This window comes from Perissodus microlepis, chromosome 14 (assembly GCF_051167445.1).
Source record: "Perissodus microlepis isolate ML-2025 ecotype Zambia chromosome 14, ASM5116744v1, whole genome shotgun sequence".
Lineage (NCBI taxonomy): Eukaryota > Metazoa > Chordata > Actinopteri > Cichliformes > Cichlidae > Perissodus > Perissodus microlepis.
In genome coordinates, this window is record NC_140474.1 from 2,012,470 (window position 1) to 2,142,990 (window position 130,521).

General features: G+C 41.8%; 5 protein-coding genes and 2 long non-coding RNA genes across 7 annotated transcripts; 1 reads left to right on the forward strand and 6 right to left on the reverse strand.

The window, feature by feature from the left end:
• Positions 1 to 5,272: 5,272 nt before the first annotated feature.
• On the reverse strand, positions 5,273 to 7,327 carry LOC146372839 (SUN domain-containing protein 3-like). The gene is made up of 7 exons (XM_084951595.1): positions 7,233 to 7,327; positions 7,072 to 7,130; positions 6,786 to 6,921; positions 6,584 to 6,708; positions 6,297 to 6,470; positions 6,108 to 6,197; positions 5,273 to 5,919 (listed from the first exon to the last, which is right to left on the reverse strand). The coding sequence occupies exons 1-7, from the start codon at positions 7,249 to 7,251 to the stop codon at positions 5,809 to 5,811; spliced, it is 714 nt and encodes a 237-aa protein (XP_084807721.1). The 5' UTR covers positions 7,252 to 7,327; the 3' UTR covers positions 5,273 to 5,808.
• Positions 7,328 to 7,406: 79 nt separating this feature from the next.
• Positions 7,407 to 9,615, reverse strand: LOC146372840 (uncharacterized). The gene is made up of 3 exons (XR_014802267.1): positions 8,332 to 9,615; positions 7,552 to 7,642; positions 7,407 to 7,429 (listed from the first exon to the last, which is right to left on the reverse strand). It is a non-coding gene; the product is annotated as an uncharacterized LOC146372840 (long non-coding RNA).
• Positions 9,616 to 18,489: 8,874 nt separating this feature from the next.
• Positions 18,490 to 20,855, reverse strand: LOC146372841 (SUN domain-containing protein 3-like). The gene is made up of 7 exons (XM_084951594.1): positions 20,761 to 20,855; positions 20,600 to 20,658; positions 20,311 to 20,446; positions 20,109 to 20,233; positions 19,822 to 19,995; positions 19,633 to 19,722; positions 18,490 to 19,444 (listed from the first exon to the last, which is right to left on the reverse strand). The coding sequence occupies exons 1-7, from the start codon at positions 20,777 to 20,779 to the stop codon at positions 19,334 to 19,336; spliced, it is 714 nt and encodes a 237-aa protein (XP_084807720.1). The 5' UTR covers positions 20,780 to 20,855; the 3' UTR covers positions 18,490 to 19,333.
• Position 20,856: 1 nt separating this feature from the next.
• LOC146372842 (uncharacterized) lies at positions 20,857 to 23,471 on the reverse strand. The gene is made up of 3 exons (XR_014802266.1): positions 21,860 to 23,471; positions 21,080 to 21,170; positions 20,857 to 20,957 (listed from the first exon to the last, which is right to left on the reverse strand). It is a non-coding gene; the product is annotated as an uncharacterized LOC146372842 (long non-coding RNA).
• A 14,719-nt stretch (positions 23,472 to 38,190) lies between these two features.
• LOC146372843 (sperm-associated antigen 4 protein-like) lies at positions 38,191 to 41,464 on the reverse strand. Its single transcript, XM_084951280.1, has 9 exons — positions 41,237 to 41,464; positions 40,457 to 40,547; positions 40,138 to 40,334; positions 39,977 to 40,035; positions 39,703 to 39,838; positions 39,501 to 39,625; positions 39,214 to 39,387; positions 39,025 to 39,114; positions 38,191 to 38,836 (listed from the first exon to the last, which is right to left on the reverse strand). Exons 1-9 carry the CDS (start codon positions 41,424 to 41,426, stop codon positions 38,726 to 38,728), a joined length of 1,173 nt encoding a protein of 390 aa, XP_084807406.1. The 5' UTR covers positions 41,427 to 41,464; the 3' UTR covers positions 38,191 to 38,725.
• A 4,746-nt stretch (positions 41,465 to 46,210) lies between these two features.
• Positions 46,211 to 50,217, forward strand: LOC146372844 (claudin-1-like). Its single transcript, XM_084951866.1, has 6 exons — positions 46,211 to 46,316; positions 47,383 to 47,641; positions 48,073 to 48,237; positions 48,643 to 48,724; positions 48,805 to 48,918; positions 49,385 to 50,217. Exons 2-6 carry the CDS (start codon positions 47,425 to 47,427, stop codon positions 49,476 to 49,478), a joined length of 672 nt encoding a protein of 223 aa, XP_084807992.1. The 5' UTR covers positions 46,211 to 46,316; positions 47,383 to 47,424; the 3' UTR covers positions 49,479 to 50,217.
• A 1,699-nt stretch (positions 50,218 to 51,916) lies between these two features.
• Positions 51,917 to 57,608, reverse strand: chp2 (calcineurin-like EF-hand protein 2). The gene is made up of 7 exons (XM_084951775.1): positions 57,389 to 57,608; positions 55,472 to 55,544; positions 53,712 to 53,792; positions 53,409 to 53,533; positions 53,270 to 53,331; positions 52,422 to 52,544; positions 51,917 to 52,168 (listed from the first exon to the last, which is right to left on the reverse strand). The coding sequence occupies exons 1-7, from the start codon at positions 57,453 to 57,455 to the stop codon at positions 52,115 to 52,117; spliced, it is 585 nt and encodes a 194-aa protein (XP_084807901.1). The 5' UTR covers positions 57,456 to 57,608; the 3' UTR covers positions 51,917 to 52,114.
• Between the last annotated feature and the right edge of the window lie 72,913 nt (positions 57,609 to 130,521).

The window sequence follows — 130,521 nt, forward strand, 5'->3', positions numbered from 1 at the left end:
AGACCGGACTTGCCGAGAACGCGAGCGCGGCCTTGCAAATTGTACAATCCGGTCGTTAAGTCTGACGTCACTAGCCGTGTCTGGGCCTAAACTCCGCTGCAGGTCCATATATCAAACGATCACTATGGCATTACTGAGAGTTGAAAAACTGTCTAAAGTCTTTCATCTTTAATAAAATGATCAGCGTTCTGCTCTACCAGGTGTAACAATTGAGTTTAACATCCAGGCATCCATGAAAACGGAATTTATGACATTTAACGGAGTTAGAAGTTAGCAGGAAGTTAGCTCGCTAGCTTCTATCTAAATACAATATAGCATGTCCTGACTGCGGGGTTTTGGAAACAAATTCAAACGTACAGCTCTGTTATCACTTCCAACATAAATGAAGACAGAAAACTAAACAGCAGTGACGTTTGTAGGGTTACTGAAGTTTGGCTAGCTGGTATATAATGATGTGCTACGTGACCGCTAGCGACACAGCTATGTTAGCATAATATAAACAAGTTAACCTTTTTTCCACTCGATAAAAGTTAACGTGAGTGTTCTCGGTGGTCAGGAACAAATGCAATCGCATGGCAGGATGCTGTAAAAGGACCAAACTTCAGCCAGGAGAACAACTGAGATAATCCATCCACAATACGAGGTTAGTCATTCATATACTGCTGCATGGGCTGGGCTGTAGTTACATCCTAAGGTTTTAAAAACTGAGCTTAAATAAATGATTAGCGGTAATAAAAGCCGAGGGAGGTCAGCAGTGATCACTGACTGTTTTAGGAGCTTTTTGAGATTAAATAGAAGAAAATACAAAACATTAAACATGTTAACAACACAAAAGCCATATTAAACACAGACTACTTTAGGCCCGGAAGTAGGATTCGTCACGTCATCACTTAACGACCGGATTGGATTACCAGCGTACTTGATGATGTCACACGTCTGGAGTTTTTACTGCCGTCCCCTCTTAATTTAACTGTGAGTAACATGTTATGAAGCTTAACTTTAATCACAGCCAAACCGATTTACTCAGGAACAAATAAAACACTGAAATAAACCAAACTTAACATTCAGAAGTTATCTAATTTACTTATATATCATGTTTAACCTCAGTAGCGAAATATCTATTAATAAAAATAGTGTACATGTATGCCTTAATAAAAACAAGCAAGTGAGATGTTAGAACGCTTTTATTTTAATTTTAGTGGACACTCAATACAATAGACAGCTGCTGGGGTTTGTTTAACCTGAGTAGCGAAAAGACCGCGGGGGGGTTGAAAACGATGAGCCAGGAGTCCGCTGTTCTCGCCGGCTTTAGTGATCCTTGACCTCGCTGTCTGCTATGGAGCTGGCGGGTCACAGACGTCTCCGAAAACATCTGAACACGTTTGGAAATATATGATATCTTAATAAATCGAGCAGATATTTGAAGTTTGCACAGCTACTTTCTCGCTTGAAAATAACTTAAAAGTGTATTTTGTGACCCAGAAATAGTAATATTTAAAAGTTTTTAGCCCCGCTCGTCCGCCATTGTCGCGTTTGAGTTTTGGACGAAATGCATTCTGGGATATTTAGCTGTACCAGGTCCACACAAGTCACCACCGATGCATGCTCGATAAAACGGGCGGAGCGAGAACACATCCGGGACTTTTTCGCGTTCTCGGCTTGATGCGTACTTTGAATTGGAACAGTACTTGGTCTCAGACTGATGACGTATCACGAGTACACGAGAACGCAAGTACGCACAACGTGGATTTTTTTTTGAAAAACTTCAAAAACAATTCATGTTTAATTTCATTTAAGTTTTTTTCTTTAAAAAAATGTTACAAAAACACACCTGCTGTCCTTTTTTCAGGTAGAGTGCTCTGATGTGGCAGATTGAATGAAGCAATTACTACTGTGAGTCACACTGTTAGTAATAGTTGTGACCATTTTTGTTCTTCCTTCCTGTTGTATTAGATTTAAACGTTGGTGTAAACAACTTTAACAACAGCTTCAAAAACATCTGTGTCACTGACACGTTGTTACAGGGACTTTATTTTCTTTTGAAACAGTGAACAATTAACGCTGATCATGTCTTGTTTACAGTTTAATTGGTGGGTCTGTGGGTGACATTTATTGTCACCTAGTTAATATTTGAAGAAACCCATAACTGCACTCTGTTTAAAAGCTGATTTCTATGTCATGTGAACTAGTCACATGAACTCCTGTTAACTTCATTTGTTGATGCTGAACTGCAGACGCGTACTTATATTGATACACTTTATTGGTATTCTTTCCACTATTGTCGAGCGGCTTTACATAATATTCTTTGTACTACTGTACATGTATGTGTGTCTTTACTTGTATAAAGTTGTGTGTGACCCTAGTTTGTCCTTGTGCTCATGTTGGTTGTGTCTTTTCTCCTTCTCGCCTTCTCTCAAGCTTACTTCTGCACCCTGATGCTCCTCAATCAGCTCTAATGGATCTTCTGGGTGAATGAGGCAAGTTGTGTAAAGCACTTTAAGTGTTTTTAGTAGAAGAGCACATGAAAGTTTACACAGCTGTGAGGTTGAGCTCTCCAACCACTTCCTAGAGAACATGACGGATACCATTAAAAAAGAATTTTCAGTGCCATGATTCGACTGTTACTGAGCCCCAAAAACAGAGCCAGATGGTGGGATTCGTGTTTTCAGTATTTGTTTTCAAAGTGCTGCTGGGAAGAGGGGGAGCTGGGTGGGCAGAAGCTATGAGCTATATCAGGTATCATATAAGATAGTACTCGTAGGTGAGAAGATGGAGAATGGCTGCTTGGATAACTGCTCTGCTTTGCCTTACTTGGCATGCACTGGGTGATGATGGCGAGGGTGGTTATCAGTGGGCTGGCCGGGTTTCAAACCAAGCGTGTGTGATTTTGGGGCTTTTTGGAGAGGCATGGCGCAGCTCATGAGTGTCCAACTCCAGGCCTCGAGGGCCGGTGTCCTGCAGGTTTGAGATGTGTCCCTGATCCAGCACAGCTGATTTAAATGGCTAAATGACCTCCTCAACATGTCTTGAAGTTCTCCAGAGGCCTGGTAATGAACTAATCATTTCATTCAGGTGTGTTGACCCAGGGTGAGATCTAAAACCTGCAGGATACCGGCCCTCGAGGCCTGGAGTTGGACACCCCTGGCGTAGCTGCAAGCAGAATGGCAAAAACCTGCTGATAACTGGAAATTCCTCGAGACGGGAGAGGTAAGATTTCCAGATGAGTTATATAGTAGCAGGTGTGTAGTTCTACAGAGAAGATGATATACAAAAGTTACTAAAGAGTAAACGCAGAGAAATGAAGACAAGAGACAGAGCCCATTTACTACCATGGCAGAAATACAAACTGCTGGAGATCTAGCACCACAGCTCCTAAATGCACAGCCTCTTGATTTCAAACTACCTGCAGATGTGAGTGGATGAGCTCAAGGAAGCAACTCCACACAGAGGTGGAGACCAGAACAAAGCTGCCTCAGACCGTCCGATCTGGCCCAGTCCCTGACTTTCACTCATTTGGAATTTATACATATCATGACTCAAAAGTCATGACAACTTACAGGAGGTGACACCATTAGTCAAGAAAAAGGAAAAGAAGCTTTGTTTTGAAATTAACAGAACTAAATAAAATGAGTGTAGAAGCTTGTTTCTGTTATCAATAAGTCCAAATTTGGGGTTATTAAATAAAAATTTCCAGTGAAATCTGCGAAATTGATGAAGTTAAAAAACAAGATGCAATATGCTTAATGGTCTATCTCAGGGGTCAGCAACCTTTAACACCCAAAGCGCCATTTGGACACGATTTCCACGCAAAAGAAAACACTGGGAGCCGCAAATACTTTCTGACATCTAAAATGAAGATAACAGTCTATATATTGTTTTTATACCTTTATGCTTTGTGTGAACAACTGAGGTGTGTTGCTTATGAAATCCATGAACTGCTATAGAGAAAATTACATTTTCTCTATATTTCTCTATCATGGCATAAATAAAATTTTTCTTTTATTTATGTAATTAACACATTTTGAACTCTTAAAGAAATATAACAAAAGGAAAGCTGAACTAAAATGATCCAGCAAACAAAACCTGTGGTGAGCCGCCACCCTTATATCGTCTTTGTGCTTTTGGAGCCTTGACCTGACTTTTAAAAAATAATTGGAAAAAAAGCTCTATGCTGCTAAAAATTGAAAAACAGATATTTGCAAAATTCTGCCTAAATATGTATTTTACCTGGTTAATGTGTGCGGCGGGGCGTGGTCTGCAGCGCCGCTGCAGGGGAGGCGGGCGCACCTGAGCGGCACCCGCAATCACGCCTCGCCGCCTTAACGTCTGTGCTCTCTATGCTGTTGTGTTGTTGTTGGTGTGTGTCGGGCTGTGAGCTGAAAAGCTACAGCCGGCTGTACAGCAACTGTGTGTGAAAAGTGGTCAATAAAGAGATGCTGAAAAGCGTGTTCATGGAAACATCGTCGAGTCTGCCGTGGTATGTTTACAATGGGACTTCTGCTCCTGAAGCTCTGCGCACAGCATCTGGAAATCGGGGCTGTACGAAGTCACTTTCATCTTTACGCAGGACTGTAAGCTGTCATCTGTCAGGCGCGAGCGGTGTTTGTTTTAACATAGTTCACGGTGGAGAACAGCTGCTGACATAATGTGGATCCGAAGATCCACAATTGGCCTACCTGGGGTTGAAAGTCTCGATAAATGCACGGCGTTTCAGCGGGTACGCCGGCTTCCGTGAGTGTGACGCTTATTTTGAGCGATCAAAAAATAATAGAATATAATTTTATGTTTGTATTTCAATATCACAATAATCTTCCAATTTAGAACTACAAGTTAACAAAGAACTAACATAAATAAAATACACTTCAGCCAATTACTTAAAAAAACCAAATTTATTTTCCCAAACCACGCGGAGCCGCACTAAAAGGACTAAAGAGCCGCATGCGGCTCCGGAGCCGCAGGTTGCCGACCCCTGGTCTATCTGGTGTCCCAACTACAATCACATGGTTAAACCTGAAGTTACCTCACTAAACCTCAAAGCCTGCATCACAGTGAAGGCTTCTCATATCACAGCACATGCAACATGGACTTTACTTTCTTTACTTTTGGGAGTTTAAATGTTCATTTTTCAAAATTTAAATCCTCTGGCCCTAGTGTTATCACGCTTGTTTAATATACTCTGACAATTAAGAATACCAAAAGACATGAAAAATATTTTCTTACAATTTTATTCTTGTTGTTTTAAATATCTCTAAATTTCCAGTGGAGACAATTTAGAGAATTTTTATGTTTTACAAGAAATTTAATTCAGTCCAAATGAGTTCCAATTCACAATAACAGTGCTTAACAAAGTTAGTGGAACATCACCTAATGTAAGAATTTAAGAAATTTGGGGTGTTCTTATTTCTATGACAGGTGATGTAATAAATTTGTTAAGCACTGTATATGTAGAGTAAAAACCCTACAATATAAGAGAAGAAAAACCCCAACAATCAGATGATCCCCTCTGAGCAAGCACTTGGCAACAGTGGAGAGGAAAAACTCCCTTTTAACAGGAAGAAACCTCTGGCAGAGCCAGGCTCAGGGAGGGGCAAGCCCTCTGCCACGGCTGGTTGGGGGTGAGGTGAATCAGACTGCAAACATCTTAATCAGACATGTCTTACCTGGTAGGATGGACGTTCGCTGGAGAAAAAAATGGGTTAAATTGACAATTTTTTTTCAAATACAATTATTTAAATATGTGTTGCAGTCTGATTCACTTTCACATTTTTCCTCTCTTTTCTTTTATAGATGGAGTTCATGGGAAGCTAGTTATGCCAGCTTTCCATGAACTCGGAACTTGTACAGACAGGAATACTCACGATTGCCCCAGTTGTCCAACACATGCAGCGTAATGGAGCGGATGACGTCTACTTTGTCGTCCTGAGAGACAAAACAAAAGCAAGATGGGTTAGTTGCATAATAGTTTTCTTGACTCTTGAAAGGATGGTAAATTTAGGAATACTGTGATTATTATGAGGGAGGATATACAGATAGCAAGGGGAGCTAACCTCTAAGTACTCTGGATAGAAAAGTCTATGTGCATGTGTCTAATGGCACAGTGTACTCACGGGTATCCTGAATGTTTGGAGTGGATCTCCATTTTCATCATAGACGAATGTTCCCAGGTGGACACCACTGTCGTCTAATGCTCTCTTTCCCTGAAAAGACAGAAATAAATACAGATAAAGTTGTTCTCTATATACACATATGTAAAATGCAACAGCTGAACAGTGGTGCAGTGGAAATCTGTGACTTACAAACACTGAAAACATCCTGGGAGCACTGGAGACCTTTCCAGATGGTGACACAGTCTTAGAAATGTGACCCAGTGTCACATGGCTGATGGCGATGCTGTGTGGCAGCTTAATTGTTAAATGTCCCTGGGAGCCCGCAAAACTCCAACACACTCCTGGGACCATGGGTGCTCCACCCTACAGAGAAAAAGAAACAAAAACAGAGTTCAGTTTGGACCGCTAGTGTTTGACTATTAAATCATGCAGATGTGTGAGATAGTATCTTGTTTTTTTGTGAAAGTAGATTATACCTGAATAACGACTCTTGGGCTTACACAGGGTGGTTTTGCGGGTATCAATGTAAGCCCCCACAGCTTCAATCCAGCCTGTTCTGAAAGGTAGGATGCTGAAGACTGTTCTTTAACAATCTTTGCTCCTGTAGATAAAAACACAGAGTGAGAAAGGAATCGCAAAACAACAACAAAGAAATTCTGATCCGATTTCATGTCTTACCCAGTTCCTCCAGAGCAAAGTTGGGCATCCTGTCCCCAACTGGAAGAAGGAAGTCAATTCTTTTTCGTAAGTCTATTAACTCCCTTTGCAGCTCTTGTAGCTGCCTTTCCACCTGTTCTTGTCCATTCAGTGAGTACTGCAATTGAGAAGAACCATTCATGTTAAGATAGATAGATAGATAGATAGATAGATAGATAGATAGATAGATATAAAATAATAATAATAAACTGTCATTGTCTGATTAATTTTCAGGGAATATATTATGAGCTTCATATGTTTTTCATACCTCACTCATGAACGGGGTGGAAAAGTCCATTTTCAGCCCTCCAATACTGAAAATCAATCCTGGTGGATGAAGAGAAACAGAATAAGAAGAGAAGCTTAATCCAGAAGAAAAGCACATAGTACTAGAAAGACTGTAATTGTTTGTGGAAGGAGATCATTTACCAAAACACAAGGCCAGCATGAGGACCAAAAGTCCCAATGCCTTGATGGCTCTAAAGAGACCTCTGCTGCTGCCACTACTGTAGTCAACAAAATCATCGTTATTGTAGTCCACAGTGTCACAGTCAACAGTGTTGTGTTCAACTGTGTCTCGGTCAGTATTGTCAGGGACTGGACGGGGACGTCGCCTTTTGAAAACTCTGCACAGAAAAAACAAAATCATGGAAGAAAAAATGTACATGGAAGAACAAATGGATTATGATTACAACACATGCATCTATGTCAGTGGATGACAACAAAGAACATGTAGACCAGCACTAACCTGTGTAAAGTCTCCTTGTAGGAGATTAAGGGCTCTCCTTGGCTGCCGTAATAGCCGTTAGACTGAAGTCTTTGGCTTCTTCTCAACATGGCTGTAAAATGAAAGGGAAACATGGGGTTAAGTGAGTCTCTGACACAAAGCTTATCAGACTTAACTATGATTTGAGCATGTTTCCATCAGAAGCAACTCTGTACAAATCAGTGCAAATTCTCTTATATATAAACTTCACGGTGCCAGCTTGTTCTTTTTAATGAACAGAATAATATTTGAATCACACCCATTTATGAAATCCGCTCTTAATAAAGAACTTTATTTTCCCAGTGTCTTCAAAAACATAGCCTCATATTGTTATGATTCATATCATAGCAACAGATCACAACATTTTCTTGCAAAAAAATCTCTTTCACATGTCAGTTTGTTTGTTCACAATGTAGTTTTTAAAATTCAGAAAAAGAGGAAATCACCACAGCGGTAAAGAAAAGCTCAAAGCAACTAAATGAATTTGGCCCAAAATCCTGTCAAAAGGTTTTAAGAATTAAAAACTCTTTGTTTTTATAGTTAATATACAAAAGGAAACAATTTTGATCAGACAAGCTGCGTCTAACAGGTAAGCAGTAAAATCACCTTTACAGTAGAATGCACTAAAAAGTGCTTTTCTGACATAATCAACTGGATATCATTTTTAAAATGTTCAGATTTGAAACATATTAAATGTAAGATGTGAAGCTAAAACATACTCTGTTTTTGTACTTGTTGATTTTTAGTCTAAAGAGCACTTACCTTCACTTAAAACGAAAGTTGAAGAAACTGTAAGTGCGCTTTTCCGTAAATTTGGACGTTTAGCACTTCTCACTGAACTCATCTGAACCAGAAAACTTAGGTGCAGGAGAAAAATTTCAAACCGCAGCTTTTTCAGGGACGTTACAAACGGATACACGCACAAATCGAATATGACGCACGCGCGTTCCATAAGAGCAGCGCTTCGTGTGCGCACGCGCAAAGGTGTGAGTGTAGTTCTGTTTTTTTTAAATGAAATTTGCTCTTAATTAAATACCTTTCCTTCTCAGTGCCTTTATAAACACCGCATCATATTGTCAACATTCATATAGCACAACACAGGCGCTCACGAGCCCATGTGCAAAGGTGTGTTGCAGTGAATGAAGAAAACTTTTCCATATTCACTGTCACTAATTTGTTTGATTTTGCTGTGAGAAAATTGTGACGTATATGAGAATGAGGCAAGACCACGGTCATTTAAATACGGTATTAAAGTGTAATGAAACCGTTTCTCAGAGGGAAAGTGTGATTTTAGGACACTCGAGCCAAACATTAGCGGGCATCATTCTAGCTTATAATCAACAGCGGATCCAATGCGGATCCGGGTCGGATGAGCTGGGAAGTGACGGATCCGAATCGATCCAAAGGTTGCCGGTTCGAGCCCCGGCTCCGACAGTCTCGGTCGTTGTGTCTTTGGGCAAGACACTTCACCTACCACGTACTGGTGATGGCCAGAGGGGCCGATGGCGCGATATGGCAGCCTCGCCTCTGTCAGTCTGCCCCAGGGCAGCTGTGGCTACAACTGTAGCTGCCTCCACCAGTGTGTGAATGTGAGAGTGAATGAATAGTGGAATTGTAAAGTGCTTTGAGGGTCTTGAATAGCGCTATATAAATGCAATCCATTATTATTATTTAAACCAACTGTCAACTGGTATTTTGTAAATATAACAATAAACGCGAATTCACTGTGTGATTGTGTAACTTTATTAGCAGGGTCCTCCTGAAATGCACCAACAACATTGAGAGTAACATCCTCCTCTCTGCTTCTTGATGCTCTCCGGTCGCTATGGTAACGCGTAAATAGTTCTTTCAAAATAAGACACACGGCTACAACACGGGAAAAGACCCAGGGAACCCGACTTAACGATTAAAAACCCTGAAAACCATACACTTCACACCCGAGCCTCAACTCTCGCGGCCCGGTACCAAACGGGCCCGGGTGTTGGGGACCGCTGCCGTGCAGAAGACACGGCACTAGATTGATTGACAATGGTCTACAGCAATCAGAACGCACAAAACAATTTGCTGTTAAAAAAAAAAAATCAGCGAAACAGCGAGTCCGTGAAAGGTGAACCGCGTTATAGCGAGGGACCACTGTACAATAATTTCCAGTAGCACTGCTGATATATGAAATGGTGAGTTTTGAGGTTGTCTTCAAACAAGTGCATTGTACTAGAAAAGGGTGTTTGGAGGATTAAAAATGTAAAAAGTAATGACTATTTTATATTTGTGAAAAAACTTTATGCAGAAAAAGTAGCAAAGAAACAAAAACATAACACACGGACAGTTTTGGCCACGAAAAAGCTGGAGGGATGGTGATTTTTTTTTTAATAAACCCAGATTGTTTAAAAAAACAATTAGAATCAAATTTATTCATCAGCAGCATCAATAGTAACAAAAATACAATTTAGTTTTCGCTGTCAAAGTCGATTTAACTGAAGTTGTGTTTCCGGTTACTGTGGATGTCACGTGTTTCCGGTTAGTGTGGAGGTCGCAATATGGCGCTCCCCAGTGGCTGCAGCCAGACCCTTCTCATGAATTTGGACACGACGATAGTAGCTTGTTGTCAATGTTGTGCTAACAGTAGCGATTAGCTAGATACGTTAGCCGTTGACGTCAGCGCAATTTAGTATCCGGTATACAGAAACTGTTTTCCTAACAAAACCACTGTTATAATTAAGTGAAGGTGCTCCCAGCTAATTTGAACCTTTGGCTTCTAAAATATGTGGTTCAATTGCGTGCTGCGTACATAACCTAATGTCAGCTAGACCGAAATTAAAATTTAACATATTGTTAAAGTCAGTAAAATGGCGCCTGAAGCCTGTTGTGACGTGAGCTCTGTGTCTGCTCTAGAAATTCTGTAGATCTGAGCCGTACATTAAATACTCACATGAACCTGTACTTTGAATTCTGTATGAGCTGTATAAAATACAGCTATGCATAAGTGTTTTGAATGAATAATTAGATTAGATAACTCTAATGATATAGAAATGAATAGAAATGTGACATGAGAAGGTGTGTCTTTGACTGTTCCTGTATAACTTATTTTCGGACTAGTTGACAAGTTATGCTCCGGTCATTTGATGTTTCCAAGATAGATGTTCTTTTGTAATATAGTTAATTTTTCTTTGTATATTTCATTTATCCACCATCATACATACAAGCTAAGAAGAGGTCGTTATACTAACAAGAGGTATCAACGCTGGGCCAAAGTTCAGCACATGGTTAAAGTTTGTAATCCAGCCAGGGTGTAAATATCACTCAGCAGCCAGAGCTGAAGCAGGCAGCATCAACACATAAATCTACTCTACCCGGCTTAAATCACAAGAGCACCTCTGACCAAAGAGCTGTAGATTTTTCTTGTTTGCACAAATTAATCCAGATTCACATTAATTGTGTTCACAGCTCCAACAAAATGAGGAAGAGGAGGGGGGAAACACAATTAGGTTATATTACAATTGGATGGAAGGCGAGGACAAGGAGAAGGAAGCTTTGGATGAGGAGGAAGAGAAGCAGCAGGAGCATCTTCAGGGATCTCTGTGATGTCATTGAGGTTTGTTTCATTAATATGGTCCTCTCACAAAGAAAGATGACTTGTTTTAGTTCACCTACTTCCTGTATTAAATAGTGATGTGCAAAACGTTGTGGAAAACCACAGAGCAGGCACGTATAGGGCATCTGCAGGTAACTGAACATCAAATCTCTAAGACAGACTGAAATCTGTATATTTATCACCCTTATGATAAAACCCATGTCAGCCATTGGTTTATGGACTTTGTATTTTGAAGCCTCAACATTTGCTTTATTGCTGTTGCTATGTTGGGACCATATTAGGATGAGGGATCAGAATCTGGAGTCATGCACACTATTGTTTCATTTAGTGTGTATCCATAAGATTCGTACAGCAGAACTGTAGAACTGTAATAGCAGGCTTGTACAAAGTGAGGCTTTGTGCACTCGTTTTACTTCTGTCACCCTGTTTTGATGCAGAATTCACTTGAAATCAGGCAAGAACTGGACTTATTTTTATAATGTGTTCTTGTGAATTGATTGTGTATCGCATATGTTTGATTTGACTTTCTGCAAGACAACAGTCGTCCGCTGGCCAAAAAAGTTTTCCAAATACCTCCACGTTTTCAAGCCTGGATTTAGAAAAGAATAGCAGAAAAAATCTGCACCTCCTGCTTCAGATGCAATTTGTGTTTCTGTGTTCAGAGGCAGCGGCGAGAGGGGAGACCTCGGCTCATCCAGCTGGAGAGCCTGACCAGGAGGAGTCGAACATTAACTCAGCTCTTCCAGGGCACCCTGCAGACTCGGCTGCTGGCATCGGCGAGGGATGACGTGAACGCCAAACTGCAGTCCATCACAGGTCAGCTGCAGGTATGCGAGTCAGACCTTCTGAGGAGGGTTTCACTTTTCTCTCTTCTTTATAATTGACTCTTTTCTCTCTCTTTCAGCTCCTTGTCTCAGAGTGGGAGGGATTTGAAGCACAAAGGGAGGAGCTTGTCGTTTGGTTGGCTGATATGGATGTCGCCTGAGTGAGGTTGACCAGCTGACAGGAAACACCAGTGAAAAACTGAAACAACTGCAGGTGTGGGCTTGTTTTGATATGACATCCTTGTTCACTTTTTCCCACCGAGGCTTCTAGACTTCTGATTGGCCAACATTTCCACACGGTTAGGAATATGTCGCCACCTGTTGCTTTGGCATGTTCCTAGCAGCGTTTTCCTTCATTTCTGCGTTTACGTGTGGACGGGATTATTTTTTAAAACGAAAACGGAAAATCTCAGTTTTCAAAAATACCCGTGTACGTGTGGACGTAGCCTAAGTGATCTAGGTCAGCGGTCTCCAACCTTTTTTGCGCCACGGACCGGTTTATGCCCGACAATATTTTTCACAGACCAACCTTTAATGTGTCGCGGATAAATACAACAAAATAAAACTAGTACCGGTACCGAAAAAAAGAAGATTTATTCATAACGCACGTGAAAAGACCCAGGAAAACAGAGTTAACGATAAAAACGATAACAAAATAACGCTGAAAACCGATAAAAACCCTGAAAACTATACATTTCACACCTGAGCCTCAACTCTCGCGGCCCGGTACCAAACGACTCACGGACCGGTACCGGTCCGAGGCCCGGGGGTTGGGGACCGCTGATCTAGGTAGCTCTGTTTTCCAAGTTCAGTTAACGCTAGAAATGTGTTTTGGAGTTTGTACGTGCTTTGTCTCTAGGGGCCACGTATATATTTATATATAAACATATATAAATAAAACCATGTTTTGTTTTGTTTTTACATTAGTAATTCCTTTTGTACATAATTTAATATTGTTGTTAATAATAAATTAATTAAAGCAACAAAACAACCTGAAGAGCTGGTTGGGAGTAGTGATGTGCGATACCACTGATTTCCTTTCCGATCCGATACCAAGTAATATTCAGGGTGGTATCGACGATACCGATCCGATACCGATACTTTGTACAAAAACTTATTTTATTTATTGTATCTCAAATTATAGCATCATAATGATTACAGGACATCAGATTACTTATTATTATTATTTAATAATGCAGAGTTCATCATATAGAAATACAAAAAACTGAAGTTGTGCTATTTGAACACCTTGCCTGCCTGCAGCACTAAAGGACTCCGTGAGAGACGTCTGTCTCGCCCCAGCAGCACCTGTCCCTGTCCTCCTCTTCAGTTCGCCTCAACATACGCTCGTCATATTCTGTGATATGATTTACTCTGAGGTGTTTGACCATGTTAGTGATGTTGACACAACCATACATGCCAACCCTCCCGATTTTTCCGGGAGAACACCGAATTCTCCCAAATTTTTCCCAATTTTCCACCCGGACAACAAAATTGAAAAACCATATCACAGAATTTATAGCGCGGCCCAGCCAATTCCAGTTTCCAACAATGGCTACTACTACTGCAGCTGCTTAGTTTTAATATTACTCTTATTTCTCTTTCTGGGTCGCAAAAAAACTTTTAACATATTTTCAGGTGAGTATGTAGCTGTGTAATCTTCAAATATCTGAGCCGACCGACACATCGTTTTCAAACCCCCGCGGTCTTTCGCTGCTCGGGTTAAACATGATATATAAGTCACTTTGATAACTTAAAAATGTTATTGTTTGGCTTTTTCAGTGTTTTATTTGTTTGTGAGTAAATCGGTTTGGCTGAGATTAAAGTTATTAGATTAGATTGAATTAAATTTAACTTTATTAATCCCTCGGGTGGGTTCCTCCGGGGTTTTCACACAGCTGAATAAACGTCAAACAGAAAACCGATTAAACAGAAGTGTGAGACGGTCGAGAGTTTAGGTCAGTGCCCGCTTATATTTTAGATAGCAAGGAGCAGACGGCAGAGTTTCAGTCCACCGAGGGAGCTCGTGACGTACTACCCAGCTTTCTTTAGACCGCAAAGGCCGGGTCCTCAGGTGGAAGCAGCCTCTGAATTTGGACAACCCCCGCTGTTTCCGGGCCGGCCAATAATAACGGTGACATTTAACGTATTTTATCCGATAAATAAACCCTGTAAAATGTATTTATCACCCCCCCCCCCCCCCCCCCCCCCCCCCCAAACAGCCCTTTTGAATGTCTCCCTAGTACGGCCACAACACCTCAGTCTTGGAGCACTTTTTTGCCACATATATCGCAAACCACGTCTAAGCTCTTTGTGGAGTTAAAATACGTCCGCACATGACTCCAATTACACTCAGCCATTGTTGTGAGTGCGCACGCCAAGGGGCTGCGAGACATTTATACACCCGTATTTCGCACATGACTATGAAAGGCGGAAGAGGAAGTAGTTCCTTTGAATGTAGACAATCCGAATGTTATAGTTTCTTTCCACTGTGTTCCTGTTAATGATAAACTACAAATTTACTCTAAATTACTAAAATATCGATATTTTAATGTGAGAATTGATTCTAGAACATAAATGATTGGTATCGGAGGAATCGATATTTCAGGATCGATCCACACATCACTAGTTGGGAGCCGAAAAATCCGGCTCCTTTTAGTGAGCCGAGCTTTAAAAAGAGCCGTAAATCCCATCACTAGCAGCATGGCCCTTTCTCAATTCTAAGTACGCAAGTACATACTCGCGTTCTCGGCGAGACCGGACTTGCCGAGAACGCGAGCGCGGCCTTGCAAATTGTACAATCCGGTCGTTAAGTCTGACGTCACTAGCCGTGTCTGGGCCTAAACTCCGCTGCAGGTCCATATATCAAACGATCACTATGGCATTACTGGGAGTTGAAAAACTGTCTAAAGTCTTTCATCTTTAATAAAATGATCAGCGTTCTGCTCTACCAGGTGTAACAATTGAGTTTAACATCCAGGCATCCATGAAAACGGAATTTATGACATTTAACGGAGTTAGAAGTTAGCAGGGAGTTAGCTCGCTAGCTTCTATCTAAATACAATATAGCATGTCCTGACTGCGGGGTTTTGGAAACAAATTCAAACGTACAGCTCTGTTATCACTTCCAACATAAATGAAGACAGAAAACTAAACAGCAGTGACGTTTGTAGGGTTACTGAAGTTTGGCTAGCTGGTATATAATGATGTGCTACGTGACCGCTAGCGACACAGCTATGTTAGCATAATATAAACAAGTTAACCTTTTTTCCACTCGATAAAAGTTAACGTGAGTGTTCTCGGTGGTCAGGAACAAATGTAATCGCAAGGCAGGATGCTGTAAAAGGACCAAACTTCAGCCAGGAGAACAACTGAGATAATCCATCCACAATACGAGGTTAGTCATTCATATACTGCTGCATGGGCTGGGCTGCAGTTACATCCTCAGGTTTTAAAAACTGAGCTTAAATAAATGATTAGCGGTAATAAAAGCCGAGGGAGGTCAGCAGTGATCACTGACTGTTTTAGGAGCTTTTTGAGATTAAATAGAAAAAAATACAAAACATTAAACATGTTAACAACACAAAAGCCATATTAAACACAGACTACTTTAGGCCCGGAAGTAGGATTCGTCACGTCATCACTTAACGACCGGATTGGATTACCAGCGTACTTGATGATGTCACACGTCTGGAGTTTTTACTGCCGTCCCCTCTTAATTTAACTGTGAGTAACATGTTATGAAGCTTAACTTTAATCACAGCCAAACCGATTTACTCAGGAACAAATAAAACACTGAAATAAACCAAACTTAACATTCAGAAGTTATCTAATTTACTTATATATCATGTTTAACCTCAGTAGCGAAATATCTATTAATAAAAATAGTGTACATGTATGCCTTAATAAAAACAAGCAAGTGAGATGTTAGAACGCTTTTATTTTAATTTTAGTGGACACTCAATACAATAGACAGCTGCTGGGGTTTGTTTAACCTGAGTAGCGAAAAGACCGCGGGGGGGTTGAAAACGATGAGCCAGGAGTCCGCTGTTCTCGCCGGCTTTAGTGATCCTTGACCTCGCTGTCTGCTATGGAGCTGGCGGGTCACAGACGTCTCCGAAACCATCTGAACACGTTTGGAAATATATGATATCTTAATAAATCGAGCAGATATTTGAAGTTTGCACAGCTACTTTCTCGCTTGAAAATAACTTAAAAGTGTATTTTGTGACCCAGAAATAGTAATATTTAAAAGTTTTTAGCCGAAGCTATGAGCTATATCAGGTATCATATAAGATAGTACTCGTAGGTGAGAAGATGGAGAATGGCTGCTTGGATAACTGCTCTGCTTTGCCTTACTTGGCATGCACTGGGTGATGATGGCGAGGGTGGTTATCAGTGGGCTGGCCGGGTTTCAAACCAAGCGTGTGTGATTTTGGGGCTTTTTGGAGAGGCATGGCGCAGCTCATGAGTGTCCAACTCCAGGCCTCGAGGGCCGGTGTCCTGCAGGTTTGAGATGTGTCCCTGATCCAGCACAGCTGATTTAAATGGCTAAATGACCTCCTCAACATGTCTTGAAGTTCTCCAGAGGCCTGGTAATGAACTAATCATTTCATTCAGGTGTGTTGACCCAGGTTGAGATCTAAAACCTGCAGGACACCGGCCCTCGAGGCCTGGAGTTGGACACCCCTGGCGTAGCTGCAAGCAGAATGGCAAAAACCTGCTGATAACTGGAAATTCCTCGAGACGGGAGAGGTAAGATTTCCAGATGAGTTATATAGTAGCAGGTGTGTAGTTCTACAGAGAAGATGATATACAAAAGTTACTAAAGAGTAAACGCAGAGAAATGAAGACAAGAGACAGAGCCCATTTACTACCATGGCAGAAATACAAACTGCTGGAGATCTAGCACCACAGCTCCTAAATGCACAGCCTCTTGATTTCAAACTACCTGCAGATGTGAGTGGATGAGCTCAAGGAAGCAACTCCACACAGAGGTGGAGACCAGAACAAAGCTGCCTCAGACCGTCCGATCTGGCCCAGTCCCTGACTTTCACTCATTTAGAATTTATACATATCATGACTCAAAAGTCATGACAACTTACAGGAGGTGACACCATTAGTCAAGAAAAAGGAAAAGAAGCTTTGTTTTGAAATTAACAGAACTAAATAAAATGAGTGTAGAAGCTTGTTTCTGTTATCAATAAGTCCAAATTTGGGGTTATTAAATAAAAATTTCCAGTGAAATCTGCGAAATTGATGAAGTTAAAAAACAAGATGCAATATGCTTAATGGTCCATCTCAGGGGTCAGCAACCTTTAACACCCAAAGCGCCATTTGGACACGATTTCCACGCAAAAGAAAACACTGGGAGCCGCAAATACTTTCTGACATCTAAAATGAAGATAACAGTCTATATATTGTTTTTATACCTTTATGCTTTGTGTGAACAACTGAGGTGTGTTGCTTATGAAATCCATGAACTGCTATAGAGAAAATTACATTTTCTCTATATTTCTCTATCATGGCATAAATAAAATTTTTCTTTTATTTATGTAATTAACACATTTTGAACTCTTAAAGAAATATAACAAAAGGAAAGCTGAACTAAAATGATCCAGCAAACAAAACCTGTGGTGAGCCGCCACCCTTATATCGTCTTTGTGCTTTTGGAGCCTTGACCTGACTTTTAAAAAATAATTGGAAAAAAAGCTCTATGCTGCTAAAAATTGAAAAACAGATATTTGCAAAATTCTGCCTAAATATGTATTTTACCTGGTTAATGTGTGCGGCGGGGCGTGGTCTGCAGCGCCGCTGCAGGGGAGGCGGGCGCACCTGAGCGGCACCCGCAATCACGCCTCGCCGCCTTAACGTCTGTGCTCTCTATGCTGTTGTGTTGTTGTTGGTGTGTGTCGGGCTGTGAGCTGAAAAGCTACAGCCGGCTGTACAGCAACTGTGTGTGAAAAGTGGTCAATAAAGAGATGCTGAAAAGCGTGTTCATGGAAACATCGTCGAGTCTGCCGTGGTATGTTTACAATGGGACTTCTGCTCCTGAAGCTCTGCGCACAGCATCTGGAAATCGGGGCTGTACGAAGTCACTTTCATCTTTACGCAGGACTGTAAGCTGTCATCTGTCAGGCGCGAGCGGTGTTTGTTTTAACATAGTTCACGGTGGAGAACAGCTGCTGACATAATGTGGATCCGAAGATCCACAATTGGCCTACCTGGGGTTGAAAGTCTCGATAAATGCACGGCGTTTCAGCGGGTACGCCGGCTTCCGTGAGTGTGACGCTTATTTTGAGCGATCAAAAAATAATAGAATATAATTTTATGTTTGTATTTCAATATCACAATAATCTTCCAATTTAGAACTACAAGTTAACAAAGAACTAACATAAATAAAATACACTTCAGCCAATTACTTAAAAAAACCAAATTTATTTTCCCAAACCACGCGGAGCCGCACTAAAAGGACTAAAGAGCCGCATGCAGCCGCAGGTTGCCGACCCCTGGTCTATCTGGTGTCCCAACTACAATCACATGGTTAAACCTGAAGTTACCTCACTAAACCTCAAAGCCTGCATCACAGTGAAGGCTTCTCATATCACAGCACATGCAACATGGACTTTACTTTCTTTACTTTTGGGAGTTTAAATGTTCATTTTTCAAAATTTAAATCCTCTGGCCGTAGTGTTATCACGCTTGTTTAATATACTCTGACAATTAAGAATACCAAAAGACATGAAAAATATTTTCTTACAATTTTATTCTTGTTGTTTTAAAAATCTCTAAATTTCCAGTGGAGACAATTTAGAGAATTTTTATGTTTTACAAGAAATTTAATTCAGTCCAAATGAGTTCCAATTCACAATAACAGTGCTTAACAAAGTTAGTGGAACATCACCTAATGTAAGAATTTAAGAAATTTGGGGTGTTCTTATTTCTATGACAGGTGATGTAATAAATTTGTTAAGCACTGTATATGTAGAGTAAAAACCCTACAATATAAGAGAAGAAAAACCCCAACAATCAGATGATCCCCTCTGAGCAAGCACTTGGCAACAGTGGAGAGGAAAAACTCCCTTTTAACAGGAAGAAACCTCTGGCAGAGCCAGGCTCAGGGAGGGGCAAGCCCTCTGCCACGGCTGGTTGGGGGTGAGGTGAATCAGACTGCAAACATCTTAATCAGACATGTCTTACCTGGTAGGATGGACGTTCGCTGGAGAAAAAAATGGGTTAAATTGACAATTTTTTTTCAAATACAATTATTTAAATATGTGTTGCAGTCTGATTCACTTTCACATTTTTCCTCTCTTTTCTTTTATAGATGGAGTTCATGGGAAGCTAGTTATGCCAGCTTTCCATGAACTCGGAACTTGTACAGACAGGAATACTCACGATTGCCCCAGTTGTCCAACACATGCAGCGTAATGGAGCGGATGACGTCTACTTTGTCGTCCTGAGAGACAAAACAAAAGCAAGATGGGTTAGTTGCATAATAGTTTTCTTGACTCTTGAAAGGATGGTAAATTTAGGAATACTGTGATTATTATGAGGGAGGATATACAGATAGCAAGGGGAGCTAACCTCTAAGTACTCTGGATAGAAAAGTCTATGTGCATGTGTCTAATGGCACAGTGGACTCACGGGTATCCTGAATGTTTGGAGTGGATCTCCATTTTCATCATAGACGAATGTTCCCAGGTGGACACCACTGTCGTCTAATGCTCTCTTTCCCTGAAAAGACAGAAATAAATACAGATAAAGTTGTTCTCTATATACACATATGTAAAATGCAACAGCTGAACAGTGGTGCAGTGGAAATCTGTGACTTACAAACACTGAAAACATCCTGGGAGCACTGGAGACCTTTCCAGATGGTGACACAGTCTTAGAAATGTGACCCAGTGTCACATGGCTGATGGCGATGCTGTGTGGCAGCTTAATTGTTAAATGTCCCTGGGAGCCCGCAAAACTCCAACACACTCCTGGGACCATGGGTGCTCCACCCTACAGAGAAAAAGAAACAAAAACAGAGTTCAGTTTGGACCGCTAGTGTTTGACTATTAAATCATGCAGATGTGTGAGATAGTATCTTGTTTTTTTGTGAAAGTAGATTATACCTGAATAACGACTCTTGGGCTTACACAGGGTGGTTTTGCGGGTATCAATGTAAGCCCCCACAGCTTCAATCCAGCCTGTTCTGAAAGGTAGGATGCTGAAGACTGTTCTTTAACAATCTTTGCTCCTGTAGATAAAAACACAGGGTGAGAAAGGAATCGCAAAACAACAACAAAGAAATTCTGATCCGATTTCATGTCTTACCCAGTTCCTCCAGAGCAAAGTTGGGCATCCTGTCCCCAACTGGAAGAAGGAAGTCAATTCTTTTTCGTAAGTCTATTAACTCCCTTTGCAGCTCTTGTAGCTGCCTTTCCACCTGTTCTTGTCCATTCAGTGAGTACTGCAATTGAGAAGAACCATTCATGTTATGATAGATAGATAGATAGATAGATAGATAGATAGATAGATAGATATAAAATAATAATAATAATAAACTGTCATTGTCTGATTAATTTTCAGGGAATATATTATGAGCTTCATATGTTTTTCATACCTCACTCATGAACGGGGTGGAAAAGTCCATTTTCAGCCCTCCAATACTGAAAATCAATCCTGGTGGATGAAGAGAAACAGAATAAGAAGAGAAGCTTAATCCAGAAGAAAAGCACATAGTACTAGAAAGACTGTAATTGTTTGTGGAAGGAGATCATTTACCAAAACACAAGGCCAGCATGAGGACCAAAAGTCCCAATGCCTTGATGGCTCTAAAGAGACCTCTGCTGCTGCCACTACTGTAGTCAACAAAATCATCGTTATTGTAGTCCACAGTGTCACAGTCAACAGTGTTGTGTTCAACTGTGTCTCGGTCAGTATTGTCAGGGACTGGACGGGGACGTCGCCTTTTGAAAACTCTGCACAGAAAAAACAAAATCATGGAAGAAAAAATGTACATGGAAGAACAAATGGATTATGATTACAACACATGCATCTATGTCAGTGGATGACAACAAAGAACATGTAGACCAGCACTAACCTGTGTAAAGTCTCCTTGTAGGAGATTAAGGGCTCTCCTTGGCTGCCGTAATAGCCGTTAGACTGAAGTCTTTGGCTTCTTCTCAACATGGCTGTAAAATGAAAGGGAAACATGGGGTTAAGTGAGTCTCTGACACAAAGCTTATCAGACTTAACTATGATTTGAGCATGTTTCCATCAGAAGCAACTCTGTACAAATCAGTGCAAATTCTCTTATATATAAACTTCACGGTGCCAGCTTGTTCTTTTTAATGAACAGAATAATATTTGAATCACACCCATTTATGAAATCCGCTCTTAATAAAGAACTTTATTTTCCCAGTGTCTTCAAAAACATAGCCTCATATTGTTATGATTCATATCATAGCAACAGATCACAACATTTTCTTGCAAAAAAATCTCTTTCACATGTCAGTTTGTTTGTTCACAATGTAGTTTTTAAAATTCAGAAAAAGAGGAAATCACCACAGCGGTAAAGAAAAGCTCAAAGCAACTAAATGAATTTGGCCCAAAATCCTGTCAAAAGGTTTTAAGAATTAAAAACTCTTTGTTTTTATAGTTAATATACAAAAGGAAACAATTTTGATCAGACAAGCTGCGTCTAACAGGTAAGCAGTAAAATCACCTTTACAGTAGAATGCACTAAAAAGTGCTTTTCTGACATAATCAACTGGATATCATTTTTAAAATGTTCAGATTTGAAACATATTAAATGTAAGATGTGAAGCTAAAACATACTCTGTTTTTGTACTTGTTGATTTTTAGTCTAAAGAGCACTTACCTTCACTTAAAACGAAAGTTGAAGAAACTGAATCAGTAAGTGCGCTTTTCCGTAAATTTGGACGTTTAGCACTTCTCACTGAACTCATCTGAACCAGAAAACTTAGGTGCAGGAGAAAAATTTCAAACCGCAGCTTTTTCAGGGACGTTACAAACGGATACACGCACAAATCGAATATGACGCACGCGCGTTCCATAAGAGCAGCGCTTCGTGTGCGCACGCGCAAAGGTGTGAGTGTAGTTCTGTTTTTTTTTTAAATGAAATTTGCTCTTAATTAAATACCTTTCCTTCTCAGTGCCTTTATAAACACCGCATCATATTGTCAACATTCATATAGCACAACACAGGCGCTCACGAGCCCATGTGCAAAGGTGTGTTGCAGTGAATGAAGAAAACTTTTCCATATTCACTGTCACTAATTTGTTTGATTTTGCTGTGAGAAAATTGTGACGTATATGAGAATGAGGCAAGACCACGGTCATTTAAATACGGTATTAAAGTGTAATGAAACCGTTTCTCAGAGGGAAAGTGTGATTTTAGGACACTCGAGCCAAACATTAGCGGGCATCATTCTAGCTTATAATCAACAGCGGATCCAATGCGGATCCGGGTCGGATGAGCTGGGAAGCGACCGATCCGAATCGATCCAAAGGTTGCCGGTTCGAGCCCCGGCTCCGACAGTCTCGGTCGTTGTGTCTTTGGGCAAGACACTTCACCTACCACGTACTGGTGATGGCCAGAGGGGCCGATGGCGCGATATGGCAGCCTCGCCTCTGTCAGTCTGCCCCAGGGCAGCTGTGGCTACAACTGTAGCTGCCTCCACCAGTGTGTGAATGTGAGAGTGAATGAATAGTGGAATTGTAAAGTGCTTTGAGGGTCTTGAATAGCGCTATATAAATGCAATCCATTATTATTATTTAAACCAACTGTCAACTGGTATTTTGTAAATATAACAATAAACGCGAATTCACTGTGTGATTGTGTAACTTTATTAGCAGGGTCCTCCTGAAATGCACCAACAACATTGAGAGTAACATCCTCCTCTCTGCTTCTTGATGCTCTCCGGTCGCTATGGTAACGCGTAAATAGTTCTTTCAAAATAAGACGCACGGCTACAACACGGGAAAAGACCCAGGGAACCCGACTTAACGATTAAAAACCCTGAAAACCATACACTTCACACCCGAGCCTCAACTCTCGCGGCCCGGTACCAAACGGACCCGGGTGTTGGGGACCGCTGCCGTGCAGAAGACACGGCACTAGATTGATTGACAATGGTCTACAGCAATCAGAACGCACAAAACAATTTGCTGTTAAAAAAAAAATAAATCAGCGAAACAGCGAGTCCGTGAAAGGTGAACCGCGTTATAGCGAGGGACCACTGTACAATAATTTCCAGTAGCACTGCTGATATATGAAATGGTGAGTTTTGAGGTTGTCTTCAAACAAGTGCATTGTACTAGAAAAGGGTGTTTGGAGGATTAAAAATGTAAAAAGTAATGACTATTTTATATTTGTGAAAAAACTTTATGCAGAAAAAGTAGCAAAGAAACAAAAACATAACACACGGACAGTTTTGGCCACGAAAAAGCTGGAGGGATGGTGATTTTTTTTTTTAATAAACCCAGATTGTTTAAAAAAACAATTAGAATCAAATTTATTCATCAGCAGCATCAATAGTAACAAAAATACAATTTAGTTTTCGCTGTTTTTTTTTTTGTTTTTTTTGTTTTTTTTATTAGTAATATAAACATACAAACAAAATGCACCATATATTACAGATTCAGAGAATAGACATTTCTTACATATTAGCAACTTTCATACATAGTGAAAATAAAAAATAAAAAATAATATAAAGATGGGGTCACATAATTTGACAGATTATTAACTCACTAAATCAAAATCTTCCATAAAGGAAACAAAAAAAGCAGCCTTTTTCTTTTTAACTAAAGTCAAAGATTTAACCAACAGGTTTAAGTCGTTTTTCCAGTAAGCTAGTGTTGGTTTAGTTTTAAAAAAGCGACATTTATGTATAAAATGCTTGCACAAGATTAATAACACATTAACACCATAATTAGCTTTCTTTTCTTTCAAAAACACTCCAAACATTATCATATTTAAGGTAAATGGGGTCATTTGAATCCCACTGGAATAAAGCCAGGTATGAAAATCCAACCAAAATATTTGTATAAAATTGCACAAAAAGAATAGATGGTCCAAATCCTCCTCTTCTGTTTCACAAAATACACAATTACCCGTTTCTATTTTGAATCTATCACTAAGGAGTCTATTTGTCGGGTAAATTTTATTCAAGATTTTAAATTGGACTTCTTTCCCTTTAGGAGGGATAGGGAAGGTGATATAATCAGTTCTTATTTTTTCAATTTCTTCCCTTTGGAAATCTTTTAATATGTAATTACGTCTAAGTAAATTTGGAGAATAAAGACTCCTTAATGAAGATCTAAGAAACTTATTATTGCATTTAACATCACAAAATCGAATACCATCTATATATAATTGCCTTAACTTGGGGGAGATGTCAGAATATATTATATCATTTACAACTATGTTTTTAAGTGACAATGGAATGGATTTTATAACCCGATTAAATTTACTTTTAGAACATTGGATATTAAACTTTTGGCAAAAATCTTGATGTCCTAGAACATGTCCTTCCTCATCTACAAAATGGGCAATTGCCCAAACACCTTTTGAGAACCAATCTTGAATAAAAATAGATTTCCTGTTCATCAGTATATATCTATTGTTCCAAATTGGGCTATTATGTGGAGTGAAATTATGTTTAAATAACATTTTCCAATAAAGAAGGACCTGTTTATGGAATTCAGAGAGTTTAACAGGTAGCTTAGTAATTTCAAAGTCACACTTTAGGAGAAAGTCGATACCCCCCAGTGTGTTAAAGACCTTACTTGGTATAAAAAACCAAATGGAGTGTGGATTATTTAGGAAGGATTTTAACCATTTAAGTTTCAAAACACCATTCATTATATCAAAATCAATTGCGTTTCCACCGCCTTCAATGTATGGTTTAACCAAATCATCTTTAGATATATAATGGCACTTATTCCTCCAAATAAAATTAAAATTCAAGCTATTAATTGTTTTAATAACTTTATTCGATATTGATAAAGAGTAAGCTGGATATATAAATCTAGATAAACTATCCATTTTGGTTAATAATATTCTTCCAAAAATTGTGATGTCTCTTTGTAACCACTTATTTAAGATTGTCTTACATTTGTCAACATTATCTAAAATATTCGCTTTTTCTAAGACTTTGTGATCTTTTGAAATTGTGATGCCCAAATATTTTACCTCCTTCTTCACCTTTATATCGTACAGTAATTGTGAATTACACTCCTTTAATGCCAATAATTCACATTTATTTAAATTTAACTTTAAGCCTGAAGCTTTTGAGAATGTAGTGAGTATTTGTTTTACCAGGGGAATCTGATGTTCATTTTTTAAGAAAAGAGTAGTGTCATCCGCAAGTTGACTAATTATTAAAAAATTATCCATAATCTCAATTCCGGCAACGCTGCTGTTTTTAATTAGAATTGCGAGCATCTCCACAACCATTATGAACAACAACGGAGAGCTTCCACACCCTTGCCTAATTCCTCTTTTGACGCTAAATCTTTTACCAGTACCATAGCCTAATGACACAGAGCTATTTATATCATTATACAGTATATCTATTATCTTCCTAAATTTATCCCCAAATCCAAATCGAGTTAGTGTTTCTAAAATAAAAGGATGTTCTACTGAATCGAAAGCTTTATAAAAGTCCAAGAAAAGAATAAAACTGTCATCACCAATTAGATCATTGTAGTCCAGTAAGTCTAAAACCAATCTGATATTATTATGAATGTTCCTGTCTTTCAAAAACCCTGATTGTGTCTCACTAATTATACTTGAAACCCCTTGTTTGAGCCTTGTTGCAACTGAGCTAGAGAAAATTTTATAATCTGTATTTAATAAAGTTATGGGCCTTAAGTTATCCAATTGTCGTTTATCTTTGTTTGGTTTAGGAATTAATGTAATTAATCCTTGTTTCATGCTAGACATCAATTCTCCCTTTTCAATACTGGCCAGTATAGCTTTGAATAAAATTTCCCTTAAGTCTTCCCAAAAAAATTGGAAGAAATTAACTGTAAGCCCATCTGGACCAGGGGATTTATTAAGCGCCATTTTCTTAACAGATGCATCTACCTCTTCAATTCTAAAGTCAGATTCACAAAATTCCTTAAATGATTCATCAATTTTAGGGATCAGATTATCTATTTGATCAAAAAAGACATCACAATCTGCTTGGGAGAACTGTGAGGAGTATAAATTGGAATAGAATGTAGAAGTTTCATTCTCCAAAATTTTAGGGTCGTCACATTCAATGCCATCAATTAACAGAGAAGATATAAAATTTCTTTTTTGTCTGCTCTTTTCTAAATTAAAAAAATATGAGGAATTTCTTTCCCCCTCCTCAATCCACTTGGCCCGTGAACGCACAAAAGCTCCTTCTGCTTTATTTAGGTAGAGCTGATCTAATTTAGTTTGCAACTCCATAAGTTTACTCCTTTCTTGGGTATTTAGATCATCTTTACTACAGCAATAAGTAATTTCTTGGAATAATTTACATTCATATTCTCTTTGCTTTTGACTTATGTTTTTACTGAATTGAATACTAAATTCTCTCATTTTGAATTTAATGAATTCCCATTTACTGATATATCCTACAATTAGATGATCAGCCATAATATCTTTTATAATTTTTTTGACTATGTTGCAGTAGTCTTCATTTTGTAAAAGTTTGGCATTGAACTTCCAATAAGTTCTTTTATTTGATTGTCTAATTCCCGATTCTAAGCACAGTTCAATAAAGCAATGATCAGAAAGAGGTGCATTTGACATCACAACTTTTACAGTGTGGTTAAGAATGATGTCACTTCCTAGCCAATAGTCTATTCTAGATTTACAAGCTCCATTTGGTTTAAACCAGGAAAACCTCTTAATTCCTGGATTTCTTACTCTCCAAATATCTGCTAAATTGTTATTTATCAAAAAATCTATAATTAGGTTATTTTTTTGTGGTCTACCTGTCCTTGAGGGCCATCTATCAGTCCATTCATCAGGAGTCATATTCCAATCACCACCCATTAAAATGTATTCTGTAGGGTATCGACCTTTAAGTTCAAAAATATTTAGAGTTATATCTTCTAACATAATTTTATTCTGACTTTCATTATTATATCCATAAACGTTGACTAAAATGAAAAACAAACTTTCAACTCTCATTACAGCAATCAACCAATGACCATTCAAGTCAGTCCGTTGTATTACAAGATCCCCAGGAAAGTTATTGAATAAAATCGCTACACCCCCCGACCTCGTTGAGCCATGGCTAAACAGGATTTTGCTGCCCCATTGGTTTGACCAAAAAGATACATCACCATCAGATGAATGAGTCTCTTGTAGAAAAATACAGTTTGATTTTTTACCTTTGCAGTACAAAAATAAGGCTTTTCTTTTAACAGATTCTCTTAAACCCCTAACATTTAAAGAACCAAAACAAATGTTAACATTCAACATGAACTATAGACAGAATATCACTCACCACGTGAGAAAAAAGAAAAAAAAAGTACTAAATGCTGAGCTCCTCAGACCGCGAACAAGTTTCCACTATTTCAGTTTTTTGTCATTTTTAGTTCTCCTGTCTTTCCTCAACTTTGCGTCCATCAATGAAGGCATGTGGACCACGAAAGTAGGCTCGTTTACCCGCACGTCTTGCCTCCTCCACCAGAGGCCATAGGCGCTGTTGCCTCTTGTATGTCCTCCTGCGGCAACATCTCAGCGAAGCTGAAGCCTTCTTGCTTGCAGGTTGAAGAGTCTTTGGTGCGCCTCCACAATTCTTCTTTAATTCGCCTCTGTGTGAATAGAATAATGATGTTTCTGTTTCTGCCATCAACTCGTTTCCCTAAGCGGTGGACAATATCAACGGCCTCTTCTAAGTTCAAGTCAGGGGCAATCTTCTGAAGCGTTTGCAAAACCTTCACTCTAATGTTTTCGTCTTTGTCTTCCTTCACCCCTTTCAGCTTTAGGCACCACCTCATTCGGTAGCGCTCTTGTTCTCTCACTCTTCTTTTCAAGTCTTTGTTTTCTTTAAGCAGCTGTTCATTCGCATTTGCCAGTTTAACAACTTTCAGTTTGCAATCAACTATCTCTGCAGCATTAAACTCTACAGCCTTAGCCAAGCTGGCAACCATAGCTGCACTTTGTCTGTTTTGTTCTTTGATATCCTCCAGTTGTGCTTCAAATTTCTTGTCAAGTCCCATAATGGCTTCAAAAATAGTTTTATTGGAGATATCATCTTCCTTCTCTGAAGATTTTGTTCTTTTCTCCTCTGGAGGTTGTTTTGATGGAGTTGGCGGCGCCGAGTCTGCTCCCCGTTCTCGCTTGTTTAAGCCCACGTTGGCAGCTTCAGTGCTAGCATAGCCATGGTCACTGACTTTAGCATGCGACGACGTCTTAACATTGGGGTTTGACGGCACAAATTGCAGCTTTGCATTCTTAATAACCTTTTGGGCATCCATAGTTATAGTTCGAGTGGAAAGAGAATAAAGTTACTTAGTAAATTTTGCGGTCTTTCGGAGCTCCTGAAAAAACACGACTGTTCAAGCCGCCATCTTGGTGCCTCCCCAGCTAGACCGAAATTAAAATTTAACATATTGTTAAAGTCAGTAAAATGGCGCCTGAAGCCTGTTGTGACGTGAGCTCTGTGTCTGCTCTAGAAACTCTGAAATTCTGTAGATCTGAGCCGTACATTAAATACTCACATGAACCTGTACTTTGAATTCTGTATGAGCTGTATAAAATACAGCTATGCATAAGTGTTTTGAATGAATAATTAGATTAGATAACTCTAACTCTAATGATATAGAAATGAATAGAAATGTGACATGAGAAGGTGTGTCTTTGACTGTTCCTGTATAACTTATTTTCGGACTAGTTGACAAGTTATGCTCCGGTCATTTGATGTTTCCAAGATAGATGTTCTTTTGTAATATAGTTAATTTTTCTTTGTATATTTCATTTATCCACCATCATACATACAAGCTAAGAAGAGGTCGTTATACTAACAAGAGGTATCAACGCTGGGCCAAAGTTCAGCACATGGTTAAAGTTTGTAATCCAGCCAGGGTGTAAATATCACTCAGCAGCCAGAGCTGAAGCAGGCAGCATCAACACATAAATCTACTCTACCCGGCTTAAATCACAAGAGCACCTCTGACCAAAAAGCTGTAGATTTTTCTTGTTTGCACAAATTAATCCAGATTCACATTAATTGTGTTCACAGCTCCAACAAAATGAGGAAGAGGAGGGGGAGAAACACAATTAGGTTGAATTACAATTGGATGGAAGGCGAGGACAAGGAGAAGGAAGCTTTGGATGAGGAGGAAGAGAAGCAGCAGGAGCATCTTTAGGGATCTCTGTGATGTCATTGAGGTTTGTTTCATTAATATGGTCCTCTCACAAGGAAAGATGACTTGTTTTAGTTCACTTACTTCCTGTATTAAATAGTGATGTGCAAAACGTTGTGGAAAACCACAGAGCAGGCACGTATAGGGCATCTGCAGGTAAATGAACATCAAATCTCTAAGACAGACTGAAATCTGTATATTTATCACCCTTATGATAAAACCCATGTCAGCCATTGGTTTATGGACTTTGTATTTTGAAGCCTCAACATTTGCTTTATTGCTGTTGCTATGTTGGGACCATATTAGGATGAGGGATCAGAATCTGGAGTCATGCACACTATTGTTTCATTTAGTGTGTATCCATAAGATTCGTACAGCAGAACTGTAGAACTGTAATAGCAGGCTTGTACAAAGTGAGGCTTTGTGCACTCGTTTTACTTCTGTCACCCTGTTTTGATGCAGAATTCATTTGAAATCAGGCAAGAACTGGACTTATTTTTATAATGTGTTCTTGTGAATTGATTGTGTATCGCATATGTTTGATTTGACTTTCTGCAAGACAACAGTCGTCCGCTGGCCAAAAAAGTTTTCCAAATACCTCCACGTTTTCAAGCCTGGATTTAGAAAAGAATAGCAGAAAAAATCTGCACCTCCTGCTTCAGATGCAATTTGTGTTTCTGTGTTCAGAGGCAGCGGCGAGAGGGGAGACCTCGGCTCATCCAGCTGGAGAGCCTGACCAGGAGGAGTCGAACATTAACTCAGCTCTTCCAGGGCACCCTGCAGACTCGGCTGCTGGCATCGGCGAGGGATGACGTGAACGCCAAACTGCAGTCCATCACAGGTCAGCTGCAGGTATGCGAGTCAGACCTTCTGAGGAGGGTTTCACTTTTCTCTCTTCTTTATAATTGACTCTTTTCTCTCTCTTTCAGCTCCTTGTCTCAGAGTGGGAGGGATTTGAAGCACAAAGGGAGGAGCTTGTCGTTTGGTTGGCTGATATGGATGTCGCCTGAGTGAGGTTGACCAGCTGACAGGAAACACCAGTGAAAAACTGAAACAACTGCAGGTGTGGGCTTGTTTTGATATGACATCCTTGTTCACTTTTTCCCACCGAGGCTTCTAGACTTCTGATTGGCCAACATTTCCACACGGTTAGGAATATATCGCCACCTGTTGCTTTGGCATGTTCCTAGCAGCGTTTTCCTTCATTTCTGCGTTTACGTGTGGACGGGATTATTTTTTAAAACGAAAACGGAAAATCTCAGTGTTCAAAAATACCCGTGTACGTGTGGACGTAGCCTAAGTGATCTAGGTCAGCGGTCTCCAACCTTTTTTGCGCCACGGACCGGTTTATGCCCGACAATATTTTTCACGGACCAACCTTTAATGTGTCGCGGATAAATACAACAAAATAAAACTAGTACCGGTACCGAAAAAAAGAAGATTTATTCATAACGCACGTGAAAAGACCCAGGAAAACAGAGTTAACGATAAAAACGATAACAAAATAACGCTGAAAACCGATAAAAACCCTGAAAACTATACATTTCACACCTGAGCCTCAACTCTCGCGGCCCGGTACCAAACGACTCACGGACCGGTACCGGTCCGAGGCCCGGGGGTTGGGGACCGCTGATCTAGGTAGCTCTGTTTTCCAAGTTCAGTTAACGCTAGAAATGTGTTTTGGAGTTTGTACGTGCTTTGTCTCTAGGGGCCACGTATATATTTATATATAAACATATATAAATAAAACCATGTTTTGTTTTGTTTTTACATTAGTAATTCCTTTTGTACATAATTTTATATTGTTGTTAATAATAAATTAATTAAAGCAACAAAACAACCTGAAGAGCTGGTTGGGAGTAGTGATGTGCGATACCACTGATTTCCTTTCCGATCCGATACCAAGTAATATTCAGGGTGGTATCGACGATACCGATCCGATACCGATACTTTGTACAAAAACTTATTTTATTTATTGTATCTCAAATTATAGCATCATAATGATTACAGGACATCAGATTACTTATTATTATTATTTAATAATGCAGAGTTCATCATATAGAAATACAAAAAACTGAAGTTGTGCTATTTGAACACCTTGCCTGCCTGCAGCACTAAAGGACTCCGTGAGAGACGTCTGTCTCGCCCCAGCAGCACCTGTCCCTGTCCTCCTCTTCAGTTCGCCTCAACATACGCTCGTCATATTCTGTGATATGATTTACTCTGAGGTGTTTGACCATGTTAGTGATGTTGACACAACCATACATGCCAACCCTCCCGATTTTTCCGGGAGAACACCGAATTCTCCCGAATTTTTCCCAATTTTCCACCCGGACAACAAAATTGAAAAACCATATCACAGAATTTATAGCGCGGCCCAGCCAATTCCAGTTTCCAACAATGGCTACTACTACTGCAGCTGCTTAGTTTTAATATTACTCTTATTTCTCTTTCTGGGTCGCAAAAAAACTTTTAACATATTTTCAGGTGAGAATGTAGCTGTGTAAACTTCAAATATCTGAGCCGACCGACACATCGTTTTCAAACCCCCGCGGTCTTTCGCTGCTCGGGTTAAACATGATATATAAGTCACTTTGATAACTTAAAAATGTTATTGTTTGGCTTTTTCAGTGTTTTATTTGTTTGTGAGTAAATCGGTTTGGCTGAGATTAAAGTTATTAGATTAGATTGAATTAAATTTAACTTTATTAATCCCTCGGGTGGGTTCCTCCGGGGTTTTCACACAGCTGAATAAACGTCAAACAGAAAACCGATTAAACAGAAGTGTGAGACGGTCGAGAGTTTAGGTCAGTGCCCGCTTATATTTTAGATAGCAAGGAGCAGACGGCAGAGTTTCAGTCCACCGAGGGAGCTCGTGACGTACTACCCGGCTTTCTTTAGACCGCAAAGGCCGGGTCCTCAGGTGGAAGCAGCCTCTGAATTTGGACAACCCCCGCTGTTTCCGGGCCGGCCAATAATAACGGTGACATTTAACGTATTTTATCCGATAAATAAACCCTGTAAAATGTATTTATCACCCCCCCCAAACAGCCCTTTTGAATGTCTCCCTAGTACGGCCACAACACCTCAGTCTTGGAGCACTTTTTTGCCACATATATCGCAAACCACGTCTAAGCTCTTTGTGGAGTTAAAATACGTCCGCACATGACTCCAATTACACTCAGCCATTGTTGTGAGTGCGCACGCCAAGGGGCTGCGAGACATTTATACAGCCGTATTTCGCACATGACTATGAAAGGCGGAAGAGGAAGTAGTTCCTTTGAATGTAGACAATCCGAATGTTATAGTTTCTTTCCACTGTGTTCCTGTTAATGATAAACTACAAATTTACTCTAAATTACTAAAATATCGATATTTTAATGTGAGAATTGATTCTAGAACATAAATGATTGGTATCGGAGGAATCGATATTTCAGGATCGATCCACACATCACTAGTTGGGAGCCGAAAAATCCGGCTCCTTTTAGTGAGCCGAGCTTTAAAAAGAGCCGTAAATCCCATCACTAGCAGCATGGCCCTTTCTCAATTCTAAGTACGCAAGTACATACTCGCGTTCTCGGCGAGACCGGACTTGCCGAGAACGCGAGCGCGGCCTTGCAAATTGTACAATCCGGTCGTTAAGTCTGACGTCACTAGCCGTGTCTGGGCCTAAACTCCGCTGCAGGTCCATATATCAAACGATCACTATGGCATTACTGAGAGTTGAAAAACTGTCTAAAGTCTTTCATCTTTAATAAAATGATCAGCGTTCTGCTCTACCAGGTGTAACAATTGAGTTTAACATCCAGGCATCCATGAAAACGGAATTTATGACATTTAACGGAGTTAGAAGTTAGCAGGAAGTTAGCTCGCTAGCTTCTATCTAAATACAATATAGCATGTCCTGACTGCGGGGTTTTGGAAACAAATTCAAACGTACAGCTCTGTTATCACTTCCAACATAAATGAAGACAGAAAACTAAACAGCAGTGACGTTTGTAGGGTTACTGAAGTTTGGCTAGCTGGTATATAATGATGTGCTACGTGACCGCTAGCGACACAGCTATGTTAGCATAATATAAACAAGTTAACCTTTTTTCCACTCGATAAAAGTTAACGTGAGTGTTCTCGGTGGTCAGGAACAAATGTAATCGCAAGGCAGGATGCTGTAAAAGGACCAAACTTCAGCCAGGAGAACAACTGAGATAATCCATCCACAATACGAGGTTAGTCATTCATATACTGCTGCATGGGCTGGGCTGTAGTTACATCCTAAGGTTTTAAAAACTGAGCTTAAATAAATGATTAGCGGTAATAAAAGCCGAGGGAGGTCAGCAGTGATCACTGACTGTTTTAGGAGCTTTTTGAGATTAAATAGAAGAAAATACAAAACATTAAACATGTTAACAACACAAAAGCCATATTAAACACAGACTACTTTAGGCCCGGAAGTAGGATTCGTCACGTCATCACTTAACGACCGGATTGGATTACCAGCGTACTTGATGATGTCACACGTCTGGAGTTTTTACTGCCGTCCCCTCTTAATTTAACTGTGAGTAACATGTTATGAAGCTTAACTTTAATCACAGCCAAACCGATTTACTCAGGAACAAATAAAACACTGAAATAAACCAAACTTAACATTCAGAAGTTATCTAATTTACTTATATATCATGTTTAACCTCAGTAGCGAAATATCTATTAATAAAAATAGTGTACATGTATGCCTTAATAAAAACAAGCAAGTGAGATGTTAGAACGCTTTTATTTTAATTTTAGTGGACACTCAATACAATAGACAGCTGCTGGGGTTTGTTTAACCTGAGTAGCGAAAAGACCGCGGGGGGGTTGAAAACGATGAGCCAGGAGTCCGCTGTTCTCGCCGGCTTTAGTGATCCTTGACCTCGCTGTCTGCTATGGAGCTGGCGGGTCACAGACGTCTCCGAAAACATCTGAACACGTTTGGAAATATATGATATCTTAATAAATCGAGCAGATATTTGAAGTTTGCACAGCTACTTTCTCGCTTGAAAATAACTTAAAAGTGTATTTTGTGACCCAGAAATAGTAATATTTAAAAGTTTTTAGCCCCGCTCGTCCGCCATTGCCGCGTTTGAGTTTTGGACGAAATGCATTCTGGGATATTTAGCTGTACCAAGTCCACACAAGTCACCACCGATGCATGCTCGATAAAACGGGCGGAGCGAGAACACATCCGGGACTTTTTCGCGTTCTCGGCTTGATGCGTACTTTGAATTGGAACAGTACTTGGTCTCAGACTGATGACGTATCACGAGAACGCAAGTACGCACAACGTGGATTTTTTTTTGAAAAACTTCAAAAACAATTCATGTTTAATTTCATTTAAGTTTTTTTCTTTAAAAAAATGTTACAAAAACACACCTGCTGTCCTTTTTTCAGGTAGAGTGCTCTGATGTGGCAGATTGAATGAAGCAATTACTACTGTGAGTCACACTGTTAGTAATAGTTGTGACCATTTTTGTTCTTCCTTCCTGTTGTATTAGATTTAAACGTTGGTGTAAACAACTTTAACAACAGCTTCAAAAACATCTGTGTCACTGACACGTTGTTACAGGGACTTTATTTTCTTTTGAAACAGTGAACAATTAACGCTGATCATGTCTTGTTTACAGTTTAATTGGTGGGTCTGTGGGTGACATTTATTGTCACCTAGTTAATATTTGAAGAAACCCATAACTGCACTCTGTTTAAAAGCTGATTTCTATGTCATGTGAACTAGTCACATGAACTCCTGTTAACTTCATTTGTTGATGCTGAACTGCAGACGCGTACTTATATTGATACACTTTATTGGTATTCTTTCCACTATTGTCGAGCGGCTTTACATAATATTCTTTGTACTACTGTACATGTATGTGTGTCTTTACTTGTATAAAGTTGTGTGTGACCCTAGTTTGTCCTTGTGCTCATGTTGGTTGTGTCTTTTCTCCTTCTCGCCTTCTCTCAAGCTTACTTCTGCACCCTGATGCTCCTCAATCAGCTCTAATGGATCTTCTGGGTGAATGAGGCAAGTTGTGTAAAGCACTTTAAGTGTTTTTAGTAGAAGAGCACATGAAAGTTTACACAGCTGTGAGGTTGAGCTCTCCAACCACTTCCTAGAGAACATGACGGATACCATTAAAAAAGAATTTTCAGTGCCATGATTCGACTGTTACTGAGCCCCAAAAACAGAGCCAGATGGTGGGATTCGTGTTTTCAGTATTTGTTTTCAAAGTGCTGCTGGGAAGAGGGGGAGCTGGGTGGGCAGAAGCTATGAGCTATATCAGGTATCATATAAGATAGTACTCGTAGGTGAGAAGATGGAGAATGGCTGCTTGGATAACTGCTCTGCTTTGCCTTACTTGGCATGCACTGGGTGATGATGGCGAGGGTGGTTATCAGTGGGCTGGCCGGGTTTCAAACCAAGCGTGTGTGATTTTGGGGCTTTTTGGAGAGGCATGGCGCAGCTCATGAGTGTCCAACTCCAGGCCTCGAGGGCCGGTGTCCTGCAGGTTTGAGATGTGTCCCTGATCCAGCACAGCTGATTTAAATGGCTAAATGACCTCCTCAACATGTCTTGAAGTTCTCCAGAGGCCTGGTAATGAACTAATCATTTCATTCAGGTGTGTTGACCCAGGTTGAGATCTAAAACCTGCAGGACACCGGCCCTCGAGGCCTGGAGTTGGACACCCCTGGCGTAGCTGCAAGCAGAATGGCAAAAACCTGCTGATAACTGGAAATTCCTCGAGACGGGAGAGGTAAGATTTCCAGATGAGTTATATAGTAGCAGGTGTGTAGTTCTACAGAGAAGATGATATACAAAAGTTACTAAAGAGTAAACGCAGAGAAATGAAGACAAGAGACAGAGCCCATTTACTACCATGGCAGAAATACAAACTGCTGGAGATCTAGCACCACAGCTCCTAAATGCACAGCCTCTTGATTTCAAACTACCTGCAGATGTGAGTGGATGAGCTCAAGGAAGCAACTCCACACAGAGGTGGAGACCAGAACAAAGCTGCCTCAGACCGTCCGATCTGGCCCAGTCCCTGACTTTCACTCATTTAGAATTTATACATATCATGACTCAAAAGTCATGACAACTTACAGGAGGTGACACCATTAGTCAAGAAAAAGGAAAAGAAGCTTTGTTTTGAAATTAACAGAACTAAATAAAATGAGTGTAGAAGCTTGTTTCTGTTATCAATAAGTCCAAATTTGGGGTTATTAAATAAAAATTTCCAGTGAAATCTGCGAAATTGATGAAGTTAAAAAACAAGATGCAATATGCTTAATGGTCTATCTCAGGGGTCAGCAACCTTTAACACCCAAAGCGCCATTTGGACACGATTTCCACGCAAAAGAAAACACTGGGAGCCGCAAATACTTTCTGACATCTAAAATGAAGATAACAGTCTATATATTGTTTTTATACCTTTATGCTTTGTGTGAACAACTGAGGTGTGTTGCTTATGAAATCCATGAACTGCTATAGAGAAAATTACATTTTCTCTATATTTCTCTATCATGGCATAAATAAAATTTTTCTTTTATTTATGTAATTAACACATTTTGAACTCTTAAAGAAATATAACAAAAGGAAAGCTGAACTAAAATGATCCAGCAAACAAAACCTGTGGTGAGCCGCCACCCTTATATCGTCTTTGTGCTTTTGGAGCCTTGACCTGACTTTTAAAAAATAATTGGAAAAAAAGCTCTATGCTGCTAAAAATTGAAAAACAGATATTTGCAAAATTCTGCCTAAATATGTATTTTACCTGGTTAATGTGTGCGGCGGGGCGTGGTCTGCAGCGCCGCTGCAGGGGAGGCGGGCGCACCTGAGCGGCACCCGCAATCACGCCTCGCCGCCTTAACGTCTGTGCTCTCTATGCTGTTGTGGTGTTGTTGGTGTGTGTCGGGCTGTGAGCTGAAAAGCTACAGCCGGCTGTACAGCAACTGTGTGTGAAAAGTGGTCAATAAAGAGATGCTGAAAAGCGTGTTCATGGAAACATCGTCGAGTCTGCCGTGGTATGTTTACAATGGGACTTCTGCTCCTGAAGCTCTGCGCACAGCATCTGGAAATCGGGGCTGTACGAAGTCACTTTCATCTTTACGCAGGACTGTAAGCTGTCATCTGTGTGTTTGTTTTAACATAGTTCACGGTGGAGAACAGCTGCTGACATAATGTGGATCCGAAGATCCACAATTGGCCTACCTGGGGTTGAAAGTCTCGATAAATGCACGGCGTTTCAGCGGGTACGCCGGCTTCCGTGAGTGTGACGCTTATTTTGAGCGATCAAAAAATAATAGAATATAATTTTATGTTTGTATTTCAATATCACAATAATCTTCCAATTTAGAACTACAAGTTAACAAAGAACTAACATAAATAAAATACACTTCAGCCAATTACTTAAAAAAACCAAATTTATTTTCCCAAACCACGCGGAGCCGCACTAAAAGGACTAAAGAGCCGCATGCGGCTCCGGAGCCGCAGGTTGCCGACCCCTGGTCTATCTGGTGTCCCAACTACAATCACATGGTTAAACCTGAAGTTACCTCACTAAACCTCAAAGCCTGCATCACAGTGAAGGCTTCTCATATCACAGCACATGCAACATGGACTTTACTTTCTTTACTTTTGGGAGTTTAAATGTTCATTTTTCAAAATTTAAATCCTCTGGCCGTAGTGTTATCACGCTTGTTTAATATACTCTGACAATTAAGAATACCAAAAGACATGAAAAATATTTTCTTACAATTTTATTCTTGTTGTTTTAAATATCTCTAAATTTCCAGTGGAGACAATTTAGAGAATTTTTATGTTTTACAAGAAATTTAATTCAGTCCAAATGAGTTCCAATTCACAATAACAGTGCTTAACAAAGTTAGTGGAACATCACCTAATGTAAGAATTTAAGAAATTTGGGGTGTTCTTATTTCTATGACAGGTGATGTAATAAATTTGTTAAGCACTGTATATGTAGAGTAAAAACCCTACAATATAAGAGAAGAAAAACCCCAACAATCAGATGATCCCCTCTGAGCAAGCACTTGGCAACAGTGGAGAGGAAAAACTCCCTTTTAACAGGAAGAAACCTCTGGCAGAGCCAGGCTCAGGGAGGGGCAAGCCCTCTGCCACGGCTGGTTGGGGGTGAGGTGAATCAGACTGCAAACATCTTAATCAGACATGTCTTACCTGGTAGGATGGACGTTCGCTGGAGAAAAAAATGGGTTAAATTGACAATTTTTTTCAAATACAATTATTTAAATATGTGTTGCAGTCTGATTCACTTTCACATTTTTCCTCTCTTTTCTTTTATAGATGGAGTTCATGGGAAGCTAGTTATGCCAGCTTTCCATGAACTCGGAACTTGTACAGACAGGAATACTCACGATTGCCCCAGTTGTCCAACACATGCAGCGTAATGGAGCGGATGACGTCTACTTTGTCGTCCTGAGAGACAAAACAAAAGCAAGATGGGTTAGTTGCATAATAGTTTTCTTGACTCTTGAAAGGATGGTAAATTTAGGAATACTGTGATTATTATGAGGGAGGATATACAGATAGCAAGGGGAGCTAACCTCTAAGTACTCTGGATAGAAAAGTCTATGTGCATGTGTCTAATGGCACAGTGTACTCACGGGTATCCTGAATGTTTGGAGTGGATCTCCATTTTCATCATAGACGAATGTTCCCAGGTGGACACCACTGTCGTCTAATGCTCTCTTTCCCTGAAAAGACAGAAATAAATACAGATAAAGTTGTTCTCTATATACACATATGTAAAATGCAACAGCTGAACAGTGGTGCAGTGGAAATCTGTGACTTACAAACACTGAAAACATCCTGGGAGCACTGGAGACCTTTCCAGATGGTGACACAGTCTTAGAAATGTGACCCAGTGTCACATGGCTGATGGCGATGCTGTGTGGCAGCTTAATTGTTAAATGTCCCTGGGAGCCCGCAAAACTCCAACACACTCCTGGGACCATGGGTGCTCCACCCTACAGAGAAAAAGAAACAAAAACAGAGTTCAGTTTGGACCGCTAGTGTTTGACTATTAAATCATGCAGATGTGTGAGATAGTATCTTGTTTTTTTGTGAAAGTAGATTATACCTGAATAACGACTCTTGGGCTTACACAGGGTGGTTTTGCGGGTATCAATGTAAGCCCCCACAGCTTCAATCCAGCCTGTTCTGAAAGGTAGGATGCTGAAGACTGTTCTTTAACAATCTTTGCTCCTGTAGATAAAAACACAGGGTGAGAAAGGAATCGCAAAACAACAACAAAGAAATTCTGATCCGATTTCATGTCTTACCCAGTTCCTCCAGAGCAAAGTTGGGCATCCTGTCCCCAACTGGAAGAAGGAAGTCAATTCTTTTTCGTAAGTCTATTAACTCCCTTTGCAGCTCTTGTAGCTGCCTTTCCACCTGTTCTTGTCCATTCAGTGAGTACTGCAATTGAGAAGAACCATTCATGTTATGATAGATAGATAGATAGATAGATAGATAGATATAAAATATTAATAATAAACTGTCATTGTCTGATTAATTTTCAGGGAATATATTATGAGCTTCATATGTTTTTCATACCTCACTCATGAACGGGGTGGAAAAGTCCATTTTCAGCCCTCCAATACTGAAAATCAATCCTGGTGGATGAAGAGAAACAGAATAAGAAGAGAAGCTTAATCCAGAAGAAAAGCACATAGTACTAGAAAGACTGTAATTGTTTGTGGAAGGAGATCATTTACCAAAACACAAGGCCAGCATGAGGACCAAAAGTCCCAATGCCTTGATGGCTCTAAAGAGACCTCTGCTGCTGCCACTACTGTAGTCAACAAAATCATCGTTATTGTAGTCCACAGTGTCACAGTCAACAGTGTTGTATTCAACTGTGTCTCGGTCAGTATTGTCAGGGACTGGACGGGGACGTCGCCTTTTGAAAACTCTGCACAGAAAAAACAAAATCATGTAAGAAAAAATGTACATGGAAGAACAAATGGATTATGATTACAACACATGCATCTATGTCAGTGGATGACAACAAAGAACATGTAGACCAGCACTAACCTGTGTAAAGTCTCCTTGTAGGAGATTAAGGGCTCTCCTTGGCTGCCGTAATAGCCGTTAGACTGAAGTCTTTGGCTTCTTCTCAACATGGCTGTAAAATGAAAGGGAAACATGGGGTTAAGTGAGTCTCTGACACAAAGCTTATCAGACTTAACTATGATTTGAGCATGTTTCCATCAGAAGCAACTCTGTACAAATCAGTGCAAATTCTCTTATATATAAACTTCACGGTGCCAGCTTGTTCTTTTTAATGAACAGAATAATATTTGAATCACACCCATTTATGAAATCCGCTCTTAATAAAGAACTTTATTTTCCCAGTGTCTTCAAAAACATAGCCTCATATTGTTATGATTCATATCATAGCAACAGATCACAACATTTTCTTGCAAAAAAATCTCTTTCACATGTCAGTTTGTTTGTTCACAATGTAGTTTTTAAAATTCAGAAAAAGAGGAAATCACCACAGCGGTAAAGAAAAGCTCAAAGCAACTAAATGAATTTGGCCCAAAATCCTGTCAAAAGGTTTTAAGAATTAAAAACTCTTTGTTTTTATAGTTAATATACAAAAGGAAACAATTTTGATCAGACAAGCTGCGTCTAACAGGTAAGCAGTAAAATCACCTTTACAGTAGAATGCACTAAAAAGTGCTTTTCTGACATAATCAACTGGATATCATTTTTAAAATGTTCAGATTTGAAACATATTAAATGTAAGATGTGAAGCTAAAACATACTCTGTTTTTGTACTTGTTGATTTTTAGTCTAAAGAGCACTTACCTTCACTTAAAACGAAAGTTGAAGAAACTGTAAGTGCGCTTTTCCGTAAATTTGGACGTTTAGCACTTCTCACTGAACTCATCTGAACCAGAAAACTTAGGTGCAGGAGAAAAATTTCAAACCGCAGCTTTTTCAGGGACGTTACAAACGGATACACGCACAAATCGAATATGACGCACGCGCGTTCCATAAGAGCAGCGCTTCGTGTGCGCACGCGCAAAGGTGTGAGTGTAGTTCTGTTTTTTTTTTAAATGAAATTTGCTCTTAATTAAATACCTTTCCTTCTCAGTGCCTTTATAAACACCGCATCATATTGTCAACATTCATATAGCACAACACAGGCGCTCACGAGCCCAGTGCAAAGGTGTGTTGCAGTGAATGAAGAAAACTTTTCCATATTCACTGTCACTAATTTGTTTGATTTTGCTGTGAGAAAATTGTGACGTATATGAGAATGAGGCAAGACCACGGTCATTTAAATACGGTATTAAAGTGTAATGAAACCGTTTCTCAGAGGGAAAGTGTGATTTTAGGACACTCGAGCCAAACATTAGCGGGCATCATTCTAGCTTATAATCAACAGCGGATCCAATGCGGATCCGGGTCGGATGAGCTGGGAAGTGACGGATCCGAATCGATCCAAAGGTTGCCGGTTCGAGCCCCGGCTCCGACAGTCTCGGTCGTTGTGTCTTTGGGCAAGACACTTCACCTACCACGTACTGGTGATGGCCAGAGGGGCCGATGGCGCGATATGGCAGCCTCGCCTCTGTCAGTCTGCCCCAGGGCAGCTGTGGCTACAACTGTAGCTGCCTCCACCAGTGTGTGAATGTGAGAGTGAATGAATAGTGGAATTGTAAAGTGCTTTGAGGGTCTTGAATAGCGCTATATAAATGCAATCCATTATTATTATTTAAACCAACTGTCAACTGGTATTTTGTAAATATAACAATAAACGCGAATTCACTGTGTGATTGTGTAACTTTATTAGCAGGGTCCTCCTGAAATGCACCAACAACATTGAGAGTAACATCCTCCTCTCTGCTTCTTGATGCTCTCCGGTCGCTATGGTAACGCGTAAATAGTTCTTTCAAAATAAGACACACGGCTACAACACGGGAAAAGACCCAGGGAACCCGACTTAACGATTAAAAACCCTGAAAACCATACACTTCACACCCGAGCCTCAACTCTCGCGGCCCGGTACCAAACGGGCCCGGGTGTTGGGGACCGCTGCCGTGCAGAAGACAAGGCACTAGATTGATTGACAATGGTCTACAGCAATCAGAACGCACAAAACAATTTGCTGTTAAAAAAAAAATAAATCAGCGAAACAGCGAGTCCGTGAAAGGTGAACCGCGTTATAGCGAGGGACCACTGTACAATAATTTCCAGTAGCACTGCTGATATATGAAATGGTGAGTTTTGAGGTTGTCTTCAAACAAGTGCATTGTACTAGAAAAGGGTGTTTGGAGGATTAAAAATGTAAAAAGTAATGACTATTTTATATTTGTGAAAAAACTTTATGCAGAAAAAGTAGCAAAGAAACAAAAACATAACACACGGACAGTTTTGGCCACGAAAAAGCTGGAGGGATGGTGATTTTTTTTTTAATAAACCCAGATTGTTTAAAAAAACAATTAGAATCAAATTTATTCATCAGCAGCATCAATAGTAACAAAAATACAATTTAGTTTTCGCTGTCAAAGTCGATTTAACTGAAGTTGTGTTTCCGGTTACTGTGGATGTCACGTGTTTCCTGTTATTGTGGAGGTCACGTGTTTCCGGTTAGTGTGGAGGTCGCAATATGGCGCTCCCCAGTGGCTGCAGCCAGACCCTTCTCATGAATTTGGACACGACGATAGTAGCTTGTTGTCAATGTTGTGCTAACAGTAGCGATTAGCTAGATACGTTAGCCGTTGACGTCAGCGCAATTTAGTATCCGGTATACAGAAACTGTTTTCCTAACAAAACCACTGTTATAATTAAGTGAAGGTGCTCCCAGCTAATTTGAACCTTTGGCTTCTAAAATATGTGGTTCAATTGCGTGCTGCGTACATAACCTAATGTCAGCTAGACCGAAATTAAAATTTAACATATTGTTAAAGTCACTAAAATGGCGCCTGAAGCCTGTTGTGACGTGAGCTCTGTGTCTGCTCTAGAAACTCTGAAATTCTGTAGATCTGAGCCGTACATTAAATACTCACATGAACCTGTACTTTGAATTCTGTATGAGCTGTATAAAATACAGCTATGCATAAGTGTTTTGAATGAATAATTAGATTAGATAACTCTAATGATATAGAAATGAATAGAAATGTGACATGAGAAGGTGTGTCTTTGACTGTTCCTGTATAACTTATTTTCGGACTAGTTGACAAGTTATGCTCCGATCATTTGATGTTTCCAAGATAGATGTTCTTTTGTAATATAGTTAATTTTTCTTTGTATATTTCATTTATCCACCATCATACATACAAGCTAAGAAGAGGTCGTTATACTAACAAGAGGTATCAACGCTGGGCCAAAGTTCAGCACATGGTTAAAGTTTGTAATCCAGCCAGGGTGTAAATATCACTCAGCAGCCAGAGCTGAAGCAGGCAGCATCAACACATAAATCTACTCTACCCGGCTTAAATCACAAGAGCACCTCTGACCAAAAAGCTGTAGATTTTTCTTGTTTGCACAAATTAATCCAGATTCACATTAATTGTGTTCACAGCTCCAACAAAATGAGGAAGAGGAGGGGGGAAACACAATTAGGTTGAATTACAATTGGATGGAAGGCGAGGACAAGGAGAAGGAAGCTTTGGATGAGGAGGAAGAGAAGCAGCAGGAGCATCTTCAGGGATCTCTGTGATGTCATTGAGGTTTGTTTCATTAATATGGTCCTCTCACAAAGAAAGATGACTTGTTTTAGTTCACCTACTTCCTGTATTAAATAGTGATGTGCAAAACGTTGTGGAAAACCACAGAGCAGGCACGTATAGGGCATCTGCAGGTAAATGAACATCAAATCTCTAAGACAGACTGAAATCTGTATATTTATCACCCTTATGATAAAACCCATGTCAGCCATTGGTTTATGGACTTTGTATTTTGAAGCCTCAACATTTGCTTTATTGCTGTTGCTATGTTGGGACCATATTAGGATGAGGGATCAGAATCTGGAGTCATGCACACTATTGTTTCATTTAGTGTGTATCCATAAGATTCGTACAGCAGAACTGTAGAACTGTAATAGCAGGCTTGTACAAAGTGAGGCTTTGTGCACTCGTTTTACTTCTGTCACCCTGTTTTGATGCAGAATTCACTTGAAATCAGGCAAGAACTGGACTTATTTTTATAATGTGTTCTTGTGAATTGATTGTGTATCGCATATGTTTGATTTGACTTTCTGCAAGACAACAGTCGTCCGCTGGCCAAAAAAGTTTTCCAAATACCTCCACGTTTTCAAGCCTGGATTTAGAAAAGAATAGCAGAAAAAATCTGCACCTCCTGCTTCAGATGCAATTTGTGTTTCTGTGTTCAGAGGCAGCGGCGAGAGGGGAGACCTCGGCTCATCCAGCTGGAGAGCCTGACCAGGAGGAGTCGAACATTAACTCAGCTCTTCCAGGGCACCCTGCAGACTCGGCTGCTGGCATCGGCGAGGGATGACGTGAACGCCAAACTGCAGTCCATCACAGGTCAGCTGCAGGTATGCGAGTCAGACCTTCTGAGGAGGGTTTCACTTTTCTCTCTTCTTTATAATTGACTCTTTTCTCTCTCTTTCAGCTCCTTGTCTCAGAGTGGGAGGGATTTGAAGCACAAAGGGAGGAGCTTGTCGTTTGGTTGGCTGATATGGATGTCGCCTGAGTGAGGTTGACCAGCTGACAGGAAACACCAGTGAAAAACTGAAACAACTGCAGGTGTGGGCTTGTTTTGATATGAAATATATTTGATATGATACATACGTCAGAGACATTATCCTAAACTGGACTAACAAAGGACCATGAGTACAACATGAAACGTACATTACATAGTGTAAGGCTGAAGTTCATTGATCATTTTAATCATAAACTTGTTGAAATATTTTTATTGAACATGCAAACATCTGCTGATGAAAATGTGTTGATTTATTGGTCTGTTATGAAGCTATTGCTATTTCTAATGTGTTTTATCACTTTCTGATGTTTTATTAATTAAACAATACATGTATTCATTTTTGTGTTATCTGTAGATATAGTATTTATATATATTTATTTATAGTATAGCAAATATATTTAATTATTACTGTTTAAAACACTAATATGTGACATGTATTAGTAGTGATGTTGTGCTGAGGGTTAAAATGCCTTTTTGTCTTTTGGTAACTACAAAATGACAATAAACCATTAATATATGTCTATGCTGTGCTCGTATTTATTTTACCCTGCTCAAATTCAATTTATGAAACATTTTATTTTGAAAGATTTAAAATGGTTTTTTAAAGAACCACTCAAAAAAGGTTCTTCAAAATGTTTTTTTTAAAATAACCATTTGAAGGATCTTTTTAAAAATGGTTCTTTAAAGAACCATTTTTAAAAAGGTTCTTCAATGAACCACTGAAAGAAATGGTTCTTCAAAGAACCATTGTTTGAAAGGTTCTTTGTGGCACCAAAAAAGGTTCTTCTATGGCATCAGTCTAAAGAACCACTTTTGGTTCCAGTTGGCACCTTTATTTTTCTGAGTGCAGGATAGGAAACCTGCTGTTTTCAGTTTATTAAAAAGGCTCTGAAGGACTTTTAAACCACAGATTTCCTTCTTTTGGTATATTTTGTCCCACCTCTGCATGGAAGCAGGGCTTTATCTTTGACGGCTGAAACCAGCTCATCACAAACGGTGGGAGGTGAAACTCTGGGATTCCTGAATGTCGATACTGATGTGTGTTTAGAGACAGTTTGGCCTTTCCCAGAGTTCATCGACCCTGAACAGCAGCAGACCTCAGAAGATCAGACCCGCTTCAAACCGCCGCGCTTCACATCGCAGACACAACCTGAGCGACGCCTGCAGAGACACAAACCCTGGAGAAGGCCTTTCCGCAACCTCCAAACCTGTGCCGACGGTAAGAACCTATCCATCAGACTCCAGCCGTCAAACCTTTAGCTGCACTTTAGCCTTTAACAACTGGCTCAGGTGACGTGTGCGTTTCGACAGGTCTGTACGGGTGAAACTGAGCTCCACGTCTCCTCTGCGGCAGATAGTTTCTATTTTTAAATGAAAACACGATAGTGTGGATGCACACTCTGCTGGGACGGATACGTCCTCTTTGTTCATCTCCCTGAAATTAGTTTCTTTAACTCAAATGGCCTCTACAATCACCACATCCCAATCCAGCAGAGCACCTTTGGGGTGTGGGGCAATGGGAGATTCACATCGTGGATGTAAAATCCCCGAGGAATGTTTCCAGCACCTCGTTGAATCTGAGACACGAAGAGCGAGAACAGTTCTGAAGGAAAAATGTGTCCAACCCGTACTAGCAGGGTGTACATAATAAAGTGGCCAGCGAGTGTAAATCACAGTGTCCCAACAGTGATACTTTTATTATAATCACTGATGAAATCCTGTTACACGAGTTTGGAGTCACACCGAGATGGGAAATCGTAGTTAACTTTGAGTCGACCGCCTGCATTTGAGTTTGGGATCTTCCCACAGTGAGCTCGTGCACCACGTCCATCAGCGGTGATTTACTCTCTGTGCTGCAGACAGCTCAGAGTAAACTTTGTAAACACAGAAATCAAAGCTGCTCTTTGGACTTTGGTCCACGTCACTGATCTGTGCTGTTTTCCTGTGCTATGTTCTGTTAACGGAAATAGAAAAAATACACATATATCTTTAGTATCAGCTCAGAATATTATCTGAGTTCTTGAAGAAGTAAAAAATAATATTAAACACAACATTTAATACTACGTTGATTGGTAAGCTTAATTTCAGCTTCATTTCAGTCACTGATACTTCATGGAGGTGTCAGATGTCACACGAAGGCGTCGTCCTTTTTGTTCATGTTAGAGATTGTGTGTGAGAGTACCAAGTAAACCAAAAACATAGCTGCCCGAGAGCAGAGCCCCGAGGAGCTCCACAAACTCCACAGCTCGTGCCTCCTGCTTCTTCAAAATCATCTGTGTTTCCAGGTGTTCCAGGTGTTCCAGGTGTGTGCGGGGACGCTGAGCAGAATGGCGGTGGGCCTGCAGATTGTGGGTCTGTTTCTGGGCGCGGTGTCCTGGTGTCTGCAGTCCAGCTGTACCTCCAACCAGGTGTGGAAGATGAGGAGTCAGTCGGAGTCGGTTACCACCAGCCAGTGGCAGTTCGAGGGCCTGTGGATGAGCTGTGCTGCCACCTCGATGGGGTCCATCCAGTGCAGCAAGTTCAAGACGGTGCTGGGACTGTCGGGTGAGAACAGCTGCTTCGTAATCATCATCAGCTATTATGGAGTTATGATGACGGCTCAATCGGAGCACAGGAAAAGGTCCACAGCAAGGACAATTATTTTTCATTCATTTATGAGAGCATTAGTTTTGGAAAAAAACTCATTTCTGTTTCTGCCTGAGAGCTGAGACAGAAATAAGAGAGGTCAGATATCTTATTTATAGCGAGTTTTTATCTTTTGCTGCCCAAACAAAGTAACAGCTTGTTCATGAACTTATGCAAACAGGCCCTTTAATGAGTCCCATGAGGACAATGTTGCTTAATGTTGTGGGAACTAGATGATGGCTTGTTCCCACAAGATAAACTGGGTTTATAAAAAGGGAAAAGACATCTGCAAAAACTGTAAAGCTGTGCGATGAGGAAGATGTTCATTTACCTGTAATGATGCTTTGCAGCTCACCTGCAGACCTGCAGGGCTCTGATGATCCTGTCCCTGCTCTTCGGTCTGACCTCCATCATCGTCTCCGTGCTGGGACTCAAATGCACCAAACTCGGCAGAACGCCCGAGCAGGTCAAAGCCAAGATCGTCCTGAGCGGAGGGATCCTCTTCATCCTGTCGGGTACGAGGCTTCGGGACTGGAGCAGAAACAAACCCCAAACCTGTAAAAAAGCAGCATTAGTTTCTCCTTCCTGCAGTTCAAACTGCACAAACTGGAAGCTGCAATTAGACAGAACATGTAAATGATGATGACATACAGTCTGTGTTTGTGTTATGATCAGAACTGCGGCTTCACTGGGAGTGTTTCTTTGTGGAAGAAGAAATGGTGATATTTAGAGAACAGATATCGCTGCATGTGCACATCAGTATTCAGGATGGAATCATCTTTATTCCTCATTTAACTGAAAACAAACATCTAAAAAATATTCCGATTAAAACGAGGCTTTTGCAAAGTTCTGGGATCTGTGGAGACACCGGAGCTCGAGCAGCTGGAAACTGAATCCTCAGCTTCTGTGTTTTTCTTCAGGTCTCTTCACTCTGATCGCCGTGTCCTGGTACGCTGCCAGAGTCATCAACGACTTCTACGACCCGCTCTACGGAGGAGTCCGGTGAGCAGCAGTGTGTGTGTGTGTGTGTGTGTGTGTGTGTGTGTGTTACTGCTGCTGAATCTTTAGAGTTTGTGCTACAGGTTCGAGCTGGGTACTGGTCTGTATCTGGGCTGGGCAGCCGCTGGTCTGGCCATACTGGGAGGATCTATGCTTTGCTGCTCCAGTAAGAGTACTCCCTCCAGCCCACCTGCTTGGTAAACATACACACCCATCATGGTCTCCTTATTTAATGCTCAGTAACGACTTCTAAGTTTGTATCAGGCTGTAAAGATGCTTATTTCTAAAGTAAAGTTGGTCATTTTAACACGGGAGTCTATGGGACTCCCTGCTGAAGCCTCCGGTGGACGTTAGAGGAACTGCAGGATTCATTGTACAGACGTTGCCACTTGGTTCTGAATCTATATTATCATAAAGAAGAATGAAAAAAAGAAAGAAAATGAAACGCTGCAAAGAGTGTTGAGTAACTGACGTTTTTATGCCGGGGTTTTGCATATTAGTGAAGCTTTTGTGCAGGTGAGAGCACTTCAGGTAACAGACCAGCTGACGACCACAAATCTGATTATATAAAGTATGTATATAGTTTAAAAAAGTTGGTGAGCGAATCTGTTTCATGTACATCGCTGTTGCTCCGCCCTCTAACGTCCATCTGCTCCCCTGCAGGCAGTTTTCTTACTACTCCACCACCGGCCAAGGTCGGAGCATCTACAGAGCAGCTCCGGCCTCAGACGCCAGCGGCTCCAAGGCTTACGTCTGAACCGACCGACCTCCACCGTCCTTTGTTAGGCTCGTGCTGTTTTCTGAAACATGGAATCGCCTCAGAATCACACTGCAAATAAAAGGTCTCCTGAAGCTGTGTGGCCAAGCAGTACCAAGTGTGTCCAAGAGAGGGCGCCACAGGGAATCGCTCTCAGAACTTTACAACAGATCAATTTATTTATTAGGTTTTGCCAGGGCTGGACTGGGACAAAAAATCGTCCCGGGCATTTTGACTAGAGACCGGCCCACCAGGTATTATAGGAAAAACCATAAAGCCTTTGAATGAAAACAAACGCTGTTGTCACAGTGATGTACACTGTCTTGTTGGTATATATGTATCAGTCTAATAAACTTAAACCTACACCATCCTCCCTATTCTGGTATTCTAAACAGTACCCGAAAGTAGACGAGTTAACCTCCTGAACTATCTACAACACGGTGAAAACCTGAAATTAAGACAGAGAAGACTAGAGGTGAGACATGATCATTACTGATTACTGATGACAGATTTAGATATATTTTCATAAACCATTCATTTGCCACATCAATAAACAGCATGGCAGGACAAAATATTCTTTCTAACATGGCGACATTTAAAAAGTGAAAGGAGACAGAAAGACAGGTGAGAAAGAATAAAACTTAACTGACTTTTTGATGGCATTTTACACAAAGTACTGGTGCAGTATCTAGAAAATGTGGGAAAATACTGGCATCATATACAGTACTGAGCTACTTCTGAAGAAATTATGATGGGACCCTGAAAAAATTACTATGTACAATAATGGATTTCTATACATTTTACATCAGATGAAAACGTTTGTTGTAAGATTCAGATGATTATTTGTTAAAAGTTTTTAAATGACATAAGAAAGAAAAGTATTTCTTTGTGCCCCCCTCTCCCTGTTAATGCCCTACCTGGCCCCCTGGCAGAACTTTGCTAGACCCGCCCCTGCACAGTTACCAGCTGTCAGCTACTTAGAAAAAGGATCCTGGTGTTATTTGTCTCTCAGAAACAGTTCATAACTTCCCTTCAACTCATCCATGTCACCTAAAAGGTAAACCTGTTTCTCCATCACCTGTTCAGCTCTGATGATTCAGTAAGGACGTCTCCTGGTTTCATCTTCATGTTTCCCTCTCACCACATATCCAAACCGACATCATGACCAGCAGCTTTACAGCTGTGGCTCCAGCCAACATCAGCTGATACTAGAAATTAATATTAAATAAATTCTAACAACAGCTGATCAAGCTTAAACGTGCTGCTGTTGTTTAGCGCAACATCCGCCGGTTTCCTCTTTCTGGTGCAAAGTGATAAACAAACAAGAGAGAAAAGCCGATCAGCTGATCATTGATCAGTTTCATGATTGAAGTAGCAACAGGAGAGGGAGGGGAGAGAATGAGAGGAGAAGAGGCAGCTGCAGCATAAAGACAGAATAAATCCAGCTTTGTGTCTTTTTCATTGTAGCTGAAGTCCGGGACAAACTGTTCCTTTTCGCCTCAATACGAAACGCGTAATATTTTCTCTGAATACCAGACGATTCCGTTTTTTACGGGATGGTTGGCAACTCTACTAACTAACCTTATAAATAAAATAAGATAAAACAAGTTCACTATCAGTAACGTCATAGCACCCGCCCAGCTGTATAGAAACTCCGTCATGCTTGCTAGTACCAGTACGAGTTATTGTAACTGACGGTAACGAAAATAAACTCCAGCTAAACTTGGTTTATATCTGACCCAGATAGACTGCAGGTCATAACTACTTACCTGAAGTTCAGTTCACCGCCTCGGGTCTCTGCTCCTCCTGCCTTTGCGTCATCCACCTGCCAGCGTGTTGCACCCGCTGACCTCCACCTGCTAATGTTACTGAATCTGTGGAAGCTCCGCAATAACCACCACCAAACAGTTGAGTTATTTTTACACATCTCCCAGCATCTGGCCAATCCACCACCTTTCAGTGTTTATACTGTTATGGAAAAAAACGGAAAAAACCCCCCCATCGGCCCATAAAAACGAAAAATCACCATCGAAACAGCAAAACCCACAGCTGGACTGGCCATCGGCCCACCCGATGGCCAGTCCAGCTGTGGGTTTTGCTGTTTCAATTGAAAACACTTTGTCGTTCATTTACATTTTACTTTTATTAATCACATTTACCTGTATGTTTGAATTAATTTCACATTATTAATTTTCTATAGTTTACTTCAGTTTACCTTTTTTTAGGATATTAAAGAGGGGAAAGGTTATCATCTAACTAATCATGCTGACAGATCTGTGTGCATTTTCCAAATGTGACGTTGCAGAGAAAGAAACACGTGTGGTGAAATGAAACTGAGAGAATAAAGATGTCTATCAATGCACACAAAGCTAGAAACCTACAGATTCATGACATCACTGATGAACAAACATTAATTAAACGTTAAATAAAACGATCCATTAAAAGGTTTGAATAAAACTTTATTATTTCCCTTTTTAAGACTGTTAACATGTCGCAGGTGTGTTCAGGCCAGCGTGCACAGGAGTAACATCAGTCTATCCACCAGATCTCCAGTTTGGTTTGAGAGCTGATCTCAATCTGCACATGTTTCCTGCTGGGATCTTTGTGCTGATGTAAATTCTTAGCAGGTTGTGTCTTTATTTCAGGAAGCCGACGCTCATCTTGGTATCAATGTCCATTTTCTCCAGTGACTGAAAAACAAATGAACACAACAATAATTTTTTTAATAAATTTGATTTGAAGAAAGTCCCTCCTCCTCCTCCTCCTCCTCCTTCTTCTTCTGTTTCTCAGACAGAAATAAATTCTGGTCCTAAATCATGTGTGAGCTTTGAGAGGTGTTTGAACCACCACACATGGTATATTTTATAAATTTATTATTGTATTTGTGTGAATTAGAGCCCAGATTTTTGATCAAATGCAGCATGAAGCAGGTAAGAGTCTCACCTTTTTGAACTCGTCAAAGGAGATGGCATCATCTTTGTCGAGGTCAGCCTCCTGAATGGCTCGCTCAGCTATGCTCCGCAGCTGCTCCTCCGTCACCTGCAGCCCCAGCATCGCCCGCAGAACCTGAAGGACGCAGGACACAAGTATTAATAATGTACCAACGATGCCGATCGAAATCCTCTCCGAGACCCGTTTTTCTGCAGAACTAAAGAACATGCGAGCGAGGTGGACTTTTCTATGCAGATGACACACGATTATTTTTCTGATTCTAGAAAACTAAAACTAGCTTAACGCCACAGAGGATTTCTTTGAGGGCAAAAATGTTCACTGAGCACAAAAACACCTCAAATTTTTCCATTTGTCTTTAAACCATGGTGTAGTGGTTAACACATTCACCTCACATACAAAAGAAAACCAGCTCAAGTACAGGAGCAGGGCCAAGCAACTGTTTTCCTCTAGTGCCAGTCCCAAAAAACACGTGGCTCCATCTGCTGTGGGAAACAGCCAAACTACCTGCTACTTCTTCTTTTCTAAAATAATAACCACCCCAGTGGGCTAGCTTTATACTGTACGAGGGGCTCGGTAATGTTTTCTTTCAGCTAAGTAAAAATTCTTCTCTCACTTCCCTCCATTCTGCAGCCATGCAAAACCCCTGATCTTAGCCAAATGTGAGTATGAGCTCCTGCGTCCTGGTTGCAGGTGTGTAATTTGTGCAAACAATGAAGACCTGACTGACACCCCCACACACCAAAGACAGACTGCACAGGAGAGTCTCTGTGCATGGGAAGGAACTATGAACTTGTCAGCGATGAGGAGAAGAAATGAAAACTCTCAAAGTGGATACAGACCTGAAGAAGCTCCTCCCTGGAAATCTTCCCATCTCGGTCCAGATCGTACAGCTGAAAGGCAACTGAGCAGCTTCTACATTATTTTCTTTATTGGACGCAAAGATAAAATAAAAGACAGAACAAAGTGACCTGGACTCACATTTGAGCTTCCTGGTCCTGCTGCTGGGGAGCTCTTGCTGTGTTCCTTCTTTGTTTCGGTTTCTGTCAGTTGGACGGAAATGAGCCAGAATCCGGACAAAGGAGGAAAAGTCCACGGTATCCTGTCTGGAGAGAAAGACGTGCTGAAGAGAAATACTTCCTTCACAGTGTCACCTGACCAGTGCCTGTCAATCAGTACTGCAGTAGAGTCTAGACCTCTGCAACTCAAATGAGTTGATGTGACAGTCCTTGCTCTGTCAGTACAGAAACAAGTGATTCCTCTGGTAACAGCAGGCTGTCGTACCCCGAGGAGAAAAAGGCTTCTATGATTCTGCCTCCGATGGGGTTCATGGCCAAACCTCCGAGCGCTTCAAAGTCGTCAGGGCTGCGACACAGAAGGAGACAGACAGTCAGAGGCTTTGGGACACTGACGTCCCTCAGAGTCTCACAGGCTTTGTTTTAAATCTTTAGATTTTTATAAAGAAACATGACCTGTTTGTTTTTCTGCAAACGTTTTACTTTCAGCCTGCATGATGTTTAAGAGCGGTCATATTAAAGCAGGGTTATTATAGTTAACTCAAAATTAACTAAAGATCAAAACTAGATGTGAAAAAACATTTTAAACTAGACGTAAACAAACTACCTGAAAGGATTTCATGAACTTAGAAACTAAACTACAGATAGAGAAGAAGTTTTAGACTTTGATTAAATGTTATCACTGTTTGTCCGATGAGACTTTGACGGACGCTGAATGTCCTCAGGACTGTGAGTCGCTGCTTTCAAAAGGTTGTATAGTTTTATATTTTCTGGACTGATTTTCCTAAATCATGCGTCTCACGTATGCCCTCATTACATTATTAATTAAAAAGACTAAAACTAACATTAATAACACTAAAAACTAAAAGTAAACATTTTGAAACAATGAAATCTAAACTGAAAGGAAAAAAACTGCTCTGGAAAAACCTGAAGCTAAACAAAAAGCCAAAATGAAATAAAGTATAACTCTCTGTCTTCATGCCAAACGGGTTGGCGTTCGGGCTTTGGAGCCAGCAGACAGTAAAGAGTTACCTGACACAGTCACAACAGTGACTCTGAATTCATCCTGTTGACACTTTGTGTGACCGCTGATGTTTGGACACATCAGCTAAAGAGATCCTGAAGATGAAGGTGTTGAACTGGTTTCGAGTCTAGTCCTCCAACTTCCTGTTTCTCAGAGTGAGCTGATGAAGTTTAAGTCTGGTCTTTGACCAGGTCACACAGCGTTTCGACAGGTTGTCTAGAAACATCTTTGGGAACTTTGCAAAGTTGTTTTGTTTTGTGTTGTTTCGAGTTAAGTGTTTGAAGTGTCTGTGAAGGTTCTCAGTCATCCAGGTCACCGTAGTCAAAGGAGCTTGCAAAGAAAAGCGTCTGGACTTCTTTAAGTTGCTTGAAGACGTTTCGCCTCTCATCCGAGAAGCTTGCAGTTGGTGTCGTAAACCAACTCTCTGCCATCTATAATCCAGTTTTGAGATCCTCCCCAGACGCCTTAACGCCCACTCACATCCTGGGCCATCTGACCTCAGGAATTCGCATGATAAGGTGGGGCCAGGTTTCACAAAGAGCTCACCCGAAACCCTGGCTGATTGGGACCCACACCCAGTTTCACACCTTGGCTCAGGCGATTAGAGGATCATCAGGGGGTCCTTTGTCCCTCTGTGGGGGGAAACTCCCACTAGGTTTATATCTGGGACTCTCCACCATTTGACCTTAGAACTGAAGAAGCTTCTCGGATGAGAGGTGAAACATCTTCAAGCAACTCAAAGAAGTCCAGACGCTTTTCTTTGCAAGCTCCTTTGATTAAGTGTTTGAAGTATCTTGAATGACTGTTTCTTCATGTTTTCCCGTGACTGTGAGATTGGGGGGAGCGCTGCTGCAGCAGTGTTACATATTTCTGACGCAGACGGATAAACTCATCTTCAGGCTTATTTCATTCTGGGATGTTTTTTGGGGAAACAAACAAACCCTATAAAAACATAATTATTGTTATTAAGATGGATGATGATTGTGAGCAGTGCGTCCACAGACCTGAGGTATCCTCTGTTGTCTCTGTCCAGACTCTCAAACCTGTCGTACAGACGGAGGAGATGAGCAGACGAGACTGAAACAGACAAGATTTGTTCTTTACTCAGAATAAACATTAACAGCTCAGTCAGTCTTTGTAAATACTTGCTGAGGGAAGAAGTATGACTGTCTTCAACAGTAACTTGTATGTCGATACCTCAAATACACCAGAGGTTTGTTTGCAGTATCCAGGGTGTGCATATATTAAATATATTACGTAATCGCTCAAATGGGTCGAACAGGTTTGAGCAGAAATCCTGTGACATCAAAATTAATGGAGAAGAAATTCAAATAAAGGAAACCAAAAACAAAGGATTAAAAACGAATAGCTTATGGCCCCAAAGTAAAAGAAATAATAATTATATATAATTATATTTCTTATTACGAAAAACTAATGTTTCATCTGGGCTTAATCAGCCATCGAGCACAGTCGTGTTTATCTGCCCACAGTGTCCTTATCAGCGAGGACAGTTCAGGGTGTTGCCACAGAAACGCAGACAAACAGCCGACGATGAGTTCACACACGGGAAACAGCAACAACTCACACACACACACACACACACACACACACACACACACACACACACACACACACACACACACACACACACACACACACACACACACAATTCCTATTGACAATAACTGTTTTGGGGTTTTCCCAATAAAGAAATCAAGACCCCACGATGGGAGAAATACGAGTACACGCACACACCCAGCATTGACATTAAGCCAAACTCTGACATTTAATGACTGATTTTGTGGTTCAAACAAACAGACTGTGTGGAGACATTTAAGTGTGTAATATATGTATGAGGTGTATGGTACACATGCTCACACATTTAACATTACAGTAAATATTGGTCTGAATTCAGGAGAGAGCTTAAACTGGGCAGGTGATAAACTGAGCGTCGTAACCCCGCTGAGCTTTTAATGAAGCTGCAGATTTTACCATCAGCACCTTTAGAGCCTCTGAAACGACTGTCTTCTTAAATTTACGGTTAAAAGAAGAAAAACGTTCACATCCTGAAGTTTACATTCAGCTCGTTGTTAGGGGTACACCTCGCTGGTACTTCAGCGTGGTGTTCAAGTTTGAGATGATTTGAATTTATGACATGGTGCATTATCCTGCTCGGAAGATGGTACACAAAGGGATGGACGAGGACAGCGACAGGACTCAGGTATGTGGGCGTCAGCTGGCACATCTGGAAAGGCTCCATAAGCGCTAAAAGGTGTAAAGTGTTGTTAGAGCAACATCTGCTCCATGCAGATGTTTCTCAGGAAGGCCTTTGTGTTTGAGCCGGATGACGCTGAACTGCAGACTGCTTCTATAACAGCCTCACGGCTTCAGAGGAGCAGAGTCCGGCCCTGAACGGCCCGCCTGCAGTCCAGACCTCTGACCAGCTGACAACATCTGGAGCATCATGAAAGCAGCAAGAGGACGAAGCAGAGCCAGGACTGCTGAGCAGCTGGAATCCTCCATCAGACCATCACAGACTGATGTTAGAGAGCAAACATGGACCTGTCCTACTTTTACAGACGTGTCGCTGCCATCATGTTCACAAGGAGCTCATATTTTTATCACCATGGTTCATTTTCACAGTTTCAACATTCGTTTTTATGTTCAGTTATGAATAAAATCTGAATCTATAAGATTCTGTGCTTGTAATTACAGGCTGATCACAGCTGGAAACCTCCCTCGGTCAGCTGTGCTTAATATCTCCCAGCTGCCTGTCGACGTGTGCTTGTACATACATGTTGTAAAAACCTGAGATATTAAAGACTTTTCACTGCTGTAAACTTTATCCCAGGCTCGTCTGTTCTCTCCTCTCTAGTTCTCCTCAAACTTGCTTCAGATGCTTCAAAGGAGGAAACACTCACATCCAGTTTGGTCCATGAGCTCCTGGGCGTTGGGGATTTTGCTCCTGCTGGAGCTGCTGGAGCCCATCCTGCTGCCGGTGTCGCTGCGTAAACCCAGACTTTTAGTTGCTGCGGTTCAAGCTCGATGACTTTATCTCTGTCTGCGCTCGGCTCTGACCGAGGTGTACGCTCGCACCCACTGCTGACATACAGACCAGCCAATCACCGCTCGCCAAGAACCACACTCTGATCAGTGGGAGGTCCATAAACACATCCACCGTACGTCTGTGCTCTGAGAGATAACTGCTGCAGGAGATAAAGAGCAAATTTAGTTTGAACGACTGAGGATTATTTCAAAGATATGTGACGGCTTGACCCACACCTCCCCTCCCACATCCGCACAAACGCCCCCCCTCCCAGAGGAGATGACTGGTTTACAAGTATTTTACTGGTTTACAAGTATTTTACTGGTTTACAAGTATTTCCTGAAGGGGGGTTGCATACAAAGCACTGATATGTACAGCAAGAAGAAACAGTTATCTCGTAGGCTTTTGTTTGGCTGTCACAAAAACATAATCTGGGAAACCACCTCCAGACAAAGACTTCTGTCCTAACCAGGACCCTGAAAACAATGAGTACAAATGGTGACGAGTAACAGCTGCTGCTCAGATGTGCTTAGAGCGGCAGATAATGTTGGTGTCATTTTTGTGTCATGAAATCAAATAGAAGCAAGTCTGTAAAGTGTGACGGAGAGAAAGACTCTGCTCTGTGAGGCTGAGTCTGCAGGAAGGAGTCGGTCCGGCCACCGATCCAAACTAACTGTGACAGCTGCTTCAGAGCTTTGAGGGAAACGGCTGCTCTGATCTTCAAACCGAATAAACACGTCGGTCCATTAATGAACACTAGATGGAGCAGTTTCCACATATATGTGCACAGCAAGAGCGCGCTCACAGTGGCTGGACTTTCTGCAGGTCATGAGTCTGCAGATTCAGGTGTCTTTAGAGTGCATGCTGAGACTGTGTGAGAAGTATTACATACATTTTATGACACCCTGTAATGTAACTGTAATCAGATTTGATTTTCATGTAATATTTGTAAACTGTATTTAGAATTTTAACTTTAGATATTTAATCTTTTTTTCTCTGTTTATTTTCCAAAATGACACAAAACTCAAAGAAAAGTGTCTGAAAGTCGAAACAGAACTTTAAAAAAAACGCTGCCACTGCAGACGCCCCGTCATGACCTCACCTGACCTCACCTGACCTCACCTGGCCCTGTGCATCTGAGTGAAAACTCTAACTTGATGATGAGAGGACGTGAGGAGTGAAGATGGTGCTGATGCGTTACTGAGGAGAAGCCGCGGGGCGGCTGCTGCCACAGGTGATCTTTGAGTTTAAACTCGTCCTCTGAGCGAGTTCTGACTTTCAGACAGATTTTTTTCTCCTGTTTGTTGAGCTTTTAACATCCGAGTTCAAGTCGTGAAGGAGAAGTGAAAGGCTCATCAGAGAGACACGGGCAGCAATATTCTTAGAAGACCTGACGGTGCACTCACAGGAAAAGTGACCGAATCGGTCACGTTCAGAATGAAAGAGAGCCGAGTTTCAACTGTCAGCTGAAGCGATTGCAGGGAAAGTACAGTAATCAGACGTGTGACGGTGTGGGGTTTTCCTCGGAACATATCGGAACAGCAGACAGACCTGAAGGAGTGCATCTGAGCATCTGAGCACGTGGGTAAAAAGCTTATCAAAGATAAATCGATAACACGTGGAGCTTCACAGAGGGTCCTGCTGCCCCCAGTGGCCCCAAAGCAGCTTTAAGTGTGTTTGTTTGTGGCGCATTTAGATGCTATTACCAGCAGTGCAGCGCTCTGATGGTTTATCAGAAGTAATTCAGCTTCTCCCTCCGGACTTGGACACAGTTAAGCCTTTTTTGGCCGGTTATCAGAGAGTTTTCAGTCTTTCCTGCCAACACTTAAATTGACTTATCAGTTCTGTTTATCAGTTGTTGCTTTCTGTCTGTCAAAATGTGTGAACTGCAGGATATGCACGAACCATAAATCCTGTCCCGTCACATGCCCGATGCGTCAGTTTGGGTAAACTTGTCTTGGCAAAGACGTTCTCACTAAAACCGCCCGGTGTCACTCAGAAGCACTGCGGCCAGGTTCGGGAATAAAACCCCGACGTGATCATATTAATGATGAAACACAGTCCGAGGCTTTATCCTTCAGTAAGGTAACCAGTGACGTACTCGCCCAACAGACTCAGTAATCACACTGCTTCAGTGCTTCCTCCATCGTCGGAGCGATGTGTCAAAGCCTTCCTCGGCTCCCAGCAAATTCAGAAAGCACATCGGTCCTGCACTGGTGCCCACTCAGCTCTACGGCTGGGTTTATTGCACCTGCGGCACAACTGCACTGCGTATTTAGCTCAGACCATTTCCTCCACTTGTAGAATAATGATGCAATTAAATGGCCAGCAGGGGGCGACTCGTCTGGGTGCAAAAACACTCATGGTTGCACAGCCTCCTGAGACACAGCCTGTTCATCCATGTCCTCTGTGATGGACATTTGTTTTTGGTATATCTGTTGACTTATTTGAGCTGCCCTGCTAACATCCTGGGCTTTCAGCGATATCTCATGTGTTTGGGCCTCTGTTAGCTCCAAAGAGGAAGGAAACCACAACAACAGTTCACCTCTAATACAGTTTTTTTCCTCGGTTCTCGGGAAGATAGAAGTTTGTGGGAAAGCGTCAGCTCCTTCATCACAGTCCCGTTAAAGTCAGAAAGGATGAATATTCATTAGATGCTTTCTGGCTGATGACTGTGTGTGTGATCGTTTCCACTCTTACATGCTTATGTTGTAGATTTATAGATTTATCATGTACTTATAGCACCGACTCACTCTGTAATATATATTTTACATCCATCCTGAGCCTGTCCAACTCCAGCATTGCCTTACAAGAACAAAAAGCTAGCAAATGTTCATTCTGTTATTTACAGGATGTGCTTTCTGAGACGTGTGCCATTGAAATAAAAATGGTTTCATCGGGGCATCGAGCCAGCCAACGATCTCCATTTCCCATAATCCTCGCCCTTTCTTTGTCTGTTGCTCTCTGAGATTTGGCTTTTTCCAAGCTGGGAAATGAAAGCACAGGTATGTTGAGTATGCGGTGACAAGCGACACGTGGGCGAGTACTTGGATGACAGACTAAACAATAGGCCGCATGCCGCAACAGTCACAGGGAACTCGTAGGTGTCATTTCACCACTTTTTCACCTGCCAACACAGTTACAGGAAAAGCAACAAAACAATGACTAACAAAATCACAAAGAAGCAGAAAACCTCCACAAAATGACTCAAAATCACAAACAGTTACTAAAACCACACAAAACTAGACAAAACTAATAGAGAAACATCACCAGGAAATGACTCAAGATGACATAAAAACCACTAACATGGATTCAAAACCACAAAAAGGGTTTAAAAAGCCACAAATGAATATGTGGGACACAAAATGAACAAAAAGAGACATGAAAACACTAAAAAGTGATGCACAAAGACTAAGAGGCACGAAAAAGCCTAAAAACAACAAGCCAATAAACTCTGTCACGAGTCACACAGTCACACAAAGCTACAAAGACACAAAAGGAGACTAAATTCCCAAAAACAAAGCAAAACCAGCAGAAAATCACTCAAAACCACACAAACCTTTGTGCTTATGAAATCGAGGTGATAGTTTAGGTAAGTGTGAAAACTGCAGTTCCTCTGATGTCCAGCAGAGGCCCCGTAGACTGCCATGTTAAAGTTTTACATGTTTAACGCCTGATACAGAAACTGTTTGGCCCGTGGACGGTTTAATCCTTCGTGTCAGCTCTATCTGGATTTTAGTTAAGGGGCGTGGCTGCTTTGACTGACAGGTGCATGTCGTTACCTGTAAAGTTCATGGATGCAGGAAGTTCGATCGTTCCTGCTGGTCAAATACGGTCACTTCAAAAAACCAACACGGCGGTCCAGCAGCAAGGCTTTGAAACATCCTCATGCCAACAGGTGGCTACATCCATCTTTTACATACAGTCTATGTGGTTGCAACACAACCAACGGTGGAAAATATTTGACCCAACCTAGAAAACCTGCAGAGTGTGATTGATGATCCGTCTGACATAACGGTTGTTTGAGATGAAAGCTGCCTGGAGCTTTCAGAAACAGTAACTAAGGTTTGTCTTTGCAGGTGAAATTTGATTAGGATTTTTTTAACGTTTGCGTCAACCGCCAATGCTGTCAGCATGCATCACCAGCACGACGCTGGCTTTTTCCCCTCCTGCCGTGCAGGATGTGTGCTGTGAAAGGCTGCACGCTCTAGCTGCTCCTGATCAAACACGACGTCTGTGGCTCTTTGAGCAAAATCACAGCGAGGATTTGTGAGTGTACGACGGGCCAATCAGAGACCTCGACTTTTGATTATAACAGGAGCAGTGGTTCAAAGGTAGACAAACTACAGCTCATATGCAGTGGAAGAAAACTCCTGGAAGGACATGAAGTCTGACCCCGCCCACTCTGGCTGACTGACAGGTGCACTGACTGACAGGTGTGGATGGATGTGAGAGGAACAGGCCAACAGAGCCACGGCTCTGCTCTGCTGTGCCTCGCTGGGCTTTTGTCCCGACTGTCACAAACAATGAAACCGAAAGCATGTCAGCGTGTGTGTGTGTGTGTGTGTGTGTGTGTGTGTGTGTGTGTGTGTGTGTTGGCAGAATTCCAGCAGGAAATGAATGAAGTTTTCCTGGTTGAGTGAACTTTGACCCTGTTTAACTCCCTCGACTGCCCACCGGCAGTTAGTGCACAGAAGCTGCCGAGAAGCCAAAAGAGGTAAAAATCCAGTGAATATTAAAATAGAAGCAGATTTAATGACACTCTGCAGACGGCTGCTCCTCATTACCTCACACACCTGAGGTGTGCGTTTAGCCTCAGGTATTAAACAGGTGTAACCTCGCACAGCAGCAGGAGCCACACTGTTGGAGGCTCCAGCGAGTCAGTCCCCACAGACCTCCATGTTCAAGCTCCAAAGACCAGCATGGTAGGGTCAAAACACAACCCCGAGGCCTAAAACCATCCATGTCCTCACCAAACAAATGAAACGGAGCATAAAAACTATTCGTGGAGTCTTACGGGGTCATTAAAGTCTAAATGTTTGCTCCTCTGGGGAGCAGGAATGTGATTTCCTGCTTTACAAATGCATGAATATTTTGCACTGAATGATCTCTTGGTGGCGCTGTCACTTGGTGTTCGCTCGCTCTGCGGTAGAGTATCACTTCCTGTTCCTGCTCAAACACAGTGGTGTTTCTGAGTAGCTTATTTGCTTAGCAATTTAATTAACAACTTTTAAATACATTCTTCTTTCATAGTATAATCTTCACGTGCTTCATCCGAAGCACACTTTCTGTGTACTCACTACCTAATTTATAGCCAAAGTATTCACTCACTGTCTCTGTACTGTTTCGCTAGCTTAGCTTAGCTCGTAGCCGACTCGTTAGCACCATGGCTACTTCACCTGTCCCTCCTGCACTTTCTTGCTCATTGTGTCAGATGTTTAGTTACTCCTCGGCCTCCTTTAGCAGTAATGATATCTGTAACAAATGTAGCATATTTGCAGCTCTGGAGGCCAGGATTACTGAATTGGAGACTCGGCTTCGCACCCTTCATTCACCCGTAGCTAGCCAGGCCCCTGTAGCTGGTGCAGCCGAAGATAGCGTAGGCCCCGCTAGCTGTTCCCCGGCAGACCCCAAGCAGCTGGGGAAAGAGGGCGGCTGGGTCACGGTGAGGAGGAAGCATAGTCCTAAACAGAAGCCCCAGGTACACCACCAACCCGTTCATGTGTCTAACCGTTTTTCCTCACTCGGCGACACACCCGCCGGGGGTCAAACTCTGGTAATTGGTGATTCTGTTCTCAGACATGTGAAGCTAGAGACACCGGCAACCATAGTCAATTGTCTTCCAGGGGCCAGAGCAGGCGACATTGAAGGAAATTTAAAACTGCTGGCTAAGGGTAAACGTAAATTCAGTAAAATCATAATTCACGTCGGCAGTAATGACACCCGGTTACGCCAATCGGAGGTCACTAAAATCAATATTGAATCGATGTGCAACTTTGCTAAAACAATGTCGGACTCTGTAGTTTTCTCTGGTCCCCTCCCCAATCAGACCAGGAGTGACATGTTTAGCCGCATGTTCTCCTTAAATTGCTGGCTGTCTGAGTGGTGTCCCAGAAACGATGTGGGCTTCATAGATAATTGGCAAACCTTCTGGAGGAAACCTGGTCTTGTTAGGAGAGACGGCATCCATCCCACTTTGGATGGAGCAGCTAGAAATATGGACAAATTTATTAAACCCCCCCAAAATATGACTATCCAGAGTTGGGACCAGGAAGCAGAGTTGCAGTCTTACACGCCTCTCTGCAGCTTCTCTCCTCCTGCTACCCCCCCAAAAACCCATCTCCATAGAGACTGTGTCAGCTTCCAAAAAGACAAAAAACAAACTAAAAACCAGCAACAAACAACTTAAACATAAACAATCAAAAAGAAAGAACAGTACAGTATCCACATCTGAACCAAAGAGTAAAACAGTGAAATGTGGATTATTAAATATTAGGTCTCTCTCCTCCAAGTCTCTGTTAGTACATGACTTAATAATTGATCAACAAATTGATTTACTCTGCCTTACAGAAACCTGGTTGCAGCAGGATGATTATGTTAGTTTAAATGAATCAACACCCCCGAGTCATTCTAACTACCAGAAACCTCGAAGCACAGGCCGAGGGGGCGGTGTGGCAGCAATTTTTCACACCAGCCTATTAATTAATGAACGACCAAGACAGACTTTTAATTCATTTGAAAGCCTGATGCTTAACATTGTCCACCCCAGCTGTGAAACTCAGAAACCAGTCTTACTTGTTATCATCTATCGTCCACCTGGGCCTTACACAGAGTTTCTGTCTGATTTCTCAGACTTTATATCTAATTTAGTTCTGAGCTCAAATAAAATAATTATTGTGGGTGATTTTAACATCCATGTAGATGCTAAAAATGACAGCCTCAACATGGCATTTAGTCTGTTATTAGACTCAATTGGCTTCTCTCAAAATGTAAAAGAACCCACCCACCACTTTAATCACACTCTAGATCTTGTTTTAACATATGGCATAGAAACTGAACATTTAACAGTGTTTCCTGAAAACCCTCTCCTGTCTGATCATTTCCTGATAACATTTACATTTACAATAATTGATTACACAGCGGTGGAGAGTAGATTTTATCAAAGTAGATGTCTTTCTGAAAGCGCTGTAACTAAGTTTAAGAATATAATCCACCCACTGTTATCATCTTCAATGCCCTGTACCAACACAGAGCAGAGCAGCTATCTGAACGCTACCCCAACAGAGGTCGATTATCTTGTTAATAATTTCACCTCCTCACTACGTACGACTCTGGATACTGTAGCTCCAGTGAAAACTAAGGTCTCTAATCAGAAGTACCTGACTCCGTGGTATAATTCTCAAACACGTACCCTAAAGCAGATGACTCGTAATCTGGAGAGGAAATGGCGTGTCACAAATTTAGAGGATCATCATTTAGCCTGGAGAAATAGTTTGCTGCTTTATAAGAAAGCCCTCCGCAAAGCCAGAACATCTTACTATTCATCACTGATTGAAGAAAATAAGAACAACCCCAGGTTTCTCTTCAGCACTGTAGCCAGGCTGACAAACAGTCAGAGCTCTGTTGAGCCAACCATCCCTTTAACGTTAACTAGTAATGACTTCATGAACTTCTTCACAAATAAAATTTTTATCATTAGAGAAAAAATTACCAGTAATCATCCCACAGATGTAATATTATCTACAGCTACTCTTAGTACCATTGATGTTAAGTTAGACTCTTTTTCTCCAATTGATCTTTCTGAGTTAACTTCAATAATTACTTCCTCCAAACCATCAACGTGTCTTTTAGACCCCATTCCTACAAAACTGCTCAAAGAAGTCCTGCCATTGATTAATTCTTCGATCTTAAATATGATCAACCTATCTCTAATGGTCGGCTATGTACCACAGGCCTTCAAGCTGGCTGTGGTTAAACCTTTACTCAAAAAGCATCTCTAGACCCAGCAGTCTTAGCTAATTATAGGCCAATCTCCAACCTTCCTTTCATATCAAACATCCTTGAAAGAGTAGTTGTCAAACAGCTAACAGATCATCTGCAGAGGAATGGTTTATTTGAAGAGTTTCAGTCAGGTTTCAGAGCTCATCACAGCACAGAAACAGCTTTAGTGAAGGTTACAAATGATCTTCTTATGGCCTCTGACAGTGGACTCATCTCTGCGCTTGTCCTGCTAGACCTCAGTGCAGCGTTCGATACTGTCGACCATAATATCCTATTAGAGCGATTAGAACATGCTGTAGGTGTTACAGGTACTGTGCTGCAGTGGTTTGTATCATATCTATCTAATAGACTCCAATTTGTGCATGTAAATGGAGAGTCCTCTTCACACACTGAGGTTAATTATGGAGTTCCACAGGGTTCAGTGCTAGGACCAATTCTGTTTACATTATACATGCTTCCCTTAGGCAGCATCATTAGAAGACATAGCATACATTTACACTGCTATGCAGATGACACCCAGCTCTATCTGTCCATGAAGCCAGATAACACACACCAATTAGTTAAACTGCAGGAATGTCTTAAAGACATAAAGACCTGGATGGCCGCTAACTTTCTGCTTCTTAATTCAGATCAAACTGAGGTTATTGTACTCGGCCCTGAAAATCTTAGAAATATGGTATCTAACCAGATTCATACTCTGGATGGCATTACCTTGGCCTCCAGTAACGCTGTGAGGAACCTTGGAGTCATTTTTGACCAGGACATGTCCTTCAACGCACATATTAAACAAATATGTAAGACTGCTTTCTTCCATTTGCGCAACATCTCTAAAGTTAGAAATATCCTGTCTCAGAGTGACGCTGAAAAACTAGTTCATGCATTTATTACTTCCAGGCTGGACGCCTGTAATTCATTATTATTAGGATGTCCAAAAAACTCACTGAAAAGCCTTCAGCTAATCCAAAATGCTGCAGCAAGAGTCCTGACAGGGACTAGAAGGAGAGAGCATATTTCTCCTGTTTTGGCTTCCCTTCATTGGCTTCCTGTTAAATCCAGAATTGAATTCAAAATCCTGCTCCTCACATACAAGGTCTTAAATAATCAGGCCCCATCTTATCTTAATGACCTTGTAGTACCATATCACCCTATTAGAGCACTTCGCTCTCGCTCTGCAGGCCTACTTGTTGTTCCTAGAGTATTTAAAAGTAGAATGGGAGGCAGAGCCTTCAGTTTTCAGGCCCCTCTTCTGTGGAACCAGCTTCCAGTTTGGATTCAGGAGACAGACACTATCTCTACTTTTAAGATTAGGCTTAAAACTTTCCTTTTTGCTAAAGCATATAGTTAGGGCTGGACCAGGTGACCCTGAATCCTCCCTTAGTTATGCTGCAATAGATGTAGGCTGCCAGGGATTCGCATGATGCATTGAGTTTTTCCTTTCCAGTCACCTTTCTCACTCACTGTGTGTTAATAGACCTCTCTGCATTGAATCATATCTGTTATTAATCTCTGTCTCTCTTCCACAGCATGTCTTTTATCCTGTCTTCCTTCTCTCACCCCAACCAATCACAGCAGATGGCCCCGCCCCTCCCTGAGCCTGGTTCTGCCGGAGGTTTCTTCCTGTTAAAAGGGAGTTTTTCCTTCCCACTGTCGCCAAAGTGCTGCTCATAGGGGGTCATATGATTGTTGGGTTTTTCTCTGTATCTATGAAGCGCCTTGAGGCGACTTTTGTTGTGATTTGGCGCTTTATAAATAAAATTGAATTGAATTGAATTGTGCAGATGGTCTTCTTGTTCTCAGCGAGCTGTTTTCAGGACCGCTGATGTGCTCGTGCAGGTTAAAGTTTGTAAAGGAATCAGTGCAACAGGCAGGATGTTGGGTCTCATTACAGGCCGGCGTGGGCTCAGTGGGATCTTCCTCCTCCTCCTCTCCGTCTGTCTGTCTCCTGGTAGAAGCTGGACCGCTGAGCGTATCCTCTCATTTGTCTGCAGAAACAAGGGCACAGTTATATAATTACATTCCTCGCATACTTTTCTCCAAGGAAAAGAAATGAACGTTTTAAGGAGAATATTTTCAGCTCCAGCAGTCACACTGGGAGCTGACCAGTACAACCAGTCCTGCAGTCTGATCCAATAACCTGTGTTTGCTCGTTTGGTGGGACCAAACAGTGGTAAAGCTGGTACTCTCCGTGACGATGAGGTTTGGGATGAGACTCTGATCGTACATCAGCAGCAGGACACATGAGGGTTGGTGTATGGGTCATGTACAGTAGTGTGTGTGTGTGTGTGGTAACGGTGGTATCACAATCAGAGCGAGGCCGGAGTGAGAGTGCGGTATTTCCCCGCCGCCTGTTTCCGTCTCTGCACAGGAAGCCGCTGCACTGAACTGACTTTATGTTTATACAAGAAAACAATCAGATTTGTGACTCACACGGAGCTCCGCCCATTCACTTCCTGTACAGCAGCTGGCATCAGGCATTCCCCGTGTCACCTGTGTACTCATACACACCTGCCAGTTACGTAAGAGCTGTTTCTGGTAAAGCCCTTCGCTGTATTAGACGTATTAGCAGTGATTTAACCTGATATTCAACTGATGAACGTTCAGTTTCACATTTGGAACGTCTGATCTGAACTGACTGAAATCCTGTAAACGGCGTGACCTCAGCCTCGGTTTCTGGTCCGCGAGGCTGAGCTAAAAAAGAGACGCCGATCTGACTTCATTGAACATCTTAATATCAAAATACATTTTGGATTTGACACTCGCGTGTTGTCCAAAATTTCAGATATTTGCGATGCTGTGTAAAATTATAAGTGTAAAAAATAAGGGAAGGCAGTGATTTCCCAGTCTCATAAACTATATTTTATTCCCAATAGCACATAAATGTATCCAATGAGAAAATGCGTCACTGAATTTGATGACAGCAACACATCTCATGAAAGAAGGGATTGAAACAACAAAACGCTGGAAAAATAAAGATCAGGAGGAACATTTGGTAACTGACGAGTTTAGTTAACAGCAGATCAGAGAGATGAGTTTCTCAGGAGGTTCACCAACCTGGAATAATGTTGCTCGACATAAAATTGTGAGGACTCTGAATATGTGATCATCTGCAGCACATAAAAGCATCAAAAGATTCAGAAATCTGGAGAAATCTGTGGGCAACAGACGGTATTGGAGGTGTGTGATCTTTGGCCCCGCAGGGCAAATGGAGATCAGGAACGCCGGCAGTGTCAGGTCGCTGATGGTGTACAGAGCTCTGAAGTCATGCTTTTCTTTGCCCTGGTGTCTGCAGGCCGTGCTGTGGACATCGTTCAGGCTTCGCCAGTGATGCTGGAGGATCTCTGGCGGTTTATTCAAGCTCATGTTCAAGTTGAATAAGGAAGATCTGCAGTCTCACATCTGTCTGCTTTCCAGGTGTTCGGTGGTTAATCTAAGATCTACATCTCTTCCACTTTCCCACGCTCTCATTGCAGCATCACTGCTCTACTTCAGGCCAATCAGCCTCCACTTTATGTGGTTTAAATCAGCGCTCTCCATCATTTTCCCTTTCAGACTCTGATTTGTTTACACCACCTCCTCCCAGTGTCACTGAGGCTCCATCCAAGCGTCCATATTCATCTCCGCCTCCACCACCCGGGGGTCCTGCCCTAATCCCTCTCCCTGCTGGCATTCCGATCGCCAAACATCTTAACTGAATTCTGTATATCAATAAGTCGTGTTCAATTCCTTCTAATAATCTCTCCTTATTGAACTGACATTTCTGCCAGTGAGTAACCGCCACGATCTTTAAGAAGCAGAAGAACCAATGAGGCAGTATCACGGGTTACTAATCCCAGGATTAAGGATTTCCCCGCTGTTTGATGTTTCTGGAGTGAAAGGGCAGATTTTCACGAGGTGGTATGTGGCAGGTACAGCGGTTAGGTTTTGCAGGTATAAGGCTACCTGCAGAGGGAACACAGTCCCGTGAAGTGAGGCATGCAGGAAAGACGAGAGTCCCAAAACACCAGCAGAGCCAAAGCCTGTTTTCTGAGTGTCGTGCTTTCAGCTGTCAGGCTGGAATGTGTCTGACACTTGCTGTTTACCTGCAGCTCTGAAGGCAGGTACCACTGAGGGGGAAAGTAGATCTCTGTGTCACGGCCTTCATCCTCCTACATGAACTATGGCACACTCCTACAGATGTTTTTTGTATCCCTGCAGAGTATCAGGGGTGCTGCAGTTGGCACGAGTGTATGTTTTGCATACAGACTGATTTTTTTCACATTTTGGTGAATTCTTAGAGTCACCTGTTGCATATTCACAGGACTCTAACCCTCACCTATGCTCAGGAGGCCTGGACAGAATCAGACTGCAGACACGCGGTCTGACCTTACTAAGCTACTGACCTCTGCAGGATGTCTGGGCTCCGGTTAGAGGTAGAGTGAGGAGCTCGACATCGGGAGGGAGGTGAAGTGGTTCCTGTATCTGATCATCAGGACGGGGAGCATCCCAGAATAGCCCAAGAGGAACTGAGGACCTGGGGAAACAGGAAGTCTGGAATACCCTGCTAATCCCAGCAGTGGTGCACTTGTGGTTGCTTTGTCGTTGTTAGGATGCCTGGGTCGTTGACCCAGAGGTTTGAGTTTATTATATTATTTATCATTTCTAGTCTTTGGTTTCTTTGTCTGTGTTGTGTCTTATGGTTTACGTCTCGGTTCCCTCTGTTGCAGTGCCTGCGTGTGAGTCTGTGTCTTTAGTTCAGTCTGTGTTGTTTCCTGTTTTATTTTGAAGGTCCATGTCTGATGTTAATGTATCTGGTTTTGCTTCCCCTGTTTCGTTAGGCCTGATTTGCCCCAGCTGTGTTTCCCTCCTGGTACTCATTCCCTGATTGCTCCCTCTGTGTATTTAAGCCCTGTGTTTCAGTTTGTTGGTGTTGTGATCTACCCTCATCTTGCTGTGTGGTCTGTCTGCTTGCCTGAGTTTATTTGGAGTCTCAGTTTTGTTACCGTTTTTGAGTTCAGCATTAAAGCTGTGTTTAAGTCTCCGACTGTCTGCACTTTGGGTCCTATTCCTGCCTGCACACAGCCGTTTCATAACAGTCGTACATTACTCAAACAACAAAGTTTATCTTTACTCAAAGGTTTGCCTCATCTCACCTTAATGTGGAGTACCTGCCCTCAAACATCGCTTGAAAAGAAAAAACGTTCCTAGTTCCTGCAGGGTGGACACGGTACTTCCTCCAGTAGTTCAAAGAATTATGAAAAAGTTCCTGGAGTCTGAAAGCACCTTATGTTTTTGTTCAGCAACCCAACCTACTGACTTTCCTCTGGATGAAGCGCAGGGTCAGGAAAAACATGGTCCTTGAAGACAATGTGGAAAGTGTAAAATGTGTCCATTCTATTAGTTTGCAGGCCTGAGGTATAAACAGGAAAGCTGAACATCAAGTAATTAAAGTGTTTTTCTACTTCTTCTTGATTGTCGTCCATTAATCACAATTCATGTAAAACAACAAAGCGATGAAAGGATCGTGAACAAAGTGGATCATTCACCACTACATGACTGATTGCTGTGCATTGTTTCTGTTTCAGTTCAGACTGATCTGAGTCCAGATTCAGCTGGAGGTTTGTAGGTAAACAGCTCTCAGTGACTCACACCAGAAGGAAACAGTCCAAAGTGAGAGGAAGCACCAGGTCAGAGCATCCGACTGACCTGGTTATACGCTGTTTAAAGAACAGCCTCCTGTAGTCACCCTATTAGTCTTATTGATGTTATATCCCGATAAGAGTTTTGATTGCTGCAGAAGCTGCTCATGATGGAGCATTGAGACAATAAGCTGCAGGTACAAAGTGGCTCACACGCTCTTTGAACTTTTATGTTTTGCATTTTTACTTTTTAGTTTGAATTTTGAACACGTTTTTGACTTAAATTTAAGCACTTAAAACCAGTTTTGCAGCCATTTGTGTCTTTCGCCGCTTCTTCTTCTGGCTGCTTTGGAGGTTTTGTAGAGCAGATCATCTGCTCCCCTTATCACGCTCTCATCACACCAACCCTCTGCATAGATATAGACAGAATAGTTTATTTGGAACATGTAACTAGAACTAAAATCACAAGATGAGAGAAAAAGTGTGGTGCCTGTGTTTTTGACTTTTGCTGCCATGATGCCAGGTTTCTGTTGGAAATTCGATTTTTAATCTTGATAAATAAAGGATTAATAATAAAAACTTAAAAACATCAAGTTTTCATGAATATCTCTATGTCCACACAATGTTTATGCTCCAAAAGGAGCAGGATCCATGAAAAAAGGATGCTGAATATGGATCAGGTCCATATTCAGCAACCTTTGACCTCTGCACGTCTCATCCTGATTCTCTCACTCCAAACTGAGCTGCTCTCTCCCAATGAAAATCCTTGTATCTGTCTTTGTGTCAGCGCCACGTCTCCTAATCACACATCACAGCAGTTTCACTACCATCTTTTAAACCCTTTTAATCCTGCTGCCATCCTTCTGCTGCCTCGTCTCCACCCACTCCACCCTGCCTGTCTGTTACTTTGGACATACACCTTCAATGCCTCCGCTCCTTGGCGCTTCACCGTTACACCAAATCACAAAAACATTTTTCTCAGTGTGTATTGTGAAGTAAACACTGTACCGTAACACACTGAGGAAAATTTGCCCTCTAACATGAGGCTGTGTTGCAATACGCTGTTAATTTAGAAAAAATCTGCATCTCTTGAGAACTGAAGCTCAGAAATAAATGCAGAAAGCTGCTGTTGACTGTAAATGATGTAGCAACAAGGTAAAAACACTCCTGCCAGAAATAAACACGATGGTATCGTCTGCATACGTGAAACCACCTGCTGCACGACGAGAAGAACGGTTATTAAATGGGACTGAAAAGACGTGGAGCCACTACAACACAACGCTGTTACGTCGCACCACTAAACTGACACAAAGTGCTGAAAGACGATAAAGAGATGTGTAACGCTGCAGAGAGAGAAATCTCGAGATACATCAGAGATACCTTTGACATAGCTGTGTTATTTTAGTCATGTTTCCTGCAACATAAGCCTTCTTCCTGCATGACTGTTTCCCAGTCATCCAGTGCACATACTGTCCATCCAAACCAGATAATCATCTCTTAGAATATCGTACTTGTGATCTGGCTTTACTTTCTTACCTGAAAACCCCAAAGACTCCGCCAACATCACGTATACCACTCCCTTAACCGGGAGTTTCCAGTTTCACCGATCCCTAAAACAGGTTTGTTTGATTTACTGTAAGAACATACAGAGTAAAAGCCCCGATAAAGAATTTGGGTTTCTTGCCAGCTAATCAGATTTCCTCCCTTTCTCTTAAAAAAGCTGGCCTGGCAATGACTCACCGGCCTTTGAACCAGAGTGTTCATGAAGCTGGCCCACCGGAGGGACGAGAAACCCCCGACAATCACAAACAACTGAACTCGGCTGTTATATTTCTGTTTCGGCTAGAAAAGACAATCAACACATTTCACTCTGGATTCTAAGTTTGACGTCAATGTTCACATTCAGATTTGTCATTTTATTATAAATAAATTATAAATGTAAAAGCAGATTTTTGGTTCTGTTTTCTAAATGAATGCAGGTGAAATTAGTTTTTAAAACTTGTAAAGAAGAAATACAAAGTGTCTCGAGGCTGAATTCATCCCCCCCCTTATTCCTGTTCTCCAAACCGGATCCTTAGGTGTGCTGACAGAGGCCTTCTCGGGATTCCATCTACCCGTCTGAGAACAAAGGCGGATTGGGAATTTCAAACCTGTGGAAGAGTTTACCACCCTCTTTAAAAAGCAGCTTAAACCCATCAATTCAAACAGATACAAAGGAGTATCAGGGCCACATTAAGAAAAAAACAAAACAATCGTTTTATGAAGTTGAAATTTTGAGATTAAAGTCATAAGTTGAAACAGTATTTTAAGAAATAAATAGGTTACAGTTTCAAGACAAACTGTTGGTTTTCCCAGTTAGTTTCACTCAGAGGGCAAAGCAAACGAGGCAGCTTGTCTTCAAACTCACTGAACTTATTTCTCAAAATACATTTTTGCCTGTAATCTTGAAATTTTCTACTTTATTCTCAAAATGATATATATATTTTTTTAATGTGTCCCTAATACTCTGTCGTAGACTAGGCACTAATCCAATTACTTTTTTCAAGTAATGGGTGAAGTAAGGGATTACTATTGCAAAAAGTAATCCCTTACTTCACTGTTACTTTCCCATAAGCACGCTGTGTTACCGCGTTACTGCATTACTGCGGACTCATGACAACGACGTACGAGCAGTAACAGACGTGTGCAGATCAACAATGGCTAACATGGAGTGATGGAGAGAGTACGACCATGCAGCGTTTAAAGCGTGGAAGTAATCACATTACTTTGAGTTTGATTCTGTAAAAAGTGACACAAACATTAGCGTCCGCTGTTCACTCTGTTTGGGAAGAAAACTTGTTTCTACAGAGAAAAATTAAACTTCAACTCTGAGCGAGCAGCGAGCACGCTGCCACGGGAACGTGACGCTCACAGAGAAACCCCCGGATCCCCCCACTGACATGACTGCTGTGGGCAAACCTCCACCCGCCCCACTGCTGCTAAACAGGTGACAATAGATTTAAGAGCAACAGGACTGAGAGCTGCTGAGTCTTTGATTTTATTTATTTTCTGCTGTGTTTTACTTGCATCTATTTGAAAGAGTGTAAACACAAAACATTATTTTATTTTGCAGAAAATAGGTTTACATGTTAAACAAATTTCTTCGTTGCATATAATTTAATTTTTGCTTGATTCAATGCGCATAAAATTAAAAGATTAAAACCAATAACAGAAGTTTTAAAAAGGGACTTTTTCATTTGATTCAGTTTTATATGATGTGTTATGCAGAAAAAATAGAATTGGGCTGAAAGGTCTGTTGCTTTATTGCGTATCCAGGTTCATGTTTTTAAAAAGTAACTAAGTAACTAATTACTTTTGAAAACAAGTAATCAGTAAAATAACGGGATTAATATCAGTAATTAGTAACTAATTACTATTTTCAAGTAACTTGACCAACACTGGTTTTGTGTTGTTTCACTTGATTCCCGTGTTTTCATTTTGACTGCGTTATTTAATACCGTATTTTCTGCGTATTTTTTTTCTCAAACATCGACAGTGCGCCTTATGGTCCAAAAAATACAGTAACTCTGTAAAGCACAATTTCACCCACGTCGACCTCGTCATCGACAACCCTGCTTTCTGATCCACAACAACAGAATATGTAGATTTGGGGTTTGAAAATTGTGTTTTCAAGGTTTTGGACAAAAATAACTAAAAGAATTTTAGCTTCCTGTTCATCTCAGACAAGCCTTTTCTTCGTAAACGTGGCTGTTGTGTCCCATTGTAACTGAACACTCGTTATCACTATTGTGGACATTTGGAGGAAAGAATGGCTCAAAAAGATGTCGGTGCAGGATTATGTGTGCCAGGAATTAGATCTATCCTGTCCCAGTCGACAAAATGGACTTTCCAGACTGGTAATTTCTGTGTTTAAATTCAGTCAGGCTATAAACCAACATCTGAAACATTTCATGAAATGTTTTTGTTGGAGTGATTTTTACGTACATGCTCTACTGTTTCTGAAAATTTCCTGCTAGCCTTGAACTGACAGCAAAAAAGCCCCTCTGGCATTAAATCAAGTGAATGTGCCGGAAGATCAACATACTGAGTTTTTTCCAGCAGACACAATGATGCTTATTAGGAAACGTTCAGGAAGTCTCAGCTATCTGTATATCTCTGCGTTTACACGAAAACGTGACGCATTTTCAAAGCACTCAGCCCCACTTCAGATAAAACTGTAAACTGCTCCCCGAGGAGCTGGAGATGGCAAAGATCGGCTCGGCATCAAAATGAAAGTTTGTTTGCTTTCATGCTCGATCGATGTTTTGTTTTCAGTGAAGCGATCAGAGTTTCAAGATTTCACCCACAACAAAATGCTAAGAATGCACAAAAGCAGTTACAAAGGAGGGCGAGTGCCAGCTCCTGTCATTCAGAAATGTTTCAGTTAAACACTCGCAACTCGTTTACTTTCTATTTGAAAACAGTTTTCAGTTTTTGTTGCTTACTGATCTTGAATTCAAAATAGCCCTGACTAAATACGGCTTTTGAATCTCCTACAGTCTCGGAGCGTAGATGAAGAGGTGGAAAGGTGTTCTTCAGTAAAATCTTCATGTATCTGTAGTTTTCTGACCACTTTGTACTTGTGCTTCCTACATTTTCATTTGTCACATTTTCAAAACAGGTTCATTACGTTACGTTTACGACATAAGAGTCACATCACTGCACGCCTTCAAACTGTTTTCAAAGCCTCACTTCAGATAAACTGGATTAAACCAGGAACAACATTCCATGAAACAGTTCTGTCGGCACAGCCAACATTTTTTGCACAGTCAGATAAGAGGGGCCCTTTTTTAAACACTGCATCGTTTATGCGGCTACACTCAGGAGCTGAAGGGGACCAGAACCACTGGGAACGATCCGGATCTTTCTGGTGCAGATATAAGTCAGTTGTAATTGTGTACAGAGCTGCAGAAGAGGAGCGAACACAAATGGAGTAACATTTCTGACGTGGCATGCAATTTCAAATGTCATGTTTCTATCAGCTCAACAAATGTCAGCTAGCTAAAGGTTCAGCTGTCGTAATTCCCAGCACAGGAGAGAACTTCAGGTGGAAAAAGATTTAAGAATGAGGAAAAAGAGAAATCCAAAGCTTACATGTTCTCATGTAAACAGAGAAAATTTTCTACAGAGATGTGTTTTTAACATGTTTTAATGCTTTGTATCTTTTTCTATTTAATCTCAAAAAGCCCCTAAAAACAGTCAGTGATCACTGTCGGCCTCTCTCGGGTTTTATTACCACTGTTCATTTTAAAGCTCAGTTTTTAAACCTTACGATGTAACTACAGCCCAGCCCATGCAGCAGTATATTAATGACTAACCTCGTATTGTGGATGGATTATCTCAGTTGTTCTGCCGACTGAAGTTTGGTCCGTTTACAGCATCCTGCCATGCGATTACATTTGTCCCTAACCATCAGGAACCTTCACGTTAACTTTTATCGAGGGGAAAAAAAGTTAGCGTTCATCCTCCAGCTTCAGTGTGTTTATGCTATGCTAACATAGCTGTGTAGCTAGCGATCACGTAGCACATCATTATATACCAGCTAGCCCAACTTCAGTAACCCTACAAACGTCACTGCTGTTTAGTTTTCTGTCTTCATTTATGTTGGAAGTGATAGCAGAGCTGTACGTTTGAATTTGTTTCCGTAATCTCTCAGTCAGAACATGCTATATCATGTTTAGGTGGAAGCCAGTGAGCTAACTTCCTGCTAACTTCTAACTCCGTTAAGTGTAATCATTTCTGTTTTCATAGATGCCTGGATGTTAAACTTAATTGTTACACCTGGTAAAGCAGCAACGCTGATCATTTTATTACAGATGAAAGAATTTAGACAGTTTTTCAACTCTCATTGATGCCACAGTGATCGCTTGACTTATGGACCTGCAGCGGAGTTTGGGCCCAGACTAATGACGTCAGACTTAAAGACAGATAGAAGTGGATGAGAAATGAGACCCTGCTGCTCCGTTGTAAGCGTGAGATGATCTGAACGGCAGGTGTGTGGAGGCCCTGAGAACACCAGAAACAGATGACATCATACAGATCCAAAAGTGAAAAAAAACCCTGTGATAAACGGCGTGTTTAGAGCAGTTTGGATCACTGGGATAACTGTGGCCATGTTTACTATGAACATCCACCACAGGAACACAAGACATGACAGGAAACACTGAAAAGCAGGAATAAAACACCAGAATCTGCACAAAACACGCACACATGTGCATTCAACGACTGGACCCGTTCAAGCATGAAGTACAGAGCTCTGATACCCTGCACAACCAAATATGTACATTCAAAGTAACAGAAACAATAGAGTTTAACAGGAAGTGATCTATGTTATTCTTTCAGAGTTAATCAGTTTCAATATAATGTCAGGGCTGAGGTCAGTCTCATTTTTTCGTCCTGTATTATGAATGATTTAATCAGAAATCCATGTGATGCATTCACTTTCACTTTGTTATTTAGAAAGGCGTGACCACAGCAGACCTGCAGCGACCCTGCTCAGTCAAACCAGTTTTAATTTGGACCTCCAGCAGCGCCTCTCAGACCCAAAACAGAATATTTTGTTTTTAAATTGTTAAAAGCTCAGTTTTCCCTGACTGATAGAATAGAATAGAATAGAATAGAATAGAATAGAATAGCTCTTTATTGGCACTGTTACAAGAACAGTGAAAGGCTGTTTGGCATCTCTCCATGTGTGTGAAATACACAACAATAGTGTAAGTATTTACACAATAACACAGACAAATTTACATTTACACAACAAAGATATGTACAAGTTATACATACACACACACATTTCCACGTAAACGCTTACATATATATACATACACATACATGCCATCTGAGGAGCAGGTGCATTGTGAGGTGCAGTGTGATCAGTGATATTGAGTGTGTGTGTGTGTGTGTGTGTGTGTGGGGGGGGTTGTTGCTACTATAATAAATACGGTTATAATAAATACAGCTGTACACTGTTGGTTGCATTATAGTATAAATAAAAATCCAGTTTATAAATAAAGTGTAATGTAGGGAGTGTTTGACAGCCTGTGGGTAGAAACTTCTATTGAGTCTGTTTGTCTTTGTAATGAAGAACGTTATGAGAATATCAGTCTCAGCCTGAAGCCTAACACATTACAGAAAGCATGGAAAAGCAGATAACCTTTAACGAAGAGAAAATCCCTTCCAGCAGTTGGACATGATGCTGAAGTTTAAGCTCCAGATCTTCTTCTGCAGGGTCAACTCGGTCCAGCTCTCAGGGACTGTGGCCTCGCAGCCTGGAACGCTGTATGATGGAGCAATGGTTAGCACTGCTGCCTCACCACACCAAGGTCCTGGGCTGGTGACTCTGTGGGTCCTGGGCTGGTGACTCTGTGGGTCCTGGGCTGGTGACTCTGTGGGTCCTGGGCTGGTGACTCTGTGGGTCCTGGGCTGGTGACTCTGTGGGTCTCGCCGTGTTGGCCCTGACAGCTGGGGTAGGCTGGAAAAAAACCACGTGCACCACGCAGGTACATCGTAGCTCATGGTGGCACAGCTGAACACCATTCACGTTTGAATTGCAACCAAATTTGACGATAAAGACGGCGCATAAATGAAACGTCCAAGAGTCAAAGCGGTTTGCACAGATCTGCACACACACAGGCATCTCCGATCAAACATGTCAGCAATGTTCAGGGTCACTAACTAATGATACGTATAATATTTTACATTGTTTCTTTGCTAGTTTCTCACCACACAGTGGCGCTACCCATATTAAATTAGGCTACGTGAATCAGTGGCTCAGCTGCACGCTGGCCCTCTACAACAGCACCAGGTTGTTTCCCATCAGCAGAAGCAAAAAACTTCAGAGTTCCTTAAAACAAACACCAACCACTCCTTATCTGATGGCTAAATTTATGTGTGAACAGAACTTTAGGGAACTATCAAGGTTGCTGTCAGGAAGAAGGAAGTCAGTATCCATGTAGTAATCTACTGCTGTGGACTCTTGGCTCCGTACAACCATTTCCTCTTTGGCTGTTAACGGAAAAGGTGCTTTTCACTGTTTTTCTGATGAAGCTTGTGCTCTAAGTTTTCATCGACTAGAAAACGGTTACTTCAGTTCAGTTCAGTTCAGTTCTTTTTTATTTCAAACATATACATTCACCAACGTTTCATAAAATCATTCCATACAGTTGTTTGAAAAGGAGTAGGCAGAAGTATATACTTATTTAGCCCTACCCCCTCAGGTTTACATCCTCATCATCTAAATTTGAACAACAAAAACGTATACAACGCCTTCAACTTAGAACATAACATCTCAAAAAAATATTTTCACATGTTCAACTAAAACTATATTTAGATTTGCTAATTTGCAGAAGAAAATAAACATGAGTTTGACTGCTGTCTTGGGTTAATTGCATTTTCTTCATTCTTATACTTATTTAATATTTCTTTTTTGAGTTTTATTTTAAACTGGTTTATATCACTACTGACCTTTATTTCTTCTTTTAACTCATTCCAGAATTTAACTCCCGCTATTGAAATAGACATCCTTTTCAATGTTGTTCTTACTCTTTGTAATTTTAAATTCCACTTCCCTCTAAAATTATACCTCCCTTCTCTTTCTAAGAACCATTTACTTGTTTCGATTGGGAGCATCCCTTTCCTTGCCTTATATATTATTTGCACTGTTTTAAACTTCACCAGATCCTGGAATTTTATAGCTTGCGTCCTAATAAAGAGTGCGTTTGTGTGAGCCCTATACCCCTCCTGATTTATTAGTCTAATGGCCCTTTTCTGCATTATGATTATAGTCTGAATATTACTTTTATATGTATTTCCCCAAACCTCTACACAATAACTCATGTATGGTAATAGCAAAGCACAATATAACATATACAATGTTTTCCTATCCAGAAATTGTTTAACTTTCCCCAAGACAGCAATGCCCCGTGCTAACTTTCCCCTCACATAAGTGATGTGTGATTTCCAACAGGCCTTATGATCAATGATCACACTAAGAAATTTTATGGCATTAACCCTTTCTAGATATATATTACCGACACAAATTTCAATGTTAATGTCGAAGCAGTCGAAGCAGCAGTGTTTCAAAATAAACACTGCTGCTTCGACTCAGCAGCTACCTGGAACTTCCTGGTTGTTTCTTCTTCCTTCCTCTGGGCTGTAAACAGTCTCTGCTGAGGTTTGACGGTGCTCGTCGGTGTAATCAGTGTTTTAAAAAAACAGTGAATTGAGGGAAACCCCTCGGGCCCACGGGGACCGAGTCCAGCGGCGCTGTTTGAAGTCGACTGCAGAGGGTCTCTGGAGTTTTCCTGTGAGTTTCGGCTCTCACAGCAAACATGAACACGGGGAGAATAACTCGTCTGTTGTGGTGAGCTCTGACATCTGCTGATGAGAAACAAAAGCAAAAAAAATCTATTAGACAAGAGAAATCGGGGGCACGTGCATGAAAGACGGCTCTGAGAATAATGACAAAAATAAACTGAGCCATCGGCTGAAGGTCAGTCTCTGTAGAAGTAATGAGTAAGCGATGGAAGTTTGTAGAGCTGGATCCTCTTTTGTGGTTTGTGGTTTTCTACAGAGAAGTGGTCAATATTCAATACCATGTATTAATACTTTAATACTAACAATAATACCACCAACAATACTAATAATTAGTAGCAGTCCTTTGTGTTTTTAGCTTGCACATGTCTAAAATATGTTTATTTTTTATTATGATCGGCTACTCTGGAGCTCTGCAACAAAACGTTTTTACCCACTTCTCACTTTGTGACAGTAAAGCTAAATCTGAGCATGATTAATGTAACTAAGTAGTGTTATAATCATAAGAATTAGCACTCAAAAAGCAGCTGGCTCTCTGGGCTTGATTCACTTTTAATTGCGTAGTTTTGTATTTTGGATAAATTCATTTTGTACCTTCAGTTTTTAGTGCAATAAAAATCAGATAAAGGCAAACACTGGTTTGAGTAAACGCCATCACCCTCACCTGCGGACTCTATACTCAGTCTCTGTTCTATTTGACTCAGGTCTTTTGGAGTGGAGGGCCTACTCCCGAAGACCTTCTATGGCTCTGTGGTGGCCTCAGCCATCTTCTATGGTGTGGTCTGGGGTGGCAACATCTCTTCCGGGGACAGGAAGAGACTGAACAGGCTGATCCAGGGCCAGCTCTGTTCTAGGATGCCCTCTGGACCCAGTGGAGGTGGTGAGTGACAGGAGAATGGTGGCTAAGCTGTCATCCCTGTTGGACAACATCTCCCACCCCACGCAGGAGACTGTGACAGCACTGAGCAGCTCCTTCAGTGGCTGCGGCACCCACGGTGTGGGACGGAGAGATTTTGCAGGTCTTTCCTCCCCACTGCTGTCAGACTCCACAAAAAGGACTTTACAGATGACCACACATACATCTAATACACCATGGTAGCCTTCGCCTATTCTCCCTTATGTGCAATACAATACAAGTGTAATTTTCTGATGCAACATCGTATTTTATTTTACTGTATACAGTTTGTTATTCTAGTTTATCTTATTCTATTCCAGTGTTTTTCTTAATTTTTGCTGCTCTTAACTTTGTACTGTCCACTTTCTGCTGTGACCCAACAAATACCACGTGTGGGACTAATGAAGGTGATCTTCTCTTATTGATTTGTAAATAACTGGACACGAATGACTTGAGCTTATGAAATAATACAGAATATTTCTAACTAACCAAGCAGCTCATTCTATTTCTTCTGATGATACTTAAAAAAAAAGAGAGATTTCAAAATATTTCTTTTGCCTTACCTTACACAGTTTTATGATATTAACAGACGTCATCATCAGAAAAAATGTTCCAGTTGAAAGTTGAAGACTTTGAACAGAGCAGAGCAAAATGTGTTAAACTGGAACAGTTTGAAATTCAGTGTAACACAGTTGTGCAGTTAAATGTTTGAAGGTTGAAGCGTTCGTGGATTTGTGGTTACAGTCTAAGACTGGGGCGTACTACTCCAGCACACACTGACTCTCCAGCTTCACCCATAAAAACACTGAAGATAATGTGTCCCTGTGGATGTAGGTGATGTGGATGAAGCTGTGATTGGTTTAGAGCAGAGGTTCCCAAAGTGTGGGGCCCGCCCCTTAGGTGGGGCGCAGAGCCGTTGCAGGGGCGCGGTATGAGGAAAAAAAAAAAAGGAGCGCTTGGACACTGCTAGCATCATGGACAGGTTTTTGACGGGGCGCCCACACAAACCCAAAGCAGGAGATGAAGCATCGCTGGATATGTTTCCAAACTAACTTCATTCTAAGCCAAAGACTAGAAAATATGGTGAAGCAAATCTGCCCTTTGGCTTCACCTGCACAAGTGCCGAGGTAGGTCTCCCTGCAGGATTGGTTTCCCTGCGTCGGGAGCAGCGCTGGGCTCTTCAAATCACGGACAAACAGGATCCCACAGCTGTTTATGTTTTTGAACCCATTTTACACAGAAAAGCATTTTTTGAAAAATGTATTGAGATCAATGTTGAATATTATTACACAGGAAAAAACAACTACATGTAAAATAATCACACCGTGACGCCTCTGCCTTTGTAAATGGAGGGACAGTAACTGCATGTAAAACCTGCAGATAGTCAGATTAACAGTATTTTGTCTCTATCTGCCATTCTGCAATTCATCTCATGTAAACAATAACGTGGCGCACAGCGTGACGTGAATAAAGGCACATACCTTTGACGTTGCGTGACGAACTCTGTATTCCTCGTCCACACGTAAACGCAAAAAAAGGAGTTTTAAAAAATCTCAGTTTTCGGTGATTCGAAACACCGTTTACGTGGACGAAACAGCTGCGTGTTCAAAAATACCCGTGTAGGTGCGGACGCAGCCTATTTGCTCAATTGTTTACTAAATGTTTGAGGTGTGAAATAAACCGCAATGGAGTTTGAAAACAAAATATGGGCGTGTGTGTTTAGGTGGTGGGGGAGATTTTTCTTATAAAACAAAGGGGGGCCTAACAAAAAAAGTTTGGGAACCGCTGGTTTACAGGAACATGAATGAATATAAATCAATGAATCACAGGAGTCCAATGTTGACTTCATTTTAAAAGGTCGCTTGTCAAAAGTCCAAGTACAGCTTAGAGCAGTATATTTACACACCTTCTGTCCAACACAGACACACACAGACACACACACACACACACTGACCCAGAAAGGCATTTATATTTTTTGGTAAAGCCTGTTTTCCCTGTCAAACCCAGTCATTACCTGTCAACAGTCATTTTAAGGCCATAAAAGGCAAAAATGTGCCGACGCAAAGTGCGCCTGTAGCGTCCCGCTCCCTTTATCCAACATCACATTGTACTGACTACGCTTTTCCCCTCGGCTCGATTGGTCGGGTCGTGGGTGAACCAATCGGGGGATAAATCGACTGTTGACTTCCTGTCAGGCATGCTGCACGCTCCTCTGGGATTCAGGGTGTTTATCCGATCATGGATTACACACTGATAAGTTGAGTAACAGCGAGTATGTGTGTTTAGATTCGAGTGCAGTCACTTCCTGAGGTTGTATCACTCTCCGAGCTGGGGAAATCCAACAAGAAGGACAGACGTGTGACCTCAAACCTGCGACCAAAGAACACAAAGGCCCTGTTTGAGTCCCAGCTGGAGGCCTCCAGGTGAATGCCACCGATGTGAAACAGCAGAGTCATCCTTCACTGCGTAACGTGTGACAGAAAGTTTGGTAAAACCCAAACACGTCTCTGATGCATTACTAGATCAGCTGCCAAAGTAAACAGAGAGCTGAGCGAGCGCGACTCGTACCGACAACGATAACGTACCATGAGTCAGAATTCAAATTAAACAATTATTCTCATGTTTGCCTGTAAATAATTACAAACACCACCGGGTTTGTTGTTTTGAAGGGAATTTCTTTCAAAAGAGCAAGAAAATGAAGTTACAAATTCAAATGTACTGATGTCACAAGTCAAAACATCACTCAGATATCAGATAAACTGTCCGTCATCAAAGCAACAACTAAATCTCAGCTGCCTTTTAAAGTTAGAAATACTGAGAACTGTACCGATGTGGTCGTTGTTAAAGAACTGTGGAAACGTTTGATTTAATCAAAGTGTTTTAAGATGAAAGTGTTCATGAACATTTCTGTGAGCAAGAAAAAGAAAGAAAGAAAAAGTTTGTGTCCTCTTGGGATTTAACGTGATTTCTGCACTGATTACGCAGAGAAGCGAGCTCAGGAAGCAGGTGGTTGGCAGCACGTAGACCGCAAATGTTTTCTTTTTCGCTCTGAGGAGGAAACAACCTGAATGAAAAAGCCGTGGGAGGGAAATTCAGGACATGGCGAGGCATATGAGATGAAAAGTGATGAAAAAACGTCCTTTAACACTTCTGAAGCATTGAAGTGACAGAGTAGGTGATGTAAAACTTACAGAGACAGCAGGAAATGATCCGGAGTACCATCTGACAAATGGAGAGGCGGGACACTGCTGAGGGCAGAAACCAGGACCATGCAAGTTCAGCATATCTCTGCGTTACCTGGATTCGCTCACAACAATGTCAGCGAGCAGGTTATGATGTTACACAAAGCTTGTTAATGATTCGTTAACTCAGGGTTTCTCCTGGGGAGCATCTGACCAATCAGAGTGGTGGATACTGATGCTGATATGAATGATTTTATGAAAGAAGATAAAAGTGTTATTGCTGTTGAGTGTGAGTGCTTGAAATGATTTGGTCAGTGAGACTGGAAGAGAGCGTCGCACTGATAAAGTTTAGCCTGTTTGAAGGCAGGAAGGGAAGCTGGTGAACCCACAGACTCTGAGTTAAGACGGATCATCAGGATAATGTGATGGGTTTAGTTTTTATTGTTTCAGCTGCAGGTTCGGTGCAGTGTAACAACCTGACAGGAAAGAATAAGAATAAATTCAAACGCAGGCTCAGTCAAGTTCAATTCAATTCAGTTTTATTTATACAGCACCAAATTACAACAGCAGTCGCCTCAAGGCGCTTTATATTGTAAGGTAGACCCAACAATAATGCATACAGAGAAAAACCCAACAATCATATGACCCCCTATGAGCAGCACTTTGGCGACAGTGGGAAGGAAAAACTCCCTTTTAACAGGAAGGAACCTCCGGCAGAACCAGGCTCAGGGAGGGGCGGGGCCATCTGCTGCGATTGGTTGGGGTGAGAGAAGGAAGACATGATAAAGACATGCTGTGGAAGAGAGACAGAGGTTAATAGAAGGAAACAGGAGAGTTAACAGAGGACAGAGAGAGAAATCTGCTTCAACACCTGCTGAAAAAAACAACACAGCAGAGAAACCACAGCAACAACAACATACGCATAACAGTAAATCATAAATATTAAATGTTACTGAGCAGGTAACAGCCAACCCAGACTCTGTGTTTCTGTGCGTACACCTGTCACCCATAGATGTGACATCTGAACGGTCTGTGTGACTCCCGTCCTTAACCTCGAGTAGACAAACCTCGAGTGAAAAGCTGCACTCATTTCCTCATTTCATTCTCAAGTTCACACAGACTTGTGCTTACAGAGTCTCAGCCAGGCGGCTTTGTTTTATGTGCACATGTGTTCTGAAACACACACGCACAAACGGGACCCAGCACATTAAGTTCTTTAAAAAACACCCATGGCACTGGGAATATCGAAAACCCAAACATTCCACATAAGTGCTTTGTTCTCAGACGTGAGGACAGCAGAGAAATCTGCCGAGGGAAAATAAATAGAGAGTCGTTTGATCAGAGCCGACGAGTTTTTTCTTCCGTCTGCGTGTCGACCTGCAGACCGGCAGGTGCGGCGGCATAAGCTGGAAACATGAACATAAACAACTAAAGAAGAAGAGCAGCGTGAAAGGAAAACTGGCTCAGAGCGTGTGGCGAGAGTGCATTACACACCTGCGAGAGAACAAGGTGACGAGGGAGGAGCAGGTGCACCAGCAGCATCGCTCACCTCTGCAGGGCGAACGGGTTAAACGCAACAACCGTGCAGCCACAACCCCTCCACACACCCCCTCATTTCCCTCCTGCCTTTTGTTGTGCTTGGCCGTCCTGTATACTTCTCTCTGTGGTCAGTTATTTATAATGCCTGTAATACTTCTCAGATGTCACAGATTTGTGACTGAGTGTATTTTCTCGTGTGATTGTTTAAAGGAAACTGCAGGCCTTCTGGCTCAGTTTGAATTTTCTGCAGCCTGCTCAGAAAAGCTTTCATCACAGCTCTGATCGTCACACAAGAAGATGGTTCAGTGTTTGCTTCTTGCCTTCAGCCTTCCACTAACATCCTCTGATGAGTCACTGATAGAAAGCAAATCTCCATCAACAGCTTGCTTCCCAGATTACATTTCTACAACTAACGAGTCGATAGGAAACAATTAGTTCAACTTATTTTTATAATATAGTTCATGAGACTAAATTACAAAACCTGAAAGTCTGAAAGTTCTTCCTATAGAGCTCCTTTTTTCCTTTCACGATTATCATATCAGTTTCAGTCTACGGGTGCCTCTCGTCCTGTAAGTTTATCCTGTTCAGAATGTACCACTCTAAAAATGATGTATTTAAATATATTATAAGAAATATTAAAAAGTTTCTATTGTAAATGATCTCTCATACCCACCTGCAGCATCTTTGTGTCCCACTGTGAGGCCACAATCTGATGATATTTGAAGTCAGCGTGCACATCAAACAAAATAAAATGTTCAGGTTGTCATTTCAACCACGTGCAGCGGTACAGTACACTGTGAAACGAGACAACGTTCCTCCAAGACCATGGTGCTACAGATGACAGACAAACACAGGACTACAGTGCAAGTGTGCAAAAACAGTGCAACACCAGACAGAACAAAACGATATGACAGCGCAAAAGACTGAGCATTGTGCAAAAAGTAACTTGGTGTATGAAGGTGTGTGTGTGTGTGTGTGTGTGTGTGTGTGTGTGTCAGTCCAGTCACTGAGTGTTCAGGAGTCTGATGGCCTGGGGGAAGAAACTGTTCCACAGTCTGGCAGTGAGGGCCCGGATGCTCGGTACCTTTCCAGAAGGCAGCCGGGTGAAGAGTGTGTGTGAGGGTTGTGTGGGGTCCTCCACGATGCTGGTGGCTGGTGTGAGGGTTGTGTGGGGTCCTCCACGATGCTGGTGGCTGGTGTGAGGGTTGTGTGGGGTTCTCCACGATGCTGGTGGCTGCTGTGAGGGTTGTGTGGGGTCCTCCACGATGCTGGTGGCTGCTGTGAGGGTTGTGTGGGGTCCTCCACGATGCTGGTGGCTGGTGTGAGGGTTGTGTGGGGTCCTCCACGATGCTGGTGGCTGCTGTGAGGGTTGTGTGGGGTCCTCCACGATGCTGGTGGCTTTCCGGATGCAGCAGGTGCGATGGGTGTCTGTGATGGAGGGAAGAGAGGCTCCAATGATCTTCTCAGGTGGTTTTGTGGACACTAATTTCAGTTTCAGACAATTGAAGTGATCATATTTTATGACCTTTCATTTATAATTTTATTATTTATTTTCTTGTCTTTACTAAATAAGTCAGTGAAGAAGGGAAGGGAACATGTGAAGCAGAGCGGGAGAAGACACGCAGCAAAGGGGCTGAGTCAAATCAACCCGGGCTGCTGTCTTTGGTGCTGAGTCATTTGTGCCTGCTGAGCTAAATCAGCACCTATAAAAGAACTCCTGTTACCTCCACATCAGATGGTTGTTTCAGAGGTAAGACTTAGTTTTAGGGTTAAAGGGCGGTGACATGACTGTGACAGTTCTCAGTCATCCAGGTCATCGTAGTCTAAGGAGCTTGGATAGGAAACCATTTGGAAGCTTCTTCAGTTCTAAGAGTAACTGGTGGAGAGTCTCAGATTTTAAATCCAACTGGGAGTGTCCCCAAGAGGGTCATGGACCCCCTATTGATCCTCAACCTAATCACACGAGCGTGAAACCGGTGTGAAAACGGGTGTAGGTCACAATCAGCCAAGGTCTTGATGCATGCTCAATCATCCAGGTGATGAGGATGCGCACATCCTGGACGGGGAGGAACGCTGGTTTGAGGGCGGAGTCAAGGAGGCCATTTACGTGAAAAGGGAAAGCTACGTCCAGATGAACAGAATCAACGTTTGGAGACAATCAGCCAGGGTTTCAGGTGAGCTCATTGTGAAACCTGGCCTCACCCTATCATGTGATTTCCTGAGGTCAGATGGTCCAGGATGTGAGTGGGCGTTAAGGCGTCTGGGAAAGGTTCTGAAAACTGGATTATAGATGGCAGACAGTTGGTGTCATAAGCCCCGCCCTCTGATCAAAGATGGCCATTCACAGTGGACATAGATGCTTCTTTCACTCTTTCAATCCATCTGTCTTCTCTGTCCAAAATGTGAACATCCTTGAAACATGCCATCCTTGAAAGAGTGACCTTTGTCCCTTAGATGCAGATGGACAGCCGAGTCTTGTCCTGTCCAGGACCCTAATGGGGACACTCCCAATAGGGCTTAAAAAAATCTGTGACTCTTCACCTGTTAGTCTTAGAACTGAAGCTTCTGAGATGAGAGCTGAAACTCAAGAAACTTAAAGAAGTCCAGAAGCTTTTCTTTCCAAGCTTCTTAGACAAGGGTGATGATGGTTTAACGATGAGCAAAGAGGCAGTCAGTGACATTTTCGTGAGCATCTTGATCATTTTTTAAAGTAAGTAGGGGCTTTTATTTTCTAAGTCTCACAGAATGAACAGAGTGTAATAACATCCATTAAATAACTGGAGTCTTTAATTTGAAAAAAGTGAGACTGTGAAATTTCTGTCAGCCTACTCAACACTTCCAAAAAATCTTGGCTACAGTGCTGAATACCAAAACCATCTGAAGTGTTCCTGAAAAATAGCCAGACTCAGTTTATCTGAGGCAATTATGACCCAAACTGAGAACCAAGACTAAAGTACGTCACGGTGGAGTGGAAGGAGGTTCATCTGGGCTTGCTTTTACAGCCTGATGGCCCAGCTGACCTTCATTAACTGATGTGGGTGAGCTGTCAGTGAGGGGAAGTGAAGATGGGGCAACATTAATCTCTGCGAGCCAAAGATCAGGACTGCTGTAATCTCCATCCAGCATACGGAGCAGCTCACAAGCACTCGGGGCTGCTTCTTAGCATGCTTCCAGAAACGGGCCAATCAGAAGAAACTGGGAATAAAGAGTGGGGGGTGCTTGGTTGGTTTCCCTGCTCCTGTCATTTACAGGGGATCTTCCTAATATGGTTATCTTAGGTGCCGAAGCACCGCCCATCTTCTGCCGAAACCATCTGTTTATTCAGTTCAATTCAGTTTTTCTTTCCTTATAGCACCACATCACAACAAAGGTCAGCTAAAGGTGCTTTACACTGTCAGGTGAAGACCCTGCAGTCCTCCGGGGAAAAGCCCAACAACAAGGTAACAACTTATGAGCAGCACTTGGCAATGGTAGGAAAGACCATTATAACAGGAAGAAACCTCCAACAAGAGTCCCAAAAGGGACAGCCAATCAGAAAACAGTTGGTTTAAACCTCTTAAACCAGTTACAGTCACAGGTTTAAGAGGAAGTTTTATATTTGGTTTTATGGGCGCTTTTTTGTGGACTTGTATGTTTCATGTTTTCAGTTCCCAAAAGGCTTTGGTATTCAGATCAGGTTGTTTCCAGTCATGCCCAGTGTGGTAAACAAACCCAAGAAATAAACTCACATAGTTTTCTGTCATTATGTCTAATCACTCTGCTTCCTGAGTGGATGCGCCCCTCTGTAGGAATGCCGGGTAATTCCAGGTTTTATATCAGAGATTTTAATGACACGGCGTGATTGACAGGTTAGAAAACAACAAGCTGAGGTTTTTATTTATGTAAGGCAGAGTTCAAGGAGAGTTGAGCGCTCCCGGCCGGTCCCTCGTATTTGTGTAATTTGCACAATTACGTGAAAGTCCGATGTGTTTTTTCCCCTTCCTGCTTGCGACGCCTTACACCTGTAAGTGACGTCACCATCTGATCTCAGCGATATCAGCATCCGAACTGGGACTCAAACCGGCAACCTTCAGGTCACTCCTGAAGACCGCATAGGCAGCGAATTAACCGAGATAAAGCTTTAAAAGGGTGAAACTTGCTGCTATGTAGAAAGGCGTTGGTTAAGTGAGAAGCAGCTCATTGACAGACAACAGGAAGTGATAGAAAACGCCTCAGGGCTCATGTCAGAGCGCCAACAGACACGCTGAACCCATTCTGATCAACTGTTGTGGAAAAAACCCCAGAGTTTCCCAACTCAGAGTGAACCAGCTAGGATATCAGGACCAGACTCTGGGGATGCGAACGGTTAAGAGCTGTTGGAGGATGAAGAGGATGAATCAGAGTTTGTTTCTGTGCATTCAGTGCTGGTTTGTGTTTGGGGATCTGATAACACGACAAATGACGCCAGTCTGGTGTAAACGCTGACTTTAGTGTAAAATAACACAGCTGGAAGAAAGCCATCTGTGATGCAAATGTTTTAATAAGAACATTTCTCAAGCCTGCAGAGAACAGCTGACCTCAGCCTGAGTGTTGTAATCGCAGCTCCTCTGTTTATGCAAGTAACACAAACTGGTTAGTCAGCAGCTCCCTCCCCTCTCACCTGGCTGGCGTCGTGCCTGACATGCTGCGGTTATCACTCCGTGCCAGCGTTATACCAGCAGCGCATCATCCACGAGTCGCAACTGAATCAACAACTGCTACTTTCACTATTCAAGTAAACCTCAGCTCGAACGGTGGCCCTCGAAGTCCTTAATAAGTCACTTGGTGAGCACATTTAACCAGAAAGAATGCAGGAGCTCAAAATGAAAGTGAAAGCATTTTATCTGCACATATATCTTATCTTAATTAGTCACAACAGAGAACTATAAATGTTATCAGAACTCTCAGGCCCCCGCTTCACATTCCTCACTGAGACACACAAACCAGCACACGTGTCAGAAGCTCCTCGTCTCACTCAGTTTATGTTTTGGTCAGTCAGGCAGTCCTAATATAGCACTTTTCTATTGTGTTTTATTACAGTCACACACAGTCATAGGCGCTTTCATTTCTGTGCCTAAATGTAACCCAGGGTTCAGTGTCTCCACCTGTTCTACCTCCTGGCCTCAGGTGCACGAGGTGTTTAGAAAGACTGACTGTACATAAGAGATGGAAGTAGCAATAGCAACGTCATCCAGTGTTGTTCTCGACCGCACATTTTTGAACCTTTGGAGCCAGAAGTGACAATATTTGGATGAGAGCTAATGGTGGCGAGCCTGGAGATCGAGCTGCATCCACAGACTGTGTGGGAGCCTCTGGTGGACGTTAGAGGTACAGCCGTGCAGTTTTGGCACTTCACTGGTGGTTGCCGCTTGATTTATTTTAGTTTCTGATCATCGTTACTCCGATGTAACACAACAGTCTGATCCCAGAGGGAAATCTGAGGAGACAGAAGCATTCACCTCCCTGCTGCCCCTCTGCTTAAGTCCGGAGAACTTGTCCTCTGGGCTCAGCGTTCGGAGAAAATCATCGACAGTGATGGCGTTGTCACTTTGGATCACAGCGTGACAATAAAGACACTGACTAACACGGAGGAATGTGCGCTCAGAGCTGCACGGTCACCCCAGCAGGAGGTGAGCAGACGGAGGTCAAACACATGCCAGAGTGGATGAACTCCTCACTGCAGCTCCACAACAACCCGATGTTTCTGCACATGCTTCTTTCAGATCAAAATACAAACCTGCTTCTTAGATTTTCACAAATCACATTTTTGAATAAACACAAGTGAGCAGCCTGGTCTGCCACATGTAAACAGCTAACAGTGGGACATAAGCATGCCTGGTGCACATCACACATCCAGATAAACAGATGAGGAGTGGATTGTTCTCCAGAGGAGGCTGGAACGAAGCGAGGGGGAACCAGCTGAGTGTCATTTCAAACTCACCTGAACATCAACTGCACGTGCAGCAATTCCAGCGTTTATTACGGGTACACGCAGAAGGAAAAAAGGGACGAGGGTTTTGCAGAGTACGCACCGTTACCGTGTCAGATTCTTTATATTAAGATGGAATTAAGCATTTTAAACTCTTTGAGCTCCTTCGGGCACAGATTGAAAGCTGCAGGCCTACAGCGATCCCTGCGCGTTTGATACGCAGGACTGTGACTGCAGCGGAGCTCAGGTGGAGGCCGGTAGTGCCGCATAGCTGAGAGGAGCTGAGGCGTGATGAGACATGCAGCACCAGAACACTCTGCACGCTCTTCTGGGTCACGGCCAGCCTCAGAGACACAGAAGCAGCAGCGCTGACGTGCCGACGCACAGCAGCTGCCGAACGCAAAGTCTATAAGTCATGATACGCAACACGTTCTGTTTTTACCCTCATGAGGACAGAAATCTTAAAGCCGGGACGAGTTTTAGCAGCATGAATCCAGGGTTGCAGGTATCACCCAAGGATCTAAAATGAGGCCAATCAGACAGAAGCTGTGCAAATACTCCCTGAGATACAGCAGCAGTGTGGCAGCTACAGATCGGCTGCCCTCTGAGTCAACAGGACGTGACCTTTCACCAACAGGAAAAAGGATATAAGCTGAAAGGAAAAGGTTTTTTCGTAGAAACATTAAGAGCCTTCGTAAAGGCACTGACCAGACGAAAGGAGACAGAACAACAGGAAGGCAGACAGAGGGGGTAAAGAAATACAGAAATACTGTATTTATCTTTGTTTTGTCAGCTCATTAAGCTCCCCTCATTTCCCTCCACTCTCTGCGCCTTTGTTTACCGACCTGTGATTGGTCAGTCGGCCTTGATTAGACGCACAGAGGAAATGTATATGTGCCTCCGGTCTTCCTCTTCATCCCTGTACGTATTTTTAGGCCGGCTCTTCCTGCCTGAGTGAAAGACACAAACAAACATTTTCAGAGCGGGCTCAGAGGTGGGAGCTGTTCTATAACCACACAGTAAAGCTTTGACTATTTTAATACAGGATTTACATATTTGTTAATAATCAGACTTCAGCGTTTGTTCCTTTCCCGCAGTGTTAAAGTTCCTGCATTAGGTTGTTTATATGAAGCCAAAATTTCCTGCATGTGTTTCACATTAAAAGCCATACATCACTTCAGTAGACAGCAACAGTTTCTCATTTCTTATTGAGGCTTTTATTTTGAAATATTTGTAAGAATAAATTGTATGTGAAGAAATACACGTGATTATCTGTGGATATCACAGTAAACTGGTTAGTAATTTGTGGGTTATATCAGGACAGAGAGGGAGACACAGACAGGTGTCAGAGGCCACGCCCCCCATGTAAACATCTTTATTTCTGCTGACGTTTAACATGGATCTATGGAGACTGACTCACTGTTAGAGCCTCGAATGGACGATAGACCCTGTGCACGAGACAATGCTAACTTCCTGGTTTGAGACCGGATGTGGGGTTGTACATTTCCGGTAGCTTTACTTTGCGGTCAATCGCTACTGCGAAGATATCCTCCACAATCATGTCCAAAACTCGAAAACGGAAAGATCGCGTTAAGTTACAAAGAGCAGAAGGTGGGAACACTCACCGCTGTTGTGTCATAAAAAATCTAATGATCAATTTTGATGTTTAAAGCGTTTAGATCGATCAGTTGTTTACATCACTCAACACAAGCAGAACTGCATCACTGCAGCAGAAGACACATCGTCCACATTCAGAAGCACATCTCTGTATAGTGACTGGTCTCATGATTTAAACAGGCAAATGTTCAGCATTCAAACTACAGGTGAACAATAGTCAAACCAGATGTTTCCCCCGTTATGTCGAGATCAGCTAGTCAAGTACACACCTACACAGCATGTTAACAAACCGTGAAAAAAGCCACACAAAAAATGAATGATTGCTGGTAAGGGTTTCTATACATTAGTATTTACGAAGGGTATGTTGTGACTTACCTTCAAAATTACAGCGGTCCCTCGCTATAACGCGGTTCACCTTTCACCTCGCCGTTTCGCGGATTTTTTAGTGCAAGTTTGCATGCTTATTTTTACGTCACATTGCGTCCTGATCGCTGCAGACGATCTCCTCCGTGACGTCTCTCCTGTACAGTACAGAATCGCTGCATCGATCGCTAGCAGTGTGACTCTGAAGTGCAGTACTGTATGTCCACGATGTCCACCAAACGTTTTGCACCGTCAAAAATAAAATTGGCTACTTGATTTCACCTATCGCTGGTTATTTTTAGAACATAACACCCGCGATAAACGAGGGACAGCTGAGAAATATAACATTTGAATCCCTTTTCTCCTTTGCCCTGAGGTGCAGGGAAAAAATATCGACAAGTCGATGAACATCATTTACAGACATATTGGGTAAATGCCCAAGACATCGATAGAAATGTAAATCGCCGCTTGATTCATTCATTTGCTTAACTTGTTTTGGACCGTAAACAGGGCGCGAATAGGACACCGGAAACAAAGCTCCCCACAGGAGTTTGCACACCGGAAGTAGCATATGCTAACGTGCACATAGTCTATAGAGGAACTGCACATTTGGCTCAACAGTCACATGTGCAGGAGCTGCAGGAGTTTATCAAACAACCATACCTGGCGTCAGTCAGTAGGACTCCCAGCATCATCTCCTACCTCTGTCTCTGACCTCTGCAGACGGGTTCGTTCTGACAGCTTTCAGGGGCAGTTACAGGTGACAGGTGTCGTATTTTGTGTGAGGTTCAGCTTTTCCTGAGCACAGCAACAACTTGAGTTAACTGTGACCTCTGACCTCACTGCAGAGACAGACAGCGTGTGGCAGAGGATCACAGAGATTCCTCATGCTTGTTACAGTACTGTTCTCAGCAACGGTTTATGATGTGAAGCAGGTGGGACACAACGCGTCACTCTTCCTCTAAAGGAGGGTCGGGGAACTCCAGACCTCGAGGGCCGGTGTCCTGCAGGTTTTAGATCTCACCCTGGGTCAGCACACCTGAATCACATGATTAGTTCATTACCAGGCCTCTGGAGAACTTCAGGACATGTTGAGGAGGTCGTTTATCCATTTAAATCAGCTGTGTTGGACCAAGGACACATCTAAAACCATCCAGGAAATCACAAAAGAACCCAGGACAGCACCTGCACAAAACCACTGAAGAACACAAAGGCATGTCTCATATTTGCCAGAAAACATCTGGACGAGCGGCAGAATTCCCAGAAGTTACTTCTTCAAACTTTTGGGAAAAGTATGACGAGACAAAAGCCGAAGCTTCATCTGGCATCAAACTAACATAAAAAGGAGATCACAGCAACAGTCAGACCTCGTGGTGTTAGGGTGATGATCACATCGTGAGGGAAGAAGAAACACCCAGTGCATCATGGGAATCCCGCAGCATCTGAGGCCTGCTGGGAGAATTCTGCTCTCTATGTCTGAGCGCCAGTTTGTGAAACTGAAGCAGACAACAATTCGAAACACACCAGCAAGTTTATATCATGAAAGGATCTCACGATGTTCATCGTAGGCTTCGATTTAGCTACACGTACGTTAGATCCAGCTGTGTGGCACTGCTTCAGAGTCAGAACTGAGTGGAAATGTAAGAAAGTGTGTGTGTGTGTGTGTGTGTGTGTGTGTGTGTGTGTGTGTGTGTGTGTGTGTGTGTGTGTGTGTGTAGACATAACAGGAAGAACACATGGTAAAGTCATCAGCAGTCCATAAACCTGCGAGGTGCCCATCTACATGAAACAGATCTGAGTCACAACATCCTTCGTTATCTCTGCCCTCATCTGCTCCCAACTTATCACTGCGAGCTTTTTGCCATGTCAGCCGGGACTTTCTCTTCCTATTGTCCTCCCTGCACCGACCTGGATGTTAACAGATATCAATTTAACAAAACCTGGAGAAAATGAGTAGATTTCTTCTGTCCACTATAAAAAAACAACATTTAGACATTTCTATTTTTTAGGCAGAGCATATGAAGTTGAAAGGTGAATCTTTTCACAGCGTCACTGCTTGATTATTGTTGTACGGATGTTTCTGCAGCTAAAAATGGAAATAAAATGGCTTTGGACTCATTCACAATGACTTTTTATTCTCTGTGTTTAAATGAGCTGAAAACCGTTCACAGGTGGACACGTGCACCATCATTTACTCTTTAAGGTGAGTTTTTTGATAAAACACTTCAAGATAACAAATGAATGGAAATGGATTCTGCTTCGAATCAGATGTGTCTTTTTATATGAGGTCACATGCAACCATGAAGACGTGTGCTGCGTTACATACACATATATGAATAACCTGCTAACAGCAGTGGAGTAAGTAATACTCTGTCTCAGCACCTTTCCTGGTTGGAGCCCTCACACTCCTCACTGATTATTCCATTCTCACCTTCATCCCCAAAAACAGAATAACTAGCTGACCGTCCAACCTGATGATTGGCTAACGTAACAAACAGCAGGGCAGCAGAGGAGTTTGAACATTAGTGGCTGCTACTTACATTTTACTTACATTTGTACTCTGGCCAAGTTTCCAACAACAAGCTATTTTATTTCTACGCCTTTAAGCAGTTTTCCCTAATATTCATACACATCTGCACTCAAATGCATCACAGTTTAGTATCTTCTACATGCAGGGCTGCAGACTGATGATAGGAGGACGACCTGCGCTACCTTCGAAGCCACACCTCCCCAAATACAGTCCTGATCAAATGTTTAAGACCACTTGGGAAAATGGCAAGAAAACATATTTTGGTTGGATATAAACACATCCTGCGTGTTCCAGTGATCTAAATCCAATTGAGAACTTGGACAAATGTCCCCCCTCACCTCATGGAAACGCTTGCATCAAGCATGCTGCACCAAATTTTTAAAGTGATCAACAATAAGAGTGAAGCTGCTCATTACTCAGCTCATGTTTGGTCCTAAACTTCTGATGAGCTGTAAACAGCCTGTTTCAGTTTAAGCGTTGTTTTGTCTCACTCCCATTTCTACATGTTGAATGTTGAAGCTCTACTTGGAACCTTGTTCAGATCCAACTATGCAAAATATGATTTTTTGCCATTGTTCAAGCGGTGATGGTAATAAGTAAAGTAACATTTTATTTATACAGCGTCTTTCAAGATAAAAAATCACAAAGTGCTTCACAGAAGCTAAAACATGAAGACAAAATCAACCAAAAGCAGGTTTAAAAAGATGAGTTTTTAGCTGTTTTTTCAAAGCGACCACTGAGGCCACAGATCTCACAGTCTGGGGGCCACAGTTACAAAAGCTCCATCTCCTTTTGTTTTCAGCCTCGTGTGCTGGACAACCAGCAAGCCCTGATCACATGACCTCAGGGACCTGCTGGGAATGTATGGATGTAAAAGTCCACATATGTTGGTGCTTGTCCACGCAGAGCCCTGAATGTCAACGTCAAAACCTTAAAGTGGATTCTGAATTTAATAGGGAGCCAGTGCAGCTGAATCAGCACTTGGAGGACTTGGTCAGAAGCTTTGCAGCAGCTCTCTCTGGTAGCCTGTTAAAGTAAGGATGATAGGGTGCCACAGCATGAGAGAGCCATGGGTAAAGGAGTCCTTGTGCATCAAATACATGATTTCATTGAAGTGCACAGTAATAAATCAGCACTGGATTCACTGAAAGCGATTCAGTGGTTCATTCTAAAGTGAAACAGCTGTTTTGTGACATGGAAGTGAGCTCAGAGATCTGTTAGGTCTTGTTTTTAATAGAACAGCACTTCTCTGGATGAATTTGGTGCTCTAAGCTGTCAGATCTGTTCAGCCCTAACCTCAAAGATCCCCAGTCCCCAGCAGCATCTGTTGGAGGGCTCTGATCTATCGGCTGCCTCTCCTCGATCTGAGCTGCTTTGCGTTTCAGATCGGCCCATTTTCTGTATTTTACATTTGCGAACTGACCTGGGTTCATCTGTGCGTCGTTTGGTCGCCCACTGTTAGACTGACTCCGCGATAGTGAGATTATGGTTCTAGTTATGTCCCACTGTTTCTTATGTAATCCCAGACTGTGTGACATCACGTCACATCAGGGCACTGCATGTTTCTCGACGTGGTTCAGCTCCTCTTTGAAATTAGTTTTGGAGCACATTGAAGATTTCTGTGGGTTTAGGCCTCTCATTCTGTTCTGTATGAGTCTGGCTGGGTGACTGTCTTTGTTGTGCTCCCATCAGATGAATTTGGGACAAACATCCAAAGAGAACACAAATGTTCCATGCCTTCAGCCTTTTGTGAATCACAAACTTTCTCGCACAGGGGAAAACCAGGATTCCATAAACCCCCCTATTACAGGACACGGTTTTAGGTCACATCTAAGACTAAGGTATGTGAGAGATGAAATAACTGACTGATACAAAGAGATTTTCCTGGTACACTTCTCTCTCCTGTATCTTTGTCATAAACTTGCTGTCGGGCTAATTTTGTCCAGGATTTTTCTGATTTTGTGTTTCAGCTTTCTCCTCGCTCTCTAACCAGCAGCAAAGCAACTGATTGCAAACATTAATGTGCCGTAAACTCGAACTGAAAATCAGAGGGGGTCCTTAAAGGTTTCCATGGTGATGTGAAGATACTACATCAATACTTAGGTAATAATCTAGTTGCACCACATTTCCATCTCTGCATTGGTTAACCGCAATTAGTGTGTTATCAATTACTCACACCCACACAGCAGATGTTAGCTGATATGCTCTTCACAGTCTTGCCAAAGAAACAGATTTAGATTGTGTTACAGTAAGCGGAGGAGGGGAGTGCACTATAAAAATCACAACTTTCTGGGCAGTTAAAAAATGGTTACGGCTTTGAGCAGCTAAATGTGTGAACTTTACAGATACCTGATGATATTGATCATTCAACCCTTCATGGACCTTCTGCAGCTGGTTGCTCTCAAGCTCAGCATCTGAAAAATGAAGCTGTGCAGCCTGGACTCCGTTTTAATGGGCAGCAGGGAGCGAATAAAAATAAGAGCGTATCAGGGTCTCCTCAGTAACCACAGAGAGCGAGCGATTATTGTTCACACAACAGGTGTGCTGCTCGCCCCAAATGATATCAGCCTCAGGCATCCTGCCCCACAAACAACAGCCCCCCATCACAGAGAAAGCAGAGACGAATTCAATGAAGTCTGTTTAGCAAAAAACAGCAATGAGAAAGTTCGTTGCATTCACAAAGTGTCGGTTTTGTCGAGACGGTGAGTCGCACATATGTTATCCAGATGATCGTTGGAATTTTTTTTGCCTTTTTAAAGTGATGCCGTTGTTTTTACAGTGCATCTGTGTTTGGCTCTCAAACTGAAAGGTCTTCAGTTAAATCGCCTCTGCCTTCCTTTCATTCCTCCTGTCAGATGTTCTGCTGCTGTTTCAAAATAAATGGACACACAAACAGGATGTAAGGGTCAGCAGTCGCTGAATTAAAGAGGGGGTGAGGACATGTAATAATTCTTTTCAGTAACACTCACAGTCAAAGCGAGAGACCTTGAAGCGATAAACAGTGGAGACAACAGCATGGAGAGGAAAGTGCAGACATCCTAAAACGATCAGGACATGTAGTGGTTTTGTAGATAAGCGTTTCTTCCATCAGCCTCAAGCATTTTCCCAGAGTTTTAAAAAAAAAATTCATATTTTTAGGAGCAGCGGACAGACTGGTAAACACCACACCGGCTTTTAACCTTGTAGCAACAATTTAATCCAATTAAAAAGCAAACTGAGATATTTCAATAAATGTCCCGTTATTAAAAACATATCAACTTCTCAAAAGTTAACAGAACAGCGGTGAGCACAGCATCAAGTAAACTAAACTTCTGGGGTACTGATCAGGTCCGTGGAGCAGCAGAGGGGCTGCTGATCAGGTCCAGCTGCTTTGGTGTTCATGAAATTAACAACAGGTGCACTATAGGGCAACAATGGGGCAACTTCAACAATCCGATCGTTCAGTCTGACGTCACTAGCCATGTCTGGGTCTAAACTCCGCTGCAGGTCCATATATCAAACATCAATATGGCATTACTGAGAGTTGAAAAACTGTCTAAAGTCTTTCATCTTTAATAAAATGATCAGCGTTCTGCTCTACCAGGTGTAACAATTGAGTTTAACATCCAGGCATCCATGAAAACGGAATTTATAACATTTAACGGAGTTAGAAGTTAGCAGGGAGTTAGCTCGCTAGCTTCTATCTAAATACAATATAGCATGTCCTGACTGCGGGGTTTTGGAAACAAATTCAAACGTACAGCTCTGTTATCACTTCCAACATAAATGAAGACAGAAAACGAAACAGCAGTGACGTTTGTAGGGTTACTGAAGTTTGGCTAGCTGGTATATAATGATGTGCTACGTGACCGCTAGCGACACAGCTATGTTAGCATAATATGAACAAGCTAACTTTTTTTCCACTCGATAAAAGTTAACGTGAGTGTTCTCGGTGGTCAGGAACAAATGTAATCACATGGCAGGATGCTGTAAAAGGACCAAACTTCAGCCAGGAGAACAACTGAGATAATCCATCCACAATACGAGGTTAGTCATTCATATACTGCTGCATGGGCTGGGCTGTAGTTACATCCTAAGGTTTTAAAAACTGAGCTTAAATAAATGATTAGCGGTAATAAAAGCCAAGGGAGGTCAACAGTGATCACTGACTGTTTTAGGAGCTTTTTGAGATCAAATAGAAGAAAATACATAACATTAAACATGTTAACAACACAAAAGCCATATTAAACGCAGACTACTTTAGGCCCGGAAGTAGGATTCGTCGCGTCATCACTGAACAACCGGATAGGAATGGGTTCCCTCCTCATCAAACTACAGAGCACCACTTTGAATTTGCAATTCAAATTACAGCAAAACAGACTCACCAACAGCATCACTTTTTCACTTTGGTTTTTGGGTGATTAATGATTTGCATTTCCATCAAATGACGTGTCATCCTTTCATTCTATCACCAGTCCCTATCAGTACAGATATCAGGATTCTTTTTTCCATTGAGACTTGATGTGTTTCCAAAGTCCATCCATCCATCCATTCACTTCCGCTTATCCTTTTCAGGGTCGCAGCTGTCATAGGGCGAGAGGCGGGGTACACCGTGGACAGGTCGCCAGTCTGTCGCAGGGCTAACACACAGGGACAGACAACCATTCACACTCACATTCACTCGCACATTCACACCTAGTGGCAATTTGGATTATCCAATTAACCTATCCCCACAAGCTGCATGTCTTTGGACGGTGGGAGGAAGCTGGAGTACCCGGAGGGAACCCACGCAAACACGGGGAGAACGTGCAAACTCCACACAGAAAGACCCCGGCCTGATGGTGGAATTGAACTCAGGACCTTCTTGCTGTGCGGCAACAGTGCTAACCACCGTGCCACTGTGCTGCCAAAGTGTTGCTTTATATTTTTAAACGCCATTTAAAAAATAATGACAGAGCAAATGAAACCAACCAAGAAGAAAACCAGTGGAACAAAAAACAAAAGGTCCACCAGTAAACCATTAAAAAGCCTTCGTGTTTTACACATCGCAGTAAAACTCAAAAAGGCTCCACCAACCTTCAGTTTACACAAATATATTCCTGCTATGCCAAGTTTGACATCAGTTTGTCTAATAGATGGTTTTAGACTAAATGATACTGTAGCTTTTTGGTGAGTGAAGCTCGTTAATTTTGTCCTTCTGGATATAAACCGAGGAGAAACAGCTTCGGCTGAGTGGAACTACTTTTGACACAGTTTTCTCAAATCACTCTCGGAGGTTTCCAGAACATCTGAATCCTTCTGTCAAACACAGCAAAGCAGCATTCCTTTGGCCCGGCCTGAGTATATTTATATGCACACGTGAGAACACTATGTGCCAGTATTATCTGTATGAGGAGCTAGAAATAAAATACAGAGGATCCTAATCCTCTGTTCCAAGGAGGTTGACTTCAGCCCTCTTAGCCTCCCACTCTGCAGCCTGTGCACCTGCTCACGATCACCTCATCACCTGTCATTTTATCAACTGGCTCCACGTTCCGTCTTCACCAGATTGTCATCGAACCCAGAGTTGTAATCTGGCTCCTCAATGACTGTCTTATTTCTTTGTGTGGTCCCTAATATGACTTCCTTGTAGGGCTGTGCGATATGACCAAAATCTCATATCCCGATATAAGAATTCTATCGTCTGATAACGATATAAATCACAAAAATGTAACATTTTCTGTAAATTCTGTGAATCTCAGGCAGCTCGTCTTGCAGGAAGTGTTTCCAGCTGCGCGTCATGTAGCTGGAGTCAAGTGTTTTAACTGATGCATGAAACGATACATTTTTAGACATAAGTTGTAACGGCCGCCGTTTTCTTTGTGAGTATTTATTACACGGCGTGCTGCGGGGAAAAGCCTGTTCTAACGTTTGAGTCTAAGGTTTATTTTTTAGCACCTGGCGGCTCTTTTTTACTTCTCATCCGTAAATAATCTGCTCTTTCACGTGATTTAGTTTATTTTGAAAAGTCTCAACAGGATCTTGAGCTTTATTGTGAAAGGTTTATGTGGAACATAAACAAGCGGACACGCGATGGTTTTACCGTCGTTGTTGCTAACGACAACACATAAAAACAAGCGCTTGTCCGTCCGTAGTGTGGTTATATTAAATATAAGAGAAAGAGAGAACTTTAAGAAATGAATATAGCCACTACAGTGACCATCAAAACCATGAAAAATATTGTCGTAAACAGTTTATTTTACACCACGAAACAAACAACAGCGTAAAATGAAACGACAGACGTTTTTAAATCGTCATCCGATATATATCGTTATATCGAACAGCCCTACTTCCTTGTGTTATTTCTCCTTCCTGAAATAAACCCAGATTCACTTGAGCTGCTCTACTTTCCCCAAAGAAACCCATCTAAATACTCTCTGTCCAGATCCACCTGCCTGCTCCTTTTCCAGCGGAGTGGATTCATGCCCAAGCCCTGAACAGTGCCTTTCACCTGCAGTTTGTTCCTCCTCAGGTCCAACTACTCAACAGTAAGCGATTGAGTATATTTACTCTCACTGATACTGTGGACTGGGCACAGCACCCACCTCCTGTTGTTCCCAGAGACACCACACTCTTCCCAGTGCCCAGCTAAGTAAAAACTCCCTGTGTAAAAATAAACTCAGTGAAAAACAGTGCGCTATTGTATCCCAGGTCCAGAGTCTGTTCTCTGATACCTGCCAACTTTGGTTTCTGCAGGACTCCAAATCTGCTGTCAGAGATCGGACACCCAAACATTTTCCATTATTCTTTGTTAACCTGAGCTCCAATCCTGAGAGTTCATATTCACAGAGGCACAGCACCAGATACTGAAGGTTGTGGTGTGGGGGTCGATTCCTCCAACACCAGATGTCAGAACAGATTCTCATTAAAATATTGATATTTTGGCAGTTTGGGGAAAACAGGTTTCCATAATTTACAGGAATACAGTGGAAAGTAACTAAGTAATAATTGGGACTGTCTACAGGATCTGCAGGAATTACTTCTTCCACTTGTCACGGCTGTTTGTGGAGCTATTTCAGCTTCACAGCTTCACAGCTTCACGTGGTTTGTGACAAACTTTGTCGAACACAACCATGACGATGACTTCATGATGAGGTAATGGTAAATGGTCTGTATTTGTATAGCGCTTTACTAGTCCCTAAGGCGCTTTACACATCCAGTCATCCACACATTCACACACTGGTGATGGCAGCTACATTGTAGCCACAGCCACCCTGGGGCGCACTGACAGAGGTGAGAGGGACAGGTGCTGCTAGGGCGGAGGCCTTTGCTGCAGGCAGGTACTATCCAGGTACAGAGGGAGAAAATATGGAGCTGCTGACTTTTCAGGTTTTTTATTTCTTGTATGATTTTCTTCATTGTTAAACAATATGAACAAATGGTTTGATGCCTTGCATTCATTCTGAAGATATCATTTGAAATACCTCCGATGTTCCAAACACGTTTTTGTACAAAGTATCGGATCAGCTCCGTTGATAGATCGGATCGGAAAGGAAATCCATGGTACCACACGTTGCTGTGGACAGCAGGGACCCGAAATTTTGCACAGTTTCTATTTAAGTGTTTGGATGAAACGAGTTTATGCAAAACCTCTCAGCTGCAAATCTTGTTTGAATTTATGCCTCAGTTCTTCAAGGGCCACGATAAAGTCAGAGCTTCGAAGATAAAGATCTTGACTTCTTTTCAAACCCAGTTTTAATGCATCATATGTTCTCCAGTCCTCGTAACAAATTGTTTGTTTCTTTTACGCATTTTCTCACATTATGCCAAATTTTAATCATATGAAGGCCGTGAGATTAGCCTGTTTTGTGAGTTTTTGTTGTTGTTCAAAGATTTCATGTGTGTGCAAGAGAAATATTATCTGCTGAAAAATAAAATATAATGGACCTCAGCTGTGCAGCCCAGCAACAATAAACTGGCACATTTAAATCCCCCGTCATTAAAAGACAAGTATAAAAGAGACAAATGAAGTGGGGCTCTTCCATCTCCCTTTGTTAATCTGACAGATCATTTTTTAGTTGTTAAGAAAAAACATTTATATTCAAACAATCAGTTCAACAGTGGTTCAACTTAACCAACGAACCAAGTAGAGCAGGCCAGCGAGCTGACACTATCCCAGGCTGTGTGTTCATGCAGACTCCTGCACAGATCATTTCAATGCCAGATTCTGTCTGCACAATTATCACAACCATTAACCTTATTAATATTATTTCTGTATCTGTAGATAATTCACTTTTAAAAACGAAACAACAGAGCTATTAGTCAGATTAAAGGTGCACACCTTACTCAGGAGTGTCGCACTCCAGGCCTCGAGTGCCGGTGTTCTGCACCTTTGCTTTTCTCTGAAGGACTCAAAGAGAACTGGTCCAACATTACCCGATGAAGAAAAAAACAGGTTCACGTTGTCGTGAACGACAGAGACATGCAGGTTTACGCGTGTCGTTGAGGAGCGAGGTCAGGCTGTGGCTGGATTTATTCCAGTTTGCTACGACATCGCCCACAGTGTCCCACGGCTCTGAAGATGCTGCAAGTTCTCCACCTTAAATCTTTTAGCTCCTCCCATTCAGGAGCCTCACAGCTTTTCCTCCAGATGCCCTCCCTGTCTCAATCCTCCCCATTTATTGGGCTCAAGGACCAATGTGGAGTACAGGGGGGGGTAATCAGTAATCCCACATTCTTGATTTTTAGTTCACAAACACTTGTTGTAATGACTAACTACTCCTGACATTTTGGAGATGTTATCTCTTTATACAGTAAAGTTACAGGAGATACAAATAACATCAGGCTGATCCTGCCACGATTTGTCCCCCCGGTTCAAATCACGAACAAACAGGATCCCACAGCTGTTTATGTTTTTAAACCCATTTTGCACAGAGAGACATTTTTGAAAAATGTATTGAGATCAATGTTGAATATTATTACACAGGAAAAAAAACAACTACAGTAAAATAATCACATTGTGACGCCTCTGTCTTTGTAAATGGAGGGACTGTAACCGCGTGTAAAACCTGACGATAGAGACAAAATACTGTTAATCTGACTGTCATTCTGCAATTCATGTAAACAATAACGTGGTGCACAGCGTGACGTGAATAAAGGCACATACCTTTGACGTTGCGTGACGAACTCTGTATTCCTCGTCCACACGTAAACGCAAAAAAGGAGTTTTAAAAAAATCTCAGTTTTCGGTGATTTGAAATTTGAATCGTGTGGACGAAACAGCTGCGTTTTCAAAAATACCCGTGCAGGTGTGGACATAGCGTAAATGAGTTAGTAGTTTATTTTATTGCTACCAGTAATTTATTGATGTTTACTTGTATTTGCTTAATTGTTTACTAAATGTTTGAGGTGTGAAATAATTTTTTTGTAAAACAAAGGGGGGCCTAACAAAAAAAGTTTGGGAACCACTGCCTTAATATAACATCTTGGTTTTGTTAACATTTTATTTATTGTTTAAACTGTTAGTTTTTCCAGTTTACTGTTTGAGAACTCCCCCTACTTTCTTTCTTTACTCTACCACCTACTGGTGATGGCCAGAGGGGCCGATGGCGCGATATGGCAGCCTCTCCTCTGTCAGTCTGCCCCAGGGCAGCTGTGGCTACAACTAGGGCTGGGCTATATCATACCGTTCACAGTAATACCGGTGTAATTTTGGGCAACGATAGGAAAATGACATATCGCGATAGAATTTGGGTAAAACGCGCATCCACAGTGCCTTTGTTTACATACGCACATGGCGGAAAAAGCATGGCGGCGACGCAGAATGAGAAGAGCGAAAGTGGATCGTTGAATGAAACAGATGAACCAGAACTGGTTTGTAAAAATGCTGCAACTTCACTGGTGTGGAACTGGTTTAGCTTTCGTCCGTCAGATACACAACAAAGCACTATTTTTGGTAGAGCATGCTAGCGGGCCGTCGTTATTACCGTGTTGTTTGGAAAATACGGCACACTTAAAATCAATCCTTTGATTTTTCTGAAAATCGACAGAGCCCCTTATAATCCCGTGTGCCTTATGTATGAATTCTGGTTGTGTTTACTGACCTCGAAACGATTTTATGTACACGGCGCTCGAAAATCTGTCAAATGTTTCAGTACGACTTTGCTAAGTTACGAAGCCGCACCGCTTGATGGATTGTCGGAGCATTACGGCTATCGTAGGCGGAACCTCGCGGAGTGATACGTACTGTGCTTCAACATAATATTACCGTATTGTGTGTGTATAACCTCTTTTTAAGTTTTGTGGATATTCTACATGGTTATGCTGAGGATATGTCGGCCAGTTTCCACTGGAAATGCCTTTTGGTTAAACTGTCAGCAACGAATTTGCATTTGCACTGTTACATTTTTATGTAGCTTTAATGCACATAAAAAACAGCTGCTTGTTTAAGTGAAAATACATTGATGGGTTTCTTTTTTTGCACTAATAAAGTTGTGGAGTTGTAAAGTGTTTTGTCTCGTGTCAATTATATCGTCAGTTATATCGTTATCGCAAATTTTTAAATGTATATCGTGATAAATATTTTTGGTCATATCGCCCTGCTCTAGCAACAACTGTAGCCTCCACCAGTGTGAGAGTGTGAATGAATAGTGGAATTGTAAAGCGCGTTAGGTGCTTGAAAGGCGCTATATAAATGAAATCCATTATTAATCCATTATTACTTTCCTGTGTTCCAGGAGCAAAAGGAGGAGGTCCCGTCTTGTATTGGTAGCTATTTGTAGCTTCCTGTTTAGTGCTGATGTCACAGGAAGGGAGCAGGTGAAGCGGGGGAAGAAAATTGTTGTAATTTAGGGTTTTTTTGTTTTAGTGTTATATGTATTATTGTAAAATGTAATGGCTACACTTTAGAGGTGGGCGTTTTGTTGCTGGTAAAAAGAAGCATCATAATGTTTAGTCTTACACGTTGTTTGGATAGCTTGAGTATTTAAACAGAAGAAGTCGGGTATTTTTGCACAGGCAGATTTTTCTCTGCATTCTGACCTTTGTCCACATAAACTGAGTTTTGAATCACTGAAAACTGAGATTTTTTAAAACTCCTGCCACGGTGAAGATTTTCAAAAACTCAAACTAAGATTTCGTCTCGCAAAGGTGTGAGCTGTTTTTTGGCGTCACGCTGTGCGCTACGTTATTGTTTACATGAGATGAATTTCTACAACGATACAAACAAAATACTGTTGCTGTTAATCTGACTATCTGCAGTTTTAACACACTTACATGTACACACAGTTACTGCGTTTGACTTTCTTACGTTTACACGTGGGCAGATTTTTTATTTTTTTAAACGAAAGCAGAAAATCTCAGTTGATATAAAAATACCCGTGTACGTGTGTGTACGTGTGTGTACGTGTGTGTACGTGTGTGTACGTGTGTGTACGTGTGTGCGTAGAGGACCAGGTCAGTGTAGCTGAGCGCACTTGACATTAACTTTGGTTCAGTTATGTTTATTTGTGCCAAGTTAACTTTGGAGTTATTGAGTTTTTTTTATTTATGTAAATATTTTTGGTCACAGTGATTCTAAATAAATCACTCAGCTATCTCGTGTGTATTTAAAGCTATTTGATAAGGTTTAGGTAGCTATCTTGTTTGGTTATTAAAATATAGCATTATTTAATACCAGACACTTCAAATGTTACTCACATGTGAGAAGCATCTCCACCAGTTTCCAGTGTGATGAATTTACAGAGTGTACTGTTTTAACTTGAGCATCAAAATCAAGCAGCGTAAAATGAATTTAAGCAACAATGTATCAATAAAAATCTAAAATGTGATTCTTTTTCCTACAAAAGAATAAACCATATGGTTGCTGTTTGCTTCCATCTGCAGACACAGATCCCTTTGTGGTTGCATCAGAAACACAATCCAGCACCAAAGAAATTAACACATGCGGAGCTGAAAGCAGAACAAAGGCAGGAACGGTGGGGCGTCTAATTTAGACCAAAACAAAAAGTTTACACAGAGGTAAGGAACGTTTTCAAGTTCATGACTTCGCAAAGTAATTTCTCATGAAAGCCACACAGCAGCAGTTCCCAGTTTGAGACAGGCGGTCTGAATCTGGAACGATTCAGCCCAGCAGCCACATTAGAGTGAAAATGACCTTTCATACAAAGAGCTGCATTTTTACAGCCCAGCCAAAGCTCAGAAACAGCTTACAGAGAAAATAAAATTCTCAAAATTGTATCAATAATCACCCCAATCTTTCCGCCGATGCACAAACACATCAGTTTTTATTCTGAGAAAATTATAAACAGGTTTGTTTCTCTGGAAGATGTCTTTGCTGATTAAGAGAAACACTGAAGTGTAATTCGAGAAAAGAAAAGGAAAAGATTTCCATATTTGGGAAATTTCTAAAGGCCTTTAGACACAGATCCTGAAGGAGTTCAGAGAACAATGTGGTGCCTATAAATAAAAGTCTGGCCATAATCAAGTTTGATTTCCTTGCAATGAAATCTCAGCATGTGGAGAAACAATGTACTGTGTGGATCTCAGAGCCTGATATACTTGATTCCCGTGAGCCTTAGAGCTCCACTGGTGTCCAAAAACCATCACAAACTCATCTGTGGGACATGTTCCATTATAACCCACACACACACTGTGTATCTGACACAGATCCACACACACCATCCGACTGCAACAATCAGATCTCCACATGTGGATTAATTCACAGGTTACAAAAGTCAGCGCAGACATTTCAGATGGGCTGGACACAACATAAGGAACGCACTGGGGCTGTGATCCAGTGTGCTCATGTCTACATCACTGTGAACATGAAGGACCACTGTTGAAAAATGTTTGGTTTCTATTATTTTTTTAGCCTTTATTAATTATTATTGTATGGAAAGGATATGTCAGAAGCAAGATTTAGGAAAATCAGTGCAGGTACTGAACGTGCAGTTGTCTCACAGTCTCGTAGACATCCAAGATCTCAATAAATGAGTCCATCGAGGCTTATGGTCATGGTGGCCCCATGACCATAAGGGGCCACCATGACCATGACCCCATGACCATAAGGTTGAGGGTTCGAATATGCTGAATATTCTGCTTCACTGAGTGAATGGGTTAAATGCAGAGATGAATTTCCCCATGGGGATCAACAAAGTTATTAATGTTAATTATTATGTTAACAATTTTTTTCCCACATCTAGTTTAAGTTGTTAGTTTAGTTCTTTGCAATCAGGCTTGCAACACTGTAGCCTCCATTTCTGCTTTTTTCTACAGGAGAATCACCGTGACGACCACTTTAAATTGTCTTTGGGCTGCTTTTCATATTTGCTTTGTGTTCATATGTAAACACGTATGTTTGTCCTCATTAGAATACGGATTGGTGTTGGTGTGCAGGACGCTAGCCTCAGATTTATATTGTTAAATGGCAATTATGTGACAATGTGTTTCAGAAATGTTACAAGTAGAATAACTAATTACTTCCTCTGATGAGTAATTAAGTAATGAACTGGAATATTTTAAAGAAAAGTACAACACTGGTTGTAGATAAGCTAAGATAACCTTTATTAGTCCCACATGTAGAAAATTTGTTTTGTTACACCAAAAAGTGGACAGTACAAAGTTACAGATCAAAAATGAGAAAAACACTGGAATAGGATATAACTGAGAATAAGATGCTGTACACAGCTGTACACAACAGAACAGGAGGGCTGTCGACCAGGTCTGTGTAACTGAAACCGTAACCAAACATTTTTCAGTGCTTGGGTCACCGTGAGCACTTGGATGTAGTCACGCTGTGGGTTTAAAAAAAACTATAATCTTGAAGACGTGCTGCCATTAACTTTCTAATAAAGAACTGAAGGATCACCTGTGTCCAATAAACCAAGAGAAAAAGCACCTCGGCGGCATCGTCCAGTCAGGATGTGCTTGGACCACCAACAGAGTTTGTGCATCTCCTCACAGGTGAACCAGCTTATTCAAAAATCCTGGGAAAAACAAAAAGACCATTTCTTTGAATGCCTGCACAGCCTGCTGTGATGCATCATTCGCTGGAACTACTGAGTCCTCAGAACGAAAGTGCCAGGTTCAGAACAGCAACAGATAAAAGAAATTCATGGGGAAACAACTGTCGGATGGGAATTCTGCAGGTCTTTCCCATGTCAGTAATTCTCAGAGCTGCCTCGGAGAAATGTCATCATCCCAGCAGAACAGGTTCAAACAGAACTGCAGCTGTTTTTTTAGGACGATAATCTGTGACACAATAGTTTCATAAATAATACCAAGGAATACATTTCTTCTCCTTCCAGCAGGGCTGGATGTGATTTCATGTTTAGTTTGTGACATGCAGCTGTGCTTGATTCATGATCATCAAAACTCAAAGACTCGAGGCTAAATTTATTACACTAATAAAAGTGTTCGATAAACAGTGAACAGCACGGTTTCTCTTCATTTTGCACTTTGACAGGACCATGTGTCCGTCTGTCAGCATAGCAATGGAGAAATAATCAAACAAACCACTGAAAATTAAACCCAATTTTTCTAGATTATTATTTTATTTAAATGTATTTCCAATTAATGTGTGCATTAACAGACTGTGCTTAGACTGTTCCTCCCCTATGCAAGGCCACCTGGGTTGGCTGGAAGACTGTTTACTTAGCCTGGCAGGGCGAAGGACACTGTCTCAGCTGAACTCTGGACACACACAGACACTGATACTGATAAGAATCAAAGTGCTGCCAAGGTCCAAAGTCCAGACCTCAGCCCGACTGGGATGCTGTGGTGGAACCTGTGCACCTAAATAGCTTCACGGTGATGTGAGACTGAATGACTTGCACAGAAAACCATCACTGCAGGTTACTGCTGAGGATCCTGTAGAAAACTCTACAGTTCTATATTCATTACATGCATTTTAATCCTGATGATCACGGCTCATGATTGATGAAAATTAAAATCAAATACCTAACATTATTAGTCTATTTCATTAAATGACTTTTCTAACAGTACAGAGATACCATATCTCTCAGTCTACTTCAGTACACACTCAGTACTCCTCCCGCAGCTACATGTGGACTTTCTGTTAAAAGGGAACAATAGTAACACACATGAACACAAATCAATACATAGATGAAAAATCACATCCAGAGGTATTAGAGCATTTCACAAACTGCTGTGAGATGTTGCTGCCAGACACGAGCCTGCACGCTTGCTGGGAGATGACGGTGGTGCTGACTCACTGGCTGTGGGTAATCTGTTAGAGGGTGTAACATCAGCAGTCGTGTGTTTGTGGGTTAGCTTGCATTGAAGTGGCTCTAATCCTGAAATCTGTATCTGATCTTATCTGACCCCTGATAATCCTGTCTGCACTCGTGACATGTTACTGCCTGTGATGCTTCATCACTGGAAGCAGAAAAGGTGGCTGCTCGTTTCCCTGAAACGACTCTTTTTGTAAACTTTTTTAAACATATTTGTGTGGCTCATGCAGAGAAAAATCCTGTGACCCTGCAGAAGCTGTGTGTGCCAGTTGTGTTCTCTAAAAAAATGTGTGAATGAGGAAGCATCAGAGATGCGGTCGGTAATTTACATAAATAAAGTTTTAACTGTAATTTTATGTCCAGTCACCACACACACCACTCATTTCAGCTGCCACAGTTAGTTTAACTTGCTCAGTGTAATATTCATCTGACAGAAAGAGAATTTCCAACATAGTCATTTTTCTATTTGTCTACACAGTACAGGGTCAAGTTTTATTTATATAGCACCAAATCATAAGAGCAGTCACCTCAAGGCGCTTTATACTGTGAGGTAAACACCCTACAATAATACATCAAACTCCTAACAATGAGACAAACTCTATGAGCAGCACTTTGGTGACAGTGGGAAGGAAAAACTCCCTTTTAACAGGAAGAAACCTCCAGCAGAACCAGGCTCAGGGAGGGGCGGGGCCATCTGCTGTGATTGGTTCAGGATGATGGGAGGAAGACAAGACAAAGACATGCTGTGGAAGAGATCCAGAGATGAATAATAACTAATAATTAAATGCAGAGAGGTCTATTAACACATAGTGAGTGAAGAAGAAACACCCAGTGCATCATGGGAATCCCCCGGCAGCCTACACCTGTTGCAGCATAACTGAGGGAGGATTGAGGGTCACCTGATCCAGCTCGAACTATATGCTTTAGGAAAAAGGAAAGTTTAAAGTAATAAATATAGAAGCTTACAGTAAATTTTAAAACACATGATTGAATATAAAGTTCTACATACATAAGTTAGAATGTTCACAAGTCAATGTTTCCCCCTCAAGACGGGCAGCGTGTTTCCATATGGCGGTGAAACTCCTCCCATATTTGCAGACATGTCTGTAACCACTGCTGTGGTTATGCTATCCACCGGCCAACAGGTGAAACTCACAAATCCACTCTTTCCACCAGTACGTAGCTGATGAACAGCTGCAGAGTTAAAGGACTTTGACATTGGATGACTCTTTTTGATACAAAGAACTGCCGCTTTTTACGCATGAAGCATGTCGAAGTTGGTCGGTTTGAACAGTAAGACCTGCAGGATTTCGATGGTAACCCTGATATCCAGAACAAAGACGTATCACTGCTGTCACAATGTGAGGTCCACACCCAAATTAGCAAAGGCCAAAGACAAACATGAGCCTAAAATCCAGAATTGGATGTAAACACAAATCCCAGCAGTAGCATACAAAGACACACGGGAGATGCTGAAGCACACAGTGCACAACACATGACAAACAGCTGGTTACAGGAATCAGGTTCCAGGGGTGGGCAGGGTTTTTCTCCCTGTTCGCTCTCACACACCTTCTCCTATCTTGAGCCTACTGTTCCTGCTCCTCAGCTGACACACCTGTACCTCATCAGTCACCTGCCTACCAACCAGCTGAAGATCCCGTTCTTCAGCGGACAGCTGTTACACATCGAGAGCCTCAGTGAACTTCCTGTGCCAATGTCTTTTCTCTCTTTCTGTTAAAGAAAGGAATTGTTTTTATTTATCGGGAAGCTCAGCTGCCTGTCCACCCAGGAAAAAGTAAAAGTAAGAAGACAGAAGTAATTATTATATAAAAATCTTCAGTGTTTAACTGCCAACAAGGCAAAAACACAAGTCTGCTCTCGTGTGATCAAACCTGAGGACCAAGATAAACCTGAGTGCATGTAAAGAAATAAACCCTTTAAACTGTGAACGCTGTATTAATCGCATCAGTCATGACAACAGGAAACGAGACAGAAGAGGAAGTGAAACTAAATGCAAGCATAAGACAAATATCTATTAAAATAAAAGAGGAAATGAATAACAGCATAGCTGAGGCACAGAAACATGAATGGAGGGGAGCCCAGAGACAGCCGGAAACATCGACAAATACTAGGGCTGTTCGATATAACGATATATATCGGATGACGATATAAAAACGTCTATCGTTTCATTTTACGCTATCGTTTGTTTCACGGTGTCGCAAAATAAACTGTTTACGGCAATATTTGTTCATGGTTCTGATGGTCACTGTAGTGGCTATGTTAATAAAGTTCTCTCTTTCTCTTATATTTAATATAACCACACTACGGACGGACAAGCGCCTGTTTTTATGCGTTGTCGTTAGCAACAACGACGGTAAAACCATCGCGTGTCCGCTTGTTTATTTTCCACATAAACCTTTCACAATAAAGCTCAAGATCCTGTTGAGACTTTTCAAAATAAACTAAATCACGTGAAAGAGCAGATTATTTACGGATGAGAAGTAAAAAAAAGAGCCGCCAGGTGCTAAAAAATAAACCTTAGACTCAAACGTTAGAACAGGCTTTTCCCCGCAGCCGCCGTGTAATAAATACTCACAAAGAAAACGGCGGCTGTTACAACTTATGTCTAAAAATGTATCGTTTCATGCATCGGTTAAAACACTCGACTCCAGCTACACGACGCGCAGCTGGAAACACTTAACACAAGTCGAGCTGCCCGAGATTCACAGACTTTACAGAAAATGTTACATTTTTGTGATTTATGTCGTTATCGGACGATAGATGTCTTATATCGGGATATGAGATTTTGGTCATATCGCATAGCCCTAACAAATACTGGACAAACTTAAAACACAGTAACACCATCCAGACACCTGAACTACATCCAGGAGACAAAGTTGTGACAGTTTAGCTGAAATAGAAAATTAGTGCAGGGAACTGGCACAGAACGCATGGATCACAGTTTTCTGGCTCATGAAGCCGTTTGTCCTGTTACAGATTTATTTTGTGAAAATTGGAGATAAATAGAGATAGCGTACACGTGGTGTGTGTGTGGTTGTCTGCCTCGTATAACTCCAGTGATTTTCCTACAGTTTGAAATCTCGTGTGATCTTGTGCATTTCATGAGTCCAGCAGCTAACCGCACTTTTGTAAATGTAACAACCATCCAATTTCCTTTTATTGGTATACTGAAAAAAGTAGAGGCGGCTGCTCGACTTGACTGAGTCGAGCAGCCGCCCTAACCCTAACCCTTCCTCAAACCACGATCCAAAGTGCGTGACATGAAATGCTGTGCGGTGTCGCGAGATTTAACATTACTGATTTACTTTACACAAACATGATATGTTTAATATTTAACATACCCTCTCTGCATATCCTGTACTTTCTACACTATATAGTTACACTTAACTTTAAAGCATGAGACACCTGTGTTGAATGCACACAAGACGCTTACATAAATCCAAGAGATGGCCTTTTTTCAGTGTTCACTGGGAGCCGTTCGGTTTAAGAATTGATTTGATGATTTTCAATACTTTCCACAGTATTTTCTGCACTTCTGTGATCTTTGAACAAACTTCCATCTGTTGAGCAGATGGCCCGGATTACAAACATAGAGGAGATCGCGCCTTTGCAGTAACTGCTCCTAAATTATGGAACAAACTGCCTCTTAGCATCAGGAATGTTTTAAACCTGTTTTTCTCCTTTGTCCTTTAAACCAGCCTGCGCTCTGACTTTTTCTACTTTTTACTTATTTTGTTTTTATCCCTGATTTTTCTTTAAATTTCATGTTCTGTTGTTTTATATTGCTGCTGACTTAATTTTCTACAGTTATAGTTCGTCTACTTTTGTTTATTTTACCTTTTATGTTCTTTTCAGTTTTATTTTCCTAACATCTAAGATTTGCCTTTTTGCACACGGCTGAGTGAAGAATCTATAAAACATTTGAATCCAGTGTTTATTAAAGTTAGATGTCAGTAGACTGCAGATTACACTCAACTGAATTCTGTTTTCCTTCTCCTCCTAATTCAGGACCTACCTGAATCTAATGGTATCGCTGCTGTTAGCCTCTGTTAGCTGCCGTTAGCAAGTGTTGGGGAAACTGAAACTTTGAAGTGGTTCTTGCATTGCTGGATGTGAGAATGCAATGCAACTGTTTATCAGAGAGAAAGTATGATTTTTGAGCCAAATATTAGTTGGTATAGTGTTAGCTAATAACCAGCTGTTGTTGTTGTTTTGCCACTATTGCGAGCTGCCCAGAGATGGGAGTGTCACATGTCTAACCTCCTTCAGTTCAGGAGATGAGGCTCCAGGTGAGGAGGAAGAGGAGAACATTTTATTAGGAAGCTACTGCACCTTAAAACCAGAGTTTTGCTGACATATGACCCAATTTTAATATTAGACAAAGCAACATACCAAGTAAACACAAAACATGTTTTTTAAATGATGGTTTAATTTAATAGGGTAAAAAAAATCCCAGTGAAACTGGGTTTTGTGAAACTGGAAAAGCAATTAAATCCTGCATTGACTGTGATTAACATTTATTTTGGAGAGTGGAGTTCAGTTTCAGTGCAACATCAGGTTACTGCCAGAGCTCCCGAATAAAAGAAATCACTTAAATTGAAGCTGTCTGACAAAGTAAAGCAGGCTTAAAGATCTCAAAAAGCAACATGTCATTTTGCAATCTAAAGACACAGCTTAGACTCAAAGTCACTGACATCTATCAGCCTACAAAGGGTTACAGAGCCATTTCTAAGGCTTTGGACTCAAGTGAACTACGGTGAGAGCCATTATTTGTGTAACACCCGTCCCACGGTCTATTGAGGGGGTCCTGGGTTCCTGTTGTTACTTTCCTACTGACACTCCCTTTTTAATGCTTATGGTATAAAATATGCAATAAAACTACACTATATGGAAATAAACCACACACAAGCAGGTCAATTATAAAGTTAACTCCACTTTAGTGAATGACTGATTAACAACAACACAAAAGAAAATAAGTAAAATTAATAAAGTTTGTTAAACAATGGTGAGGTATCTACCTCAACAGAAACAAAATAATCAAATAATATTGTGGGCCCACACGTGGGACCTAAAACAATGTGGTCACTTCACTTGTTGCCAAGCAGTAAAATAAAAAGCACGTGCAAACAACAGTACTCACACCTCCAGGCAGTTCAAGGGGATAGCGGGGAAACTGGGTGAAGGCCACCAGCAGCAGCGGCAGCAGCACTCACAGTCGTCTCCACGTGCTCCCACGTGAACACACAGCTTCATCACAGCAGCAGAAGGGACCTCTCTGACACGCCAGCAAGACGTCCGTCTCCTCCTACTCACAGTAGGGTACAACAGATTTCCACTCCAGCTAAATATCTGTCAACCCGAAAATACGTCGCCCTTCTATAAACTCCGCGTCCACTCGACACTGCTGTCCATCTCTCGTCTCTCTCACCTCCTGCAGAGCGCACACGGCTCCCCACTTACCCCCACCCCCTCTACCTGAGACTACTTCAGGGTTCACTGGAGCTGTAGTACATATCAATACCATATCAAAAATAATGACATAAACCTCAAAATACAAATAAAAAGGTTGTGCATTTAACTGACACACATCACACACCTTACAGGCATTTGTACATATTATTGAACACAGTGAACATTTGCATTTAACTATCAATATTAATGAACTATTTAAATAATGACCTATTTATATAGCCAGGGCTACACTTGGAACAGCGCAAAACCTTCCCAGGAGCGTCCGTCCAACCAAAATTACTCCAAGAACGTGTCTTCAACTCGTCCAGGAGGTCACAGATGAACCCAGAACAACATATAAAGAACCGCAGGCCTTACTTATGTCAGTTAAGGTCAGAGTTCATGATTCATCCATGGGAGAGCGCCAAGGAGAAAACCACTGCTGACCAGAAAGATCGCCAAAACTTTGGCAGAAATATTCTGTGGACGTCACACCACCAATCAACCATAGTGGTGGTTGTGTGATGGTCTTTACATTGCAGCCTGTCCAGACATGAAATGATCTTCTCTGTTAAACTGGCATCATCCAAGGGTCCTGCTCCGTGGTGTTCAAGGAAGCGCTCCTGAACCACACCATCATCTTACAACTAGAGACAGTTTTTCTGTCCTTTGTCTCATCTGCCAAATAGAAAAATGTTTACTGTGGACTTCGTGACAGTCGTCTTTTCACTAAGGCATCATGTTTGCTCATAAGATCCAAGGTCTTGAGGACATTCCCCTGTTTTTTTTGGTTGTTTTTTTTTTTGGGGGGGGGGGGGTCCTGTTTCATCGTGGCCGCATTGAGTTGCTGTGAAAAGTTTTACTGTTAGTGTGATTTTAAATAACTTGTTTTTATTAACATCTCCCATCAATCTTAGCACACATGTATCTTTCCTTGCCATACTTTTGCACTCACTTCAAGCTGTCATGGCATTCACGCGTGCATCAGGCTTGGTATGTGCATTGAACCCTCTGTCTGACGTGAATAAACTATTTTCTTGTCTGCAGGCAAAGCAATCGACTGCATCTCTTGACGGAGACTTGTTACTCTCATTGTAGCCTCTTTGTTCTTTTCCCAGTCTGACAGTAAGAATTTAACGCGGTTTCATTGTGTCAGAGCCAAAGTGAAACTTCAGCCCCTGAAACAGCAACACCCCCCACCCACCCCGACATTTTTTCATATCTAAACTTGTGTTTATTGCAAACAAAACTAAGAGCAATGACTTGGAAAACGTTCGTCCCTTAATAAATTAAATCCGCATCTAAAAATTGCGTGATTAATTTCCTCTGCTTATCTTTGTCTAACAATAACATTTGTTGGATGATCTGAAATATCTAAGTGTGATAATATGTTAAAAACAACAAATGCTTTCTCTCAGCGCTGTGTGTGTTGCAGTACCAGCCACAGTGTGTGTTTTTCCACGGTATGAGATACAAAACAGATCTGTTCCCCTGAGGACTCACTAGGTCTTTTGTCAGGTATCATTGAGTGAAAATTTTCTTCAATTAATTTGGAATAATAAACAAGGGCTCTGAATACACATGAAAGCTTCGTGAAAACACCAGGAGTGCCAAGATAAGCACACAGGTTGGGCAACAAACCCAAGTAGGAACTGCATGACAACACAGTCGCTGATGCTGCCATGTGTCAGCCTGCAGGCACAAAAGGAAACAAAGCTCTGGCTGTGTGCCCATCAACCACTTTCCACCCATTCCAGCCACTGGTTTCTGTGAAAGGAAGGTGATAACGATATGCCAACGTTCTGCAGAAACCAAAGGGACCAAACCCGCAATGAAGCAAACAAAGATGTGAATCAACCTTCTCAACTGCAGCAGTGACACAGACAGGCTCCTTGATGTCCGGCCGTGCTTCCTTTTAACATAAGACAGGAGTTTTTCGTGCCTGTGGTTCACCATACATGCGGCTTTGTGTGTAACCTCCCTTTATTCTCTGTTGTCAAACAATATTCAGGTCAGTCATTTTAATTTACAGTAGACAGATTAACAAGAGCCTGAGTGACGCGAGAAAATTCAGAGAAATATCTCAAAATATTTGAGCTGATAATTGTAAGCTGGTAAGTTAAGGAGAAACACACATGCATGTGTGTGTGTATAAAAGTGAGGTTGTAGGTAGCGTCTCAACGACATGATTGGAAGGATGTGCTGTTGGTGGTGTTTTAATATAGGATGTATTAAAGTTTTCTTTCTTCTAATTTGCTGGTGCGGGCCGTGTACAGTTGACATTTTTTTCTTTGTGAACTCATGTTTGGCTGTTTTTTCCTCATAAATTTCAATTTGGTTCCTTTCTGTTTATGTAGCACCGAGTCAACTGTTGCCTCAAGGCAAAGGCCATAAAATAACACCAACAGCCAAAGCTTATGAGCAAGCACTGGGTGACAATGGGAAGGAAAAACTTTTAACAGGAAGAAACCTTCGGCAGAACTGGGCTCAGGGAGGGGCGGGGCCATCTGTCATGACTGGTTGAGGGCGAGGAAAGGAAGACTAAAAACACAGAGAATTTGGTCCTTGTATCTTAAAAAGTTTGAAAATATTCGTAAAAATCTTTTTCTATGGATTGTTTTTGCCTTTATTTCCACAAGGGTGTAAGATCACATCCCCAAAGTGGTTCCTGTGTGGTGAAATGTGCTTACAGAAGAACATTTACATACTTTGAATAATGTTTCACTGCTTTCTTTTCTTCTTTACAAAAAGTTACATTTAGAATATAGAAGAAGAAAAGCATGCCACAATAGATCAAACACATATGACATAATACAATTTCCATGATCAGCTAAATGGAGCCTTTAGGCAGAGTAGTTAAATCAGGAGGCACCTGTTTAAATCCTAATTTCCTCGTGCTGCCAACTCTTCACCCTCGCATTCAGACTTCCTGGCACTGCAGGTCTGGACCTGCCGCGAGTCAAACGTCTCTCTGATTGGGTAATGCTTGGTAAGGTGGCGCACAAATGAAACTGTGCGTTTCAGTGCAGAGCAGGATGTTGGAAAGCTCTCAGGTACATCGCCACAAAGGTCTGATTAAAAACACATAACAATTCTAAACTAAAGGTCACAACAGATGGGAAATTCTGCTGACGGGATTCTGATCAAACACATTTTTCCTGGTTCACGTTTCCTGTAATCTTTGATCAAACAACACACAGATATTTTGATCTCTGTCTTTTATTGGTTAGGTGTGATCAGGATTTCAAAATATTGTGCTTGTGTCCACTCACCTTTGTTTTTTTTCTTCTGTCTGAATAATACAGCTACAAGTGCAGAAAAGGAGGAAGACGGGGCGTCAAGGCTTCACAACAGCATTTCAAACTGGAGCAAGAATACTGGGAAACTCTGCTGTGATGTTCTTTAAAAATACTAACCAAAAACACTCACTTGTGCTCCCCGTCTCATTTCATGCTTTCATCTATAGCAGGGGTCCCCAATCCCAGTCCTCGAGGGCCGGTGTCCCTGCAGGTTTCAGATGTGTCCTTTATCCATCACAGCTGATTTAAATGGATAAATTACCTCATCAACATGTCTTGAAGTTCTCCAGAGGCCTGGTAATGAACTAATCATGTGATTCAGGTGTGTTGACCCAGGGTGAGATCTAAAACCTGCAGGGACACCGGCCCTCGCGGACTGGGTTTGGGGACCCCTGATCTATAGTTTGACTGATTTTGTTCTTTTCTGGTTATCTGCTCACATGCACAAAAAGTAGTCCGAAAAATGTGCTAATTAATAAGAATTTTCTAAATGCAGTTGTTAATGCAAATACTTTGGGTCTCTAAATATTTATTTTCCTTTGTTTTGTTACGTGTTCATGAAAAGGTGATGCACCTAAAAGCAGTCAAACGGCGCCAAAACACAGCAGTTGACGTAAGGTGCTTTATATTTTAACATTGTGGCCACAATGTTACAGAAAACCCCCAACAATGAGATGACCCCCTGTGAGTAAGCGCTTGGTGACAGTGGGAAGGAAAAACTTCCTTTTAACAGGAAGAAACCTCCGGCAGAACTCAGGGTGGGGCGGCCATGTGCCACGACCTGATGGGGTGATGGCAGCAAGACAGGACAAAGACACGCTGTGGAAGAGAGCCAGAGATTAATAATAACTATTGATTTAATGCAGAGCGATGTATAAACACATAGTGAGAGAAGAAGAAACACAGAGCGTCATGGGAATCCCCCAGCATGAGGACTATATGCTTAAAAACAAGTGTTATATCACAAGTGTGGATCTGACCCATGTGGGTCTGCCTGAAATCGTACCCTGCTTCTTTGTCCTCTCTGATTCTAATAACGATCTGGGATCAGCCTGGGGGGCCACAAAGACTCTGATAATAACCTTAACTGACCTAACAGGAAACCACTCACTGAGTTCTTGGATCAAGTGATTAGGCTCATTGTCTCACTTTTTATAATGGAGTGAACCTGATAAAGGTGCTGAAGCATTGGCTTTAACAGAGCGGCAGCCATGGCATTGTAACCCAAATCAGCCATGGACATAACTCTGTAAATATGAGACCAGTGTGATGAAACGAAACAATGGGGAAATATTTGGAAGGATATACACAATCCAAGTGTACAAAGGAAATTTGACTAAGTAACTAATCACGTTAAACTTCTGCTTTCAGGTTTCACCAGTTTGTCAGACTGCTACACATCTGTAATACGGATATTTCACCAGAAATCATACAGATCAGTTCTTCATTACCGCCAAACGCTGAAGTGCTTGTCAGATTAGGAGATCTGTGTCTGACAGTTTGCCACTTATATTCACGCCCCATTTTCACCAGGATCGCTGCACTCTGCAGACGTGAGTGAAGCCTTTTACTCTTCAGCTGCTGACAACCACCGGTAACCTGATGACTGGCAGCTGCAATATGAAGAAAACCAGCCCACACACTGGATAACAATGAAACTACACCTGCCTTTACCTGGAAGAGAAGCGGTTTCCATTCCCTCACTAAACATGTCCAATCACGTTGAAGTTAAACCCCTGTTTAAGACCCCAAACAAAGCAGAGTGCTGTGGAGTGAATATGGGACATTAAATAGTGCTTTCTGCAGATTGTTGGTGCAAAATTTAGTCGCTTTACAACATATTTGCCTCAACAAGTCATTCAGTTTAATAATATTAGTCATTAGTTGCTACCTTTGGATATGGCCCATGTAAGAAAAGCCAAACAGGGCAGGAAAAACCGAGAGTAAAGTTAGGCTCTTAGATAACAACGTGTGGTTGAACCCAAAGAAAGCCAAAGAGTTACAACAGTTTGAACAAGGAGGGGAAAAGACCACCAATACAAACGTACCCTTTAGTTTCCTGGGGTCCGATACTCTAACTGAAGACTTAACAACAACAACAACAACAAACTTTATTTATATAGCACATTTAAAAACCATTGGCATGCCAAAGTGCTTAACATACAAGAGGGTCAGATGTAAGTAATAGAGACAGATGAAGGCCATGGCAAAGTACCAAACATGCTAGCAGGTTGATGGCATTAAAAACACAGAAACAAAAGAAATGCATATAAAAGCATAATAGAACAATATGTGTTAAAGATAAAAGAGTCAAGAAAAAATTTAAAATAATTAAAAGCAGTTACGAATAGAACAAAAGTAGCAACAAAGCACTAAACTAACTAACAAACAAGCATTAACTGGTAGAAAAGGCGAGGTTAAATAAATAGGTTTTTAACCGCGATTTGAAGGATTGAATGGAATCAGACTCGCGTATAGCGATGGGGAGGTTATTCCACAAATCGGGTGCAGCCAAGGCAAACGTGCGGTCACCTCTAGTCTTCAGCTCGGCTCTACCAAGAGTGACTGGGAAGATGATCTTAGTGCTCTAGAAGGGGTGTATGATCTAAGTAGTTCAGTGAGGTAACTTGGCGCTATATTGTTGATAGTTTTAAAGATGAGAAGCAGGATTTTGAATTAAATACGGTACTTAACGGGAAGCCAATGCAGGTCGGCAAGGACGGGGGTGATAGAGACACGCCGGCCGGTACCAGTAAGGAGACGAGCTGCCGCATTCTGAACAATTTGCAATCTATTCAATTCAATTTTATTTATATAGCGCCAAATCACAACAAAAGTCGCCTCAAGGAGCTTCATAGATACAGAGAAAAACCCAACAATCATGTGACCCCCTATGAGCAAGCACTTTGGTGACAGTGGGAAGGAAAAACTCCCTTTTAACAGGAAGAAACCTCCAGCAGAACCAGGCTCAGGGAGGGGCGGGGCCATCTGCTGCGACCGGTTGGGGTGAGAGAAGGAAGACAGGATAAGACATGCTGTGGAAGAGAGACAGAGGTTACGATCTATGGAGAAGAGTAGAGTTAAGACCAAAGTAAAGGGAGTTGCAGTGGATAAGCTTTTCCAGGCCCCTGTGCGGGACATAGTGTCCCGCACAGGGGCCTGGCAAATAAGACGCAATTGGTGGAAGCAAGATTTGACAACAGAAGACACTTGTTTGTCGAATGTAAATGAGCTGTCCAGAAACACACCCAGGTCACTAACAGTTTCAGTAAGAAAACTGGCAAAGGAACCAAAGGCGTCACGGAGTTGGCCACGAGGGATATTACTGTCAAACACGATGATTTCAGTTTTCCTGTCATTTAAGATAAGAGAGTTACCTGCGAGCCAATCTTTGACCTCACGCATACACTCACGAAAACAGTGCAAAGACATGCAAAGAAAAGCGTCTGGACTTCTTTAAGTTTACTTGAAGACGTTTCACCTCTCATCCGAGAAGCTTCTTCAGTTCTAAGGTCAAATGGTGGAGAGTCCCAGATATAAACCTAGTGGGAGTATCCCCCCACAGAGGGACAAAAGGACCCCCTGATGATCCTCTAATCGCCTGAGCCAAGGTGTGAAACTGGGTGTGGGTCCCAATCAGCCAGAGTTTCGGGTGTGTTCATTGTGAATTCAGGTGTGTTCATTGTGAATTCACAATGAACACACCTGAATTCACAATGAACACACCTGAATTCACAATGAACACACCTGAATTCACAATGAACACACCCGAAACTCTGGCTGATTGGGACCCACACCCAGTTTCACACCTTGGCTCAGGCGATTAGAAGATCATCAGGGGGTCCTTTTGTCCCTCTGTGGGGGGATACTCCCACTGGGCTTAAATCTGGGACTCCCCACCATTTGACCTTAGAACTGAAGAAGCTTCTCGGATGAGAGGTGAAACGTCTTCAAGTAAACTTAAAGAAGTCCAGACGCTTTTCTTTGCAAGCTCCTTTGACTACGATGACCTGGATGACTGAGAACCTTCACAGACACAGTGCAAAGACATGGCAGGACGAAATAGATCTGAGTATCATCAGCATAACAATGATGTGCAATGTTGCACTTCTCAAAGATTGCGCCTGAGGGAAGCATATACAGTGAGATGAGCAGGGGACCAAGGACAGATCCTTGAGGCACGCCGCAGGAGACAGGTGCAGCAGAGGAAAAATAAGGGCCCAAATTGACTGAGAAAGACCTATTAGAAAGGTATGACTTAAACCGATCTAGGGCGGCACCTCTAATGCCTACTGTGTGTTCAAGCCTCGCTAGTAGGATGTTATGATCCACCATATCAAAGGCCGAGGATAGATCTAGTAGGACCAGGACTGCGGAGCGTCTAGAGTCAGCAATCAGGAGGAGATCATTCAGGACTCTGACCAACGCCGTTTCAGTGCTATGACAGGGTTTGTAAGCAGACTGAAATTTATCATTAATGGCATTCACATCCAAATACGGCTGGAGTTGTGAAAGAACGATCCTCTCCAGGATTTTGGACAGGAATGGAAGCTTAGAAATCGACCAATAGTTCACAAAATCGTTATGATCAAGGTTCCTTTTTTAAAGAACAGCTGGACAACAGCGTGTTTGAAGGCTGAAGGAACAGAGACAGAAATTAGGGATAAATTCATTAACAATAAGATGCTGGGTCCAATTACGTCAAAGCAATCCTTAGCTATGCGAGATGGAAGAATATTGTAGGCAGGAGAGGTATTCTTTGATTGTTCAATAAGTTGATTGAGAGTGTGGAGTGACACAAGCTCAAACTGTTGGAATGATGATGAACAACCAGGGGTGGGAACAGAACTCGGTACTAAAGGAAGCGAGGACTTAAGATATGAAACTTTATCAATAAAGTGAGTAAGAAATTGTTCACAGAGAGCAGGAGAGCCTGCCAGTGGCATTTCAGGACAGGGGTTAATCAATGAATTGAAAATATTAAACAGGGATCGGGGGTTGTGACCATTTGCACAAATAATTTTAGATAGGAAGGCAGCTTTAGCCATTTTAGCAGCAATTTGAAATCGCAACCAGCTGGCACGCAGGATATCATAAAAAACCTGGAGTCTATCTTTCTTCTATCTTCTCTCATCGCGGCGGCACACACGTCGCAAGGCACGTGTAGAATCGTTTAGCCAACATCAGGAAAAGGATCTAGGCTGCTTCATTTTAACAGGGGCAACAGTGTTGAGGATAGAGGAGCATGTGAGAAAAAAGCTGGCGAAGTCATCAACCATGGGAGACAGGGAACAGTCGGAAATGGAGGAGGCAAGTTTAAGAAAACACATAGAAAAATTCTCCACAATTCCAGAAGTAATTATACGTGTAGGGCGTAGGAGAGACTCGGAGTGAAGTTCAGAAATACATAAATTAACATCAAAGACAACAGGAAAGTGATCAGAAATCCCAACATTGCTTATATCCCTAATGCTAATGTCCAAGCCAAATGAAAAAAAAGATTGAGAGTGTGGCCCTTAGCATGCGTTGGTTAGTTAACCCACTGGGCAAGATTGCAACGGGGCGGTCACTGGAGAAAGGGAAAGAGCGTAATAAGTCCTCAGAGGCATATGCGTAGACCGTAGCCTGTGCTTCAAGGTAAGCCTTCATACGAACATGAAAGCCACTCCTTTTACCCCGCCTCCTGTATTGTTTCTTATACAGGTTGAAAGGGGGTAGGCGGGGAAGGCTAGTGGGGGAGTCTGGTCGTAGTGGGGCGGCGTCTCCCAGAGTCCAGCATCGGTCAAAGCGATGTGAATAGGAGAAACGGAGCTCTAGGAGTGTTTGCCGGTCAATAGGCCAATAATGCTCAGCCACCTGATGAGCACAATATGAAGAAAATAAAAAGTACAATGCCAAGGTCCAGAAGGCGAGGTAGAGAGGGTAGAGAGCAGAGGGGCAGATGCAGACAGGGGCGAGAGTGAGAACAAAGACGGCCAGCCACGGACACCGGCGCCATCTTGGCCCTAGGGATTATTGAAGGCGAGGTAGAGATCACCAGCGAGCCGTAATTAATCACGCGAGCCGTATTTGATGTCAGTATTTCCACTCATGGAAATCTAAGGTGGACTTCTTCCTGTTTTTAGGGTCGAGTCCCTTTGAGGGTATCTAACGTTTTACAGTTTAAAGAAATAGAGCACATCCTTCAACCACTGTGGAAAAGGCGGAGGAGTGAGTTATGTCCATTTCAGAAGAATCATTCAGGAACCTTGTAAGCAGTGATCAGCTGACTGTGGAGGCCATTTGAGGACAGTGAACTCACCGTCCAGTTCAGGAAACCTCCACCGTTGACAAAACTCAGGGTGGATCGGTGCTTTCACATTGGTTACAACAAAAAATTCCATATTGATAAGACATTTTCACCTAAAGCTGCTGCTCACTGGATTATTTTTCTCTTTTAAGACCATTCCCTGTACATTCAGAGATGGTGGGACAATCCCAGCAGATCAGCAGTTTCTGAAATACTCAGAACAACAAGTTCAAAGTCACTTACATCCCTTTCTTTCCCACTCTGATGCTCATTTTGAACTTCAGCAGCTCATCTTTACTGTGTCTGCCGACCTAAATACACTGAGCTGCTGCCATGTGTTTGGGTGATTAGATATTTGTTTTAATGTGAAGTTGAACAGGTGTACCTAATGGATGACCAGATTGCTCTAATCCCTTTGCTAAACCACAAAGTAAGCATGCAGTTTAAACCTCTCTGAAGTTCCAAACGGAGCCGATATTCTGATGAACTCTTTCATTTCGAGTTAGGCTATTACTCAAGAGGGACAAACCTGCATCTGCTGTTGAGCTCAGATTATTAAAAGAAGATGCAAATGTACTAACGGAAGATTTTTCGGGGGAAAGGACTTTTAACAAAGCAGTATTCGTTAGGGGAAACGCTGCAGGCGCTATCGAAGTTTAGTTTCCATCTGACTCTGATTCTCACTCAAAGTAATGAATGGACATTTTTACATTTACAGAAAATCACACAAATGATGAACCCCTCATTATGAACATGCAAATCAGGTTTCTTTGGAGCAATCATTAGAAGTTGATGTTGCAAAATTAGCACAAGTCATGAACCCACTGCGGAGACATTAAAGGGAAATAGAGCATGCTGAAGTAAAGCAGAATGTAAATGTTCAAACCTCAGAGGAACAGAAAGTAAAAGTAGACTGAAAGCTGCTGGACAATAAAACTGCAATGTGACAGGAAACTCTGAGAAATCTGTCACACTATACACACCAAGAGGTCAGCCAAGTGTTATCCGGCAAACTCAGTCTTAATCTGCTTCCTGCCACATGTGGCATTCAATAAGAAACGATTAAAACATCCAGAAAGACTACCGTCCCACTGTGGATGCCGAGAAAGTCATAGTGGACCATCATCTGTCGGTTCACCCTCTAAACCATCAGTGCCATCAGGTGTCATCATGTGATTCTTAGGTAAGTTAACAACAAGAAAAGCCCCAAACCAACAAAATGCCAATCTCCAAGTATTTTCACTTCCTGCCCAACACATCTTTGAAAACAACAATAAGTGGTTTTAGGGCCCTGCTGATATTTGTAAGGTGTTTTTGAACAGAAGTAAACAATTGGGACTACTTACAGTGGTGGATTAATCCACAGTTGGAATAGTCTTTCACACAGTAAATTCCCCTAATCAGAGATGCTTTTCATAAGCTTTCAGGAAGGCACAAAACAAATGACTCATTTCTCAAAAATGTAACCTGTTAGTTTTGTTGTTAAAAAGCACAACAAAATTTATATCTATTAATATAAATAATAAAATAGTTACTTTTTCATACAATATCTAGCTTATCTTTTTCTCAGAGTTTCACAGGAGACCATGAAAATTAAAGTTTTAAAATTACGTTTAAATTTAAAATGAATTTAAACAATTTTAGCAACAAATAATGTTTCTTTTCAAATAAACTGATTTTGGATGAATTATCCATTGAAGACACTGACGACAGGGTTTTGCCAGGTGAGACAGCTTTGTTAGTTAGCATTAGCAAACTAGCATTAGCAAACTAGCATTAGCAAACTAGCATTAGAAAACTTTGCTGTGAATTTCATGCCTTCCTAATGGTACCCATAGTTTTCCACTGACACTTAAATTTCTGTTTCCTTTCTAGTCACTTTCTGTTTTTATTCTACAAACAAACATTTCTTGGCTCGTGTGATTAGGTAGAGGATCAATAGGGGGTCCATAACCCTCTTCGGGACACTCCCATAAGGCTTAAAATCTGGGACTCTCCACCAGTTGCTCTTAGAACTGAAGAAGCTTCTCGGATGAAGTGTCTTCAAGGAAACTTAAAGAAGTCCAGATGCTTTTCTTTCCAAGCTCCTTAAACTACATGACCTGGAGGACTGAGAACCTTCACAGACACGTTGCTTGATAGCAAACTCGGCGTGTTAGCTAACCTTAACCTTCAGGCAACCACTGGGGGATAAATGTTTAAGCGTACTCTGTGGTAGTGCAACTGTGAAACGTGCACATGCTGGCAGTGACAAGGAGACAGAAATTTTCATTTAAAAGTGAACGTGCTCCACAAAGTTGCAAGTTGCAGGCAAGTTGGCGTCTTACAATGCAAACAGCCAATCGCAGCAATCTGCGAGTGTCCAAAGTCATCTCTGATTGATTTCAGCCTACAGAAAAGCACTCAGCGACCGATCTGGGAATATATATTGTTTTCTTGCTACTGCTGGCTGTATATGGCTCATATGACCTACAGCTCTCAAGCAACGTGTGAGTAACATCACATGAGAAACTTCTACTGGGAAATCAAAGGCAGGCACTCAGAAACATAACCACCACACCCTTTGGGTTTTTACGAATTCAACCAGAGTCCTTCACATAGAAATCAGTCCACAGGCTTTTAGAGGCGGCGAGATTTGGTGAAGCTCTCATTGTGTAAGTGTTACAAGTCCAGACGCTGGCAATAGAAAAGAAGACGAAGAAGAAGAACCCGTCAACATCGCCAGGTTTAACTGAATGCGCTTGGAGGAGAGTTTAGTCCTTAAAACTGTTAGTCTTTGAGTCGTAACGTACAGAGGGAACTGAAAAACCCACACACACGCCTCTATATCAACTCCTTTCACTTTCCCTGGAGTCACACCACAGGTGTAATTAAAAGGCAGCACAATACAAAAGTCATAAATGACGCAGTTTGTTTGTTATTTAACCTTTAAACTCAGGAATCTCCTGTGAACACCGTGAAGGCTCACGCTCTGACGTCAGTCTGAATTATATCATATTCTGAGAATTCAGGTTTTATCATTTGGCTCGAGTCTAACAGTCCTTGAGTTGTTTACAGTCTTTAAGATGAACTTAAAGGCTGTAAACATTTGACTGAAATTTACTTCTTCAGGGTCAGTCGGGGGAAAGAGTTTTTTAAATGTATGTTGGGAGTTATTATCATTATTGTGTCTCCTTTCTTTTCTAATGAAAGGGCAACGGGAATCAGAAAACATGCCACGTTAACACTTCCTCCACTGTGCCCTTGACCCAGACTAATGATTAACCAGGAGAGGTTCAGATATAGAAACAGGCCATTCTGTATAATGAATGCTTTCATCTTAAGTACCTTTTGATGTTCAAAGTTCAAAGTCAGCTTTATTGTCAAAGACCATATGTACAGTCATACACAGGAATTTGAAACTGGAATGCTCCCGTGGCCCCCAGTTTACACTAAAATACAAATATAAAAAAGGAAAGAAAAACAAATAAAAATAAAATAAAAGTTCGAGTGCAGTGGGAGTGGGGCAGTCAACGAAAGGGCAATGGTGGTGGGTCAGAGTTTGTATGTTTGGGGGGGGTTCAGAGGGGAGAGGTGGATGCAGGTGTGGAGATCATGTGTGTGAGAGCAGGGAGAGAGTTCAGCATCCTGACAGCCTGATGGACGAAGCTGGTTCTGGCCCCGAGGCTCTTCAGTCTCCTTCCTGATGGCAGCAAACTG

Coding starts and splice junctions, on each gene's coding strand:
- LOC146372839 (XM_084951595.1), bottom strand. Junction 6,922..7,071: donor CCACCCCGTTCATGAGTGAG/GTATGAAAAACA, acceptor TCTCAATTGCAG/TACTCACTGAATGGACAAGA. Junction 6,709..6,785: donor CTTTGCTCTGGAGGAACTGG/GTAAGACATGAA, acceptor TTTTATCTACAG/GAGCAAAGATTGTTAAAGAA.
- LOC146372841 (XM_084951594.1), bottom strand. Junction 20,234..20,310: donor CTTTGCTCTGGAGGAACTGG/GTAAGACATGAA, acceptor TTTTATCTACAG/GAGCAAAGATTGTTAAAGAA. Junction 19,723..19,821: donor CCAGGATGTTTTCAGTGTTT/GTAAGTCACAGA, acceptor CTGTCTTTTCAG/GGAAAGAGAGCATTAGACGA.
- LOC146372843 (XM_084951280.1), bottom strand. CDS start 41,426: ATGGAACGCGCGTGCGTCATATTCGATTTGTGCGTGTATCCGTTTGTA. Junction 39,115..39,213: donor CCAGGATGTTTTCAGTGTTT/GTAAGTCACAGA, acceptor CTGTCTTTTCAG/GGAAAGAGAGCATTAGACGA. Junction 38,837..39,024: donor TCCAAACATTCAGGATACCC/GTGAGTACACTG, acceptor TTTGTCTCTCAG/GACGACAAAGTAGACGTCAT.
- LOC146372844 (XM_084951866.1), top strand. CDS start 47,425: ATGGCGGTGGGCCTGCAGATTGTGGGTCTGTTTCTGGGCGCGGTGTCC. Junction 47,642..48,072: donor GACGGTGCTGGGACTGTCGG/GTGAGAACAGCT, acceptor GATGCTTTGCAG/CTCACCTGCAGACCTGCAGG. Junction 48,919..49,384: donor CCCTCCAGCCCACCTGCTTG/GTAAACATACAC, acceptor GCTCCCCTGCAG/GCAGTTTTCTTACTACTCCA.
- chp2 (XM_084951775.1), bottom strand. CDS start 57,455: ATGGGCTCCAGCAGCTCCAGCAGGAGCAAAATCCCCAACGCCCAGGAG. Junction 55,545..57,388: donor GCTCATGGACCAAACTGGAT/GTGAGTGTTTCC, acceptor TGTCTGTTTCAG/TCTCGTCTGCTCATCTCCTC. Junction 53,793..55,471: donor GACAACAGAGGATACCTCAG/GTCTGTGGACGC, acceptor TCTGTGTCGCAG/CCCTGACGACTTTGAAGCGC.